Consider the following 144,179-nt stretch of genomic DNA (forward strand, 5'->3'; position numbering starts at 1 on the left):
GGGAGTGTGAGAGGGAGGGAGTGTGAGAGAGGGAGAGAGTGTGTGAAAGAGGGAGAGAGTGCTTGTGAGAGAGGGAGAGTATGTGAGAGAGGGAGAGAGTGTGAGAGAGGGAGAGAGTGTGTGAGAGGGGGGTAGAGTGTGAAAGTGAGAGAGAGAGGGAGAGAGTGTGAGAGAGGGTGAGAGAGAGGGAGGGAGAGTGTGAGAGGGAGTGAGTTTGTGTGAGAGGGAGGGAGTGTGTGAGAGAGGGAAAGAGTGTGTGAAAGAGAGGGAGAGAGTGCTTGTGAGAGAGGGAGAGAGTGTGAGAGAGGGAGCGAGTGTGAGAGAGGGAGAGTGTATATGAGAGAGGGAGAGGGAGAGAGTGTGTGAGAGAGGGAGAGAGTGTGTGAGAGAGGGAGAGTGTATTTGAGAGAGGGAGATGTGTTGTTCCTCGTGTCTTAATAAAGCTTGTAGTCTCAAATGTGGAGAAGATGCTTTATTGTGAATTGTCTTGGATGCTGGTGTGCTTGCTTGTTCTGGAGCAGATGTGAGTTTGTGCGATTCATTGTCATCCCATGACATGTTTGTAGTCTTGTCATCGTTTTGCAGTGTGCTGTGGCATTGTCCTTCATGTGCCGAGTAGTACCATTGTGTACAAGTCGTTGTTTCATTGCTGTTGTTTCTGTCGTTCCTGTCTTTGTTGTTTTCGTTGCCGTACTTGTTGCTGTTTTTGTCGTTTCTGTCTTTGGTGTTGTCGCTATCTTTGTTCTTGACTTTGTTGTTTTCGTTGCCGTTCTTGTTGTTTCTGTCTCTGTCGTTGTCGCTATCTTTGTGCCTGACTTTGTTGTTTGTCTTGTCGCGCTTCATGTTGCTTTTGTTCTTGCTGTTGTTGTTGTCGTTTCTGCTGTGCTTCTTGCTATTGTTGTTGGTCTTGTCACGCTTCATGTTGCTTTTGTTCTTGCTGTTGTTGTTCTCGTTTCTGCTGTGCTTCTTTTGACTTTTGTTTTTCTTGTTATACTCTATGAGTGTCCCGTGTGGATAATTTGAGTCATTGAGCATTTCGTCTCGAGAGTGGTGCGAATGATCTGATGTTGCATCGGTGCAGGTGACATCAATCATTTGTGGAGGATTTGATTCCTCATCTTTGCTTTCTTGGTGCTCCTCTTCTGGAGTCAAATTCTTCTCGATTTCATTTGACGCGGTGTATCTGGATTCTTGGTGCTCCGCTTCTGGAGTTAAAATCTTCATGATTTCTGTTGATGTTGTCTCACTGGACTCCAGGTGCTCCTCTTCTGGAGTCAAAATCTGCATGGTTTCTTTTGGCGTGGTCTCTCTGGACTCCAGATGCTCCTCTTCTGGAGTCAAAATCTGCATGGTTTCTTTTTGCTTGGTCTCTCTGGACTCCAGATGCTCCTCTTCTGGAGTCAAAATCTGCATGGTTTCTGTTGGCGTGGTCTCTCTGGACTCCAGGTGCTCCTCTTCTGGAGTCAAAATCTGCATGTTTTCTTTCGGCGTTGTCTCTCTGGACTGTTGGGTGGCCCGACTCTGTGCTTCTGTACAGACAAGCTGAGAACTGTCAGTCTCGCTGTGATCCTGTACGTCGAGTGTGATCACCTTGTCACTGTTTTCGCTCTGTGCTTCTGTACAGACAAGCTGAGAACTGTCAGTCTCGCTGTGATCCTGTACGTCGAGTGTGATCACCTTGTCACTGTTTTCGCATGCAGTGGGTAGAGGTACATTGTCTTCTTCTTGTTCCTGTGAGCTTGTTAGACTTTCATAGTCTGCTTGTGGTTGCTCAGATACGGCGGGTTGACCTTCATGGTCTTGTTCATGCATGGTGTCAGTGGTGAGATGTACGTTGTCTTCTTCTTGTTCATGTGAGCTTGGTAAACTTTCATAGTCTGCTTGCGGTTGCTCAGATACAGCGGGTTTACCTTCATGGTCTTGTTCATGCATGGTGTTCGCCAGGGAGTGTTTGCTTGCATCCCTGTTGATGTCTTTCATCACTCGCACTGTGGAGCCTGTCATCGCTCGCTCTGTGGAGTCTTTCTGTGCTCTCTGTGTGGCGTCGTCTTCGTCTTGGGTATTGCTGTCATCCAATGTATCGACGAGCTGCCATGGCATCATGGTGTTGGATTCATCTACCACGAGTAGATTCGTGTTGAGCTTTGCAACGGTGTCGCTGATGCTGTGATCAGCATATCCAAATAACTCAGCCATCTCTGAGTAGTATTCTTTGAAACCCAAATCATCTTGGTTTGATTCTTCTACCACGAGTTGATTCGTGTTGAACTTTGCGACCGTGTCGCTGATGCTGTGATAAGCATATCCGACTGACTCAGCCATGTCTGAGTAGTATTCTTTGAAAACCAAATCATCTTGGTTGGATTCATCTACCACGAGTTGGTTCGTGTTGTACTTTGCGACCGTGTCGCTGATGCTGTGATAAGCATATCCGACTGACTCAGCCATGTCTGAGTGGTAATCTTCGAAAAACAAATCATCTTCTGTTGTTTCGGAATTCTTTTTGTTCTCTTCACTTTGGGTGGTGCAGACTGCTTTTTCCAGGGTGTTGTGCGAGTTATTTTTAACTGCTGGTTTAAGTTCAGGCTTTTTTCTGTGTTCTGAGGCAAGCAAATTTGGTTTTACCACTTTAAGTGTCTTGTTTTCAATTTTCGGGCATTTCCCTTTTAAGTAGGCGTGGTCGGGATGCTCAGACGTCATGACGTCACGCGTAGGAATGAATTGCGCATGCGCAAATAGGCCTTCCTCCTTCACTGCGGTTTTGTGTCCATTGCGCATGCGCGGCTTGCGCATGCGCATAACGATCCGCGACCAAAACTTTTTGAGACTGCGCATGCGCGGCTTGCGCATGCGCATAACGATCCGCGGCCAAAACTTTTTGAGACTGCGCATGCGCGGCTTGCGCATGCGCATAACGATCGGCACCGCGACCTTTTTTAAACTGCGCATGCGCGGCTTCCGGTTCCGGCGCATGCGCAGACGCAATTTGTAGTTCTTTGCTTGCCCGAGACTGCAAAATGTGCTCCGACGCCATTTTATCGCGGATTTCAGCGTTTTTTCTTTCTAAAAGTTGTAAGTTACCTTTTCTTTCCGATCTGGACTGGATTTCAGCGTTTTGGCTTTGTGAAAAATTCATGTTATTTCTTCTTTTTGATCTGTACTTTTCATTCGCGATTTCTTGTTCTTTTCGTGATTTTTTAAGTTTTGCATCACTCAGCCTCTCTGCAGTTTGGCCTCTGAGCATGCCTTGCTGTTCAAATTCCTTACAGTACTCTTCGAATTTGTTTAGTATCGTTTGTAAGCTGTTTCTGTCTTCACCTTTTGAGTATTTAAATCCATTATAAACTTTCCTAGCTTCATGTCCTTCGATGAGAATTGCTATTTTAATTTTGTCTGAGGCTGCTGCTGCATCATTTGCTATGATACCGAAATCGAACCATTGTTTAAACCTTTTCCAGACACTTCTTACATTTCCAGTCGTGTCCAGCTGAAGTGGGAATCCAAGGCACATCCTCCCATCAGCGATGTCTTCCCAAGTCGAATGTCCAGTAGGAGATTTCCATGCCATTTTGTTCTTTCTGTGTCTGCCACTGAGTTGTCCTGTAGTAAGCGTCTGAAGCCACTCCTGGGTACCATGTGTTGTTCCTCGTGTCTTAATAAAGCTCGTAGTCTCAAATGTGGAGAAGATGCTTTATTGTGAATTTGTTCTCTCTTCAGAGCTTAACCTACGGCTACCTCAAATGCTACTAGCTGGTGTGTCTGTGTCCTGCTACGAGTTCTGCCTTCTGTGAAGTGTGTCCTCACTTCCTGTCCCGGTGTACTTGTATGGCTCTCCCGTGCTCCCTCTAGTGTTTGCTCAGTTGTATTGCATCTAGTTAACTTGTGATCACCACAGGAGAGAAGGAGGGAGTTTGTGAGAGAGGGAGCGAGAGAGTGTGTGAGAGAGGGAGAGGGAGTGTGTGAGAGTGTGTTGGATTGGATTGGATTGGATTTGTTTATTGTCACGTGTACCGAGGTACAGTGAAAGTATTTTTCTGCGAGCAGCTCAACAGATCATTCAGTACATGGAAGAAAAGGGAATTAAACAAAATTCAAGAAAATACATGAGAATACATAATAGGGCAACACAAGATATACAATGTAACTACATAAGCATTGGCATCGGTTGAAGCATACAGGGTGTAGTGTTAATGAGGTCAGTCAATATGAGGGTCATTTAGGAGTCTGGTGACAGTGGGGAAGAAGCTGTTTTTGGGTCGGTTGGTGCGTGTTCTCAGACTTCTGTATCTCCTGCCCGATGGAAGAAGTTGGAAAAGTGAGTAAGCCGGGTGGGAGGGATCCTTGATTATGCTGCCCGCTTTCCCCAGGCAGCGGGAGGTGTAGATGGAGTCCATGGATGGGAGGCAGGTTCGTGTGATGGACTGGGCGGTATTCACAACTCTCTGAAGTTCCTTGCGGTCCTGGGCCGAGCAGTTGCCATACCAGGCTGTGATGCAGCCCGATTGGATGCTTTCTATTGTGCATCTGTAAAAGTTGGTAAGGGTTAATGTGGACATGCCGAATTTCCTTAGTTTCCTGAGGAAGTATAGGCGCTGTTGTGCTTTCTTGGTGATAGCGTCGACGTGAGTGGATCAGGGCAGATTTTTGGTGATGTGCACACCTAGGAATTTGAAACTGCTAACCATCTCCACCTCGGCTCCGTTGATGCTGACAGGGGTGTGTACAGTACTTTGCTTCCTGAAGTCGATGACCAGCTCTTTAGTTTTGCTGGCATTGAGGGAGAGATTGTATGAGAGAGGCGGAGAGAGTGTATGAGAGAGGGAGAGAGGGAGGGAGAGAGTGTGTGAGAGAGGGGGGAAGAATGAGGAAGTGTGTGGTAATGTAATTCACACTATTGTATTGTGTCCTTGTGGGCTCTGTCTGTGAGCCATTGTGCGGCTCTGCCCACAGGGGGAGATGAGGAGCTTCTACAGGGCTCAACGCTCGGCTCCGCCCATGGCTCTGCCCATGGCCCCTCCCACTACCGGAAGTATAAAGTGCTGCAGCCGTGTGAGCCTGCCCTTAGTTCTTCTGGTCGCAGGCAGGCTCAGTTGTAAGTCTATTAAAACCACAGTTTTATTGATGGTCACATCAATTTAATAGACTTAGAAAACTTGAAGAAAACTACTGTGGAATCAGCCCTCAAACCAGATCGAGTAGAACTCGACCCGCAGGCTGCAGAGACGAAGGAAATCCGACACTGGCTTCGGTGTTTCAAGGCCTACCTGGCTGCATCAACCACCTCCGAGACTACAGAGCAGCAGAAACTCAGCCTACTGCACGCATGGGTGAGCCATCGCATCTTGACGCAACTCAACTGTACCGAATCGTATACAGAGGCCCTCGCTATGCTTGACCGATTATACGTGCGGCTGGTGAATGAGATCTACGCGCGGCACATTTTCGCTACGCGCCGCCAGCGCCCCGCAGAGTCGCTAGAGGGCTTCCTGCGCGATTTAAAAGCCCTTGCTCAGGACTGCAACTTTCAGGCTGTAACTGCCTCCCAGCATATGGAACTCGCTGTCCGTGATGTGTACGTTGCGGGGGTCCGGTCTAACTATGTGCGCCAGCGACTACTCGAAAAAGGGTCCCAGAACTTGGAGGACACGGTAGCACTAGCAACCACAATGGAGGTCGCATTCCAAAGTCTCAACTCATTCCCCGCAGACCAAGCGACCCCATCGTGGACCCCCGACCAGCGACTGCCCCAGGCCTGCCCCGCGCGGCCACCCACTCACTATGCAGCACCAGCGTGCCATTTTTGTGGCCAGCCCCAACACCCACGGCAGCACTGCCCGGCCCGCAACATGACCAGCAGCAGCTGCGGTCGAAAAGGACATTATGCCAAAGTATGCCCGGCGATATCCAAACCCTCTAACTCCTCCGCAGTCCAGAACAATCACTCCCCCAACTCGCAGCCCGCAGACCCCGCAATGTTGCAGTGTGTCTGCCGCCTCCGCCTGACATGTGCGACTCATGGGGGCCGCCATCTTGGCAATCCTCCCCCATGCGGCCGGCCATGTGCGAATCATGGGGGCCGCCATCTTGGACGCCATCTTCCTCGCCACCCGCCACGTGTGATCCAGGGGGCGGCCATCTTGGACGCCATCTTCTTCATCGCCCGCCACGTGCGATCAATGGGGGCCGCCATCTTGGCCATCACCCGATGGTCACCTCGACGACTACGACCTCCCCGGACAGTCATCACGGGGCCACTCCAGCACTGCTGATCGAGCCACAGACTACCCGCAACTCAACGCAGTCACGTTGGACCAGTCACGTCCGAAGCACCTCAGGAGCTCGATGATGTCCGTTCAAATCAATGGAAAGAAGATACCATGCCTCTTCGATTCCGGGAGCACCGAGAGCTTCGTACATCCTGACCTGGTAAGACGCTGTTCGCTCCCTATCTTCCCTGCACGGCAAACTATCTCCCTCGCCTCGGGTTCGCACTCGGTCCAGATACAAGGGCGCACCGTTGCGACCCTAACGACTCAGGGCGCCAGCTACTCTAATTTCCAGCTGTACGTACTCCCCGACCTCTGCACCCCACTCTTACTCGGGCTCGACTTTCAGTGTAACCTCAGGAGGCTCACACTCAGCTTCGGCGGACCCCTTCCCCCTCTCACTATATGCAGCTTAGCAACTCTAAAAATCGACCCACCTCCACTCTTCGCTATCCTAATGGCTAACTGTAAACCAGTAGCCACTTGCAGCAGGCGGAACAGCCTGCAGGACAGAGTATTCATCCGAGCCGAAGTCCAGCGGCTCCGACGTGAGGGAGTCATAGAGGCCAGTAACAGCCCCTGGAGAGCTCAGGTGGTGGTCGTCAAGACCGGGGAAATGTTCCGGATCGTGGCTGATTACAGCCAAACCATTAACCGGTTTACGCACCTCGATGCGTACCCCCTCCCCAGAATTGCAGACATGGTCAACCAGATCGCCCACTACTGCATCTTCTCCACGGTGGATCTGAAGTCTGCATACCACCAGCTCCCAATCCGCCCGGAGGACCGCCACTACACGGCGTTCGAGGCAGACGGCCGCCTTCTCCATTTCCTCCGGGTCCCCTTTGGCATCACGAATGGAGTCTCGGTGTTCCAACGAGCAATGGACCGAATGGCGGACCAGAACGGGCTGCGGGCCACGTTTCCGTACTTAGACAATGTCACCATCTGCGGCCATGATCAGCAGGACCATGACGCCAACCTCCACCGATTTCTCCAAACCGCCCAGAAACTCAATCTCACCTACAATAAGGAGAAATGCGTTTTCCGCACAACCAGACTAGCCATCCTCGGCTATGTCGTGGTAAACGGAGTCCTGGGCTCCAACCCGGACCATATGCTCCCCCTCTTAGAACTCCCTCTCCCTCATTGTCCCAGGGCCCTCAAGAGGTGCCTGGGATTCTTCTCTTACTATGCCCCATGGCTCCCCCAGTATGCGGACAAAGCCCGCCCACTATTAAAGACCACACTCTTTCCACTGTCAGCTGAGGCTCGCCAGGCCTTCAACTGCATCAAGGAGGACATCGCCAAAGCTGCCATGAAAGATCGGTTGCCTTCATGTTTGACAACTCGCAAAGGGGCAAAATAAAAAATGATAAAATCTTGCGGTGGAGGATCGAACTCTCCACCTATAATTACAAAATCATATATCGACCGGGGAAGCTCAACGAGCCCCCAGATGCCCTGTCCCGCGGCACGTGCGCCAGCGCGCAAGACGACCGCCTGAAAGCCATCCACAATGACCTCTGCCACCCGGGGGTCACCCGGCTCGCCCACTACGTCAAAGCCCAAAATCTGCCTTTGTCCACCGAGGAGGTAAAAGCCGTCACCAGGGACTGCCCGATCTGCGCGGAGTGCAAACCGCACTTCTTTTTTTTTAATAAATAATTTTTATTGAAATTTTTACAAAATACAAAATATAAACATCTTAATTTTGTTAACGTACAACCGCGGTAACCCCCATGAACAGTACCCCCCCAGCTTCAAGAGCAACTTCAAACAAAAGGAAAGAACAAAAAGAAAGAAAAAGAAAGAGAGAAACAAAAGAGAAAAAAAAGAGAGAGAGATAGCACCCTCCACAAACCCATGTGCACAGTTCTCCCTCCCCCCAATCCTTACCCCCCCCCCCCCCCCCCCCCCGCCGGCTGCTGCTGCTGTCGGCCTATTTCCCTACCGTTCCGCCAGGAAGTCCAGGAAAGGCTGCCACCGCCTGAAAAACCCTTGTACTGATCCCCTCAGGGCAAATTACACCTTCTCCAATTTAATGAACCCCGCCATATCCGAGATCCAGGCCTCCACACTTGGGGGCCTCGCATCCTTCCATTGGAGCAAGATCCTCCGCCGGGCTACTAGGGACGCAAAGGCCAGAACCCCGGCCTCTATTGCCTCCTGCACTCCCGGCTCCACCGCAACCCCAAAAATTGCGAGTCCCCAGCCTGGCTCGACCTTAGATCCCACCACCCTCGACACCGTCTTTGCTACCCCCTCCCAAAACTCCCCCAAACGCTGGGCACGCCCAAAACATATGGGCGTGGTTCGCTGGGCTCCCCGAGCACCTAGCACATCTGTCCTCGCCCCCGATAAACCTACTCATCCTCGACCCAGTCATGTGGGCCCTATGCAGCACCTTGAACTGTATGAGGCTAAGCCTCGCACAGGAAGAGGAGGAATTCACTCTCTCCAGGGCATCCGCCCACGTCCCCTCCTCAATCTCCTCCCCCAGCTCCTCTTCCCATTTACCCTTCAGTTCCTCCACCGAGGCCTCGTCTATCTCCTGCATTACCCGGTATATGTCCGAGATCCTCCCTCCTCCGACCCACACCCCCGAGAGGCAAACCGCACTTTTATAGACCAGTCAAGGCCCACCTGGTAAAGGCCCTTTGAACGCCTGAGCATCGATTATAAAGGGCCCCTCCCCTCGACCATTCGAAATGTGTACTTCCTTAACGCCATAGACAAATTCTCCCGCTTCCCCTTCGCTATCCCGTGCCCCGATATGACCTCCCACACAGTCATCAGAGCCCTGCACAGTATCTTCACCCTGTTCGGTTTCCCCAGCTAAGTACACAGCGACCGGGGTTCGTCCATCATGAGCGACGAGTTGTGTCAGTACCTGCTCGACAAGGGCATCGCCTCGAGCATGACTACCAGCTACAACCCCAGGGGGAACGGGCAGGTGGAGAGGGAGAACGTGATGGTCTGGGAGACCGTCCTACTGACCCTACGGTCCAGGAATCTCCCGACCTCCCACTGGCAGGAGGTCCTCCCCGACGTGCTCCATGCTATTAGGTCCCTCCTATGTACGGCCACTAATCAGACTCCTCATGATCGATTATTTGTTTTCCCTAGGGGCACTACCACGGGGGCCTCGCTTCCATCCTGGTTGAGGACACCGGGCCCGGTTCTCCTCCGGAAGCACGTCCGGACACACAAAACGGACCCGCTAGTAGAGAGGGTCCTACTACTACATTCAAGCCCCCACTACGCCTTTATTGAATACCCTGACGGCCGTCAGGACACCGTTTCCCTCCAGGACCTGGCACCTGCAGGATCCACCACTACCACCACCACTGCCGAGGTACACCTCACACTACACCCCACCCAACCCCCCACGCCCTGTGCCCCGCGCCTATAGGTTTCCTGCGCCCCGCTTTCGCCCGTCGCACCGGTCAGGAACGGAGCTCGGACTGAAACACCCCCGGAGTCCACCTTCATATCCACACCGACCGTCATCACCCAGTCACCCGAAGAGGCTTCAACCCCGGTGCTCCACCGATCCCAAAGGACAACTCGGCCACCAGACCGGCTCAACCTGTAGACCTGCCACCCCCACCGGACTTGATTTTTTTACAGGGGGTGAATGTGGTGAATGTAATTCACACTGTATTGTGTCCACTGTATTGTATTGTGTCCTTGTGGGCTCTGTGAGCCGTTGCGCGGCTCTGCCCACAGGGGGAGATGAGGAGCTTGTACAGCGCTCCACCCTCGGCTCCGCCCATGGCACCGCCCTTGGCTCCGCACATGCCCCCACCCACTACCGGAAGTATAATGTGCTGCAGCCGTGTGACCTGCCCTCAGTTCTTCTGGTCGCAGGCAGGCGCAGTTGTAAGTCTATCAAAACCACAGTTTACTTCCAATCGTGTCTCGAGTGAATTGATGGTCGCATCAAAGTGTGAGTGTGTGGGAGAGGGAGAGAGTGTGTGTGGAAGAGGGAGAGAGTGTGTGAGAGAGGGAGAGAGTATGTGAGAGGGAGAGAGAGGGAGAGAGTGTGTGGGAGAGGGAGAGAGTGTGTGTGGAAGAGGGAGAGATTGTGTGAGAGAGGGAGAGAGTATGTGAGAATGAGAGAGAGGGAGAGAGTGTGTGAGAGAGGGAGAGTGAGAGAGTGTTTGAGAGGGAGAGTGTTTGTGTGAGAGGGAGAGAGTGTGTGAGAGGGAGGGAGTGTGTGAGTGAGAGAGACGGAGAGAGTGTGTGTGAAAGAGAGGGAGAGAGAGTGTGTGAGAGAGGGAGTGGGACAGAGTGTGTGAGAGAGGGAGAGAGAGAGTGTGTGAGAGAGTGTGTGAGAGAGGGAGAGAGAGAGTGTGTGAGAGAGAGAGAGGGAGAGAGTGTGTGAGAGATGAAGAGAGAGAGTGTGTGAGAGAGTGTGTGAGAGAGGGAGAGAGAGAGTGTGTGAGAGAGAGAGAGGGAGAGAGTGTGTGAGAGAGGGAGAGAGTGTGTGAGAGAGGGAGAGAGTGTGTGAGAGAGGGAGAGTGAGAGAGTGTGTGTGAGAGACGGAGAGGGAGTGAGTGAGAGAGGGGGAGAGAGGGATGGAGAGAGTGTGTGAGAGAGGGAGAGAGTGTGTGAGAGAGGGAGAGTGTATGTGAGAGAGGGAGAGAGAGAGAGTGTGTGTGAGAGAGGGAGAGGGAGTGAGTGAGAGAGGGGGAGAGAGTATGAGAGAGGGAGAGGGGGATGGAGAGAATGTGTGAGAGAGGGAGAGTGTATGTGAGAGAGGGAGAGGGAGAGAGTGAGAGAGGGGGAGAGAGTATGAGAGAGGGAGAGAGGGAGGGAGAGAGTGTGTGAGAGAGAGAGAGGGAGAGAGTGTGTGAGAGAGGGAGAGAGTGTGTGAGAGAGGGAGAGAGTGTGTGAGAGAGGGAGAGTGTATGTGAGAGAGGGAGAGAGAGTGTGTGTGAGAGAGGGAGAGGGAGTGAGTGAGAGAGGGGGAGAGAGTATGAGAGAGGGAGAGTGGGATGGAGAGAATGTGTGAGAGAGGGAGAGTGTATGTGAGAGAGGGAGAGGGAGAGAGTGAGAGAGGGGGAGAGAGTATGAGAGAGGGAGAGAGGGATGGAGAGAGTGTGTGAGAGAGGGAGAGAGTGTGTGAGAGAGGGAGAGTGTATGTGAGAGAGGGAGAGTGAGAGAGCGAGTGTGAGAGAGGGAGAGTGTAAGAGAGGGGGAGGGTGTGTGTGAGAGAGGGAGGAAGAGTGAGGAAGTGTGAGTGTGTGGCAGAGGGTGAGAGTGTGTGAGAGAGGGAGGGAGAGAGTGTGTGAGAGAGTGAGGGAGAGAGTGTGTGAGAGAGTGAGGGAGAGAGTGTGTGAGAGAGTGAGGAAGTGTGTGTGTGGCAGAGGGAGAGTGTGTGTGGGAGGGGGAGAGAGTGTGTGAGAGAGGGAGGGAGAGAGTGTGTGAGAGAATGAGGGAGAGAGTGTGTGAGAGAGGGAGGGAGAGAGTGTGTGAGAGAGTGAGGAAGTGTGAGTGTGTGGCAGAGGGAGAGTGTGTGTGGGAGGGGGAGGGAGAGAGTGTGTGAGAGAATGAGGGAGAGAGTGTGTGAGAGAGGGAGGGAGAGAGTGTGTGAGAGAGTGAGGGAGAGAGTGTGTGAGAGAGGGAGGGAGAGAGTGTGTGAGAGAGTGAGGAAGTGTGAGTATGTGGGAGAGGAAGATAGAGGTTCTGGCGTGTGATGCAAAGCTGGGCCAGTCAGTATGACCATTGTTAATTGATATTGGGCATTGCTGTCGAGATCGCTGGAAGTCAGCAGAAGTGCTGTCACCAGCTGAGTCAGTTCCTTTAGACGTTTCCCGTGCAATTGTACCCGAGAACGAGTACTGCGGCTGCACTCTGAGGCTTGGCTCTCACTTCCTGTTTTGCCTTCCCTGTGCAGACATTGTTAATGTGGAAACAGGGATGGGTGAGGGGCATTCCTTCACTTCCACTGTGTCTCTTTCTCTCTCTTTCTCTCTGTCTCTCTCTCTCATGACGGGAATGTACTGCCCCACAACCTGTTCACCACCTTGTGACCCCTCACCATTCTTCAGCCTGCAGACGTTTTGTGATTGGAGGCTTGTGAGCTATTTAAAGGGCCAGTCACTCCCTCCAATTACCTGATTATCTGCGTAAATATCACCCACTTTCTGTCTGTTGAACAAAACATTGAACTGGAGCCCCCGTCCGCCCTCTCGGGAGGGTGTAAAACATCCCACGATCACCATGTGGAAGAAGAGCGGGGCTGGGGAGGGGCAGGAGAAGAGGATGTGGATCATTATCACATTGCTGTTGTGGGATCTTGCTGTGCACAAATTGGCTGCAGCTTTTCCAACATTAGAGCAGTGACCCAACTTTATGAAGGAGGTTGTGTGGTGATAACCACTGTAGATATGCATACTTGCTGTAGGGGGATGTATGGCTGTACCTGTAATACAGGTTCCTCCGGTAAGCCCCTGCCGGCTAGCTCCGCCCACAGGGAGCTTGTGTATAAATATGCGTGTGAGTCACTCTTACCCTAGTCTACAGTTGCAGATGGAGGAACAGCATCGCACAGCAATAAAGCCTCGATTGTACATGTCTCTTGTCTTTGAGTGCAATTGTTAGCGCCACAATTTATTGCTGTGTGATTTTCCGTACACCATGGACATCAGAATCAAGCCTGACCGTCTGCAGCTGGATCCGCAGTCGCCTCACGCCAGGAAAGACTTTGTTCACTGGCTGGCAGTCTTTGAGGCCTACATCTCTTCAGCGGACCCTCCCCCGACGGAGGCTCAGAAAAAGCAACTCCTGTACTCCAGACTTAGCTCCAGTGTCTTTCCGCAAATTCGAGATGCGACCGACTACACCGCAGCTATGGAACTGCTCAAGGAGAACTATGCACAGTCGGCGAACACCCTGTTTGCGAGGCATCAACTCTCTACTCGCGTCCAGCAGCCGGGTGAGTCGATTGAGGACTTCTGGAGGGCCCTTATACCTCTGGTACGAGACTGCGACTGCCAGGCCCTCACAGCCATGGAACACTCTGACTTACTCATGCGCGATGCCTTTGTTACAGGCATTGCAACGACTGCTGGAAGGGGCCGCCCTCGACCTCGCGGTCACAAACACTCTGGCGCTTTCCATTATGGCTATGTGAGCGATCTTACTCCGCTAGCCACTCGGCCCACCCGTCCTACCCAACGTGGACCCCGCAAATGGCCCCCCAGGCCCACCCATCCTAACCCTCATGGACCCAGCAACCGGCCCCCCAGCAGCTGCCCCCGCGCACGCCTGCGCTGCTCGCTGAACCGCGCTCCCTGGGGGTCCCCGCTGTTACTTCTGCCATCAGCAGAAGCACCCCAGCCAACGCTGCCCGGCCCGCACCGCGACCTGCAAAGCTTGTCCAAGAAAGGCCACTTTGCAGCGGTGTGTCTGTCCCGGACGGTTGCAGCTATCGCGCCCCCGTTCCCCCCCTCGCCTCAGCTGATTGCACAATGGGCCCTGCCGTCCGCTTCCCTCGACCCCACGTGCGCTCCATGGGCGCCGCCATCTTCATCCCCACCGCCATGTGCGTTCCATGGGCGCCGCCATCTTGTCCCAACCCCACAACGTGCGCTCCATGGGCGCTGCCATTTTGTACGCCGCCATCTTCTCCCGCACATGTACTCCAGACGCCGCCATTTTGTCCTCCCGGGACGGGGCCACGGGACACTGGTCGCTACCGCTCCTCGTCGGACTCATCTGACTCGACTGCCGATCGCCCGCTACTCACCTCCGTTACGCTCGACCAGTTGCGTCCTCGCAACCTATCACCCTCTTCCACAACGGTGCTGGTCAATGGCCACATGACCTCCTGGCTCATCGACTCCGGGAGCACTGAGAGGCTCGTCCACCCGGACACGGTAAGGCGCTATTCCCTTGCGGTCCATCCCGCCAACCGGCAGACCTCTCTCACCTCCGGTTCCCACTCTGTCCTGATCCGAGGTTTCTGCCTGGTTAAACTTATTGTACAGGGCGTGGAATTCGACCGTTTCCGTCTGTACATTCTCCCCAACCTCTGCGCGTCACTCTTACTAGGCCTGGATTTCCAGTGCAATCTCTAGAACCTCACCCTCAAATTCGGCGGACCCCTACCTCCCCTCACCGTTTGCGGCCTCGCGACCCTCAAGGTCGAGCCTCCCTCCCTCTTTGCCAATCTGACCGCAGATTGCAAGCCCGTCGCCACCAGGAGCAGACGGTACAACACCCAGGACATGGCCTTCATCAGGTCTGAAGTCCAGTGGCTGCTTCGGGAGGGTATCATCGAGGCCAGCAACAGCCCTTGGAGAGCCCAGGTGGTAGTGGTTAAGACCGGGGAGAAGCACAGGATGGTCGTGGACTACAGCCAGACCATCAACCGGTACACGCAGCTCGACGCGTACCCCCTCCCCCGATATGTTTCCAGTTCTAACGCGCCACAACAAAAAACCACACCGACCTCCTCAGAAGACAAACATGGGACACCACTGACAGAGTACCCTTCGTCTTCCAGTACTTTCCTGGGGCGGAGAAACTACGACATCTTCTTCGCAGCCTTCAACACATCATCAATGAAGATGAACATCTTGCCAAGGGCATCCCCACACCCCCACTACTGGCCTTCAAACAACCGCGCAACCTCAAACAAACCATTGTTTGCAGCAAATTACCCAGCCTTCAGAACAGCAACCACGACACCACACAACCCTGCCAGGGCAATCTCTGCAAGACATGCCAGATCATCGACTTGGATACCACCATTACACGTGGAAACACCACCATTACACGTGGTAACACCACCCACCAGGTACGCGGCACATATTCGTGCGACTCGACCAATGTAGTCTACCTCTTACGCTGCAGGAAAGGATGTCCTGAAGCGTGGTACATTGGCGAGACCATGCAGACACTGCGACAACGAATGAACAGGCATCGTGCGACAATCACCAGGCAGGAATGTTCCCTTCCAGTCGGGGAACACTTCAGCAGTCAAGGGCATTCAGCCTCGGATCTCCGGGTCAGCGTTCTCCAAGGCGGCCTTCAGGACACGCGACAACGCAGAATTGCCGATCAAAACTTATAGCTAAGTTCCGCACGCATGAGTGCGGCCTCAACAGGGATCTTGGATTCATGTCGCTTTACATCCACCCCCCACCATCTGGCCAGGACTTGCAAAATCCCACCAACTGTTCTGGCTTGAGACAATTCACACCTCTTTAACCTGTGATTATCCCTCTCCCTGGATCTGTAATGATTTGATTACCTGCAAATGCTCGCATTCCAAGCATTGTCCAGCATCGCTGACTTTGTCTATATATGATGTGGAGATGCCGGCGTTGGACTGGGGTGAGCACAGTAAGAAGTCTTACAACACCAGGTTAAAGTCCAACAGGTTTGTTTCAAACACGAGCTTTCGGAGCACGGCTCCTTCTTCACCTGAAGAAGGAGCCGTGCTCCGAAAGCTCGTGTTTGAAACAAACCTGTTGGACTTTAACCTGGTGTTGTAAGACTTCTTACTTTGTCTATATAAATGTTTCTGGAACATACCTCTCCATTCACCTGAGGAAGGAGCTGCGTTCCGAAAGCTCGTATTTGAAACAAACCTGTTGGACTTTAACCTGGTGTTGTAAGGCTTCTTACTGTGCTCACCCCAGTCCAACGCCGGCATCTCCACATCACAAGAAAGAGGGAGCAGCTTGAGCAGGAATGTTTTTGTGGTGTGACACAGGTGAAGATGACAGAGGGCAAGGAAGAGCGCTGCTGCCCACTGGTCAACAGAGCAGCTGGTGGAGGTTTTAAATCATGAATTCAAGCAGCAGAGGCCTTGGAGGATTTGGCCACGGTGGTGGAGCCGCTCAGAGCGGCGATTGGGCGAGTTGGGCAGAGGCAGGAGGCTCTGGGCCTGGTGATCGAGAAGGGGGAGGAGTCAGTGGGGTGTACGAGGTTTGGCTGACCTCACTGGAGGCGGAGATGGGGATGGTGCTGAGCAGCCAGAAAAGACTGAGAGAGAAGTTGGTGGACTTGAGAACCGCTCCAGGAGGCACGAAGCAGAATTGGAGGATTGTTGGGATGCGTGAGGACATTGAGGGAGTGGAGGCTGCCAAGTATGTGGCGAGCCTGCTGGAGAAGCTGATGGAGGAGGGGGCCTTCGTCTGGCCCCTCGAGGTGGATCGGGTGCACAGGGCACTGAGGAGGAGGACACAGATGAGGGAAACGCCGAGGGTGATGTTGATGAGGCTGTATCATTTTTTGGATAAATAAAAGATCCGGAGGTGGGTGAGACAGACCAAGAAATGCACCTGGGAGGGGGGTGAGCTGCAGATTTACCAGGACCTGGGTGCGGAGCTGACTGAGCGCAGGGCTGGGTACAACCGGATAAAGGCTGCCCTCTACAAGAAGGGGGTGATATTCGGGGTTTTGTGTCCCCCCCCGCCCCCCGCTTGTGGGTGATGCATCAAAAGCAAGGAATTTTATTCTGATTCACCGGAGGAGGCAATGAACTTTATGAGGGACCATGGACTGGGAGGAGTGTGAGGACTTTGAACTTTGGAGAGGAGCTTTGTGTTCATTGTGGGGCATATGGGGTGGGCAATTTGGGGTGGGTTTCGACAGGGGAGCGGGGATGGTGAGTGTGCCTTTTGTTTCTCTTTGTTTGTTGGTGGAAGGGAGGATTGGGGTGGGGTGTGTATTTATAGCTCTCCCTCTAGTGTTTGCTCAGTTGTATTGTATCTAGTCAATCTACGATCACCACATCCCCCTTTTTCTCTTTACATATTTTCTGTACATCGTTAAAGAAAATTGTACAAAACAGTTACTTATGATATGTGTATCTATACAAGTGATGGTGCTCTTGCATATTTTACAAAGCCAATGTATTTATGTGTCCAATCTTAATAAAAACATTTATGAGTCCATACTTGATGAATTTGTTCAGAGCTTTTTTTTTTTCTTTTTGTTGTTGTTGACGTGGTGATATTGATATTGCAGCTCCGTTGTGAATGTAGTTGGTGTTCCTTGTTATTTTAAGTAAACAATGCGTCATCCCGAGGTGTTTGCATGGTCGAACCACTGATATTGACTGACATGGACTTTTTTCTGTGCTTGTGGTATCGATGTATTATCTCATCTGCCTTGAAAGCTGGTGTGCTTGCTTGTTCTAGAGCAGATGTGAGTTTGTGCGATTCGTTGTCATCCCATGGCATGTTTGTAGTCTTGTCATTGTTTTGCAGTGTGCTGTGGCATTGTCCTTCATGTGCCGAGTAGTACCATTGTGTACAAGTCATTGTTTCATTGCTGTTGTTTCTGTCGTTCCTGTCTTTGTTGTTTTCGTTGCCGTTCTTGTTGCTGTTTTTGTCGTTTCTGTCTTTGGTGTTGTCGCTATCTTTGTTCCTGACTTTGTTGTTTTCGTTGCCGTTCTTGTCGTTTCTGTCTTTGTCGTTGTCGCTATCTTTGTTCCTGACTTTGTTGTTTTCGTTGCCGTTCTTGGTGCTGTTTTTGTCGTCGCTATCTTTGTTATGCTTCTTGTTGGTTTTGTTGTTTGTCTTGTCGCGCTTCATGTTGCTTTTGTTCTTGCTGTTGTTGTTCTTGTTTCTGCTGTGCTTCTTGCTATTGTTGTTGTTCTTGTCGCGCTTCATGTTGCTTTTGTTCTTGCAGTTGTTGTTCTCGTTTCTGCTGTGCTTCTTTTGGCTTTTGTTTTTCTTGTTATACTCTATGAGTGTCCCGTGTGGATAATTTGAGTCATTGAACATTTCGTCTCGAGAATGATGAGAATGATCTGATGTTGCATCGGTGCTGGTGACATCAATCATTTGTGGAGGATTTGATTCCTCATCTTTGCTTTCTTGGTGCTCCTCTTCTGGAGTCAACTTCTTCTCAATTTCATTTGACGCGGTCTCTCTGGATTCTTGGCGCTCCTCGTCTGGAGTCAAAAACTTCATGATTACAATTGACGTGGTGTCTGTGGACTCTTGGCGCTCCTCTTCTGGAGTCCAAATCTGCATGATTTCAGTTGACGTGGTGTCTCTGGACTCTTGGCGCTCCTCTTCTGGAGTCCAAATCTGCATGATTTCACTTGACGTGGTCTCTCTGGACTCTTGGTGCTCCTCTTCTGGAGTTAAAATCTTCATGATTTCTGTTGATGTTGTCTCACTGGACTCTTGGTGCTCCTCTTCTGGAGTCAAAATCTGCATGGTTTCTGTTGGCGTGGTCTCTCTGGACTCCAGGCGCTCCTCTTCTGGAGTCAAAATCTGCATGGTTTCTGTTGGCGTGGTCTCTCTGGACTCCAGGTGCTCCTCTTCTGGAGTCAAAATCTGCATGGTTTCTGTTGGCGTGGTCTCTCTGGACTCCAGGTGCTCCTCTTCTGGAGTCAAAATCTGCATGGTTTCTGTTGGCGTGGTCTCTCTGGACTCCAGGTGCTCCTCTTCTGGAGTCAAAATCTGCATGTTTTCTTTCGGCGTTGTCTCTCTGGACTGTTGGGTGGCCCGACTCTGTGCTTCTGTACAGACAAGCTGAGAACTGTCAGTCTCGCTGTGATCCTGTACGTCGAGTGTGATCACCTTGTCACTGTTTTCGCATGCAGTGGGTAGAGGTACATTGTCTTCTTCTTGTTCATGTGAGCTTGGTAGACTTTCATAGTCTGCTTGTGGTTGCTCAGATACGGCAGGTTGACCTTCATGGTCTTGTTCATGCATGGTGTCAGTGGTTAGATGTACGTTGTCTTCTTCTTGTTCATGTGAGCTTGGTAGACTTTCATAGTCTGCTTGTGGTTGCTCAGATACAGCGGGTTTACCTTCATGGCCTTGTTCATGCATGGTGTTCGCCAGGGAGTGTTTGCTTGCATCCCTTTTGGAGTCTTTCATCACTCGCAATGTGGAGCCTGTCATCGCTCGCTCTGTGGAGTCTTTCTGTGCTCTCTGTGTGGCGTCGTCTTCGTCTTGGGTATTGCTGTCATCCAATGTATCGACGAGCTGCCATGGCATCATGGTGTTGGATTCATCTATCATGAGTAGAGTCGTGTTGAGCTTTGCAACGGTGTCGCTGATGCTGTGATCAGCATGTCCAAATAACTCCTCCATGTCTGAGTAGTATTCTTTGAAACCCAAATCATCTTGGTTGGCTTCTTCTACCACGAGTTGGTTCGTGTTGAACTTTGCGACCGTGTCGCTGATGCTGTGATTAGCATATCCGACTGACTCAGCTATGTCTGAGTAGTATTCCTCGAAAACCAAATCACCTTGGTTGGATTCTTCTACCACGAGTTGATTCGTATTGAACTTTGCGACCGTGTCGCTGATGCTGTGATAAGCATATCCGACTGACTCAGCCATGTCTGAGAGGTAATCTTCGAAAAACAAATCATCTTTTGTTGTTTCGCAATTCTTTTTGTTCTCTTCACTTTGGGTGGTGCAGGCTGCTTTTTTCAGGGTGTTGTGCAAGTTGTTTTTAACTGTTGGTTTAAGTTCAGGCGTTTTTCTGTGTTCTGAGGCAAGAAAATTTGGTTTTACCACTTTAAGTGTCTTGTTTTCAATTTTCGGGCATTTCCCTTTTAAGTAGGCGTGGTCGGGATGCTCAAACGTCATGACGTCACGCGTAGGAATGAATTGCGCATGCGCAAATCAGCCTTCCTCCTTCACTGTGCGGTTTTGTGTCCATTGCGCATGCGCGGCTTGCGCATGCGCATAACGATCCGCGACCAAAACTTTTTTAGATTTAACGAACAGCAACGCGACCTTTTTTAAACTGCGCATGCGCGGCTTCCGGTTCCGGCGCATGCGCAGACACAATTTGTAGTTCTTTGCTTGCCCGAGACTGCAAAATGAGCTCCGACGCCATTTTATCGCGGATTTCAGCGTTGTTTTTTTCTAAAAGTTGTAAGTTACCTTTTCTTTCCGATCTGGACTGGATTTCAGCGTTTTGGCTTTGTGAAAAATTCATGTTATTTCTTCTTTTTGATCTGTACTTTTCATTCGCGATTTCTTGTTCTTTTCGTGATTTTTTAAGTTTTGCATCACTCAGCCTCTCTGCAGTTTGGCCTCTGAGCATGCCTTGCTGTTCAAATTCCTTACAGTACTCTTCGAATTTGTTTAGTATCGTTTGTAAGCTGTTTCTGTCTTCATCTTTTGAGTATTTAAATCCATTATATATTTTCCTACCTTCATGCCCTGCGATGAGAATTGCTATTTTAATTTTGTCTGAGGCTGCTGCTACATCATTAGCTATGATATAAAAATCGAACATTTGTTTAAACCTTTTCCAGACATTTCTTACATTGCCAGTCATGTCCAGCTGAGGTGGGTATCCATGCCACATCCTCGAATTAGCGATGTCTTCCCAAGTCAAATGTCCAGTAGGAGATTTCCATGCCACTTTGTTCTTTCTGTATCTGCAGCTGAGTTGTCCTGTAGTAAGCGTCTGAAGCCACTGCTGGTACCATGTGTTGTTCCTCGTGTCTTAATAAAACTCGTAGTCTCAAATGTGGAGAAGATGCTTTATTGTGAATTCGTTCTCTCTTCAGAGCTTAACATACGGCTACCTCAAGTGCTGCTTGCCTGCCTGCCTGCCTGCCTGCTTGTGTGTCTGTGTCCTGCTACAAGTTCTGCCTTCCGTGAAGTGTGTCCTCACTTCCTGTCCCGGTCTATTTATATAGCTCTCCCGTGCTCCCTCTAGTGTTTGCTCAGTTGTATTGCATCTAGTTAACTTGTGAACACCACAGGGTGGACTTGAGGGGTGAGTGGAACTCAGAGGCTTTGGGCAAGGGCCAACATTCTAGCTGGGTGGTCAAGTTTCCGAGAGTGAAGTGCGGGGTTGCCAGGAGGAAAGCATTGGGGTGGGGGGGGGGGGGGGAAGGGGGGGGGAGGAATATGATGGTCAGTGGGAAGTTGGAGAGGATGCCGGTGGCCCTGGTGAATGTGTATGCCCCGAATTGGGATGACGTGGGATTTATGAGCTGGGTATTGGTTTGGATCCTGGACCTGGACACACATGGGCTGATTATGGAGGGATATTTCATACAGTCCTGGAACTGAATTTGGACAGGTCGAGTCCTAAGTCATTGAGGGGTGAGCGGTGGTGAGAGAGTTGAGGGGCATAGGGAGAGGATGGAGCGAGAGGAGCCAGCAAGGCTGGTAGATGAGATTCTGTGGGTGAATCGGAGATACTTGGTGGCTGATGTAGGAGCAATTTCAAGACTTTTGTATTGAGTCAGCTTCCACGTGGGGTTATTCCCTGTGGCTCAACTCAGTACAGAGAGGAACAAACATGACAACCTGGACAAGATGGATATTTAATCAAGCTTGTTACGTGTACACGGAGAACAGACTGGATATCTGCCAAGACCTGTTCTGCTGAACAAAGACCCGAACACAGAACTTATACAACGTTCAAACATCAATAGCCCACCCCAGTTGGACATGATCCAATCCCCGAAGCTGCTACATTTAAACTTATCCAATAGAATTGCAAGCAGTGTTTAAAGTTCACCCAATAGATTCGCAAGCAGCGCATGATTGATCCTCATCCTGACAGCTGTGTTTACTAGTAATTTGCTGTGATTCATTGTCTGTGAAAAGCAGGACATGAAAGGTGGTAGAATTACAACAAAAGGAATCAGAGATAAAGCAGTTGTATCAGAAAGCATACACAGAAATAGAATCTGAGTGCATACTGGAGTATGATTGAATGGAGCCACGATTGAATGGTGGAGCAGACTCGATGGGCCGAGTGGCCTAATTCTGCTCCTTTGTCTTATGGAGTGTTATTACATTACAAATAATATAGTAATGAGAAAGTGGAGAACTTTACGTATTCAGGCAGATGAGAAATAGGCAGTGGCATTACAGGTGGGCTATAGAAACAAGATTTTGTGGGTAGCACATGAGGTTCCAGTAGGGGACATAGGGGCTGGTTTAGCTCACCAGGCTAAATCGCTGGCTTTTAAAGCAGACCAAGCAGGCCAGCAGCACGGTTCAATCCCCGTACCAGCCTCCCCGGACAGGTGCCGGAACGTAGCGACTAGGGGCTTTTCACAGTAACTTCATTGAAGCCTACTCGTGACAATAAGCGATTTTCATTTCATATAGGAAAACTCAAGTAAAATTATAAAATCTTTTTTATCGGCCTGGAATGAATAAGGATGTAGCTGAATTCTGTCGTACATGTCACAAATGTCAGGTAATAGGAAAACCTCAAGCGGTAATCAAACCATAACCCTTAAAACCCATTCCAGCATTTGAGGACCTTTTACTAGAGCCCTAATTGATTGTGTGGGAATCATTACTTGTTGATTGTAATGGGTGTGTCTACTAGATTTCTGGAGACCGTTCCATGACAAAATATTGGAGCTAAGAGGGTTGTAGAGGTGTTAAATAATTTTTTTTCCAGATACGATTACCCAAGGAAATCCAATCTGATCCAGGGTCTAATTTTATGTTGAGGTTATTCAGAGGAGCTATGGATAGCATCGGAGCAAAGCAATTTAAATCAACTGAATATCGTCCAGCATCGCAGGGAGTGTTCGAAAAATGGCACCAAACCTTAAAGACTATGTTGAAGGCCTATAGTCAGGATTATCCAGAGGATTGGGATAAAATAATTCCATTTGTACTATTTGCAATTAGTGATGCACGGAATGGGGCAGCACAGTGGCACAGTGGTTAGCATTGCTGCCTGCGGCACTGAGGACCCGGGTTCGAATCCCGGCCCTGGGTCATTGTCCGTGACAAGTTTGCACATTCTCCCCCTGTCTGCGTGGGCTTAACCCCCACAACCCAAAGATGTGCAGGTAGGTGGATTGGCCATGTTAAATTGCCCCTTAATTGGAAAAAATAATTGAGTACTCTAAAAAAAATTTTTAAAGTGATGCACTGAATGAATCAACTAAATTCAGTCAGTTTGAATTAATTTTTGGTCATGAGTCAGCATTCTGCGACTACATTGTTGGACTATGTGTCACACTGAAGAGAGAGATTAACTAGGGCTTCTGAGTTGTCTGGAAAGCATTTAAAATTGTCACTGCATGTGATGAAAAAAAGAGGCGGATATGAAATCAAAAATTCATAGCCTTGTTAGTGGGGACAGACTGGTATTATTACCAGTGGTAGGTGAACCATCAAAAGCAAGATTTAGTGGGCCATATCAAATTGAAAGGAAATTGAATGAAATGAATTGTTTGATAAGAACGACAGATAGAAGGAAAACACAGAGGGTGTGATGTATTTTGACAGAGAAGGAAAGAAAGAGGGTGCGTTTTTTGTAGTTATAATTCAGGAGAAGAGATAAATCCAGGTGATAGTGAATTTGACATTCCTTAAAGTAGAAGTAATAAGAAATTTTGATAAATTATTGCATTTTCTTAGAATCATAGAATTCCGACAGCAGAAGGAGGCCATTCAGCCCATCGAGCCTGCACCGGCCCTGCAAAAGAGAACCCCATCAGACCCAATCCCCTGCCCTATCCTCATAACCCCAACTAATCTTTGGACACTAAGGGACAATTTAGCATGGCCAATCCACCTAACCTGTATATCTTTGAACTGTGGGAGGAAATTTGAACACCTGGAGGAAACCCAGACATGGGGAGAAAGTGCAAACTCCACACAGATAGGGTGGCATGGTGGTGCAGTGATTAGCACTGCTGCCTCAGGGCACCGAGGATCCAGGTTTGATCCTGGCCCCGGGTCACTATCCGTGTGCTGTTTGCATGTTCTCCCCGTGTCTGCATGAGTCTCACCCCCACAACCCAAGGATGTGCAGGGTAGGTGGATACGCCATGCTTAATGCCCCTTAATTGGTCAAAAAGAATTGAGTACTCTAAATTAATATATTAAAAAAACTCCACACAGATAGTCACCCGAGGCCGGAATTGAACCCAGGTCCCCGGCGCTCTGAGGTAGCAGTAATAAACCATTGTGCCACTGTGCTGCCCACAGTGCAGGCCAGAACTGTGCACATTGCCCCAAGTGTGCTCTAACCCAGAGATATGAAGACCAGAACTGTTCATAGTGCTCCTGGTGTGGTCAGTCCAAGGAAGATGAAGATCATAATTGTGCACAGTGCTCCAGGTATGGCCTAACTAATTCCTATAGAGACCGGAAGTGTACACAGTTCTCAAGGTGTGGTCCAAGCAAGGTTTATGGGGACCAGAACTATATACAGTGCTCCAAATATGGTCTAACTAGAGTGTAGGAGACCAGAACTATGCATAATGTTCCAAATATGGTCTAGTCAATAGACCGATTCGATGTGCAATGCTCCACATGTGGTCTATGGTCAGCACGGTAGCACAGTGGGTAGCACTGTTGCTTCACAGCTCCAGGGTCCCAAGTTCGATTCCCGGCTTGAGTCACTGTCTGTGTGGAGTCTGCACGTTCTCCCCGTGTCTACATGGGTTTCCTCCGGGTGCTCCGGTTTCCTCTCACAAGTCCCGAAAGACATGCTGTAAGGTAATTTGGGCATTCTGAATTCTCCCTCAGTGTACCTGAACGGGCACCAGAATGTGGCGACGAGGGGCTTTTCACAGTAACTTCATTGCAGTGGTGGCTGTGGACTTAGTCCGGTGCCGCCACAGTTGGGAGATGGCCGATCTGCAGGCAGGAAGGGCTTCATTCGGGGCTGGGGGCATTGTGAGCGGGCAGTCTGGGGCATGTGAGTGGCTGAAAGGGGGCACTATTTTTGCGGTCCAAGTCTGCAGCTGAGTCCACCGCCCTGCGCATGCACGGCCACGGACATGCTAGTGCCCCCTTTCGGCCACTCGCATGCCCCAGACTGCCCGCCCACCATGCCCCCAGCCCCGAATGAAGCCCTTCCTGCCCGCGATCGGCCATCTCCCAACTGTGGCGGCACCGGACAGCCTCCACGCTGAGTTCACACGGGCGAGACCAGGAGAGACCCACGCCACCGGGAACTCGGCCTGTTGGGGATCGGAGAACCCAGCCCTCTCTGCCTTGGTTTTCTTATACTTGGGAGTGCTGAGAATAGTTGTGGTCTGCATATATCTTGGATAATAATAATCTTTATTGTCACAAGTAGGCTTACTTTACCACTGCAATGAAGTTACTGTGAAAAGCCCATTGTCGCCACATTCTGGCGCCCGTTCAGGTACACTGAGGGAGCCCCCCCCCGCCACCAGCCACCCCCCCCCCCTCCCCCGAGCAGGGAAGGGAATCGGTGTTCGTTTTGCGCCAGTGTTTGGGTCTTAGTTTCCTAAATGGAGAATCCAGCCCATGGTGCCCCGAACTATGCGCGGTGCTTCAGATGTGGTCGAACCAAGGTATCTGGAGACCAGAACAGTGCACCAGGTGTGATCTAAGTCAGGTATATGGAGACCAAAACTGTGCACAGTGCTCCAGGTGTGATCTAACCAAAGTATATGGAGACGCGACCTGTGCACAGTGCTCCAGGTATGGTCCATCCAATGGATATGGAGACCAGAACTGTGCACAGTGCTCCAGGTATGGTCCATCTAATGGATATGGAGACCAGAACTGTGCACAGTGCTCCAGGTATGGTCCATCCAATGGATATGGAGACCAGAACTGTGCAGAGTGCTCCAGGTATGGTCCATCCAATGGATATGGAGACCAGAACTGTGCAGAGTGCTCCAAATACATCAAAACAATGGTTAGGAAGACCAGAACAGTGCGCAGTGCTCCAAAGTGTGGTCTGACCGATGTATTTGGAGACCATAACTCTACACTGCTCCAAGTGTGGTCCATTCAAGGGTTATGAAGACCAGGACTGTGCACACCACTTGAACTGTTGTATAAACAATGTATATAAAGACAGGGGGTGGGATTGTCCGTTCCTGAGACTAAGTACTGACACATGATTTCTGGACTTCCACAACAGCAAAAATGATGCTGCACCTGGACCGATTCAGACACTGTTAAGGGGCTAGCACCGGTGTCATCTGGAGCACAATCGATTCCAATGAGATTCGCCAGATTCAAGAATGACACTCAGGAGGCTGACACGCTCCGCATCAGTGAATCTCTGGGCCATGTGTCTTGCTGCCATCATGTTGGCTGGGATGGTGTGTGTGTGGGGTGAAGCGTGGATAGGCAGCTGCAGCTTGCCAGCCTCCTGAGTACCAATCCCGAACCCGGCAAGTCCCGCACCTTTTCTCATTTGAATAGTTTGTTCCACGTGGCGCTGGTGCTGTCCCTTCAACAGTTGCTGAATAGGTCCAGGTATGGCACCATTTTTGCTGTCGTTGAACTCCATGAATCCTGCCCAGCGTCAACACAGTTTCAGGAATGGAGAATCCAGCCGCGGGTTTTTCAGTTTCAATTCTGATCTGGCTGAACTGAAGCTGTGTGTGTTATATTACCGGGTCTCGTAACATGTATTGTTACTAGTTGCTGTTGATGCAGATGGTCTGATGGTGTGATCCTGAAGAAACCACGAGTCTCCAACTTAAAGCAAACTAATTTATTAAAGTAACTTAGAATTTACAGTGCAGAAGGAGGCCATTCGGCCCATCGAGTCTGCACCGGCTCCTGGAAAGAGCACCCTACCCATGGTTAACACCTCCACCCTATCCCCATAACCCAGCAACCCCACCCAACACTAAGGGCAATTTTGGACACTAAGGGCAATTTATCATGGCCAATCCACCTAACCTGCACATCTTTGGACTGTGGGAGGAAACCGGAACACCCGGAGGAAACCCACGCACACATGGGGAGGATGTGCAGACTCCGCACAGACAGTGACCCAAGCCGGAATCGAACCTGGGACCCTGGAGCTGTGAAGCGATTGTGCTATCCACAATGCTACCATGCTGCCCCGATTGATTATATCTCAGTTTGACACTCTACAAAACTGTCTCTAGAAATAATTAACTATGATTGAATTAACTATAAATACTAACAATATTGAGAGCTATCTATCATACACAACTGCTTACTGAACACCCCTGGGTTGAAAGAGACCAAGATCCTCTGGGAGCTGATACTTATAGGTGGATCTAGTGGTGCCCTCTAGTGGTTGTGTTACAGTTCGATGGTGTAATTAACCCTTTAGTTATACATACATGTACATATCATTACAGTGTGTGCAGTGAAACAGTTCTGCTCTCACTGTAGGTTAGTTAAAAGAGATCAACTGTATTTAAAGCAATGCAGACTTGTCTGAGGACAATGGGAGCTGAAACAAGCTGAGATACAGCTTTTGAAGACATCCAGCCAGAGTTTCTGCAGTGGTCGGCCTGGAGTCAGATCAATTCTGTAAAGCAATGTTAGGAGATCTCTTTCTCAAAGAATAATTCTGTAAAGCAAGTATTACTCTGTGCCATTGGTATTTAGGATGGATTGAGAGCTGAGATGGCCTATTTTCTTGTTGTTTAAGTGGGAATTGAGATAGCAAGTAAGGTTATTGTATTCACTGTTTTGAGTAGTATTGTTTAAGGGGTAATTGTAAGATATTACCTGGTGTGTTAAAGAATTTAATACTGTGTAAGTAATAACGTTTTGTTTTAAAATACCATATTCCTATTTATTAGTGCAATTATTCCTGGAGGGAAGTATCCTTTCCTCACACTCTTACGTAATTAAAATCAAATATTGGTGTTTTGGTACAATATTCCAGCCACTGTTGGGATCTGGTCTGGGATCAGAATAGTGAGAGGATCCTGGGTGAGAACCCAACTATTTGCAATTTGTAAAACTGTGAGGAAAGGTTATTGCACCACAGGAGTTATAGCACTAACCAATCAGTATCTTTAATGTTAAAACAAACTTTAATTTAAACACACAACTAACCACATTAACATCAAATAAATAATTTTACAGTTAACAATTCTTGAATCAAAGAAGGAACTGGAGGGGCAGCCCGGTGGCACAGTGGTTAGCATTGCTGCCTTACGGCGCCGAAGTTCCAGGTTCGATCCCGGCTCTGGGTCACTGTCCGTGTGGAGTTTGCACATTCTCCCTGTGTTTGCGTGGGTTTCGCCCCCCACAACCCAAAAGATGTGCAGGGTAGGTGGATTGGCCACGTAATTGGTAAAAAATGAATTGGGTACTCTAAATTTATAAAAAAAGGAAATAAAAAGAAGGAACTTGAACTTACTTCCTAAATCTGCCAATTAAGTAAACCATGGCACAGTATCACAGTGGTTAGCATTGTTGCTTCACAGCGCCAGGGACCCGGGTTCGATCCCCGGCTTGGGTCACTGTTTGTGCGGAGTCTGCACGTTCTCTCCGTGTCTGAGTGGGTTTCCTCCGGGTGCTCCGGTTTCCTCCCACAAGTCCCGAAAGACGTGCTGTCAGGTGAATTGGCCATTCTGAATTCTCCCTCTGTGTACCCGGACAGGCGGCGGAGTGTGGCGACTCAGGGATTTTCACAGTAACTTCATTGCTGTGTTAATGTAAGCCTGCTTGTGACACTAATAAAGATTATTATTATTATAACCAAATTAGTTCAAATGCAACTTATAAATAAAGTTAACAGTCACGTTTTGCTTGCTTTTCTCTGTGCGGAGACTTTGGAGAGAATCTTTCAGGAGCCTTCTTGTCAGACTAAAATCCTATGGTAAACTGAAGCTACATACAGACCTGGCTCCATCCACTAATTGCATGGGCAGCACAGTGGCACAGCGGTTAGCACTGCTGCCTCACAGCACCAAGTACCCAGGATTCCAGCGTTGGGTCACTGACTCTGCGGAGTTTATACATTCTTCCTGTGTCTGTGTGGGTTTCCTCTGGGTGCTCAGGTTTCCTTCCACAGTCTAAAGATGTGCAAGTTAGGTGGATTGGCCAAGCTAAATTGCCCCTTTGTGTCCAAAAAGGTTATGTAGGGTTATTAGATTATGGGGATAGGTTGGGGGCGTGGGCCTAGGTCGGGAGCTCTTTCAAAAGGGTTGGTGCAGACTTGATCAGCTGAATGGCCTCCTTCTGCGCTATAGTGATTCTATGATCATTGTTACCCACATCATAAGGCATTCCTCTGCCACAAGATGTCTCATAACCTGTTTAGCCAGGACCAAGCATAATGGGCGGTATTCTCTCCCCCCCACCCCCCCCCACGCCGGGTGGGAAAATCGCCAGGGCACCACGAGAGTCGCGCCACGCCACCCCGACACCCGCACGCGATTCTCCCACCCCCCCCCCCCTCGAAACCAGCGCCGCTAGAATCACGCCGGGCTGCTCGGAGAACTGGCGCAAATGGCGAGCTGCGATTCTCCGGCCCGGATGGGCCGAGCGGCTGCTCCGATACGACAAGGTCCCGCCGGCGCCGTCCACCCCTGGTCGCTGCCGGCGGTAACTCTGCAGGAACGCTGGGGGTCGGCCTGTGGGGGGGGGGGGGGGGGGGGGCGGAGAGGGGCTCCTTCACTGGGGGGGGGGCCTTCGATGGGGTCTGGCCTGCTATCGGGGCCCACCAATCAGTGAGCCGGCCTCTCCACCCCCCTGGGCCTACCTCCTTCCGTGGGCGGCCCCAGAACCCCGACGCCATGTTGGTGAGGGGCCTGCGCACTTAAGAAGTTCCCCGCGCATGCGCAGGATGACACGGCCCAGCTGCGCATATGCAGGAATGCGCTGCCCAACTGCGCATGCGTGGGTTGACGCGGCGCCAATTTGGATTCAAGTCCAACCTTGGGTGATGTTCTCCCCGTGTCTGCATGGGTTTTCTACCCGTGCTCCGGTTTCCTCACACAGTAAAAACATGTGCAGGTTTCATGATTGACCACGCTAAAATTGCCCCTTCGTGTCCATGGATGTACAGGTTAGGTGGGATTACAGGGATAGGGTAGGAGAATGGACCTGGATAGAGTATTCTTTCAGCAGGTCAGTGCAAACTTATTGGATTCATTATTGCCTGTTGCATATTGTTTTCCCCTCGTTCAGGCCTCCCCCCTCAACAGGAAACCTGTATGTAGAGGGGGAGGGGGAGAGGGTTAGAGCCAGGGGCACACTGCTGCCTACTCACCCTGGCTGCTCTGAGGAGGTTATGCAGTTTTTTCCGGCACTGCTGGCCGGTCCGGATTGTGTTGCCACGGTGATGACTGCCTCTGCCACCTGCGCCCAGGCACAGTGAACGTCGGCGACTGGCAGCCTCCTTCCCGGGCCAGGTACAGGGTCAATCACCTCTCCTCCACGGCGTCCAAGAGGGACTCGAGCTCTGTGTCTGTGAACCTTGGTGCCACTCCCCTTCCTGCCCTCTTGTTGGCTGGGATGGTGTGTGTGGGGGGAGAATTGTTTATATGTGGCTGCAGCTTGTCAACCTCCTGAAAGTCAATCATGGAGCCGGTCAATCCCGCACCGTTTTTCATTACAATTGATTGTGTTCCACGTGAAGCTGGTGCTCGTCCCTCAACAGTTGCTGAACCCGTCCAGGTGTGGCGCCCATTTTTCTGTCATGATAGTTCACAAATTCTCTGCTGCCATCAAGACTTAGGGTTGGATTCTCCGATTTTGAAGCTATGTCTGGAGCATGTGTCTAGTCTTATGATCAAAAGGTCGGTTGCCCCCCATCCCGCACCGATTCTCCGTCCGGTGGGGGGGGGGCTAGCAGCCTCTCCACGGCGGTTTTACCTGCAGATATGGACGGAGAATTGCCGGGTCCGTGGCCGCACGCATGCTCACGTCGGCAACCTGCAGCTGTCGTGCCGTACAACGTGGCGCAGGCTGCGCACGAACCTGGCCTGCCAGATCGTGCCCCCCTGTAACCCCCCTCGCCACCCCTGGATCACCCCACACCAGTCAGTCCCCCGAAGCTCCCCGCCGAAGCCCACTCGGCCAGCGGAACGGCGCCCCCCCCCCCCGACTGCGGAGGCGCTCACGCGAAGTCCCCGAAAACTGTGAGCACATGCGACCCACGCCATTGGGAAGTCGGCCTATTGGGGGCGGAGTATCGGGGTGGGGACCTCAGGTGATGTCCTGAAGCCGTCCCAACCGTGTGTGGCGTACTCGGTGTTGATGCCATTTTTGAGGCGGCGCCGCCCCTGATTTCGGCTTAAATGCAGATTCTCCGGACAATCATTGAATGCGATTTTGGCGTCGGCAATCGTAGAATCCCGCCCTTAGTCTCCAAATCGCAGAATCCAGTCCCAGTCTTTCCTAGTTGTGAGTGCATCATAATAAATCTATCGTTAATTCCTACCCTCCCGTGTGTTCCTGCCATCTCTCCCATTCGGGTTCTACATTAATGGCAATGTCAAAGCCAGGATAAAATCAACTGATTCCCCAGCTAAAGGATGTGCCTGCCCATGGCCCATGGGCCGAGATCTAATCGATCATATGGAATTGGATATCGAAGGCACAAAGGCACCCTCAAATCCTCCTTGAAAAAGGCAATGTCCCCTCAGACACCTGGGAATCCCTGTACCAAGACCACTCATAGTGGAGGAAAAGTGTCCGGGAAGGGGCTGATCACCTCGAGTCTCATCGCCAAGAGCAAACTGAAGGCGGGCGTTGACAACGAAATGTGGCATCCCAGGTACCCCACCCACCCACCCACTCCTCCAACCACCGTCTGCCCCACCCTGGCACAGGCTGTACACAGGAAATAGGAATTGCAGGTCGCCTGTTGGGGTCCTCAGTGACCCCTGAACTCATTTTTATTCTGGAAGCAAGTCACCCTCCACCCCCAGGGACGGCCTAAGGATAAGGAGAGGAAGATGATGCATGTGAGGTGATCAGCAGTTTAAGTTTAATCAATTTGGAACGAGGAAGAAGAAAGCTACTGATAATACAACCAACTTGTGCCAAGAAAGGGAATCACTTCAATTTTCTCTTGGAAAAATCTCAAGTTGCTAAGCAGGTACACAGGGGGTATAAAATTGAATCTCTAGGGTTGGTCGCAGATGGGTTAGTGTGTAGGATGCGATGACATGGTTGTGCGGTAAAAGGGTCTGCTTGCATGTTGCTTATGACCGCAAACAAGTGTGGTACCGAACCACAACATTATATTATGTGTACACTTAACACCTTAAGATCAATGAATGGCAATATCTCGGTGGCAGTAAGAGCCCTTGAAAAAGCCCCTTCTGGGCACCTCCGACCCTGTGCTGCTTCCCGATTGCTTAGGATAATTACCCCTCTGGAGGACTGGGCTGGAGGAACCACAATGCATTCTATCCGTCAGCGCTCCGACTCGTTGACCAGGGGAGACTTCCAATTAGTAGGGAGAATTCTGACGGGGATGGTTTTCCGCCCTCAGTGGGATGACAAGTCAAATAAGGATCAGGTGTCAGGAAGAGCAGCTCGAAAAGCGGTAAAAAAAGGCCCCACTGACAGTTCAATAGTATCGAGGATGTTTACTGGAATGATCCTGGGCCTGGAGGAACTGCTGTCTGAGAAAAGATTAAACAGGTTGGGTCTGGACTCCTTACAATTCAGAAGAATGAGAGTGATATGATTGAAACATGTAAGATTCTTAAGGGGTCAGACAGTGTAAATGTTGGGAGGGTATTTCCACTCATGGGAGAGTATAGGACCAGAAGGCATCGTCGCAGAATAAGGGGATGCTCATTGACGATGGATTTGAGGAAGAATTTCTTCTTTCAAAGAGCAGTGATTATTGAGAATTCTTTACCCCGGGAAGCTGTGGAGGCCGAGTCCTTGAACATTTTTAGGGCTGAGATGGATAGGTTTTCAATCAGTCGGAATGTTAAGGGTTACGGAGAGAAGGCAGGAAAGTGGATCTAGTAGTTTGTTACTCAGTCATGATCTTATTCAATGGTGGAGATGGCACAAAGGGCTGCATCATAGAATCATAGAAAAGTTACAGCACAGAAGGAGGCCATTCAGTCTATCTTGGCCATGCCAGCCCAAGGACACCCTGGTGCCCTTTCTAATCCCACCTTCCTGCACCCAGTCCATAGCCATGTTGCTTAGAGCACTTAGGGTGCAGATCCATGTACCTTTTAAAAGAATTTGGGTCTCTGCTGATGTGTTGGGTACTCTGGATCTGTGGAGACTGCATTTACCTTAACAGTAACATAGACAGGCTACCAACACTTGTAATAGTACAACACTATTTTATTAAGCTAGGAACTGTTGAACATACTTTCACTGTGGGTCAACACTATGTTAGATTAAACTGAAGACCTATGCCTATCCTGACCAGTCTAAACTGTCAGCAAGTGGTGAAGATCTGTGCTACAAGCTGCGACCTCTGTCCGTCTCAGAGGCTGCATCCCGAATGAGCGGGAAAACTAGTGCCCTCTGGCTTTATAGTGAGTGTGCTCTAACTGGTGATTGGCTGCTGTGTTGTGTGTGTTGATTGGTCTTGCAGTGTGTCAGTCAGTGTGTGCCTGCACCATTATATATTGATGTGTATATTATGACAGGGATAACAGCAAAAGGGATTATTATTTAAATGATAAAATATTAAAACATGCTGCTGTGCAGAAGGACCTGGGTGTCCTAGTGCATGAGTCGCAAAAAGTTGGTTCACAGGTGCAACAGGTGATTAAGAAGGCAAATAGAGTTTTGTCCTTCATTGTTAGAAGGATGGAGTTTAAGATTAGGGAGGTTATGCTGCAATTGTGTAAGGCATTAGTGAGGCCACACCTGGAGTATTGTGTTCAATTTTGGTCTCCTTACCTGAGAAAGGACGCACTGGTGCTGGAGGGTGTGCAGAGGAGATTCACTAGTGATGCACGATCAATTGCACAAAGACAAGAGTTGAATACAACTGAGGCTTTATTGCTCTAAGATGTGTGGCCTCCCACAGCAGCTGGCGAAATGGCTGCAGCATGGAGAACACACACATTTATACTCCGCAGCCAGCAGGCAGGGACTACCGACGTACCTGTAGTACAGGTCCAACCATACATTACCGAATATAGGTGCAACAGTGGTTTACCACATTCACCCCCTGTTAAAATTGAGTCGGGCAGGGGTGGTGGAGAACTATATACAACAAATGAGTTACACATTTACAATATTGGAGAGAAAAAAATGTCTTTTGAAGTCCAGTGGACCAGTTAGAGGTTTAACCGGTCCGGGGCCTTGATGTGCCGCTGGGAGCGACGCAGTGGTGGCGGCGATCCCGATGCTGGTCTGATCTTCGGTGACTCCGTAAGCGTGCCAAAATCCTCTTCATCCTCGGGCGTGGGCAGGGCAAGGACGGATGGTCCCGGGCCGGTTGCTGCTGGGAGCGCTGGGGGAGGGGAGGGTGGCGCCGGGCCGGAGGGGTGTGTGTATGTGGAACCTGCTGGTGCCAGGTCCCTGAGGGAGACAGTATCTTGGTGGCCGTCTGGATATGCCACGTAGGCATACTGGGGGTTGGCATGGAGCAATTGCACCCTCTCCACCAACGGGTCCACACTGTGGAGTCGGACGTGCCTATGGAGCAGGACGGGTCCTGGAGCTGCGAGCCAAGTCAGGAGCGACACCCCGGATGTGGACTTCCTGGAGAAAGCAAAAAGACGTTCATGGGGTGTGTTGTTAGTAGTGGTGCACAGTAGCGACCGATCGGAGTGTAGTGCATCAGGGAGGACCTCCTGCCAGCGGGGGGCCCTGAGGTTCCTGGACCGTAGAGGCAGTTGGACGGCCTTCCATAACGTCCCGTTCTCCCCCTCTACCTGTCCGTTTCCCCGGGGGTTATAGCTTGTCGTCCTGCTGGAGGCGATACCCCTGTTGAGCAGGAATTGACGTAGCTCATCACTCATGAATGAGGATCCCCTGTCACTGTGGATATAGGTGGGGAAGCCGACAGAGCGAAGATTGTGTTGAGGGCTTTGATGACGGTGGCAGACGTCATGTCGGGGCATGGGATGGCGAAGGGGAATCTGGAGTACTCATCGACCACACTGAGAAAATATGTGTTACGGTCGATGGACGGGAGGGGCACTTTGAAATCCACGTTGAGGCGCTCAAAGGGGCGGGAGCCCTTCACCAGGCATGCACGGTCCGGCCGGTACAAGTGCGGCTTGCACTCCGCACTGACCAGGCAGTCCCTGGTGATTATCCGTACTTCCTCGACCGAGTAGGGCAGATTGCGGGCCTTTATAAAATGGTACAGCCGTATGACTCCCGGGTGACAAAGGCTGTCGTGCAGGGCCTGAAGTCGGTCTACTTGTGCGCTGGCACATGTATCTCGAGATAGGGCGTCTGGGGGCTTGTTGAGCTTACCAGGTCGATACAAAATCTCGTAATTGTAGGTGGAGAGCTTGATCCTCCACCTCAAGATCTTATAATTCTTGATCTTGCCCCACTGTGTGTGATTGAACATGAAGGCTACCGACCGCTGTTCAGTGAGGAGAGTGAGTCTCCTGCTGGCCAGGTAATGCCTCCAATGCCGCACAGCTTCAACGATAGCTTGGGCCTCTTTTTTGACGGATGAGTACCGAATTTCTGAGGCATGAAGGGTGCGGGAAAAGAATGCCACGGGCCTGCCTGTCTGATTGAGGGTGGTGGCTAGGGCGACGTCTGATGCGTCGTTCTCTACTTGAAAGGGCAGTGTCTCGTCGACTGCGTGCATTGCGGCCTTGGTGATGTCAGCCCTAATACAGTTGAAGACCTGTTGTGCCTCGGCCGTAAAGGAAAAATGGGTGGACTGTATGAGTGGGCGGGCCTTGTCCACATAGTTTGGGACCCACTGGGGGTAGTACGAAAAGAACCCCAGGCAGCGTTTGAGTGCCTTGGGGCAGTGAGGGAGGGGAAGCTCCATGAGGGGGCGCATGCGGTTACGATCGGGCCCCAGAACTCCGTTCTGGACCACATAGCCGAGGATGGCTAAGCGGGTTGTGCTAAACACGCACTTCTCCTTGTTGTAGGTGAGGTTTAGGAGAGTGGCGATGTGGAGAAAATAGGCAAGGTTGGCATCGTGGTCCTGCTGATCATGGCCGCAGATGGTGACATTGTCTAGATACGGAAAGGTGGCCCGCAAACCACACCGGTCGACCATTCGGTCCATCTCCCTTTGGAAGACCGAGACTCCGTTGTTGACGCCAAAGGGAACCCTGAGGAAGTGATAGAGGCGGCCGTCCGCCTCGAAGGCAATGTATGGACGGTCCGATTTACGAATGGGGAGCTGGTGGTAGGCGGATTTGAGGTCTATTGTTGAGACGACCCGGTACTGTGCAATCTGATTGATCGTATCAGATATGCGTGGGAGGGGGTACGCGTCGAGCTGCGTGTACCGATTGATAGTCTGGCTGTAATCCATTACCATTCTATGTTTCTCCCCAGTTTTAACTACTACCACTTGAGCTCTCCAGGGGCTGTTGCTGGCCTCGACGATGCCTTCCCGAAGCAGCCGCTGGACCTCGGACCTGATGAAGATCCTGTCCTGGGTGCTGTACCGTCTGCTCCTGGTGGCGATGGGTTTGCAATCCTGGGTTAGATTTGCGAAGAGGGAAGGTGAATCGACCTTTAGGGTCACGAGGCTGCACACAGTAAGGGGTGGTAGAGGCCCGCCGAATTTTAGGGTTAGGCTCTGGAGGTTACACTGGAAGTCCAGGCCAAGTAGTAGGGCAGCGCAGAGGTTAGGGAGGACGTAGAAGCGGAAACCGCTCAATTCTACGCCCTGGACCGTGAGTGTGACCGTACAGTACTCCCAGATCGCTATGGAATGGGATCGGGAGGCCAGGGAGATTATTTGGTTGGTGGGGTGTCCCGCGAGGGGGCAGCGCCTTACCGTATCCGGGTGGATGAAGCTTTTGGTGCTCCCGGAGTCCAGCAGGCAAGAGGTCACGTTTCTGTTGATTTTCACGCTGGTCGACGCGGTGGCCAGGTTGTGTGGCTGAGACTGGTCGATGGTCACTGAGACTGGTTGATGGTTGTCGCTGGTGTCGGATGATGGGGAGCCCGTGGGGCACAGGTCCTGGAACGCTGGTGGTGCCCATTTGCCATGGGGGAGACAAGATGGCGGCGCCTGAAGATCTTGAGGAGAACAAAATGGCGGCACCCATGAGCCGCACGTGGCGGGGGGGGGGGTTGAACAAGATGGCGGCACCCATGGGCCGCACTTGGCCTGAGGGGGAGAAGGTGGCGGCGCCCACTGGCCACACTTGGTCTGAGGGGGAGAAGATAGCGGCACCCACTGGTCGCGCATGGACTGAGGGGGAGAAGATAGCGGCGCTCACTGGCCACGGGTGGTCCGGGGAGGTGAAGTGGTGGCGCCCATTGTCCATAAATGAGGGGGGTGGGGGCAATAGCAGCGACTGCACAGGCATGGCACAGAGGTCCATCTTTTGAAAATCGTAGAGCAATAAATTGATGCACGATCAATTGCACAAAGACGAGAGTTGGATACAACTGAGGCTTTATTGCTCTAAGATGTGTGGCCTCCCACAGCAGCTGGTGAAATGGCTGCAGCATGGAGGACACACACATTTATACTCCGCAGCCAGCAGGCAGGGACTACCGACGTACCTGTAGTACAGGTCCTTCCATACATCACCTAACATAGGTGCAACAATGGTTTCCCACAACTAGGTTAATCCCAGAGTTGAGGGGGTTGGATTACGAGGAGAGGTGAAGTATACTGGGACTGTACTCGTTGGAATTTAGAAGGATGCGGGGGGATCTTATAGAAACATATAAAATTATGAAGGGAATAGATAGGATAGATGCGGGCAGGTTGTTTCCACTGGCGGGTGAAAGCAGAACTAGGGGACATAGCCTCAAAATAAGGGGAAGTAGATTTAGGACTGAGTTCAGGAGGAACTTCTTCACCCAAAGGGTTGTGAATCTATGGAATTCCCTGCCCAGCGAAACAGTTGAGGCTCCTTCATTAAATGTTTTCAAGATAAAGATAGATAGTTTTTTGAAGAATAAAGGGATTAAGGGTTATGGTGTTCGAGCCGGAAAGTGGAGCTGAGTCCACAAAAGATCAGCCATGATCTAATTGAATGGCGGAGCAGGTTCGAGGGGCCAGATGGCCTACTCCTGCTCCTAGTTCTTATGTTCTTATGGACCTGGACCGTGGATATAGTGCCCCAGATCAGCCACTGGCCTGACCCGGAACGCCCACACAAAAAAAACCTCAGTCCCGAATGAGGTCCCCTGTGCCCTCCGATCGGCCAGCCCCCGACTGCAGTGGCCGTGGACTGAGTCCACATTAGAAACACGCCATTGGGAATTTGGCCCGTCGTGGATGGAGAATGGCGGGGCGGGCCTCAGGCAATGGCTTCAGGTGGTGGATACTCAGCGCGGCATAGTCCCCGAGTAGGCCGCCTTTCGGGGGGCGGAGAATCGCGGAACTGGCGCCGGTCTCGATTTCATGCGGGAAACTGGATTCACCGCCCCGTCGCCAAACGAGATTTTGGGGCAGAGAATCCAGCCCCTGTTGTCTCTCGCATGTGGAACTGGGAGCAATCCTAAGATTACTACATTTGAGGTCCTTCATTTTAGTTTATCTCCTAACTTCCTGGACTCTCCTTGCATGTCCTCATCCCTTAGTTTACCTATTCCATTGGTACCAATGTGTACCAGGACCGCTGGCTGTTCACCTTCCCTCCCCAGAATGCCCCGTAGCCGCTCCGTGACATACAAGACCCTGGCACCAGGGAGGCAACATACCGTCCTTGAATCACGTTTGCGGCCGCAGAAGCGTTTGGCTGTGCCCCGAACTATTGAATCCCTTATCACTACAGCCCTGCCACTTGTTTCCCCCCCACCCATCTGAGCAACAGTGCCATGGATTGGGCTGTTGCTGCTTTCCTCTGAGAGGCCACCCCCCCAACAGTATCCAAAGCAGGATATCTGTTTGAGAGGGGGATGACCACATGGGACTCCTGCACTGCCTTCCCGAGTCTTTTTCTGTTCCTGATGGTCACCCATTCTCTTTCAGCCTTTGCAGTTCTCACTTGCTGTGTGACCACCTCGCTAAACATGCTATCCACAACTTCCTCAGCATCGCGGATGCTCCACAGTGAGTCCACTTGCAGCTCCAGCTCCGAAATCCGGTTCGCTAGAAGCTGCATTTGGACACAACTTCTGCACACATGGTCACCAGGGACGCTTGAAGCGCTCCTCATGTCCTACATTACATAGTTACATAATTACATAGAAGATACAGTGCACAAGGAGGCCATTCGGCCCATCGAGTCTGCACCGATCCACTTAAGCCCTCACTTCCACCCTATCCCCGTAACCCAATGATCCCTCCTAACCTTTTTGGTCACTGAGGGCAATTTATCATGGCCAATCCACCTAACCTGCAAGTCTGTGGACTGTGGGATGAAACCGGAGCACCCGGAGGAAACCCACGCGGTACAGGGAGAATGTACAGACTCCGCACAGACAGTGACCCAGCGGGGAATCGAACCTGGGACCCTGGCGCTGTGAAGCCACAGTGCTATCCACTTGGCAGCTACCGTGCTGCCCTGCAGGAGGAACATATCATGGGCCTACTCCAGTTCCTATTTCTTATGATCTTATATTGATCAGAGCCAGCAGCTTCAAGTGAAAGGCAGAGAGTAAATGGATTCAGCCAATGTTATGGCTGGGTATTAAGGGGCTCTGCTAAAGCTGGAGCAGGCAGAATGCAATCTAATTGGTGGAAATTAGGCAGACGGAAGCTACCTCAGTGCTCGTTCTGATCATTTGTTGTTACCAAATGGTGATGATTTCACATACTGTGCAATGGTGATGACGTTAAACAGGGATTTGGTTCCAGTTACTGCCTCAGCACCACCTCTACAAAAGGGCCATCAAAACAATATTTATCATTTTTAATCTGGCTATTGTGTTAGGAAGACATCACTCAGATGACCAGGAAAGCTGGAAGAGAACTGCAGATTGACGAGGGATGTAAACAGAAGCAAGGATGGATGCCCCATAGGATCCCTGGACAGCACTGATGGCTAAGGAAGGGTTCAATCGGTTGCGCTGTGTCTACCTGGGTCAGATGTAGTCTGTTCAGGGGCCAACAGGAGGGATCGATATGGGAATAAAGAATGGATGAAATGAATATGAGTAGTATCCTGCCCCACCAGAGGTGCAAACACCCAAGACACTGCTACATGAGCATCAAAGGTGCCTACCGCTCCATTCCCCGTCCACACTTCGGCAAATCCGACCACAAGCCGGTACTCCTACTTCTGGTCTACAAACAGCAACTCAAGCATGCTGAGCCAGTCAAGAAAACCGTGAGGCATCAGGGGACATCCCCTGCGACTGCTTGGAGACTGTGGACTGGTCCATATTCAAGGCCGCGGCAGCTAACCTGGACGAGTACGCAACCACCATCACAGACTTCATCAGTAAGTGTGTCGAGGACTGTGCACTAAAGAAGACAATACAGTTATTCCCCAATCGGAAACCCTGGCTCAACCAAAAGGCTCACTCCCTGCTGAAGTCTGACAACCCTGACATATATAAGAAATCCAGGTACGACGTACGGAAAGCCATCAGGGATGCCGAAAGACAATACCGCATCAAACTAGAGTCCCAGGCCAATGACACTAACCCATGATGTCTATGGCAGGGCTTACATGAGATCACAGGCTACAAAGCAAGGCCAGGCAGAATCTCTGGAGCTGGAGCATCCCTCCCTGATGAACTGAACAAGATCCAAGGCCGCTTTGAGCAGTTAGCCAATGTATCAGTGCCACCCGCCACAACAGCCCTCCTGGACACACCCATACCCACTATTCCAGCCTCAGAGGTGAGAGCTGCCTTCTTGAAAGTAAACCTGTGGAAAGCGACGGGCCCCAATGGAGTCCCTGGGCGAGCACTCAGATCCTGCGCAGACCAGCTGGAGAGTGCATTCGCAGATATCTTCAACACCTCACTTCTCCGCTCCGAGGACCCTACCTGCTTCAAGAAGACCACCATAATACCAGCACCAATGAAGAACAATGTAGCCTGCCTCAGCAACTACCGACTGGTGCCCCTGATGTCTGTTATTATGAAATGCTTCCAGCGGCTACTCATGAGACGGATCAACGCCAGCCTCCTAGGCGGTCTCGGTCCATTGTAGTTCACTGACCATGGCAACCGATCCACAGCAGATGCTGTCTCTCTGGCTCTACAATCAACACTCGAACACCTCGACAACAAGGACACCTACATGAAACTGCTGTTCATAGACTACAGCTCCACATTCAACCCCATTATCCCAACAAGACTAATAAGCAAACTCTGCAACCTTGGACTTGACCCCTCCCTGTGCAGCTGGATCCTTGACTTCCTCAGCAACACAGTAAGAGTCTTAAAACACCAAGTTAAAATCCAACAAGTTTGTTTCAAATCCTTCCCCGATGAACTGAACAAGTTCTGTGCCTGCTTTGAACAGTCAGCCGATACATCAGGGCCACCCGCCACAACAGCCTTGGACACACCCATACCCACTATTACAGCCTCGGAGGTAAGAGACAGAGACCGCACCAACAGACACGCAATCTGTCAGTGTAGGCAACAGCACCTGGTCTGCAATAGTCCTCAACATCGGGGCCCCACAAGGATGTGTGCTCAGTCCTCTACTGTACTCCCTGTACACACATGACCGTGTGGCGAGATTCAACTCCAATTCAATCTAGAAGTTTGCACATGATACGACTGTGGTGGGTCGTTCTCAAACGACAAATCAGACTACAGAAGGGAGATAGATCACTTGGTTGCATGGTGTACCGAAAACAACCTCTCTCTAAATGCTGGAAAGACCAAGGAACTGATCATCGACTTCAGGAAGCGCAGCACAACACACACCCCTGTCTACATCAATGGCTCTGAAGGAGAGATAGTTGATAGCTCTACGTTCCTGGAGGTCACCGTCACCAACAATTTGTTCTGGTCCACTCACGTTGATGCAACAGTCAAGAAGGCCCAACAACATCTCTACTTCCTACAGAAGCTAAAGAAATTTGGCATGTCTGCATCGACTCTCACAAACTTCTACAGATGTGCCATAGAGAGCATCCTATCCGGCTGCATCACAGGTTGGTATGGCAACCGCTCGATCCAAGATCACCAGAAACTGCAGAGTGTGGTGAACTCAGCCCAGCGCATCACACAAGCTTGCCATCCTCCCATTGATTCTGTATACACCTCCCACTGCCTCAGGAAGGCAGACAGCATTGTCAGAGACCCCTCACGCCCAGACTTTGCCCTCTTCCAGACCCTTCCATCAGGCAGAAGATACAGACGTCTGAAGACCCGCATATCCAGACATAGGAACAGCTTCTTACCCACAGCTACTAGACTCCTCAACGACTCTCCCTTGGACTGATTTGTTGCCTGTAAGAACACTATTCACGATGCCCTATGCTGCTCCTGTTTGGCCCTTGTTCCGCACCGTAACCAATCACTATTTTGTTGATGCACCATTGTCAATGTATTCTGTCGATTATTCTTTTGTCTACGATGTACGTACTGTGTACGTTCCCTTGGCTGCAGAAAAATACTTTTCACTGTACTTTGGTACATGTGACAATGAATATCAATCAATCAATCGATGGAGTTAAATTCTCAAAAGCTGTCTCTCTCACTGTGTTTATCCACTGCTAACCTACACATATGCTGTTGTGCAGCTATGTAGCTGATAAGTCCGAGCTATTTTCTGCTTTACCAGTCTGCTCATCAGCAAAAATATGATAGTGCATATTTACCGTTAGAGGTGAACATGTAAAGACCGTGAGCCAGTCAATCACGCTTTGGCGCATGGCTCCGTACTGTGTATAAATGTGTGTTTTTGTAACTACAACTTTGAGAGATTCTGCAGCTTCGAATCTCGCTCTGTGCACACTCGTGATAAAGATTTCTTCCTTTCACTGTTAAGGTAGCCTAATAGTTCTAATCTGACAATTTCAGACAATTTGCCGTCAGTAACGCATCAAATTAAATTTTTTGATTGCGACCCATCAGCATGGAAATAGCCTGTCTTTTATATTCAAATCAATCTCGTCAGTGAGTCATTTGTTTCCTGTGGTCAGGAAGTCAGAAACAGTTTTAAATAAAACAGATCTGCATTTAGATTCAATTTCTGTCACTGATCGCAACACATTTCAGAGAACAGCAGCTAAAGTAATGGACAATACCTCCGAGCAACCATGGACGGAGACATCAGATGTAAGACCATTACCTTACCTTTTATTTTTCTTCGATAAATAGCATTATATATTTCTGACTTATTAATATTTCTAAAGCTCCTTATTAACTCAGCTTTTCTTGGAGAAATTGATCAGCGTAACTTACTTAAACAATGTGACTCGAGTTATTAATATGTCAAAAATCGACCCCCACATTTTGTTGATTTAATGTTGCCTTTTAGAAATGAGCAGCTCAGAATATCCTCATAATAATACATTGAACAGGACAGTGTTGATTTATGAGGAAATGATTCCTCTAAGTTACTGCGGTGGGCATCAGCAAGCAAACATTTTGTGCACATTTTATAGAATCACAAAATCCTACTCCACAAAAAGAGGCCACTCTTCCCTTTGTGCTGGCTCATTGAGAAATCTCTCCAATTAGTCCCCACACTCTCCCCCTGCTCTTTCCTCCATATTCCTGCAAATTTTTTCCCCCTTCCAGTATTTATCCAGTTCCCCCTATTGAAAGTTCATATTGAATTGGCTTCCACCGCCCTTTCAGGCAGCACCTTCCAGATCTCAACGTGCTGTGTGAACCAACCATCCCCCCCCCCCCCCCCCCCCCCCCCCCAAACCCGGTTCTTCTACCGATTCTCTTCAATCTCTGTCCCCTCTGGTTACCGAGCCTCCAGCCACTGGAAACACTTTCTCCTGATCTACTCTATCCAAACCCTTCAAGGTATATAACATTATAGTAAAACATTCCAAGGAGCTTTACAGGAGTGTACATTGGGCAAATTCTGACCCCGAGTCACATAAGGAGATGTGAGGGGCAGATGATTGTGGTAGTCGGTATTAGGGGTATTACGGTACCTAGGTTGGAAGTGCCTGATACTGTAAGATCATTGGTGAAGCCTGCCTACTGGTTCCGCCCAGTAAGGCGGAGTATAAGAGTCTGTGTTTCCCTAGCTGATGCATTCTGTACCTGCGCTGCTGGGGGAAACATCTAGTTCAATAAAGCCTTCAATTGTCCTACAATCTCGCTTCGGGAGTTATTGAGATCCATTAAAGAGATTTGTTTTAAGGTGTGTGTTATAGGAAGAGAGAAAGATGGAGAGGGCGACACGGTAGCACAGTGGTTAGCACTGTTGCTTCACAGCTTTAGGGTCCCAGGTTCGATTCCCAGCTTGGGTCACCGTCTGTGCGGGGTCTGCACATTCTCCCTGTGGGTGAGGTTTCCTCTGGGTACTCCGGTTTCCTCCCACAGTTCAAAGATTTGCAGGTTGGGTTGATTGGCCTTGCTAAATTACCGTTAATGTCGAAAAAGGTGAGGTGGGGTTACTGGATTACGGGGATAGGGTGCAGGTATGCTTAGGTAAGATGCTCTTTCCAAGGGCCAGTGTAGGCTCAATGGGCCAAATGGCCTCCTTCTGCACTGTAAATTCTATGATTCTATGATTCTATACAGGTGGAGAGGTTTAATGATGGAATTCCAGAGCTCAGGACTCCCTGGCAGCTGAAGGCACTGCCGGCAATGGTGCGGTGATGGGACTTGGGGGATACTAAAGAGGCTGGAATTGGACAAGAGCAGAGATCTCAGAGGGTTGTAGGGCTGCAGGAGGTTACAGAGATAGGGAGAGTTCTTGGGGCTGGTGGAGGTTACAGAGATAGGGAGTGTTGTAGGGGCTGGAGGAGGTTACATCGATAGAGAGAGTTGTTGGGGCTGGCAGAGGTTAAGAGATAGGGAGTGTTGTAGCGACTGGAGAAGGTTACAGCGATAGGGAGGGTTGTAGGGACTGGAGGAGGTTACATCGATAGAGAGAGTTGTTGGGGCTGGCAGAGGTTAAGAGATAGGGAGTGTTGTAGCGACTGGAGAAGGTTACAGAGATAGGGAGGGTTGTAGCGACTGGAGAAGGTTACAGAGATAGGGAGGGTTGTAGGGACTGGAGAAGGTTCCAGAGATAGGGAGGGTTGTAGGGACTGGAGAAGGTTCCAGAGATAGGGAAAGTTGTTGGAGCTGGAGGAGGTTACAGAGATAGTGTAGGGACTGCAAGGTATTACAGGCAGAGTGAGAGTTGTATGAGGTTGGAGGATATTACAGAGATGGAAGGGCTGTAGGAGCCTGGATGAGGTTACACAGATAGAGTTGTAGGAAGTTACAGAGATAGGGAGGGGACAGCAGGAAGTTACAGAACAAAGAACAAAGAACAATGCAGCACAGGAACAGGCACTTCCACCCTCCAAGCCTGCGCCAACCATGGTACCTGCCAAAACTAAAACCGTCTGCACTAATGGAGTCCATATCCTTCTATTCCCACCCTATTCATATATTTGTCTAGATGCCTCTTAAATGCCGCTATCTTACCTGGTCCCACCACCTCCCCAGGCAGCGCGTTCCATATATTTACCACCCTCTGTGTAAAAAAACTTGCCTCGCACATCTGTTATAAGCTTTTCCCCATCCACTTTAAACCTATGTCTCCTAGTACTTGACTCTTCTACCATAGGTAAGAGCATCTGACTATCCACTCTGTCCATGCCACTCATAATCTTGTAGACCTCTATCAGGTCACCTCTCAACCTCCGTTATTCCAGGGAGAACAGACCGAGTTTATCTAACCTCTCCTCAAAGCTAATGCCCTCCATCCCAGAAAGCACCCTAGTAAACTGCTTCTGTACCCCCTCCAAAGCATCCACACCCTTTTGGTAGTGCGATAACCAGAGTTGTACACAATATTCTAAATGAGGCCTAACTAAGGTTCTGTATAGCTGCAACATTACTTGTCAATTTTTATATTCAGTGCCCCGACCAATGAAGGCCAGCATGATGTATGCCTTCTTGATCATCTTATCCACATGCGTTGCCACTTTCAGTGATTGGTGGACATGCACGTCCAGATCTCTCTGCCTGTCAGTACTCACGAGAGTTTTACCATTTATTTTGTAATTCCTACATGCATTCGACCTTCCAAAGTGCATTATCCTCACACTTGTCTGGATTAAACTCCATCTGCTATTTCTCCGCCCAAGACTCTAACCAATTGAAATCCTGCTGTATCCTCTGACAATCCTCTTCACTATCCGCAACTCCACCAATTTTTGTGTCGTCTGCGAACTTACTAATCAGGCCAGCTACATTTTCTTCCAAATCATTTATACACATCACGAACAACAAAGGCCCCAGAATTGATCCCTGCGGAACGCCGCTAGTCACAATCTTCCATTCAGAAAAACACTCTTCTACTGCTACCCTCTGTCTTCTGTGCCCAAGCCAGTTTTGTATCCAACTTTCCAGCTCTCCTCTGATCCCATGTAACTTCACCTTTTGTACCAGTCTACCATGAGATACCTTGTCAAAGGCTTTTCTAAAGTCCATGTATACAACATCTACTGCCTTTCCCTCATCTATCATCTTTGTCACTTCCTCTAAAAACTCGATCAAATTAGTGAGACACGACCCCCCCTTCACAAAACCATGCTGTCCATCACTAGTAAGTCCATTTGTTTCCAAATGTGAGTAAATCCTATCTCTAAGAATCTTTTCCAATAATTTCCCGACCACTGACGTAAAGCTCACCGGCTTATAATTTCCTGGATTATCCCTGCTGCCCTTCTTAAACAATGCAACATTTTTTTCATTTTTCCTTTCATTTTCATGTAATTTCATTCATTTGCTACTCTCCGGTCCTCTGGAACGTCACCTGTAGCCAACGAGGATACAAAGATTAATGTCAAGGCCCCAACAATTTCCTCCCTTGGCTCCCTCAGTATTTTGGGGCAGATCTCATCAGGCCCTGGGGACTTATCTACTTTAAAGCTTTTTAAGATGCCCAACATCTCCTCTTTATTAATATCAACATGACTCAGAATATCGACACACTCTACCCTATATTCCTCAGCCATCGAGTCCTTCTCTTTGGTGAATACTGAGGCAAAGTATTCATTTTGTATCTCTCCCATTTCCTCTGGTTCCGTACATAGATTCCCTCCAATATCCTTGAATGGACCAACCCTTTCTCCGGCTACCCTCTTGCTCTTCACCAATGTTGAAAACGCCTTAGGATTTTCCTCAATCCTGTTTGCCAATGACATTTCATTTTTTTTATAAATGTTTTTTATTGGGTTTTTGAACAAAGTATATTTGCCGTTATGTACACAGGATATGATATATATTTATAAATTTGAAGAGAAGGGCACACACACACACAAATCACAAAGGGAAAGAAAAAAAAAGAAAAAGAAAAAAGGTAACAACATGAGAGAAATACAAAATCAATTATTTACTCACATAAATAGGCATCTGTTTGTGGGGGGGAGGGGGGGGCGCAGATATACATTTGGGTGCCGGAGAGACAATTACGGAGGGCGATACTCGAACGCGTCTGGTGCTGGTGTTATCCCTTGCTTCTCCCGGACGGATTTCGCTGCCGTTGTCGTCTCGTGCTCACTTCCGCTTCAGCCGGGCTCCCGTCTTCCGCCTCTGTTCTCCTTTCTCTCTGTTCCTGTGGATGCCAAGTTTGTTAACGTTTCCCTGCCTCTCCCCCCCCCCCCCTCCCTGGCCCTCCTCTATTGTTCCCTGTCTCTTCCCTCTCCCCCGCCCTCTCCCACCGCGGTTCGCCTTTCCTTCCTCTTAGATTTAGCAGTCCCCCCCTCCCCCCCCCCCCCCCCCCCCCGGTCTATCTCTCCCCCTCATCCTTTGGTTACTGTCCCCTGGGTATTGGCTACCTGGCTGTTCTTCTGCTTGTTTGTTGGCCACAAACAGGTCCCCAGAACAATTGGGCGTCCATCCTACTCCCCAGGAATAGATCTTGCTGGTCTGAAACCCCGAAGACCGCCACTTTCGGGCATGGCTCCACCCTCAGCAAATGACATTTCATGATCCCTGTTAGCCTTCCTAACTCCTATTTTAAGTTCCTTCCTACTTGCCTTATATTTTTCAAGGGCTTCATCTGTCCTTAGCCTTTTAGATCTTATGAATGATTCCTTTTTCTTTTTGACAAGATTCATAATTTCCCTCATTATCTAGGCTACCCTATACTTGCCATCCTTATTTTGCGTCCTCACAGGTACATGCAGGTCCTGAATTCTAATCAACTAACATTTGAAAGCCTCCCACATGCCGGATGTTGATTGTCCCACAAACAGCCTCGCCCAGTCGACACTCTCCAGATCCTTCCTAATGCTGTTGTAATTAGCCTTCTCCCATTTCCCAGCACCAGGTCTAATATGGCCCCTTCCCGAAATGGGCTATTTACATATTGTTTCAAGAAACCCTCCTGGACACTCCTTACAAATTCTGCTCCATCCATGCCTCTAGCAGTAAGTGTGTCCCAGTCAATATAGATAAATTTAAAATCACCCACCACAACAACCCTGTTGTTTATGCATCTTTCCAAGACCTGTCTGCATATCTGCCCCTCTATCTCCTGCTGGCTGTTAGGGGGTCTGTAGTAAACCCCCAACATTGTGACAGTACCCTTCCTATTCCTGAGCTGTACCCATATTGCCTCGCTGCCTGAACCCTCCGAGGTGTCCTCCCTCAGCACAGCTGTGAGATTCGCCTTAACCAATAATGCAACTCCCCCACCCCTTTTGCAATCCCCTCTATCCTGCCTGAAGTACCTAAATCCTGGAATGTTTAGTTGCCAATCCTGTCCTTTCAACCAAGTTTCTGTAATAGCAACAACATCGTAATTCCACATACTATTCCAAGCTTTAAGTTCATCTGTTTTATCTGAAATTCTCCTCGCATTGAAACTAATGCACTTCAGCCCACCAGCCCCACTGCATTGACCAATCACTCCCTGCCTGCTCTTCCTCTTAATCTTACTGGCCTTAGTCTGTCGCTCTCCCTCAGTTATTTCTCCTGCTGACCTACTGCTCTAGTTCCCATCTTCCTGCCATATTAGGCAGTTCAATCTGTTTCTCTGCCTTCCACTTTTCTCCTTACTAGCTTTTGTTTCTGTCCCCTCTTTACTACCTGCTGACTTCCTGCATCAGTTCCCATCCCCCTGCCACATTCGTTTAAACCCTCCCCAACAGCGCTAGCAAACAACCCCCCTAGGACATTGATTCCAGTCCTGCCCAAGTATAGACCATCCGATTTGTAATGTTCCCACCACTCAGAACCCGTTCCAATGTCCCAAAAATCTGAATCCTTTTCTCCTGCACCATCTCTCAAGCCATGCATTCATCCTGCCTATCCTGTCATTCCTACTCTGACCAGTGCATGGCACTGGTAGCAGTCCTGAGATTACTACCTTTGAGTTCCTATTTTTAAATTTATTTCCTAACTCCCTAAATTCTGCATGTAGGACCTCATCCCATTTGTTACCTATATCGTTGATGCCTATATGCACCACGACAGCTGGCTGTTCACTCTTCCCCTTTAGAATGTCCTGCAGCCGCTCTGAGACATTCCACACCCTTGCACGCAGGAGGGAACATACCTTCCCGGAGTCACATTTACACCTGCAGAAACGCCTGTCTACTCCCCTTACAATCGAATCCCCTATTACTATAGCCCTGCCATTCTTTTTCTTGCCCTTAGGGCACCACGGTAGCACAAGTGGCTAGCACTGTGGCTTCACAGCACCAGGGTCCAAGGTTCGATTCCCCGCTGGGTCACTGTCTGTGCGGAATCTGCACGTTCTCCCCGTGTCTGCATGGGTTTCCTCCGTGTGCTCCGGTTTTCTCCCATGGCCCCAAGACATAGAATTTACAGTGCAGAAGGAGGCCATTCAGCCCATCGAGTCTGCACTGGCTCTTGGAAAGAGCACCCTACCCAAGGTCAACACCTCCACCCAGTAACCCCACCCAACACTAAGGGCAATTTTGGACACTAAGGGCAATTTATCATGGCCAATCCACCTAACCTGCAGGTTAGGTGGATTGGCCATGATAATTTGCCCTTAGTGACCAAAAAGGTTAGGAGGGGTTATTGGGTTACGGGGATAGGATGAAAGTAAGGGTTTAAGTGGGTTGATGCAGACTCGATGGGCCAAATGGCTTCTTTTTGCACTGTATGTTCTATGTACTATGTCTATGCCCTCCTGCGCAGCAGAGCCAGCCATGGTGCCATCAACCTGGCTACTGTTGCCTTCTCCTGGTGAGCCATCTCCCTCAACAGTATGGAAAAATGTATACCTGTTTTGGAGGGAGATGACCGCAGGCCGGCCTACCCATCCTCTGTCTGGTGGTCATCCGTTTCCTATCTCGCGGAGTACTCTTTATCTGCGGTGTGACCAACTCGCTAAACGTGCTATCCACCACTCCCTCAGCATCGCAGAAGCGCCAAAGTGAGTCCATCCAGGGCTCCAGAGTCGTCAAGCGGTCTAACAGGAGCTGCAGCTGGACACACCTCTTGCACATGAAGGAGCCAGGGACAGTGGAAGTGTCCCTGAACTCCCACATCGCACACAAGATAGGGTTGTAGGGGTAGTGGGAGGTTACAGACATAGGGAGAGTTGGATGAGACTGGATGAGGTTACAGCGAGGGTTATATAGGGATGGGAGTAGGTCACAGAGATAGGCGGAGGGAGTTGTAGGGACCAGAGGCGGTTACAGGGATTGAGAGTGTTGCAGGGACTGGAGGACGTTACAGGGATAGGGAGGATTGTCGGTGTGAGAGGAGGTTACAGAGATAGGGAGGGTTATAGGGGCTGGAGGAAGTTCCAGAGCTAGGGAGGGTTTTAGGGGCTGGAAGAGGTTCTTCCAGCCAGCCATTAGCTGGTGTTGAAGGATTTTTCAGGCTGTAACTCAACTTGTTTGGCTGTGTTATAAACATACCTTCCTTGGCCATCAAGGCAACCTCTGTCTCAGAGACAGAGACTGTGGGGAAGGGATAATAGTAAGTAATTCTCACTCGTTGTAAATCTATAGATAGATGCACAGATGTCCTCCTTTACTGAACTGCCACAGAGTGATGAAATTATCCTTCACAGTTAAATTTGGGCTGTTGCAAAGTTACAGGAACAGATGTGTCCTCAAATGTGTCATTGAGCTGACAGTGCTTTCAAAATCTCGCTTGCCAGCTCCCAGTTTGATTGCTGCAATTGAGCTTAAATGAATCCATCTATTTGAGAGAGAGAGAGAGAGAAGCCAGCTGGGCATTGTTGTCAGAATTGGGCTCGACAGCGTCAAGTATGAAACTAAGGTCCTGGCTTGAGGGCAATTACGAAGGAAAAGTCCAATATAAAAACAGGCAGCATCAGTGGGAGAGGAACAAGAATTACTGTTTCAGGTCTGTGACCTGTCAGACCTGCTACACATCAGGCGTTTCATTTGTTAACTTTAGAAATATGTTGTGTTTTTTTTTAAAGTGAGAGCAGAGACAAGGGATCAGGAGAAGGTGACAGGAAGTGATAAAGGAACAAGTGTAAATGGCAAACAACAACCGCTGTTGTTTGTCAAAGGGTGTGACAGTTATGGTCTAAAGCTGTCAAACTCGGCACTGAGTCCAGTAGGCGATGAAGTGTCAAAAAGCACTTTTGTACTGTAGCGATAGAGATGGGGCATTACAGCTCACTTGGGGAGGTGAGGTTTATAAAAAAATATTCTATTGTGTGGTGTGGGCATCCTTGTCTTGAAGGCCAGCGTTTGTTGTCCATCCCTAATTGCCCTTGAACTGAGTGGCTTGCTGGGTCAATCCAGAGGGGCAATTAAGAGTCAACCACATTTCAGTGGGTCTGGAGTCACATGTAGGCCAGACCAGATAACAACAGCTGACTTCCCCCTCTAAAGATTTTTAAATTCATTTACGGGATGTGGGTGTCGCTGGTTAGGCCAGCATTTATTGCCCATCCCTTGCTGTCCTTCAAAAGGTGGTGGTGGGTTGGCTTCTTGAACTGCTGCAGCCCTTGAGGTGTAGGTGCACCCACTGTGCTGTTAGTGAGGAAGTTCCAGGATGTTGCTCCAGTGACAGTGAAGGAACGACGCTAGATTTCAAAGTCAGGGTGGTGACTTGGAGGGGAATCTCCAGGTGGTGGGGTTCCCAGGAATCTGTTGCTTTTGTCCTTCTAGATGGCAGTGGTCATGGGTTTGGAAGGTGCTGTCGAAGGAACCTTGGTGAGTTACTGCTGTGCATCTCGTAGATGGTACACACACTGCCACTGTTTGTCAGTGATGGAGAGTTTGAATGTTTGTGGAAGGGGGAACAATTAAGTGGGCTGCTTTGTCCTGGATGGTGTTGAGCTTCTTGAGTGTTGTTGGGGCTGTACTCATCCAGGCAAGTGGAGAGTATTCCATCACACTCCTGACTTGTGCCTTGTAGATGGTGGACAGGCTTTGGGGGGTCAGGAGATGAGTTACTTGCCGTAGGATTCCTAGCCTTTGACCCGCCCTGGTAGCCACAGTATTAATGTGGTTAGTCCAGTTCAGTTTCTGGTCAATGGTAACCCCCAGGATGTTGATTGTGGGGAACTCAGTGATGGTAATGCCACTGAATGTCAAGGTGCGGTGGTTAGATCCTCTCTTGCAGGAGATGGTCATTGCCTGCCATTTGTGAGGCTTGAATGTAACTGTAAAGTGAACCAGACAGGCTTTTGTAACAATCGATGGTCACTGTTAATGAGATGAGCTTTACGTTCCAGGTTGATTGAGTTTGAATTCCACCAACTGCCAAGGTGCTACCTCCCCAACAATTCCCTTGGGCCTCTCGCCTGCAGGCCCAGTTACCACTACACCATGTTACTTGGCAACATGCACTTGTATACGTTGCAGCCAAGTGTTATGGATAGTGACAGTGGCGGCTTCAACTTTCTTGCCCGACCAGGAGTCGCTCCCGCTCTTACCAACAATGATTGATGTGTTTGGAAGGATTTTGCAGGGTGCCACACTGAGCCTGTTTGGCCGCGGTATGAACGCACCTTCCTTTGTCACCAAGCCCTGGGTGTGGGCCTCGAACCCAGTTCAGTCTCATGGTTCAGAGGCATAAACGCTACCGCACCGTGTCACAAGACCTCCTACACCCCAGCACCGAAACACTACTCGCACATAAATTGCCAGAGGGGTTCCAGTGCAGTGCTGTTCGCGATGCCGTGACGCTGGGCCGTTCCGCACAGAAACACTGATCGAAGGCTGATACTGTACTACAGCGCTATCAATCGGATGAGATGTTAGACTGTGGACCCTGTCTCCGATTGATGGGAGCGATCCTGCCACCCGGCATCCTGAAAACAAGCAAGTCCTCACCACGCACCCCTCCCCCCCTCACCATGTCGTGGGGCCAATATTCAGCCTCAGCTTAACATCACTGGAAAAACAAACAGATGATCATTGTCAGTTTACTGTTTGTGGGATCTTGCTGCGTTAGCTGTATAGTGCCGAGAGCCATCCTGCCATTGTAAAAGGCACTATATAAATGTAAGTTCCTTCCTGGCCCTTTGTTGCTTCAAATATTCTGTCAAAGGTTTTTCAGAGATTTGGGCTATTTTGAAGTTCTGGAAATTCAGTTTCGAACAACTGGCCTGTATCCCATTGTTACTTCCTCCCAGCCACATTTCAAATTTCCTGTATTATCTCTTTTCTAATATAAATTTAGAGTCGCCAATGGGCATCATGGTAGCACAGTGGTTAGCACTATGGCTTCACAACACCAGGGTCCCAGGTTTAATTACTGGCTTGGGTCACTGTCTGTGCAGCGTCTGCACATTCTCCCTGTGTCTGTGTGGGTTTCCTCCAGGTGCTCCGGTTTCCTCCCACAAGTCCCGAAGATGTGCTGTTAGGTGAATTGGACATTCTGAATTCTCCCTCTGTGTACCCGAACAGGCGCCGGAATGTGGCGACTTGGGGCTTTCACAGTAACTTCATTGCAGTGTTAATGTAAGCCTGCTTGCGACAGTAAAGATTATTATTATTATTTTTTCCCAATTAAGAAGTCACTGACTTCTTTTGCTGTTTATAACTTTTACTTCATTTAAATTTTTCCAATTAAGGGCCAATTTAGCGTGACCAATCCACCTAACCTGCACATCTTTGGTTGTGGTGGTGAAACCCACTCAGTCACGGGGTGAATGTGCAAACTCCACAGTCAGTGACCCGGGGTATTGTCCTGTAGTTATAAACAGCAGGGATGTCAAGGTGGCGCAGTAGTTAGCACTGCTGCCTCACGGCACCAAGGACCAGGGTTCAATCCTGGCCCCGGTACACTATCCGTGTGGAGTTTGCACATTCCCCCCATGTTTGCGTGGGTCTCATCCCCATAACCCAAAGATGTGCAGGGTAGGTGAATTGGCGATGCTACATTGTCCCTTAATTGGAAAAATTAAAATTAAGAAAAAGTTATAAACAGCAGAGGAAGTCAGTGACTTTGCACATTAAGTGGTAATTCATGTTAAATAGCGTTCTGTTTACTTGCTGAACTTTATATTGTTTCCACTGAATTTCTTTGAAGCGTGTCGATAGCATCTACCCACTGCCACACGGCACCACATTAGTCATAAGAGTCCTGCTCGGGGTAGAGAGATGGTAAGCCACAAACAGAAACGTTTCAGAGCCAAAAGCAATTGTCTAAGAAAAATTGAGACCGAACAACTTCAGGAGATATTAAATGTTTAATCCCAAAAGCTCAGTCCAAGAAGTTGGTTTTAAGGGAGGGAGTGAGAGAGGCGCAGAGGTTTAGGGAGGGAATTCCAGAGCTTAGTGCATCCAGGCAGCTGAAGCTATGGCCGCCAATGGTGGAGCGAGGAAAAATGGGGAATCCTCAATTGACCGGAATTGGAGGAGCGCAGGGATCTCGGAGAGCTGTACGACGAGGTTACAGAGATGGGAAGGGTTGTAGAGGCTGGAGGAGGTGACAGTGATAGGGAAGGGTGTAGAGGCAGGAGGAGTTGACAAAGATAGGGAGAGTTCCAGAGGTTGAGGGAGATTACAGAGATAGGGAGGTTGTCGGTACCAGAGGAAGTTACAGAAATAGAGAGGGTTGAATGGGTTGTTATGGGCCAGGAATTAGAGAACCCCAAAGTGTATCATGGAGTTCACCTGACCCACAACTTTTACTAGATTGTGGTATGGGGAGCACACAGCCCACTCCACAGGTGTGGTACAGCAGAAATGGAAAAATATTTCTTAAAGCAAAACAATGTTTATTCTATGAACTCAAGTTAACGTTTTTAAAACATACATTGAACATCTTAGCAACCATTAATTCAAATACAACCCCCAAAGAATACAACACTAAGTAAACCTTTAAGCTTTCCTTTTAACATCCATATGACTTAAAAACAAAACCTTTAACAGAAGCACATCAGGTTAAAGTCACTATTGAAAACATTTATAATCCTGAATTCAGCAAATGATCAAGAGATAGTCTTTTGATGGCAGAGAGAACAGCAGTACATCTGATCTGTCTGGCTTCAGCTCCAACACCGAAAACACTCTGCAGCCTGCTCAAAACCGAAAGTAAAATGCTGACAGACAGCAAAGCTTCACCCACTCTCTGACATCACTGCAGTAATAAACACCCATTTCTTAAAGGTACTCTCACTACAGATATTTATATACACACCCATTTATAAACACCCATTTCTTAAAGGTACTCTCACATGACAGGATGGAGGTGGTGACAGAGATAGGGAGGGTTGTAGGGGCTGGAGGTGTTACAGGGATAGGGAGGGTTGTAGGGGCTGCAGGAGGTTACAGAGATATGGAGGGTTGTAGGAGCTGGAGGAGGTTACAGAGCTAGGGAGGGTTGTAGGGGTGGAAGAGGTTACAGAGATAGGGAGGGTTGTCGGGGCTGGAGGAGGTTACAGAGATAGGGAGAGTTGTAGGGGCTGGAGGAGGTTACATATGTAAGGAAGGTTGTAGGTACTAGAGGAAGTTACAGAGATAGGGAGGGTTGTAGGGGCATGAGCAGCATGGTCGCACAAGTGACTAGCACTGTGGCTTCACAGCGCCAGGGTCCCAGGTTTGATTCCCCACTGGGTCACTGTCTGTGTGGAGTCTGCACGTTCTCACCGTGTCTGCGTGGGTTTCCTCCGGGTGGTTAGGTGGATTGGCCATGATAAATTGCCCTTTGATCAAAAAAAAGGTGAGGAGGTGTTATTGGGTTACGGGGATCGGGTGGAAGTGAGGGCTTAAGTGGGCCGGTGTAGACTTGTTGGGCCGAATGGCCTTCTGCACTGTATGTTCTATGTCTATGAGGAATGAAATGAAAATCGCTTATTGTCACAAGTAGGCTTCAAATGAAGTTACTCTGAAAAGCCCCTAGTCACCACATTCCGGCGCCTGTTTGGGGAGGTTGGTATGGGAATTGAACCGTGCTGCTGGCCTGCATTGTTCTGCTTTAAACGCCAGTGATTTAGCCCTGTGCTAAACAGAGATAGGGAGGGTTTTTGGGGCTGGAGGAGGTGAGTAAGATAGGGATGGTTTTCCAGGCTGGAAGAGATAACTGAGATAGAGACGACTGTAGGGACTGGAGGAGGTGTCAATGATAGGGATGGTTCCTATATTCTGCCCTGTAAAGAGCACAGTCTATGCCTTAACCATTGTATATGTGGTACTCACCCATTATCCTCTGCGTTGCGCTCCCTATCATCCTGTGAGAAATGGTCACAACACTTTGTGCATAATCATAGCCATAAAGTGGCGCTGGCATGAGGCCTTTCGGCCCATCAAGCCCAGGCTGGCTCTCTGTGGACAAATCCATTCGGCCTGCTCTATTCCCTTAACCCTGCAGGATTACTTCCCTCAAGTGCCTCATATTGAAATCATTCGCTGTCACCACTTCCACCCCTTTGTGAGCAATGAGTTCCTCATCATTGCCACTCTCTGTGTGAACTAATTCTGTCTCACACCCCTGCATGCCCCCCCCCCCCCCCCCCCCCCCCCCAACCACCCCACTCCCAGCATCTCGTATCCAAAATCTGCAAACTGTTCCCACTGGTCCTTGAAAAATCAGCCAACGTGGACAGCGTTTATTTACCTTCTTGAAATGTGTCCTAATTCTGTCAACCTCCACCAGGTAACCCCCCACCCCCTCAATCCCCGCATAGCCCTACCCTACCCCCAGGCCTCCTTCACTTCAATGGAGAACAACAAGGGCGGCACAGTGGTTAGCACTCCTGCCACACAGCGCCAGGGACCTGGGTTCAATTCCGGCCTTGAGTGATTGCCCTTTGTGGATTTTGCACTTTCCCGTGTCTGTGTGGGTTTCCTCCGGGTGCTCCGGTTCCCTCCCACAGTCCAAAGATGTGCGGGTTAGGTGGGGTTTCTGGGGTAGGTCGGTTCAGACTAGATGGGCCGAGCAGCCTTCTGCTGCACTGTCGGGATTCTATGATTCTAATCCCACCTTCTCCAACCTGAACCTCGTAGTTTAAAAGCTCCACATCCCTGGACACTTTCTGGTAAATACCCCTCCTGGACCTTCACACCCCTCCTCAAGTGAGGTGATAAGAACTGGACACAATCCTTCAGCTGTGGACTAACCAGAGTTTTATAAAGATTCAACATAAATTCCTTTCTGTTGTGCTCAATGCTTCTATTTCTGAAACCCAAGAGCCAAAATGCATTGCTAACCACTCTCTCAATATGTCCTGCCACCTTTGAATATTGATGTCTGTGAACCCCCAGGTTCTGCTTTCCCTGCACACTCTTTAAAGTTGTGCCATTAAGTTTATATTGCCTCGTCCTGTCACTTCTGCCAAAATGCATCACCTCAAACTTGTGTATGTTCTATTCCACCTGCCACTTGTCTGCCATTCTGCTAGTTTATATGGACAGGATTCTCCGACCGGTCATGACAGCGGGATTCTCCTGTCCCGCTGTAATGAATGGGAAACCTGGCTGTGTGCCAAATTCTACGTCCTGACTCGCAGTGGTAGTGGGGTGGATCCGCGATGAAGAATTCCGGCCTCTATGTCACATTGCAGGCAACTCATAGCATTCACTAATGAATGGCCATCCGGAATTGGAACGCTGGGCCCGTTACTCACTCTGGAGATGCTGTCAGACCGGCTGACATTTTTTGACATTTTTTGTCTTAAATTTCCAGCATTTCGCAGTCATTTGCTTTTATCACATCTGGTCCTTGAAAAATCAGCCAACGTGGACAGCGTTTATTTACCTTCTTGAAATGTGTCCTAATTGCTCCAAGTTTGATGTCTTGGTCAATTTTGAAGTTCTACTTTGTTTCCAAGGTACAAGTCATTTCTGTGTCATGAAAGAAAGAAAGGAGTGGTCCTGCCCTAAATCTTATCCACCACCTTTCTGTCCAAAACAACAGGGCCAAAAAGTCGGTTTGTATCCAAGCCAACACTGACCTTCCTATTTTAAGACTTTGATTTTGTAAACCAGCCTTTCATGTGGTACTTTATCAAATACTTTCTGAAATTTAATGGTGACAACATCTACTTCTTAGTCAACCTTTTCTGTTGCTTCCTCAATAAATTCAGTCAGGTTAGAAACCTTAATTAACTCAAACCCTTCCAAATTATTGCTGATTTTCCTCTCAAATTATTGCTTTTAAAGTCTATAGAATCCCTACAATGCAGAAGGAGGCTATTTGTCCCATTGAGTCTGTACCAACCCTCTAAAAGAGCGCCCTACCTAGGACCATTGCCCCCCCCCCGCTATCCCTGCAGCCCCACCCAAGTTGCAGGTCTTTGGACTGTGGGAGGAAACCGGAGCACCCGGAGGAAACCTATGAAGACACGGGGACAAAGTTCAAACTCCACACAGACAGTCATGCGAGGCTAGAATCATACCCAGGTGCCTAGTGCTGTGATACAGCAGTGCTAACCACTGTGCCACAACATTGCCCCATCATGCCATCCTGATGTTAAACTGACTGTACTATAGTTACTTGGAATGCCCTTCCAGCTTTGCTGAATAAGGTTGTCATATTTTCTATTTTCTGAAAATTCATTTATGGGATGTGGGTGGTGCTGGTTCGGCCAGCATTTATTGTCCAATCCCTAATTGCCCTCCAGAAGGTGGTGGTGAGTTGCCTTCTTGAAGCGCTGCAGTCCATCGGGTGCAGGTACAGCCTCTGTGCTGTTAGGGAAAGAGTTCCAGAATGTTGCCCCAGCGACAGTGAGGGAACGGTGATATATTTCCAAGTCAGGGTGATGAGTGACTTGGACGGGAACCTCCAGGTGGTGAGGTTCCCAGGAATCTGCTGCTCTTGTCCTTGTAGATGGTAGTAGTCATGGGTTTGGAAGGTGCTGCCTTAGGAACCTTGGTGAATTACTGAAGTACATTTTGTACGATGGTACACAAGGCTGCCACTGTTCGTTGGTGGTGGAGGGATTGAATGTTTGTGGAAGGGGAGCAATCAAGCGGCTACTTTGTCCTGGATGGTGTTGAGCTTCTTGTGTGTTGTTGGGGCTGCACTCATCCAGGCAAGTGGAGAGTATTCCATTACACTCCGGACTTCCGCATTGCAGATGGTGAACAGTCTTCTGGGGCCATCAGAAGGTGAGTTACTCGCCATAGGTGAGTTACTAGCCTTTAACCTGCCCTGGTAGCCACAGTATTAATATGGTTAGTCCAGTTCAGTTTCTGAACAATGGTAACCCCCAGGATGTTGATGGTAGGGGATTCAGTGATGGTGATGCCATTGAATGACAAGGGACGATGGTTAGATCCTCTAATGGAGGTGATGGTCATTGCCTGGCACTTGTGTGGCGCGAATGTAGCTTGCCACTTGTCAGACCAAGCCTGGATATTGTCCAGGTTTTGCTATATTTGGGACTGGACAGCTTCTAGTCCTTCAGTACCCCTTCCGTATCTAGGGGAGAGTGGAAAATCCATTTTTTAAATCTCCCTTTTCTTTCAGCAACTTGGGATGCAAGCCATCCGGACCAAGTGATTTATCGACTCTAAGTGCAGACAGCCTATCATCATCTCAGTCTTCATCCCATCCATTACCTCTGACACCTCTGCTTCTACTGATAGTTTGTCAGATTGCCCGTCCTCAGCATGCACCAATGCAAGGTATTCATGACATATCATCAAAACAAAATGCTGTAAATGCTGGAAACTTTAAATAAAAGCAGGAAAACACTGGATAAGCTCAACGGGTCTGGCAGCATCTCTCTCTCTGTGTTTAAGGGACTGAGGTAGAAATTCAGATTCAGTCACCTGTGTAAATGGAACCTATATCCCTGATGCGCAGGAGTTGATTCAGGCTACACAATAGCTACTGAAACCATCAAAGGACCCTCTGGCTAAACACTATCCAGTGAATTAATGAAGGAGAGTTCTTTCTCTTGCTCCTTATCGCAAGACAGCAAAATTGCTGTTATCCCCGGGATAACATAAACCGGCAATTGTTGCTGATGTGTTGGGTAAGCTGGGTCTGTGAGGACTGTGTTTACTACAGCAGTGAGAGAGACAGGCTTCCAACACTTGAAGAAATGCAACTCGATTTTATTGAACTCTTAACTATCATACATACTTTAACTGTGGGTTGACACTATGCTGACTTGACTGGAGATCTGAGGCTAACCTGACCAGACTATCTCACTACCACATGGTGGATGTTCTAGTTGCTGCTCACGATCTCTGACTGTCTCAGGCTGGATCCCGAGAGAGCGGGAAAACTGGTGCCCGCTGGCTTTATAGTGGCCGTGTCCTCTCTGGTGATTGGCTGCTGTGTTCTGTGTGTTCACTGGTCATCCTGTGCGTCAATCACTGCCTGTCTGCACACCATCATATACCTGGATGTATATTATGACAGTTGCTTAACCAGAATTCTTGTTTTCAAAAGATTGGCAATATCAGACTCACTGTGTCATCCTTATCGATGGCAAACCCTTGCTCTGGTTCAAGCCTCCCTCTCCTCAATAACACCCAGCTCCCTTCAGCACTACTGAACCAGGTTTCTGTGTGCCGCTCTCCGCACCTCTTGCCAGACCTCAACAGCCGCCTGATCGGATGAAAGAGCAGAGTTCGCCTCGTGGCGTGGTTGACCGGTATTACGGAGCATACGCACACTCTCCCATTCCCGAAGCATGTCAGATAACAGGAAATTTCCTACACCGGGCTAGATCAGGCAAAGGACAAGATTTTACTCTGCCCATACCTCTGCAATAAAGCGATTGTGGGGAGCAATGGTCATGAACAGAATCCTTTGGATCAATGGGATTCAGGCTGTTTTGGAGCAATGGGATTCAGGCTGATTTGGAGCAATGGGATGCAGGCTGATTTGGAGCAATGGGATTCAGGCTGTTTTGGAGCACTGGGATGCAGGCTGATTTGGAGCAATGGGATTCAGGCTGTTTTGGAGCAATGGGATGCAGGCTGATTTGGAGCAATGGGATTCAGGCTGATTTGGAGCAATGGGATGCAGGCTGATTTGGAGCAATGGGATGCAGGCTGATTTGGAGCAATGGGATTCAGGCTGTTTTGGAGCACTGGGATGCAGGCTGATTTGGAGCAATGGGATGCAGGCTGATTTGGAGCAATGGGATTCAGGCTGTTTTGGAGCACTGGGATGCAGGCTGATTTGGAGCAATGGGATGCAGGCTGATTTGGAGCAATGGGATGCAGGCTGTTTTGGAGCAATGGGATGCAGGCTGATTTGGAGCAATGGGATTCAGGATGTTTTGGAGCAATGGGATTCAGGCTGTTTTGGAGCAATTGGATTCAGGATGTTTTGGAGCAATGGGGTTCAGGCTGATTTGGAGCAATGGGATGCAGGCTGATTTGGAGAAATGGGATGCAGGATGTTTTGGAGCAATGGGATGCAGGCTGTTTTGGAGCAATGGGATGCAGGCTGATTTGGAGCAATGGGATTCAGGCTGTTTTGGAGCAATGGGATGCAGGCTGTTTTGGAGCAATGGGATTCAGGCTGATTTGGAGCAATGGGATGCAGGCTGATTTGGAGCAATGGGATTCAGGCTGATTTGGAGCAATGGGATTCAGGATGTTTTGGAGCAATGGGATGCAGGCTGATTTGGAGCAATGGGATGCAGGCTGATTTGGAGCAATGGCTGATTTGGAGCAATGGAATGCAGGCTGTTTTGGAGCAATGGGATTCAGGCTGTTTTGGAGCAATGGGATGCAGGCTGTTTTGGAGCAATGGGATGCAGGCTGATTTGGAGCAATGGGATGCAGGCTGATTTGGAGCAATGGGATGCAGGCTGATTTGGAGCAATGGGATGCAGGCTGATTTGGAGCAATGGCTGATTTGGAGCAATGGAATGCAGGCTGTTTTGGAGCAATGGGATGCAGGCTGATTTGGAGCAATGGGATGCAGGCTGTTTTGGAGCAATTGCTGATTTGGAGCAATGGGATGCAGACTGTTTTGGAGCAATGGGATGCAGGCTGATTTGGAGCAATGGGATGCAGGCTGATTTGGAGCAATGGGATTCAGGCTGATTTGGAGCAATGGGATTCAGGCTGTTTTGGAGCAATGGGATGCAGGCTGCTTTGGAGCAATGGGATTCAGGCTGTTTTGGAGCAATGGGATTCAGGCTGTTTTGGAGCAATGAGATGCAGGCTGATTTGGAGCAATGGGATTCAGGATGTTTTGGAGCAATGGGATGCAGGCTGATTTGGAGCAATGGGATTCAGGATGTTTTGGAGCAATGGGATGCAGGCTGATTTGGAGCAATGGGATGCAGGCTGATTTGGAGCAATGGGATTCAGGCTGTTTAGGAGCAATGGGATGCAGGCTGATTTGGAGCAATGGGATGCAGGCTGATTTGGAGCAATGGGATTCAGGCTGATTTGGAGCAATGGGGTTCAGGCTGTTTTGGAGCAATGGCTGATTTGGAGCAATGGCATGCAGGCTGATTTGGAGCAATGGGGTTCAGGCTGTTTGGGAGCAATGGGATGCAGGCTGTTTTGGAGCAATGGGATGCAGGCTGATTTGGAGCAATGGAATTCAGGCTGATTTGGAGCAATGGGATGCAGGCTGTTTTGGAGCAATGGGATGCAGGCTGATTTGGAGCAATGGGACTCAGGCTGATTTGGAGCAATGGGATGCAGGCTGATTTGGAGCAATGGAATTCAGGCTGATTTGGAGCAATGGGATGCAGGCTGTTTTGGAGCAATGGGATGCAGGCTGATTTGGAGCAATGGGACTCAGGCTGATTTGGAGCAATGGGATGCAGGCTGATTTGGAGCAATGGAATGCAGGCTGTTTTGGAGCAATGGGATGCAGGCTGATTTGGAGCAATGGGATGCAGGCTAATTTGGAGCAATGGAATGCAGGCTGTTTTGGAGCAATGGGATGCAGGCTGATTTGGAGCTATGGGATGCAGGCTGTTTTGGAGCAATGGGATGTGGCTGATTTGGAGCAATGGGGTTCAGGCTGTTTTGGAGCAATGGGATTCAGGCTGTTGTGGAGCAATGGGATGCAGGATATTTTGGAGCAATGGGATGCAGGCTGTTTTGGAGCAATGGGATGCAGGCTGATTTGGAGCAATGGGATGCAGGCTGATTTGGAGCAATGGCTGTTTTGGAGCAATGGGATGCAGGCTGATTTGGAGCAATGGGATTCAGGTTGTTTTGGAGCAATGGGATTCAGGCTTATTTGAAGCAATGGGATTCAGGCTGATTTGGAGCAATGGGATTCAGGCTGATTTGGAGCAATGGGATTCAGGCTGTTTTGGAGCAATGGGATGCAGGCTGTTTTGGAGCAATGGGATTCAGGCTGATTTGGAGCAATAGGATGCAGGCTGATTTGGAGCAATGGGATTCAGGCTGTTTTGGAGCAATGGGATGCAGGCTGTTTTGGAGCAATGGGATTCAGGCTGATTTGGAGCAATAGGATGCAGGCTGATTTGGAGCAATGGGATTCAGGCTGTTTTGGAGCAATGGGATGCAGGCTGTTTTGGAACAATGGGATTCAGGATGTTTTGGAGCAATGAGATGTAGGCTGATTTGGAGCAATGGGATTCAGGCTGATTTGGAGCAATGGGATGCAAGCTGATTTGAAGCAATGGGATTCAGGCTGTTTTGGAGCAATGGGATGCAGGCTGATTTGGAGCAATGGGATGCAGGCTGATTTGAAGCAATGGGATTCAGGCTGATTTGGAGCAATGGGATGCAGGCTGATTTGGAGCAATGGGATTCAGGCTGATTTGGAGCAATGGGGTTCAGGCTGTTTTGGAGCAATGGGATTCAGGCTGATTTGGAGCAATGGGATTCAGGCTGTTTTGGAGCAATGGGATGCAGGCTGATTTGGAGCAATAGGATTCAGGATGTTTTGGAGCAATGGGATGCAGGCTGATTTGGAGCAATGGGATGCAGGCTGATTTGGAGCAATGGGATTCAGGATGTTTTGGAGCAATGGGATTCAGGCTGATTTGGAGCAATGGGATGCAAGCTGATTTGGAGCAATGGGATGCAGGCTGTTTTGGAGCAATGGGATTCAGGCTGTTTTGGAGCAATGGGATGCAGGCTGATTTGGAGCAATGGGACTCAGGCTGATTTGGAGCAATGGGATTCAGGCTGTTTTGGAGCAATGGGACTCAGGCTGATTTGGAGCAATGGGATTCAGGCTGTTTTGGAGCAATGGGATTCAGGCTGTTTTGGAGCAATGGGATGCAGGCTGATTTGGAGCAATGGGATTCAGGCTGATTTGGAGCAATGGGATGCAGGCTGATTTGGAGCAATGGGGTTCAGGCTGATTTGGAGCAATGGGATTCAGGCTGTTTTGGAGCAATGGGATGCAGGCTGATTTGGAGCAATGGGATTCAGGCTGTTTTGGAGCAATGGGATGCAGGCTAATTTGGAGCAATGGGATGCAGGATGTTTTGGAGCAATGGGATGCAGGCTGCTTTGGAGCAATGGCTGTTTTGGAGCAATGGGATGCAGGCTGATTTGGAGCGATGGGATGCAGGCTGATTTGGAGCAATGGGATTCAGGCTGTTTTGGAGCAATGGGATTCAGGCTGTTTTGGAGCAATGGGATGCAGGCTGATTTGGAGCAATGGGATGCAGGCTGATTTGGAGCAATGGGATTCAGGCTGATTTGGAGCAATGGGATGCAGGCTGTTTTGGAGCAATGGGATGCAGGCTGTTTTGGAGCAATGGGATGCAGGCTGATTTGGAGCAATGGGATGCAGGCTGTTTTGGAGCAATGGGATGCAGGCTGATTTGGAGCAATGGATTCAGGCTGTTTTGGAGCAATGGGATGCAGGCTAATTTGGAGCAATGGGATGCAGGATGTTTTGGAGCAATGGGATGCAGGCTGCTTTGGAGCAATGGCTGTTTTGGAGCAATGGATTGCAGGATGTTTTGGAGCAATGGGATGCAGGCTGATTTGGAGCAATGGGATGCAGGATGTTTTGGAGCAATGGCTGATTTGGAGCAATGGGATTCAGGCTGTTTTGGAGCATTGGGATTCAGGCTGTTTTGGAGCAATGGGATGCAGGCTGATTTGGAGCAATGGGATTCAGGCTGTTTTGGAGCAATGGGATGCAGGCTGTTTTGGAGCAATGGGATGCAGGCTGATTTGGAGCAATGGGATTCAGGCTGTTTTGGAGCAATGGGATGCAGGCTGATTTGGAGCAATGGGATTCAGGCTGTTTTGGAGCAATGGGATGCAGGCTAATTTGGAGCAATGGGATGCAGGATGTTTTGGAGCAATGGGATGCAGGCTGCTTTGGAGCAATGGCTGTTTTGGAGCAATGGATTGCAGGCTGATTTGGAGCAATGGGATGCAGGCTGTTTTGGAGCAATGGGATGCAGGCTGATTTGGAGCAATAGGATTCAGGATGTTTTGGAGCAATGGGATGCAGGCTGATTTGGAGCAATGGGATGCAGGATGTTTTGGAGCAATGGGGTGTCAGGCTGATTTGGAGCAATGGGATGCAGGCTGTTTTGGAGCAATGGGATTCAGGCTGTTTTGGAGCAATGGGATGCAGGCTGATTTGGAGCAATGGGATGCAGGCTGATTTGGAGCAATGGGATGCAGGCTGTTTTGGAGCAATGGGATTCAGGCTGTTTTGGAGCAATGGGATGCAGGCTGATTTGGAGCAATGGGATGCAGGCTGATTTGGAGCAATGGGATGCAGGCTGATTTGGAGCAATGGGATTCAGGCTGTTTGGGAGCAATGGGATGCAGGATGTTTTGGAGCAATGGGATTCAGGCTTTTTTGGAGCAATGGGATGCAGGCTGATTTGGAGCAATGGGATTCAGGCTGTTTTGGATCAATGGGATTCAGGATGTTTTGGAGCAATGGGATTCAGGATGTTTTGGAGCAACGGGATGCAGGCTGTTTTGGAGCAATGGGATTCAGGATGTTTTGGAGCAACGGGATGCAGGCTGTTTTGGAGCAATGGGATTCAGGATGTTTTGGAGCAATGGGATTCAGGCTGATTTGGAGCAATGGGATTCAGGATGTTTTGGAGCAATGGGATGCAGGCTGTTTTGGAGCAATGGGATTCAGGCTGTTTTGGAGCAATGGGATGCAGGCTGATTTGGAGCAATGGCTGATTTGGAGCAATGGGATTCAGGCTGTTTTGGAGCAATGGGATGCAGGCTAATTTGGAGCAATGGGATGCAGTCTGATTTGGAGCAATGGCTGATTTGGAGCAATGGAATGCAGGCTGATTTGGAGCAATGGGGTTCAGGCTGTTTTGGAGCAATGAGGGTCAGGCTGTTTTGGAGCAATGGGATCCAGGCTGATTTGGAGCAATGGGATGCAGGCTGATTTGGAGCAATGGCTGATTTGGAGCAATGGAATGCAGGCTGATTTGGAGCAATGGGATGCAGTCTGATTTGGAGCAATGGCTGATTTGGAGCAATGGAATGCAGGCTGATTTGGAGCAATGGGGTTCAGGCTGTTTTGGAGCAATGAGGGTCAGGCTGTTTTGGAGCAATAGGATTCAGGTTGCTTTGGAGCAATGGGATTCAGGATGTTTTGGAGCAATGGGATGCAGGCTGTTTTCTGTATCAACACAAAATAAGGAGCAGACTATGATTTCCACATTGCTAAATGGCTTTGATTTTTCCTTTGCTTTATTCTGTCCTGGGCTGTGAGTGTTGCTTGCAGGGCCAGAATTAGTTGCCCTACCCTAATTGCCCCTCGAACTGAGTGGTTCACTTGGCCACTTGATTAGCACTGCTGTCTTATGGTGCCAGGAACCCAGGTTCGATTCCGGCCTTGGATGACTGTGTGGAGTTTGCACTTTCTCCCCGTGTTTCGTAGGTTTCTTCCAGGTGCTCCAGATTCCTCCCACAGTCCAAAGTTGAGCAGGTTAGGTGGACTGACTGTGCTACAATTGCTCCTCCGTGTGCGGGAGTGGGCCTAGGGTGGGCGAGTGGGCCTAGGTAGCGTGCTCCTTCAGCGGGTTGGTGAGGACCCAATGGGCCGATTGGCCTCCTTCTGCAACTGTAGGGATTCATCTATGATTTCAGAGGACCCAGCAATGGAAACCACGTTGCTATGGAGTCCGGAGCCACATGTAGGCCAGACTCTATTCTCCTAAATGGTATTTGTGAACCAGATGAGCTGTTAACAACAATGGATGATGGTTCCATGGTCACCATTACTGAGACTCACGCTCAATTCCAGATTTCACTGGCTGCCTGTGTGGGATTTGAATCCCCATCTCCAGAGCATTCACCCGGGCCTGTGGATTCTTTGTGTTTAACAGTTTCACAGCCTCGACAGGACCCCCCCCCCACCCACACAACCGGCTTCCGTCAGACAAATTCCCTTCCCTTACTGTGAGTCACGACCCTGCTCACTTCAGACACATCGAACCCCCTCAACTGCTCTGAGCGTGAGTGTGTACAGCACTCTCCAAGCTACATGGTGCCTGAACCATGTGGCTTCACCTACCCTCTCATGGCATCACCCCATTGGCCCGGCAATGTGTCTCCCACCACTATTTTTAATGTTGGAGAGAAATAAATCTACACAGAGCCTCTCTCCACTGTGGGTTGACCCCCAAAAGTGCATCACAGCCAATGAGGCGCTTCTCTTTTTTTGAAATGTGGTGCCACAGAGGGAACGCTGCAGGCCGTTGGTGGGCAGCAGGGTCCCACAAGTGGCACGCTGTAACGAACCAGAGCATCTGCCATGAAGCGATGTCGGAGAGCTGGTGACCGTGGAGCCCATCTGTGATGGTGGGGGAGGAGTGGCTCCTTGCTTTATTGAAAGACCACACCGCTGGCAGTGCAGCACTCCTTCAGGGCAGCAGCAGGAGCAGCAGCCTAGATCTTTGTAGCTAAGCCTTTTGAGCGGGACCTGTTATACAAAGACAGGGATATTGAAAAAACAGGCAAGACTCGATCGTTGTTTGGAATAGAGTTTGTGCGGAGAGACTGGGAGAAGCTGAGATTGTTGTCACTGGAGCAGAGAAGGTGAAAGGGGAGATTGAATCGAGACGTTCAAAATCATGAGGGGGGTTTGGAGAGAGTTTATGAGGTGAAAGTGTTTCCAGTTGGCAGGAGGGTGGGTAACCAGAGAGATCTCAGATTGAAGAGAATCGGTAATAGAGACAGAAGTGGGGGGGAGATGAGATTTTTTATTTTACACAGCGAGTTGTTGTGATCTGGAAGGTGCTGACTGAAAGGGCGGTGGAAGCAGATTCAATGGGAACTTTCAAATGGGGGAACTGGATAAATACTTGAAGGGGAATAATTTGCCGGAGTATGAGGGAAAGAGCAGGGGGAAGAGTGGCGACTAATTGGAGAGATCTTTCAAAGAGCCAGCACATAGCACAGCGGGCTGAATGGACTTATTCTGAGCTGTAAGATTCAGTGGTTTAATACAAATAGTGTTCTGATGGATTCAGGTTTAATTTGAGCAGGCAGCTTCATTGACAATGGCGAAGGGAATGTGATCCTTTGCGTGTTGTTAGGGTCAGAGAGCTTTAAATTTGCCAGATCTCACTGACATGGCAACATCTGGTCAGTCCTGAAACCACAGAAATACAGAAGTGGGCTTTACTCAATAGTCTGCAGCCCTCAACATCAAGGTTTCACATCACTTTATCTCCAAAGACAATCTCAAGAACACACTGACACTCCCTCATACACGTTCACACACACACAAACTCAATCACAAACACACACTCACTGTGGTGAATGTAATATATGTTAATATATGTTAATTCACACTGTTGTTGTAAGCGCAGTAGCGCTATCTTACCACTAGGGGGAGTAGCACTGGGAGCACTTAGGAACTTGTACTGGGCTCCACCCTTGGTTCCGCCCATGACTCCTCCCCTTAGTGCAGCTGTATAAGTACCCGTGTCCAGAGTCAGCCTCGGTCACTACGTGTTCATCGACAGGTAACAGGCTGGCTCTGAAGTAAGTCGATTAAAGCCTAGATTCACATTGGAAACACGTGTCTGGTGAATTGATGGTTCCATCAATTTAATCGACTTAAGAACAGTAAAGATCGATTATGGAATCGGCCCTCAAGCCTGGACGCCTGGAACTCGACCTGCAGGATGCAGAGGCTAAAGAAACCTTCTCCCACTGGATCAGGTGCTTCAAGACCTACCTGGCCGAAGCAAGCACAGCCGAAACGACAGAGGATCAGAAGCTAAGTCTACTGCACGCGAGGATGAGCCATAGAATCTCAACGCAACTAAACTCGGCCAGTTCATATACTGCGGCGCTAGCAGTTCTCGAAAAAATGTATGTAAGGCCCGTTAATTAAGTTTACGCTCGCCATGTGTTCACGACTCGCCGTCAGCGGCCTACAGAATAACTCGCCGAATTCCTAAGGGAACTCAATAATTTGTCCAATGACTGTAATTACCAAGCGGTTACTGCGGCTGAACACAGAGAACTTGCTGTACGCGATGTTTTTGTAGCGGGCCTCAGGTCTAACTATGTGTGCCAACGACTGTTGGAAAAGGGGGCCCAGGACTTAGAAACGACTGTGGAAGCTGCGACCACGATGGAGGTCTCCTTCCGCAGCCTTAACTCGTTCCCCTTGGACCCCGCGACCCAATCATGGGCCCCCGACCAGCGACTCCCACAGGCCTGTGCTACGCGGCCGCCCAGTCACAATGCTACCCCAGCCAGCCACTACGCTGCTCCAGCCAGCCACTATGCTGCTCCAGCCTGCCATTTCTGCAGCCAGAACCAGCACCCGCGGCAGCACTGCCCGACCCGCAACGCGACCTGCAGCAGCTGCGGGCGAAAAGGCCATTACGCAAGAGTGTGCCTCGCTAAAAAGGCCCCAGCTTCCAACTCCCCAGCGACTCGCAGTAACCGCTCTCCGCACTCTCAGACCCGCGGGGCCCTAAACGCTGCGGTCTATGCTCCGACTCCGCCCCCTCCAGCCACGTGCGATTCATGGGGGCCGCCATCTTGGAAAACCTCCACCACGCAGCCGGCCACGTGCGACTCATGGGGGCCGCCATCTTGGACACCATCTTCCTTGCCGCCCGCCACGTGCGACTCATGGGGTCCGCAATCTTGTACGCCATCTTCCTCACCGCCCGCCACGTACGATCCACGGGCCCGATCGGCATCTCCGCGCTCGGACAACTCAGCGGAGGAATTCGAACTAAACTATGAACTCAGAGGGCAGTCATCACGGGGCCACTCCAGCACAGCTGATCGAGCCACCGACTACCCGCAACTCAGCACAGTCACACTGGACCAATCACGACCAAAGAATCTACGAAACTCGATGGCAGAGGTCCATATCAACGGGTACAAAAGGCCATGCCTCTTTGACTCCGGGAGCACTGAGAGCTTCATACATCCAGACCTGGTAAGACGCTGTTCGCTCACCGTTCTCCCTGTGCAGCAAACTATCTCGCTCGCTTCAGGCTCCCATTCGGTCCAGATCCAGGGGCGCACCGCCGCGACACTCACAATCCGAGGCGCCAGCTACTCGAAATTTAAACTCTACGTTTTGCCCGAACTCTGTGCGCCACTCTTATTAGGCCTAGACTTCCAATGTAACCTCAAGAGCCTCACCCTCAGCTTCGGAGGGCCCCTGCCCCCACTCACTATCTGCAGCCTCGCTACGCTGCGAATCCCCCCCCCTCCTCTCTTTGCCAATCTCACTAAGGACTGTAAACCCGTAGCCACTCGTAGCAGGTGGTATAGCCTGCAGGATAGGGTATTTGTCAAAGCAGAGGTCCGAAGGCTACTCAGTGAGGGGGTTATAGAGGCCAGCAATAGTCCCTGGAGAGCTCAGGTGGTGGTCATTAAGACCGGGGAAAAATTCCATATGGTTGTCGACTACAGTCAGACTATAAATAGATTTACGCTCCTCGACGCATATCCCCTCCCCAGGATTGCAGACATGGTAAACCAGATCGGCCAGTACCGGCTCTTTTCCACGGTGGATCTGAAGTCTGCATACCACCAGCTCCCAATTCGCCCGGAGGACCGCCACTACACGGCATTCGAGGCCGATGGCCGCCTCTTCCATTTCCTCCGGGTCCCTTTCGGCGTCACTAATAGGGTCTCGGTGTTCCAACGAGCAATGGACCGAATGGTGGACCAGTACGGGCTGCGGGCCACGTTTCCGTACTTGGACAATGTCACCATCTGCGGCTATGACCAGCAGGACCACGACGCCAACCTCCACCGTTTTCTCCAGACGGCACAGAATCTGAACCTCACGTACAACAAGGAGAAATGCGTTTTCCGCACAACCAGACGAGCCATCCTCGGCTATGTCGTGGAAAATGGAGTCCTGGGCCCCGACCCGGACCGTATGCGCTCCCTCTTAGAACTCCCTCCCTCTCATTGTCCCAAGGCCCTCAAACGGTGCTTGGGATTCTTTTCCTACTACGCCCAGTGGGTCCCTCAATATGCGGACAAAGCCCGCCCACTCTTTAGGACCACACGATTCCCCCTGTCAGCCGAGGCACGCCAGGCCTTCAACTGCATCAAGGAGGACATCGCCAAAGCGACCATGCGGGCGGTGGATGAATCCACCCCATTTCAGGTTGAGAGCGATGCCTCAGAGATAGCTCTTGCAGCCACGTTAAATCAGGCAGGGAGACCCGTTGCATTTTTCTCCCATACCCTCTCCGCTTCAGAACTCCGACACTCTTCAGTCGAGAAAGAAGCACAAGCCATTGTGGAGGCTATCCGCTACTGGAGGCACTACCTCGCAGGTAGGAGGTTCACCCTCATCACCAACCAAAGATCGGTTACCTTCATGTTCGACAACTCACAAAGGGGCAAAATAAAAAACAATAAAATTCTGAGGTGGAGGATCAAACTCTCCACCTACAATTAAGATATCAAATATCGACATGGGAAGCTCAACGAGCCTCCGGATGCCCTATGCCACGGGACATGCGCCAGCACGCAGATCGACTGATTAAAAGTCATCCACAATGACCTCTGCCACTCGGGGGTCACCCGGCTCGCCCACTACATCAGGGCCCGAAACCTGCCTTTCTCCAACAAGGAGGTAAAAGCGGTCACCAGGGACTCCCCGACCTGTGCGGAGTGCAAACCGCACTTAGACCAGACAGGGCCCACCTGGTCAAGGCTTCTAGGCCCTTTGAACGCCTCGCGATTGATTTCAAAGGGCCACTCCCCTCAACTAACTAGAACGTTTACTTCTTAAAAGTCGTCGACGAGTTCTCCCGCTTTCCATTCGCTATCCCGTGCCCCGACATGACCCCCCACACAGTCATTAGGGCCCTGCATAGCATCTTCATCCTGTTTGGTTTCCCCAGCTACGTACACAGCAACCGGGGTTCGTCCTTCATGAGCGACGAACTGCGTCAGTACCTGCTCGGCAAGGGCATTGCCTCGAGCAGGACTACCAGCTACAACCCCAGTGGGAACGGGCAGGTGGAGAGGGAGAACGCGACGGTCTGGAAGACCGTCCTACTGACCCTCCGGTCTAGAAAGCTCCAAGTCTCCCAGTGGCAGGAAGTCCTCCCAGACGCGCTCCACGCTATTAGGTCCCTTTTGTGTACGGCGACCAACCAGACCCCTCACGAGAGGCTATTCATTTTTTCCAGGGGCACTACCACGGGGGTCTCACTTCCGGCATGGCTGAGGACGCCGGGCCCCGTGCTCCTGAGAAAACATGTCAGGGCGCACAAAACCAACCCCCTTGTTGAGAAGGTGCGCCTGCTCCACTCCAACCCCTAGTACGCATTCGTCGAGTTCCCTGACGGCCGTCAGGACACAGTATCCCTCCGGGATCTGGCACCCGCCGGATCCAGCGCCCCCTCTACCCCCACAGAAGGATCTCTCACCCTACACCCCATGCTGCCGCCCCCTTGCGCGCCCGAGCCCGCGAACTCGCTCCACCAGTTCCGCGCCCCCGCACCGGCCAGCCCCCAGCGCCCCCAGTCCCCGGTCGAACCAGGAGAGTATGAAGCTCGGATACAACCCTCCCTGGAGTCCCCCATCGTACCCCAGCACACAACACCCATCCAGCCACCGCAAGAGGCTGCAACCCCGGTGCTCCGCAGATCTCAGCGGACAATCCGACTGCCGGACAGACTGACGTTATGGACTAGACCACCACCCCCGCCGGACTTGATTTTTTTGAAGGGGGTGAATGTGGTGAATGTAATATATTTTAATTCACACTGTTGTTGTATGCGCAGTAGCGCAGTCCTACCACAAGGGGGAGTAGCGCTGGGAGCACTTAGGAACTTGTACTGGGCTCCACCCTTGGTTCCGCCCATGACTCCTCCCCTTAGTGCAGCCGTATAAATACCCGTGTCCAGAGTCAGCCTGGGTCACTACGAGTTCATCGACAGGTAACAGGCTGGCTCTGAAGTAAGTCGATTAAAGCCTAGATTCACATCGGAAACACGTGTCTGGTGAATTGATGGTTCCATCAGTCACAAATATACATTGACAAATACACACTCACTCGTAACTCACACACTCATTCACAAACACACACACATTTGCACTCACTCACTCATACATATGCTTACACACAAACACACTCATACACACAGACGCACACTCACATGCACTCATACACACACATTCACACTCCCTCACACATCCGCTCACACACACATTTGTACACACACTCACACGGTCACACGCACGCACTCACAAACGCACTCAAACACACAAACATTCACACTCACACATTCATACATACACTCATATACACACTCACTCACAAACACACATTCACAGACAAATCACTCACATTCACACTCACACTCATACACGCATTCACACTCACTCACGAATACAAATCACACGTATACACACTCACTCACAAACACATCCGCACTCACAAATACATACAATCACTCTCACACACATTCACACACATATACTCACACACATTCATACAAACCCTCACAGACACACATTCACGCACAATCACATACACACACTCACAAACACACACAGCAATTAATTTGTACATAGCAAGCTCCCACAAACAGCAATGTGCTAATGGGCAGATAACTTGTTATTTTGTGAGGGGTAAACATTGACCCCTTGTGACAGTGCAGCACTCCCTTAGTGTTGTGACAAGGGTTAAGCACTCGGTGGCTGGAGTTGGGGGTCTTGGACTCGCACACACAACCCCTCTGATGCACAGCCAAGTGTGAACAACCCCAATGAGCCACAACTGGCAGTCTGAGAGTCAGTGTGGATTCAGCAGACGTTTCCTCATAACAAAGAGTGAGTTCCCAATCTCATTCAGCCGAGCATTAACGTGGCCACTGTCCCAAGGAGCAACATCACTCTCTCTCTCCCCCTTCTCTTTCCCCCACAGTCCTGCAAATCTTTCCCCTTCAAGTGTTTATCCAAATCCCCCTTTTGAAAGCCCTTATTGAATCTCTTTCATGATTTTGAACGCCTCGATTCAATCTCTCCCTTAACCTTCTCTGCTCTAAGGAGATCAACCCCAGCTTCTCCCAGAGTCTCTCTGCATTAACTGAAATCCCTCATCCCAAGGAATGTTCTGGCAAATCTCCTCCACACCTTCCCCAAGGCCTTGACAAGGCCAGATAGTGAGCAACTGTTTGCAGATCAAAGCCGTCGCTATGTACGACTCATTGTTTTGGGGATGACGCCTTCAACATCTGGCCTCACTCGCACCACCCCCAACCGGGCCCCCAATATCCCATGGCTCCCCCCGGAGGAAGGGGTTTGAAGGGCGGCTTTCTCTTCCTGCACTGTTGGTTCCAGTGGGTTCTCTGTAGAGGCAGAGCACCACTCGCCAGCCCCTCACAAAATGAAGAAAGGAACATTGGAGATGTTGCCCAATATGAGAACGCAGGCCTCAGAGTGAACAGACAGTGACGTGTGATGGCAGATGCTGCTCATGATGCAAGTGGGGTTTGTGTCAGATCTGTTTATCTTCCATCATCAAATTTCTGACCAAACGCAACTACAAATATGAATTTCAGCGATACAATTCCATCCCTCACTTCCACTTTTTCATAGAAGTCGGGGTGAAGTTACTTAATTTACTGCTTCTCTGCATTGTTTTCCAAATTCCTCATAGTGATTGATGCTGGTGTCAGCTCCCAGTACGGCTGCAGCACAGAGTTAGATACAGAATAAAGCTCTCTCTACACTGTCCCCATCAAACACTCCCAGGACAGGTACAGCACGGGGTTAGATACAGAGTAAAGCTCCCTCTTCACTGTCCCCCATCAAACACTCCCAGGACAGGTACAGCACGGGGTTAGATACAGAGTAAAGCTTCCACTACACTGTCCCCATCTAACACTCCCAGGGTAGCTACAGCACGGGGTTAGACACAGAGTAAAGCTCCCTCTACACTGTCCCCATTAAACACTCCCAGGACAGGTACAGCACGAGGTTAGATACAGAGTAAAACCCCCTCTACACTGTCCCCATCAAACACTCCCAGGACAGGTACAGCACGGGGTTAGACACAGAGTAAAGCTCTCTCTACACTGTCACCATCAAACACTCCCAGGACAGGTACAGGTATGGGGTTAGATACAGAGTAAAGCTCCCTCTACACTGTCCCCATCAAACACTCCCAGGACAGGTACAGCACGGGGTTAGACACAGAGTAAAGCTCCCTCTACACTGTCCCCATCAAACACTCCCAGGACAGGTACAGCACGAGGTTAGATACAGAGTAAAACCCCCTCTACACTGTCCCCATCAAACACTCCCAGGACAGGTACAGCACGGGGTTAGATACAGAGTAAAGCTCTCTCTACACTGTCCCCATCTAACACTCCCAGGGTAGCTACAGCACGGGGTTAGATACAGAATAAAGCTTCCATAAGACCATAAGACACAGAAGCACAATTAGGCCACTTGGCCCATCCAGTCTCCTCCGCCATTCAATCATGGCTGATATTTTCTTCTCCCCATTCTCCTGCCTTCTCTCCATAACCTCTGATCCCCTGCTTCCTCCACACTGTCCCCATCAAACATTCCCAGGACAGGCACAGCATGGGGTTAGATACAGAGCAAAGCTCTGTCTACACTGTCCCCATCAAACACTCCCAGGGTAGCTACAGCACAGGTTAGATACAGAGTAAAGCTTCCTCTCCACTGTCCCCATCAAACACTCGCAGGACAGGTACAGCACGGGGTTAGATACAGAGTAAAGCTTCCTCTCCACTGTCTCCATCAAACACTCCTAGGACAGGTACTGCATGGGTTTAGATACAGAGTAAAGCTCCCTCTACACTTTCCCCATCAAACACTCCCAGGACAGGTACTGAACAGGGCTAGATACAGAGTAAAGCTCCCTCTGCAGTGTCCCCATCAAACACTCCCAGGACAGGTAGAGCAGGGGAAAACTACAGAGTAAAGCTCCCTCGACACTGTCCCCATCAAACACTCCCAGGTCAGGTACAACATGAGTTTAGATATGAGTTTAGGCACCCGTGGTGCCTATCCTTAAGCCGGATGGCTCGGTCCACCTTTGTGGCGATTTCAAATAAACGATTAATCGCTACTCACAACTGGACAAATACCCAATTCCCCGGATTGAGGATTTGGATGCAAAGCTGTCTGGAGGACTCCTATTCTCAAAGCTGGATATGACCCACGCTTATCTACAGCTGAAGCTGGACGAAGAGTCCCAAACATTCTCGGCCTTTTTCAGTATGCACGATTACCCTTCGGGGTATCGGCAGCTTGTGCGATATTCCAGAGGACAATGGAGAATATATTGCAAGGGCTACCACAAGTCCCCATTTACCTGGACAATGTCCTCATTACAGGAAAACCAAAGGCAGAACACCTGCAAAACCTGGAGGAAATCCTTAGGAGGTTTTCAGCAGCAGGTGTGCACCTAAAGAGCGGGAAATGTGTTTTCCTAGCACCTCAAGTAACCTATCAGGGGGACAAGGTTGACAAGTCAGCGCGACACCCTATGGAGGATCGGGTGAGGGTGATTAAAGATGCCCCGGCCCCCACCACAATCCAGGAGTTAAGGTATTTTTTAGGACTGGTGACATAATATGGAAAGTTAATACAGAACAGAGCTTCCATCTTGGACCTCCCACACCAATTAATAAAAAAGGGGCAAGCCTGGGAGTGGTCCGCCCACCGAGACAGGGCTTTCAAGAAGATCAAAGAACAGCTTTTCTCAGAACGTCCTGGCACACTGTGACCCCAGGAAAGAGTTGGTGCTCACGTGCGACGCGTCTCCATCTGGCGTTGGTGCAGTTTTGGGAAACAGGACAAAACGGACAGGAACGACCTATAGCATTTGCTTCCAGGACGCTGGCAGCAGCAGAATGAAAGTACACCCAAATCGAAAAGGAATTACTGGCTGTGATCTTCACGGTGAAGAAATCTCTCCAGTACTTGTACGGGCGGGAATTCACTATAATTACAGATCACAGGCCATTGCTGGGTTTGTTGAAAGAAGACTGAGCAATACCACCAGTAGCTTCAGCCTGGATCCAACGCTGGGCCCTCTTACTGGCAGCGTACCAGTACCAACTGGAGCATTGGCCAGGAACCCGGGTGGCAAACGCTGTGCACTCAGCAGGCTCCCATTACCAGACGCCCCGCTATTAGTACCCAAAATAGAGGAAACGATAATGACGTTACATTTCCTGGACACCCATTGGCCGCACAAAACATCCGTTTATGGACCCAAAGGGACTAGTTTCATCAAAAATAAAACCCATGGTGCTGACGGGGAAGATGGAAAGACCGGTCCAAGCGGAATCCCATCCTTACTGGAGCAGAAGAGAGCAGATCACCGTGGAAGACGGGATCCTGCTATGGGGGGGGCTCAAGTAATCGTTCCAAGTCAAGGCCGTCGAGCCAGACTGGCTGAACTGCATCATGGGCACCCTGGAGTCTCAAAAATGAAGATGCTGGCCAGAAGCTATGTCTGGTGGCCGGGTCTGGACACCGACATAGCGGCATTGGTAGGTCGGTGCCAAGAATGCCAACAAGGGCAGAATGCCAACACCGGCAGCCCCACTGCACCCATGGGAACGGCCAGGTAGACCATGGTCGCTACTTCATGTTGATTTTGCAGGCCCGTTTATGGGTTCAATGTTTTTTACAATAGTAGAAGCCCATTCCAAATGGCTGGATGTCTGCAAAATGAAATCTACGAATTCAACAACTACTATTGAAAAACTCTGCACCTCGTTCGCAACTCGCGGTATCCTGGGGGTGTTAGTTTTGGATACTGGATTGGTTTTCACCAGCCAGGACTTCACACAATTTATTAAGTTGAATGGCATTCAGCAGATAAGGACGGCACCATATCACCCGGCATCCAATGGTTTGGCGGAGAGAGCCGTCCAGGCCTTAAAAGTTGGGTTGAAGAAAGGGTCAGCAGCAACATTGGACATCAAACTGTCGCGCTGGCTATTTGACTACAGAACAACCCCACACACCACAATGGGAATAGCACCGGCGGTGTTACTCATGGGCAGACAACTCCGAACCCGGCTGAGTCTAATATTCCCGAATTTAGGTGGCAGAATAGAGCGACACCAACAGGCCCAATGCAGGGGCCACGCCAACACTCGCCAAGAAAGGCAGTTCAACACGGGTGAAAATGTATGGGTCAGAAATTATGCGAATGGCCCCACATGGGCAGCAGGAACAGTCAAAGCCAAAATGGGACCTGTGTCGTATGAGATACGTGTGGGAAAACATGTAATAAAGAAATACCTGGACCAGGTGAGGGCCTCAGATTCGTTTCCTCCTCTGAAGCTGACTCAGACCAGCATACCAAGCACCGTGGAGAGTCCTCCCCGACAAACTATTCACGCTCCTCCAACATCATTGGTGAGGACATCGGACTCGGATATGGACACCATGGATGATGCCGCAGCTGTACCCCTGCCGCCGGAGGAAAGGGGCGAAGCGCCCCTCAGACGCTCACATCGGAAAACACAGGCACCTAGCCATTATACCCCCCCCCCCCCCCCCCCCCCACGTCGGAGGCCGAAGCGGAGCCTGACGCAAAAATGAAGCAGGAGATCCGTGAGTCACGAGGATCATGTGGGCTCCTCGGACTTTGGGGGGGAGGGATGTAATGACTTAGGCCAGGCCTCTGAGATTGGCCAATTAGAATACGAGTTCCCTTATTTGAGTTCCCTGATTAGTGGCCCAATCAGGGAACCCCTTTCTGTGTATATAACAGGGAGTGTCAGATCCTCTGCACTCCCGGTGTAGACAGCAGACTGAATGGTCATAGTTGTTCAGCTGTTGGGTTTGTAAAAGAAATTCTGGTGACAGGAGTTCTGCCTCTGTGGACTTATTACAGAGTCTCTTTGGAAATCCTTGATTGAACCTGCCGTCCCCACACTTTCGGGCGATGCGTTCCTGATCCTAACCACTCTCTGGGTGGTTAAGTTTCCCCTCGTGTCCCCGTTGCATTTTTCACCAATCAGCTTACATCTGTGTCCCCTCTGCTTCCCGATCCTTCCCCCAATGGGAACAGTTTCTCTCTCTGTTCCCTCTATCCAGACCATCCCCCGCCTCGTGATTGTGAACACCTCGATCAAATCTCCCTCTCCACCTTCTCCTGAGGAAAACAGTCCCAGATTCTCCAATCGATCCCAGTCACAGAAGCCCCTCATCCCCAGAATAAGAACAAGAAATCCTCAAAAGGTTTTTCCAGCATTTTCTGTTTTTAGTTTCAGGATTCCAGCATCCGACGTTCCTAGCTTTTGTTTCTCATCCCTGAAAACATTCTCCTTAATCGTTCTCTGCAATCCCCCATCCCCCTCCTTCCTAAATTGTGGCCTCTTGAACTAGACTCCAGATGGGGAGCATCGACAAACCAACACTGACTCAGGTGAAACAGACCAGACTCCAGATGGGGAGCAACCCAACGCCAAAGCTGATTCAAGTAAGCCGGATATGACTCCAGACAGAGAGCGCCGCGAACTCAGTTACGGCACGCTCAAGGTGACAGCAGATGCCACAACGCACACTGACATGAGTAACTGTGTGAAGGACCCGTATTCCCACAGAGTGTGGTCCTTGAGCGCAGCGAACACAACAGAACCATCCAACACAACATCACAACCTATGAAAACCATATCAGACACGACGCGTACCAAAGACAACATTGTTGACAGCAAGCACGACAAAGTCTACACCAATGGAACTACGACTGGTACGACATGGTACAACTCTGCCCATGAGGGACACAGTTACTGCTCAGCTCAGTACAATGACATACCATGGCAGGACGATGCATCTTCCCAATTCACATTTGCTGCACTACCAACAGGCTACCTGGCTTTCAGGACAGATGCCATCCAACATCGCTACCACAAGCATCCAAAAAAGATTCCAAATCAGACAACAAAGTGATTTGACCTGATGCACAGGGACACTGATGGCGTTCACAAGGACATGCCACCATCAAAATCACCAACTCACCAACCCAATAAGAAAGACATTCGACCATGATAATTGATGGGTTTTGGACTCATACAGATGAGTTGGACTTATTGTTCAATGATCACGGTTATCATATCTTGTACAGATATTGCTTATCTACCTGTTTTTTGTTCAATTTTCTTTAACAGTGTACAGAAAATATGTAACACGAAAAAGGGGGGATGTGGTGATATGCATCACTGTAGATACACAATGGGTTAATGTAAGTACACGTAGACTAGATAGACACTAGAGGGAGCACCAGAGACATGACACACAGACACTCAACCAATAGGTCAGTAAGATAGGACACGACCATTGGGCATTCACGATACGCACAGAGGTGACACTACCACAGGGCGGCATTACACCAACCCATATAAAAAGGACACAGCACACATGATCTTCCTCTTTCCAGTGGAGACACTCAGTGAGTACAGACACAGGGTTGATTCAACATCACACCCACCATGTGGATTGTAGCAGACTGGTTTGTCAGTCTGAGTAGCTACAGAAGGATTAACAGTAGAGGCGAATCCGAGTAGGAAAATTGTTAATAGTTTCATAAACGTGCTGAAGTTATCTCCACGTCTGAACCTTCCTTTGTCAGAGTGAACATCAAGGAAGCAGCTTATGCTACGCCAAGATCATAACAAGACAGACACAATACTCCAGTCGAAACGAAATAGTGTTTGGTAAAGATTGACTATAACCTCCTGACTTTACGTGCCCTGCACTACCCCCGCCTCTCCCCCGCTTTAAGCTGTTCCTTGGGATGTGGGTCTCTGCTCAGGCCTTTTGTTATCTTTCCTGATTTCTCCTTCTATGACTTGGTGTCGAATAATGTCGATACATTTCCTGGATGCTGTGCTCCCTGAACTAAGCTGTAGAAAGAGGGTGTCGTAAACTCACTGAGCTACCAGGGGTGCTGTTTGCCCAGTTTAAAGGCCAGTACCGATGGGGAAAATGTGATGGTTGGAATTCAGGAATATTTCTGCTAAATCCAGTTGGAAAGAGACAAGCTTGTCCCCCCAGATACTGAACTGCTCAGACCCAGGACTGGTTTCCAGTGAGTGTCCACGAAAGGCTGCAGGGTCTGGGTTGGGGGAGAGAAAAACAGACTGGATACATTTGGAAATCAGACATCCTAAAGTTGTAAATGATTTCAGCAAAAGGTGATGTTGATTCATTCCTTGTGCTCTGGTTTCCCCGCCCCCTACCAATGGCACGGGTTCTCATGGTGGGCACATTTATGCAAGTGCGTGTGTGTGTGTGAGGGAGTGTGTGTGGGTGTGTGTCTGTGGGTGTGGATGAGGGTGTGTGTGTGAGTGTATGTAAATGTGTTTGTGTAAGTAAGTGTGTGTGAAGGTGTGCATGAACGTGTATGAGGGTGCACGTGTCTGTGAGCAAGTGTTTGAATATGTGTGCATATGTGTACATGTGTGTGTGTAAGTGTCTCTGATTGCATGTGTTTGTTTGTGTGTGTGTGTGTCATTATATTTGTGTGTGAGTGTGTTTGGTTGTGTGCGTGAGTCTGTGAGTGTGTGTGTGCGTGTGTGAGGCAGTGTGTGAATGAGTGTGTGCGTAAGTGTGTTTGTGTGAGTAAGTGTGTGTGCATAAGAATGAGCATGTGTGTGAATTTGAGTGCGTGCTGTGTGTTTGTGAGAGTGTGTATGTGTAAGAGTGTGTGTATGTGTGCATGTGTGAACATAAGACCATGAGATATAGAGGCAGAATTAGGCCACTTGGCCCATCAAGTCTGGTGTGACATTCAATCATGGCTGATATTTTCTTCATCCCCATTCTTCTGCCTTTTCCCCATAACCCCTGAACCCCTTATTAATCAAACACCTATCTATGCCTTAAAGACACTCAGTGATTTGGCCTCCACAACCTTCTGTGGCAGAGTTCCACAGATTCACCACCCTCTGGCTGAAGAAATTCCTCCTCGTCTCTGTTATAAAGTCTCTTTACACTGAGATGGTGTCCTCTGGTTCTAGTTTTTCCTACAAGTGGAAACTCCTCTCCACGTCCACTCTATCCAGGACTCGCAGTATCCTGTAAGTTTCAATAAGATCCCCCCTCATCCTTCTGAACTCCAACGAGTGCAGACCCAGAGTCCTCAACCCTTCCTCATACGGTAAGTTCTTCATTCCAGGGATCATTCTTGTGAACCTCCTCTGGATTCTTTCCAAGGCCAGCACATCCTTCCTTAGATACGGGGCCCAAAACTGCTCACAGTACTCCAAATGGGGTCAGACCAGAGCCTTATACAGCCTCAGGAGCACATCCCTGGTCTTGTATTCTAGCCCTCTTGACATGAATGCTAGCATTGCATTTGCCTTATTAACTGCTGACTGAAACTGCACATTAACCTTAAGAGAATTGTGAACAAGGACACCCAAGTCCCTTTGTGCTTCTGATTTGCTAAGCATTTCCCCATTTAGAAATGCTAAAATTCCTCCTTCCAAAGTGCATAACCTCACACTTTTCCACATTGTATTCTATCTGCCACTTCATTGCCCACTCTCCTAGGCTGTCCAAATTCTTCTGCAGCCCCCCTGCTTCCTCAATACTACCTGTCCCTCTACATACCTTTATATCATCTGCAAACTTAGCAACAGTGCCTTCAGTTCCTTCTTCCAGATCATTAATGTACATTTTGAAAAGTTGTGGTTCCAGCACAGACCCCTGAGGCACACCACTAGTCACCAGCTGCCTTCCTGAAAAAGACCCCTTTATCCCCACTCTCCTTCTGCCAATCAGCCAATCCTCTATCCATGCCAGGGTCTTACCCTGAACACCATGGGCTCTTAACTTATAGAATTCATAGAATTTACAGTGCAGAAGGAGGCCATTCGGCCCATCGAGTCTGCACCGGGTCTTGGAAAGAGCACCCTACCCAAGGTCAACACCTCCACCTTATCCCCATAACCCAGTAACCCCACCCAACACTAAGGGCAATTTTGGACACTAAGGGCAATTTAGCATGGCCAATCCACCTAACCTGCACATCTTTGGATTGTGGGAGGAAACCGGAGCACCCGGAGGAAACCCACGCACACACGGGGAGGATGTGCAGACTCCGCACAGACAGTGACCCAAGCCGGAATCGAACCTGGGACCCTGGAGCTGTGAAGCCATTGTGCTATCCACAAGGCTACCGTGCTGCCCTTCAACTTATTTAACACTCTCCTTTGCGGCACCTTGTAAAGGCCTTCTGGAAATCTAAATCTAAATAAATCATGTCCAGTGGTTCTCCTTTGTCTACATTCCTACTTACCTCCTCAAAGAACAGATTTGTCAGACATGACTTCCACTTGACAAAGCCATGTGTTTTTGTATGTGAGTTTGAATATGTGTTTGTACGTGTGACTGCGTGCGTAGCTATGTGTGTGTAAGAGTGTGTGAGGGAGTGTGTGTGTGACTGAGTGTCTGCGTATATATGTGTGTGCATGTGTGTTTGGGTGTGTGTGAGTGTATGTGTGTCTGTGAGTGAACGGGAAAGGTGTGTGAGTGTGTGTAAATATGTGTGTATGTGTTTGTGTGAATGCCAGTGTGTGTGAGTATGTGTGAAGGTGTGTGTGAATGTGTGTGAGGGTGCTTGTGTGTGAGCACGTGTATGTGTCTCTGAGTGCATGCGTCTGTGTGTGTGTGTGTGTGTGAGTCTGAGCGTTTGTGTGAGTGTGCGTGTTTGGATGTGTGTGTGTGTGTGAGTGGAGTGTGTGTGTGAGGGAGCGTGTGTGAGAGTGTCTTAGTGTATGTGTAAGTGTGTGTGTGAGTGTGAGGATAAGTGTATGTAAATATGTGTGTATGAATGTGTGTGAGGGTGTTTGTATGTGTGAGCATGTATGAGCATGTGTGAGCAGGTGTGTGAATCTGCGTGTGTCTCTGAATACATGTGTGTACATGTGTGAGATTGTGTGTATGAATATGTACGGATGCGTGACTTTTTGTGTATGTGAGAGTGTGTGTGAGGGAGTGTGAGTGTGCATGTAGGTGTGTGTGTGTGTGTGAGTGGATGATTGTCTGTAAATGTGTCTGTGCGTCTCTGAGTACATGTGTGTGAATGTTTGTGTGAGTGTGTGAGTCTGTGTTAGTGAGTGTGTGTAGGATGAGTGTGTGTTAATATGTGTGTGTCTGTGTGAGTGAGTATGAGTAAGTGAGTATGTGATTGTGTATGTGTAAGTGTGTGTGTCTGTGTGAGCTTGTGTGTAGTGTGTGTGATTGTGTGTGTGTATGAATGTGAGTGTGTGGACATGTGTGTCCGTGTGTGTAAATGTGTGTGTAAATGCATGTATAGGTTATGTGAATCTGTGTGTAAATGTGTATGTGTGTGTGTGTGAAAGTGTGTGTGTGGTGAGTGTGTGTATGTCTTTTGTGTGAGTGAGTGTCATTGTGTGTAAGTGAGTGTGTATGTATAAATGTGTGTGTTGTGCAAGTGTGTGTGTGTGAGTTTGTGTGAAAGTGTGTGTGAGCATGTAAAGGTGTGTGAATGCGTGAAGGTGTGTGTGAATTCATGTGTGTGTGAGTGTTTGTGTGTAATGTGTGTGTGCGCGAGAGTGTGTGTCTGAGTGTGTATGTTTGTGTGCGAGTTTGAGTGTGTGGCCGATTGTGTGTGTCTGTACAATTTTGCACATTCTCCCCGTGTCTACATGGGTTTTACCCCCACAATCCAAACATGTGCAGGTTAGGTGAATCGGTCACGCCAAATTGCCCCTTAATTGGAAAAAAATAATTGGGTACTCTAAATTTTTTTATTTTAAAGTATGTGTGTGTGTTTGTATGTGCATGAGTGTGTGTGAGTTTGTGTGAAGTTGTGTGTGTGAAGATGTGTGTGTGTATGTGTGTGAGTGTGTGAGGGAGTATGTGTGTGTGGTATGTGTATATGTTTGAGTGTGTGCATATGTGTGTGGGTGTGTGATGGAGTATGTGTGTGTGTATGTACGAGTATGTGTGGGTTTGTGAGGGAGTATGTGTGTGTGTGTCTGTGTATGTGTGTATGTGTGAGTGTGTGTGTATATGTGAGGGAGTATGTGTGTGTGTGCATATGTGTGTGTGTGTGAAGGAGTATGTGTGTGTATGTGTGAGTGTGTGTGTATATGTGAGGGAGTATGTGTGTGTGTATGTATGAGTGTGTGTGGGTTTGTGAGGGAGTATGTGTGTGTGTCTGTGTATGTGTGTGTGTGTGTGAGTGTGTGTGTATATGTGAGGGAGTATGTGTGTGTGTGCATATGTGTGTGTGTGTGTGAAGGAGTATGTGTATGTATGTGTGAGTGTGTGTGCATATGTGAGGGAGTATGTGTGTGTGTGCATATGTGTGTGTGTGTGGTGGAGTATGTGTGTGTATGTGTGAGTGTGTGTGGATTTGTGAGGGAGTATGTGTGTGTGTCTGTGTATGTGTGTGTATGTGTGAGTGTGTGTGTATATGTGAGGGAGTATGTGTGTGTGTGGATATGTGTGTGTGTGTGTGTGAAGGAGTATGTGTGTGTGTGTGAAGGAGTATGTGCGTGTGTGTGAAGGAGTATGTGTGAGTGTGTGTGTATATGTGAGGGAGTATGTGTGTGTGTCTGTGTATGTGTATGTATGTGTGAGTGTGTGTGTATATGTGAGGGAGTATGTGTGTGTGTGCATATGTGTGTGTGTGTGTGTGAAGGAGTATGTGTATGTATGTGTGAGCGTGTGTATATGTGAGGGAGTATGTGTGTGTGTGTATGTGTGTGTATGTGTGAGTGTGTGTGTATATGTGAGGGAGTATGTGTGTGTGTCTGTGTATGTGTGTGTATGTGTGAGTGTGTGTGTATATGTGAGGGAGTATGTGTGTGTGAAGGAGTATGTGTATGTATGTGTGAGTGTGTGTGTATATGTGAGGGAGTATGTGTGTGTGTGCATATGTGGGAACGGGACACAATTATTCCCATAATTACAGTATTTTCCTCCCACACAGTCATACACCCTGCTGACAACAGCCTAGTAACACGGAAACTGTGGCCCATTGAGATCTTGAGTCGATTCCGGCCAATTTGAAGCTTCTGACTCCTTGCTTGGCCGCCCCCTCACCAGAAGACCATGGTTTCTCTCGACAGAGTCTATTGAATCCTTTAATCATCTTAAGCATCTCAGTTAGATCATAGAATTTACAGTGCAGATGGAGGCCATTCAGCCTCTGCACCGGCTCCTGGAAAGAGCACCCTACCCAAGGTTAACACATCCACCCTATCCCCATAACCCAGTAACCCCACCCAACACTAAGGGCAATTTTGGTCACTAAGGGCAATTTATCATGTCCAATCCACCTAACTTGCATATCTTTGGACTGTGGGAGGAAACCAGAGCACCCGGAGGAAACCCACGCACACACGGGGAGGATGTGCAGACTCCGCACAGGCAGTGACCCAAGCCAGAATCGAACTTGGGACCATGGAGCTGTAAAGTGATTGTGCTATCCACAATGCTACCGTGCTGCCCACTAATCACCCTCTTAATCTTCTGGGATCAAGGGAATACAGGCGTGGCCTGTGTTGCCTTCCCTCACAACTGAACAGTTTTGGTCTGCCACATTGTTCCGCAGAAAATCTACCCAGTCTGAGTGAGGTCCAGGAAGGGACTTCCCCAGAGAAAGTCACACATCTCTTCAAATAGCAGGCAAGGCAGTCAGGGAATGGAGGAAGTGCATGAAGCTAAATCAAAGGTCCAATGTGTGAAGTAATATTTATTTTCTGTTTTTTTTTCAAGACACCTTACGACTATTATGAGGGAGATTTTGATATTGCTTTGTCTAAAGCCAAGCCTTGCAGGCCCATTGTAGTCGAGAAGTTTGCCCGCATCTTTGTGCCTGTGCTGTACTCCTTCGTCCTCCTCTTGGGCATTCTGGGCAATGCACTGGTGATTCTCATCCTTGGCCGCTACAAGAGAGCTCGGAGAACCATCACAGATACTTTCATCCTGCACTTAGCCATCGCCGATCTCCTCCTAGTCTTCACCCTCCCCTTCTGGGCAGTGGAGGCGGTGAGCGGTTGGATCTTTGGCCATGTCATGTGCAAGCTGATTGGTGCCATCTTTGCCCTCAACCTGTACAGCAGTATCCTCTTCCTGGTATGCATCAGCTTCGACCGTTACCTGGCCATCGTCCATGCCATCCATATGTACAAGAGACGCAAACCTGTCTACATCCATGCCACCTGCCTCCTCGTCTGGGTCTTTTGTCTCCTCCTGGCGCTTGTTGACCTCATCTATCGTGAAGAGTACAACTCCACCTACCTCAACTCGACAGTTTGCACCTACATATTTCACCCAGAAAGCGCCAATACCTGGAAACTGACCCTCCGTATTTCCCATCACATCGTTGGCTTCTTTGGTCCCATGGTGGCCATGTTGTATTGCTACTGCATGATCTTCAAGACACTGTGTCACGCCCAGATGTTCGAGAGGCAGAAGACCCTGAAGGTGGTAATCGCCATCGTGGTGGTCTTTGTGGTCTGCTGGCTGCCTTACAACGCCGTGCTCTTTGTCGACACCCTCGAGTCGCTGGGCGCCATCCCGACCTGCTGCTCCATGCTGAACATCCTGGACATCAGCCGCACCATCACCCAGGCCCTCGGGCTTGTCCACTCCTGCTTGAACCCCCTCCTTTATGCCTTCATCGGGGTTCGGTTCCGCCACGAGATGTCGAGAGTGTTGTTGGACGTCGGTTGCTTGAAGAAGAATCTGGCCACAAACCGCCGGCCCGGGAAAAGTAAATGGGCGTCTTCCGTCATCTCGGAGTCGGAAACATCCACCTCCCACTCAACGATATGGTAGAGAGTCTGCAAGCTCCATGGACCCCTGGCCAACAATTGTTTTTCCAATCAAAGGCTTTGGTGAGGGGTGTGGTTGCGAAGAAATACGGACCTTGTGCTCATCTCCACATAAAAGCTCCCCACCGTGTGATTTTCAATGACTTTCAGTAAGCATTAGCCATCTAGCAAACCATGTACTTCAGGGATATTAATTGAATGACTGGTTAAATCTGCTTTTCTCCTTCTCTTCCCATGAAATGTAGGTGCCAGCATCTCTTGCCCCGTCCCTAATTTCCCAAACTGGCCGACTTTCTAGGTTGTCTCTGAGGGGCAGTTAAGAGGCAGTAACTCTACACGTAGGCCGGACAGGCTAGGCTAGGATACCTGAATTTTTGGGTCCGGCTTTGCATCTTGAATCCCGCCCTACTGCCATTTTAACCGGGGTGGAGACTGACACCAGTGCCAGGGGTTTTACCCCCACAGCCAATAATTCCTGGAGCGGGATTGGCTTGGTGGTTTTCTGCCTCAGACGCAAGAGGGCGATTCACTGAGCCCCTCCACATCCCAATGAGGGGAGGTTTTATTTTTACAATCCATAGTCACCATTACAGAGACTAGAGGCTGGATTCTCCCAACATTAGACTATGTCCCCACGCCGGTGTACAAATGATGGAGTTTTGCTCCAGAAATTCCTGTAAATAAGTTCAACAAATTCATAGCCTTGCAGGGGGCTAACAGGGACCCGGAGTGAATCTCGCAGCTTTTGCTGTAGATTCCCGCACTTCGGGGTCAGAGGTCGCGCATGCGCACGGCGGCGACCTCCAGCGGCTGCGCCATACTCCATGGCGGACTCAGACCGCAGAGCCACACCGAAGAAAGAGACCCCCCTGATCGGCAGCGTGCTCGAGCCTCAAACCCCACACATTTAATCGCCGGCAGCCTCTAAGGCCCCCCCCACCCGCAGTCACCCCGCGAGCGTCCCGACCGGGAATAGGTGGATTGTTCCACGCCATCGGGAACTCGGCCGATCAGGAGCGGAGGATTGCTGAGCGGGCCCAAGGCAATGCCCCCCCCCCCCCGCCCCAGCCGCGCGGCATACTCCCCGGTGACGCCGATTTTCGGTGCCCGGAGAATTGCCGAACCGGCGCTGGGCCTGATTACGGCGTCAAATTGGATTCTCCCTCTCCTCCCGCATCCAGCCCTCCCTCTCCCCCCCGCATCCAGCCCTCCCTCCCTCCCACATCCAGCCCTCCCTCCCTCCCACATCCAGACCTCCCTCTCCCCCCGCATCCAGCCCTCCCTCTCCCCCCCGCATCCAGCCCTCCCTCCCTCCCACATCCAGCCCTCCCTCCCTCCCACATCCAGACCTCCCTCTCCCCCCGCATCCAGCCCTCCCTCTCCTCCCGCATCCAGCCCTCCCTCTCCCCCCCGCATCCAGCCCTCCCTCCCTCCCACATCCAGCCCTCCCTCCCTCCACATCCAGACCTCCCTCTCCCCCCGCATCCAGCCCTCCCTCTCCCCCCCGCATCCAGCCCTCCCTCCCTCCCACATCCAGCCCTCCCTCCCTCCCACATCCAGCCCTCCCTCCCTCCCACATCCAGCCCTCCCTCCCTCCCACATCCAGCCCTCCCTCTCCCCCCGCATCCAGCCCTCCCTCTCCCCCCCGCATCCAGCCCTCCTCCCTCCCACATCCAGCCCCCCTCCCTCCCACATCCAGCCCTCCCTCTCCCCCCCGCATCCAGCCCTCCCTCTCCCCCCGCATCCAGCCCTCCCTCTCCCCCCGCATCCAGCCCTCCCTCTCCCCCCGCATCCAGCCCTCCCTCTCCCCCCGCATCCAGCCCTCCCTCTCCCCCCGCATCCAGCCCTCCCTCTTCCTCCCCCATCCAGCCCTCTCCCCCCCGCATCCAGCCCTCCCTCTTCCTCCCCCATCCAGCCCTCCCTCTCCCCCCCATCCAGCCCTCCCTCTCCCCACCGCATCCAGCCCTCCCTCCCTCCACATCCAGACCTCCCTCTCCCCCCGCATCCAGCCCTCCCTCTCCCCCCATCCAGCCCTCCCTCTCCCCCCGCATCCAGCCCTCCCTCTCCCCCCCGCATCCAGCCCTCTCCTCTCCCCCCATCCAGCCCTCCCTCTCCCCCCGCATCCAGCCCTCCCTCTCCCCCCGCAAGCCAGCCCCTCCCTCTCCCCCCCGCATCACAGCCCGCCCTCTCCCCGCATCCAGCCCTCCCTCTCCCCCTCTCCAGCCCTTCACCACCCCCATCCCTCTCCCCCACATCCAGCCCTCCCTCTCCCCCCCTCACCCCTCCCCCCATCCCCCCCCCCATCCCGCCCTCCCTCTCCCCCCCCCCATCCAGCCCTCCTCCACTCCACCCTCTACCCCCATCCAGCCCTCCCCCCTCCCCCTCCATCCAGCCCTCCTCTCCCCACCATCCAGCCCTCCCTCTCCCCCCCTCCAGCCCTCCCCCCCCCCCCCCCAGCCCTCCTCTCCCCCCATCCAGCCCTCCTCTCCCCCCCATCCAGGCCCTCCCTCTACCCCCCATCCAGCCCTCCCTCTACCCCCCCATCCAGCCCTCTCTCCCCCCATCCAGCCCTCCCTCTACCCCCCATCCAGCCCTCCCTCTCCCCACATCCAGCCCTCCCTCTACCCCCCATCCAGCCCTCCCTCTACCCCCCATCCAGCCCTCTCTCCCCCCCATCCAGCCCTCCCTCTCCCCACATCCAGCCCTCCCTCTACCCCCCATCCAGCCCTCTCCCCCCCCATCCAGCCCTCCCTCTCCCCCCATCCAGCCCTCCCTCTACCCCCCATCCAGCCCTCTCTCTCCCCCCCCATCCAGCCCTCCCTCTCCCCCCCATCCAGCCCTCCCTCTCCCCACATCCAGCCCTCCCTCTCTCCACATCCAGCCCTCCCTCTCCCTCCCCATCCAGCCCTCCCTCTCCCCACATCCAGCCCTCCCTCTCCCCCCCCATCCAGCCCTCCCCTCTCCCCACATCCAGCCCTCCCTCTTCCCCCCATCCAGCCCTCCCTCCCCCCCCATCCAGCCCTCCCTCTCCCCGCATCCAGCCCTCCCTCTCCCCCCATCCAGCCCTCACTCTACCCCCCATCCAGCTCTCCCTCTCCCCCCATCCAGCCCTCCCTCCCCCCCCATCCAGCCCTCCCTCTCTCCCCCATCTAGCCCTCCCTCCCTCCCACATCCAGCCCTCTCTCCCCCCCATCCAGCCCTCTCTCCCCCCCATCCCGCCCTCTCCCCCCATCCAGCCCTCCCTCTCCCTCCCCATCCAGCCCTCCCTATCCCCCCATCCAGCCCTCCCTCTCCCCCCCATCCAGCCCTCCCTCTCCCCCCATCCAGCCCTCCCTCTCTCCCCCATCCAGCCCTCCCTCTACCCCCCATCCAGCCCTCCCTCTACCCCCCATCCAGCCCTCTCTCCCCCCCCCATCCAGCCCTCCCTCTCCCCACATCCAGCCCTCCCTCTCCCCCCATCCAGCCCTCCCTCTCCCCACATCCAGCCCTCCCTCTCCCTCCCCATCCAGCCTTCCCTCTACCCCCCATCCAGCCCTCCCTCTCCACCCCATCCAGCCCTCCCTCTCCCCCCCATCCAGCCCTCCCTCTACCCCCCATCCAGCCCTCCCTCTACCCCCCCATCCAGCCCTCTCTCCCCACCCCCCCATCCAGCCCTCCCTCTCCCCACATCCAGCCCTCCCTCTCCCCCCATCCAGCCCTCCCTCTCCCCACATCCAGCCCTCCCTCTCCCTCCCCATCCAGCCCTCCCTCTACCCCCATTCAGCCCTCCCTCTCCCCCGCATCCAGCCCTCCCTCTTCCCCCATCCAGCCCTCCCGCTACCCCCCATCCAGCCCTCCCTCTCCCCCCCATCCAGCCCTCCCTCTCCTCACATCCAGCCCTCCCTCTCCCCCCATCCAGCCCTCCCTCTCCCTCCCCATCCAGCCCTCCCTCTCCCCCTATCTGCACTAGTCGACCAAAGAGACGGAGAGATTGGGATAATTTTTATTTTACACAGCACGTTGTGATCTGGAAGGTTCTGCCTTGAAGGCTGGTGGAAGGAGGTGGGAAAGTTTGGAAGGATATGGGGGAAAGAGTGGGGGAGGGTGGGGGAGGGAGTGGGACAAGTTGGATTGCACTGTCAGAGGGCGGGTGTGGTCATAATGGGCTGAATGACATCCTCTGGTGCTGCATATTAGATTTATTAGGGTACGGCACTTAAACACTTCAAACCATAATGAGAGCTTTATTAACAGAACATTTCTAACCTTTTTGTGGAAAACATTTTTAGCCTATAACTTCTGTGTTGAAATTGCCTTTCCTGTGCATCTCACAGATCCTCGAACTTAGCAATGTGAATAAAACTAATTTAACCTTCACCCGTCACATCCTTCACAGAATGTAATCAATGGCACTGTATCGATATGACATGTTTATTTTCATTGCAATATACTTTCGATGTATGTGTAATAAAACAATTATTGATGTCAATCTGACTCCTTTGTCGTAATACAAATACTGACAGCTTTAAAGAGAGTGCTGCAGGGCAGCACGGTGGCGCAGTGTGTTAGCCCTGCTGCCTCACGGCGCCGATATCCCAGGTTCGATCCCGGCTCTGGGTCACAGTCTGTGTGGAGTTTGCACATTCTCCCCGTGTTTGCGTGGGTTTCGCCCCCACAACCCAAAAGATCTGCAGGCTAGGTGGATTGGCCACGCTAAATTGGCCCTTATGTGGCAAAAAAAATGAATTGGGTACTCTAACTTTATTTTTTAAAAAGAGTGCTGCCTACTGATTGTTACAGTGACGTAAAACACAATAAGGTGAACACTGAGCTTTACTCTGTATATAACCCTGTGCTGTACCTGTCCTGGGAGTGTTTTATGGGATAGTGCAGAGGGAGCTTTACTCTGTATCTTGCCCCATGACTAATATGTCCTGGGAGTATTTGATAGGGACAGTGAAGAGGGAGCTTTACTCTGTATCTCACCCTGTGCTATACCTGTCCTGGGAGTGTTTTATGGGATAGTGCAGAGGGAGCTTTACTCTGTATCTTGCCCCATGACTAATATGTCCTGGGAGTGTTTGATGGGGACAGTGTTGAGGGAGCTTTACTCTGTATCTAACCCTGTGCTGTACCTGCCCTGGAAGGGTTTGCTGGGGTGTAGAGAGAGCTGCACTCTATTTATTGCTGTTCTGTAACTGTTCCGGGAGTGTTTGATGGGAACAGTGTAGCGGGAGCTTTACTCTGTATCTAACCCCGTGCTGCACGTGTCCTGGAAGTGTTTGTTGGGGACAGTGTAGTAGGAGCTTTACTCTATTTAACACCATTATGTAACTTTCTTGGCAATGTTTGATTGGAAAGTGTAGCGGGAGATTTACTCTAATTCTAAATTGTTCTCGACCTGTCCTGGGAGTGTTTGATGAGTCCAGTGTAGAGGGAGCTTTACTCTGTGTCTAAACCTGTGCTCTACCTGTCTACCTCTACCTGAACTCAAGTTAATCTTTTTAAAACATACAGTGACATCTTAGCAACCATTAATTCAAATACAACCCCCAAAGAACACAACACTAAGTAATCCTTTAAGCTTTCCTTTTAACATCCATAAGATTTAAAACACCATTTACCAGAAGCACATCAGGTTAAAGTCACTATTGTTATTAGTTTTAAATCACCAGGATCGATTTACAGTCTTTAGATTACAGAGAGAGATTCATACACCTTCTGGCTGTGACTGCAGCTATCCAGCTCTGAAAACAAAACTAAAACACACCCTGCAGCAAACAGCCTAAAACAAAAGTAAAAAGCTGACAGACAGCCCAGCTCCACCCACCCTCTGACATCACTGATAAACATCCATTTCTTAAAGGTAGATTTCTTAAACACCCATGTCTTAAAGGTACTCTCACATGACAATGGGGACAGCATAGACGGAGCTTTACTCTGTAGACTGAGCTTTACTCTGTATATAACCCCATTCTGTACCTGTCCTGGGAGTGTTTAATTGGGACTGTGTAGAGTGAGCTTTACTCTGCATCGAACCCAAGTTTTGATCTCACTGGCCATGTATCAGGAATGTTGTGAATGTTGGATGAGTTCCATTTTCTTAAAAACATTGTAAAACTGATAAACATTTAATATGCTGTTCTGAATCGATGAAGGGTGCAAACCAATTGCTGTTACATAATGGTGGTCTCCTTTCTTTGAAGGATTATTTTGATTTTCCGACTGGCTTTGCGTTCCCTCAGCCTTGCAAACCCATAATGATAGGACAATTCAACAGCCTCTTTATCCCAATCATCTACTCCGTTGTCTTTCTGTTGGGAATGTTTGGTAATGGGATGCTGATCTTCGTCATCGTTCGTCACAAACAAGGCAAGACCCTCACGGACACTTTCATCCTGCACTTGGCCATCGCAGACTTGCTCCTGGTCTTCACTCTCCCCTTTTGGATGGCCGAGGCAGTCAGCGGTTGGGTCTTCGGGAATGCCATGTGCAAAATAACCGGTGGGGTCTTCGCTCTCAACCTGTACAGCAGCATCCTCTTCCTGGTGTGCATCAGCTTTGACCGTTACCTGGCTATAGTCCACGCCATCCACATGTACAGAAGACGCAAGCCTCTCCACATCCACGGCATCTGCCTCCTCATCTGGCTCTTCTGTCTCCTCCTGGCTCTAGTTGATCTCATCTTCCGTGACGTTTACGAGCCCAGCTATTTGGAAATGAAAGCCTGCACTTACTCATTTGGGGTGGAGAGTGCGAAGGCCTGGAAGATATTTTTGCGCCTGGTCCATCACTTCATGGGCTTCTTCCTCCCAGTGGCAGCCATGTTGTATTGCTACTGCATGATCTTCAGGACCCTTTGGCACAGCAATGTGTTTGAGAGGCAAAAGTCCCTGAAGGTGGTCGTCACCATCGTGGTGGTCTTCGTAGCCTGCTGGCTGCCCTACAACGCCGTGCTCTTTGTCGACACCCTCGAATCGCTGGACGCCATCCGGGCCAACTGCGCCATGCTGAATACCCTGGACATCAGCCGCACCGTCACTCAGAGCCTCGGGCTCGTCCACTCCTGCTTGAACCCTCTCCTTTATGCCTTCATCGGGGTCCGGTTCCGTGGAGAGATGCTGAGGGTCTTAGCAGACATTGGCTCCCTGAAAGTATCCAAAATTATCAGTCGCCAGGGCAGCAGAGAGGGAGGAACTTCTTCAGATTTCTGAGAAAACTCTGCCAACCGGAGCATGGCACACTTCAAGGGAAGGTGGACTTTGCCTCATGCCAGGCTGTGCCAGGGTGAGCTCTGCCTCATTCATCAATTCATCATCAAATCCCTGCACAAAACACCAATCTTCAGGTTCGAAAAACCTTGAGTTATCCAAAACTAATTGTCACTGCATCCAACTCTTCAATCATCCTCTGTTACTCACAGAATCCAGTTACCAGTCACCACACAGAACCCACATCCCATTTTGCAAACCTCCCTATCGCTGTCATCTCCTCCAACCCCTACAACCCTCATCCTTGTACCCTCCTCCAGCCTCTGCAATCCTCCCTATCTCTGTAACCCCTTCCAGACCCTATAATCCTCCCTATCTGTGTAGCCCCCTCCAGCCCCTGCAATCCTCCCTATCTCTTTTTAACTATTCCAGCCCCTATAACCCTCCCTATCTCTGTAGCCTCCTCCAGCCTCTGCAATCCTCCCTATCTCTGTAACCCCGTCCATACCCTATAATCCTCCCTATCTCTGTAGCCTCCTCCAGCCCCTGCAATCCTCCCTATCTCTGTAACCTCTTCCAGCCCCTATAACCCTCCCTATCTCTGTAGCCTCCTCCAGCCCGTACAAACCTCCCTTATCTCTGTAACATCCTCTACCCCCAACAAACCTCCATATCTCTGTAACCTCCTCCAGCCCCTACACACCTCCATATCTCTATACAGTCCTCCAGGCCCTACAACCCACCCTGTCCCTCTAACCCTCAAGCCCCTACAACCCTCCCTATCTGTAATATCCTCCAGCCTCTACACTCCTTCCTCTCAGTAACTTCCTGCAAATGCTACACCTGCCCTATCTCTGTAACCTCCTCCAGCCTCGACAACCCTCCCTATCTCTGTTACCTCCTCCATCCCCTACGACCTTCCCTATCTCTGTAACCTCCTCCAGCCCCCAAAACACTCCATATCGCTGTAACCTCTTCCAGCGCCTACAACCCTCCCTATCTCTGTAACCTCCTCCAGCCTCTACAATCCTCCTTATCTCTGTAACCTCCTCCATCCCCTATGACCTTCCCTATCTCTGTAACCTCCTCCAGCCCCTGCTATGCTCTCTATCTCTGTAACCTCCTCCAGCCGCTGACGTTCTCGATCTCTGTAACCTCCTTCAGCCCCTAGAACCCTTCTTATATCTGTAACCTCCTCCAACCCCCTACAACGCTCCCTCTCTCTGTAACCTCCTCCAACGCCTACAACCCTCCCTATCTCTGTAACCTCCTCCAGCCCCTACACAATCATCTGTCCCTCATACCTCCAGATGTGGCTTTGCGGGGTTAGATTTAGTTTGATAAGTGGTCTTGTAAAACACCTTGGCGTGCTTTGCAATATTAAAGCTGCCGTAATAAATCAAGGTTTGGTCCTGGTACATTTGTATATCATGATTTTGTCACTCCTGCTGGTGTCAATGACAGTCAATCTCTAGTTATGAGGAGCATGGACTGAAAGCAGCTATTTCCCTCAGTTGAAGGGTCAGACAACACAGAGGACACACGTTCAAGGGAGGGGCAGGTGCTTTAGGGTGGATTTGAGCAAAACCTTTCTTTAACCCAAAGTGGGCGTGGGGGGGGGGGGGGGGGGTGGTCTGGAATGCACTGCCTGGGAGGGTGGTAGAGGCGGGTTACCTCACATCCTGTATAAAGAACCTGGATGAGCACTTGTCACGTAAACATTCAAGGCTATGGACCAAATGCTGGCAAATGGGATTAGGTAGGCAGGTCAGCTGTTCTTTTCAAGCATCGGTGCAGCCTCGATTAGTGAAGGGCCACTTCTGCACTGTGTTCAATTCTGTGATATGCCAATTTGGGAAAGACTCATTCTTGCCTGTTTGATTGAACTGAAGCTGCAATGGAGTTGCTGCTTCAACTCTTGGTTTATGACAGGTTTCCCCTCTCAATTGGGAGGGGGCAGGGTGGAGAGAGATTCTCGCACAAAAGAATATCAAGAATAGGAGCAAGAGGCCTTTTGACCCTTCAAATCTGCTCCCTCATTCAATAGGATCATGGCTGGACTTCTGCCTCAACTTCCCCCCTCTGTCCCCTTCACTTCTTTAAAAAAAATAAATTTAGAGGAGCCAATTTTTTTTTTCCCAGTTAAGGGGCAATTTAGCGTAGCCAATCCACCTAACCTGCACATCTTTGGGTTGTGGGGGTGAGACCCGCACAGACATGGGGAGAATGTGCAAACTCCACACGGATAGTGACCCAGGGCCAGGATTCGAACCTGGGCCCTCAGCACCGTGAGACGGCAGTGTTAACCACTGCGCCACGTGCCGCCCAGTCCCCTTCACCTCTCATAGTATCCAAACAACTATTGATCTCAGTCTTGGGTATACTGTGATTGAGCAATTGTGGCTCTCTGGGATAGATAATTCCAGAATTACCTCCGGCTCTAAATGGCCAACCACTTACACTGACATTGTGACCCCTGACACTGTGACCCCCAGTTCAGGACACTCCAACCACGAAGGTCGGGGAAACAATCTCACACCATTGGCCCCCTTGTGAATGCGAGTCAGTGTTGATGCAATTCCACAAGATCATCTCTCATCCTTCTGGACCCCAGGGAATATAGGCCCATTCTCTTTGATCTCTCTGCATGGGCAATTCTCTTGAAGGTGGAAGATTGGATAAAACTGCAACAGAATTTCAGTCGTTCCAACATTTAGTTTTTAAGATTTTTATACAAATCAGTGTGAATTACAGCAGGAAAATGGAACTTCATCATTTTACTCAACTCTCTGTTAGGATTAGATACAGAGTGTGGTGAACGTATTGCTACTACAATTCACCACTGTACTGTGTTGTATTATGTTGATGCCCTTGTGAGATCCACCTGTGGCTCAGCCCCCTCGGGGGTGGTATATAAATCTGCAGCCTGTAGGCGGCACTCAGTACAGAGCAGTCACAGATCTAGCTTATTAAAGCCACTGTTCACTTCTACTAATTATCTCGTGTGAATTGATGGTCGCATCACAAAGTAAAGCTCACTCTCCACTGCCCCTATCAAACACTCCCAGGACAGGTACAGCACGGGGTTAGATACAGAGTAAAGCTCCCTCTACACTGTCCCCATCAAACACTCCCAGGACAGGTACAGCACGGGGTTAGATACAGAGTAAAGCTCCCTCAACACTGTCCCCATCAAACACTCCCAGGACAGGTACAGCACGGGGTTAGATACAGAGTAAAACTCCCTCTACACTGTCCCCCATCAAACACTCCCAGGACAGGTATAGCATGGGGTTAGATACAGAGTAAAGCTCCCTCTGCACTGTCCCCATCAAACACTCCCAGGACAGGTACAGCACGGGGTTAGATACAGAGTAAAGCTCCCTCTACACTGTCCCCCATCAAACACTCCCAGGACAGGTACAGCACGGGGTTAGATACAGAGTAAAGCTCCCTCTACACTGTCCCCTATCAAACACTCCCAGGACAGGTACAGCACGGGGTTAGATACAAAGTAAAGCTCCCTCTACACTGTCCCCATCAAACACTCCCAGGACAGGTATAGCACGGGGTTAGATACAGAGTAAAGCTCCCTCTATACTGTCCCCATCAAACACTCCCAGGACAGGTATAGCACGGGGTTAGATACAGGGTAAAGCTCCCTCTGCACTGCCCCCATAAAACACTCCCCGGACAGGTACAGCACAGGATTAGATAGAGTAAAGCTCCCTCTGCACTGTCCCCATCAAACACTCCCAGGACAGGTACAGTACGGGGTTAGATACTGAGTAAAGCTCCCTCTGCACTGCCCCTATTAAACACTCCCAGGACAGGTACAGTACGGGGTTAGATACAGAGTAAAGCTGCCTCTGCACTGCCCCTGTTAAACACTCCCCGGGCAGGTACAGCACAGGATTAGATAAAATAAAGCTCCCTCTACACTGTCCCCATCAAATATTCCCAGGACAGGTACAGCACGGGGTTAGGAATGGAACAAAATTTAATCATCTCCAACTCTTAATGAATTAACGCTTGACAGAATCAAACATCAAGGTGTCAATAAACGACCAATCACCATCTAAACCAGGGGTGGGCAAACTTTTCCGTGCAAGGGCCACATTCAGAAATTCACAATTTTAAAGGGCCGCATAGTATATTAAGTAAAATAATTACTTCACCCGGTTATGATTCTGGGCGCCTCATATAGAACATAGAACAGTACAGCACAGAACAGGCCCTTCGGCCCTCGACGTTGTGCCGAGCAATGATCACCCTACTCAAGTCAACGTATCCACCCTATACCAGTAAGTAACCCAACAGCCCCCCCCATTAACCTTAAAAAAAATTAATTAAAAATTTAAAAAAAAAAATAATTTTTTTTTTAATTTTTCTTTTTTTTTAATGACTTGGTGGGCTGCATAAGGACCTTTGGCGGGCCGCATGCGGCCCGTGGGCCGTAGTTTGCCCACCCCTGATCTAAACATTGAGAATGCTGACCCACCTGGACCCTCCTGCCCCACCCCCTTCACACAGTTCCAGGACATGTGATGGGAGAAGATAACGACTTGAAACCCCCCTTGTGGTTCGAGTGTGTAATCACAATCTGACGTGTTTACATGGAGAGAGACAGAGAATTCTATTATGGATAGAGTGTATTGGAAACAGCTGTTTATCATTACGACCATTGTTGAAATCACTTTCACTGGGACAGGATTAAAGCCAGCATTTAATTCAAAATCCAGCAGATACAGAGGCACATATAGATAGAGAGGACTTCTCTTTAATCAGACTGAAATATTCTGCCAAATGCAGTTCTTCCACGTTGGTGCCACTCGCAACATTCTATTGGCAGCGAATGAGGTTGCCATTGAGTTCGACTAGCCACAGAGTTCCCAGATCAGCGGTCACGTGCCGGAACCTTCTGCCAATGAAGTTCAAATGGACCCATCTTATCCCTTGTGGTCTTGCTGCACTGATTCCAACTCTGCGGAATAAAGGTAGCACAAGTATTTTACAATCACAAATAATCCATTGGTTCCTTTGCCGACCGCCCATGCCATGGCTCACAGCCAGTCCGGATCACAAGCTGCAAAGGTAAGAGGCTGCATTTCACTCGTGGTGACTCTTCACAACTTGACAATTTGACAGGAATTACTGTTATACTGTCGGGAAATGTGGAGGCCAGTCTTTACACAGCAAGACTCCACAAGATCAGGTGGAGTAGCCATGCTAGATTGCCTCTAAATTTCCAAAGATGTGCAGGTTAGGTAAATTGGCCATGTTAAAATAATAATAATAATAATCTTTATTAGTGTCACAAGTAGGCTCACATTAACACTGAATTTCAGTTACTGTGAAAAGCCCCAAGTCGCCACATTCCGGCGCTTGTTCGGGTAGGCCGAGGGAGAATTCAGAATGTCCAATTCACCTAACAAGCACGTCTTTCGAGACTTGTGGGAGGAAACCGGAGCACCCGGAGGAAACCCACACAGACACGGGGGGAATGTGCAGACTCCGCACAGACAGTGACCCAAGCCGGGAATTGAACCCGGGTCCCTGGAGCTGTGAAGCAACAGTGCTAACCACTGTGCCACCGTGCCTCCCCAGGTTATGTGGGGTTACAAGGATAGGATGGGGGGGGGGGGGGGGGGGGGGCGGGCCAAGTCAGGGTGCTCTTTCAGAGGGCAGTGCAGACTTGAGGGGCCGAATGGCCTCATTGTGCACTTTCGGGATCCTACGAACTAAGACACAAGTTAGGCTTGTGTTGAAGCACTGGGTACAGTCTGGTCACAGCGCTTTCAAAAGGAGAAATGTGACTGCACTCCCGAGAGTACAGAGTTGATCTATGAGGGTAGTTATGAGGTATATTTGGATAGGCTGGCCTTGTGGTGAGGTGGGCTAGGGTCCCTGAGCCAGAAGCTCCTGGTTTGAGTCCCTTTCCAGGATTTGATGGCCAAGGAAGGAGCGTTCTTAATGTGACCAAAACAGGTTGAGTTTCAAATCCTTCCAAACACCCCAATGGCTGGCAGTAAGAGCCATAGAGCCTCCTGGTATGGAGTGACCCCCCCCCCCCCCCCCTCCTCACAAGCACTCAGCCTCTGGCGACAGGCTAGTGACCTGTTCCGGGAGTAAGTAGCTGTGGAGGCAGACTGTCTTAATGCACCACTAGTTACAGGAATAGAATTGGAAACTGGATAGGGTGGTGGTCATTTTCTTTTGCAGGCTGAAGGGAGATATTTCTTCAAAGTAAAGTGTAAAATTATTGGGGATCTCGTCAGAGTGGAAAGGAAGTCCCAATTCCCCCCATGGGGTCATAAATGTTGGGTAAGAGGTTGGGAGGTCCGCCAGGGCAATTCTTTCAGAAAGAGGGTGGCGGGGATCTGGAGGGCGATGGAGACGGGAGCCCTCAACATATCTTAAAAAGACACTTGGAAATGTGTTTGAAAAGCAAAGCTACAGATCAAGAACTTGAAAATAGGGTTCAATTGGAGAAACAGCCTGCTAGCCCATCTGGACACAATGGATTGAATGGCCTTCTTCCATTCTCTAAAGCTTCTGTCATTTCTATAATTCTATGAACTGGGAAATAAATATCTTATGACATGTTTATTTTTGAAATAGTGCAACTGGTTTCAGCTATGATCTGAGTGCCGTACCTGCGAAAGACCCTCCAGTGGAGGTCAATTGCATAGACAGTCCCGTCTGTTCCAACCTCAACCATCCGGAATCGACCATTGACCCTCAGCCAATGTGAGCCAAGGCAGAACACCGGCTTGACGTGCAATCGGCAGTAGATATAGCCGCTCGGGTTGACACCCCAGCAAGTATGGGATCCGCACGAGTAGTACTTCATCTTACCCCGGATATGCTTGTAAACTGGAGTGAAAAAGTGTGCTGCTCTGACCGTGTCTCGTTTGTTGGAGCAAAAGACATTGTTCCCTGCGTTAACTCCAGCTATAATCTGATTCCCACCACCATCGATCTGCTTCAGCAGGCCTGTCAAGAGGAAGCACATTTGGATGAGAAGATTACATTCTATTAATACCATGGCGCCACATCAGTGGGTTGATGAGGGTAGATCTCACAGCAAGCAGTCCATTCTTACAATAAAGAGTCGATCTAAACAGTGCAATCTAGCAAACAGTCCACAGAGTCTATTTAAATAGCACGCAATATCAAACTGTCTACAGGCCCTATTTAATCATCACACTACATCAGTCTGCAGGATCTATTTAAAAAGATTCTCTCTGAACTACAGCAAACAGAGCTCACGACAGAAATTACAGCAAAGCTTCCTGATAAAAGAAAGGGATTTTTTTCTAGCAAAACGCAGTGAGTGAAGGATAGTTGCACGATATAGATTATGGCTTGGACTAGTGATGTTGTGATTTGCAGCTCATGTTTTTATGATTTGGACAATGACCAAACTTGGAAAGTCCTTGGGTGGCTGTGTTGTGCTTTGGCTCAGGAAAGGGAGAAAAAGCTTGCACTAATATAGCACCTTACACATCACAAAGCATTTAATTAGTTAATTCATTACTTGAGAGACAATTAAGCCCCATTGAAATGTAGTCAACGCTGTAGGGTAGGAAAGGCAGTAGCCAACTTGCACACAGCAAGGTTTGACAAACAAAAATTAGATAAATGGCAAGGAGTGGGAAACTTTGAAGAAAACTTTAAAATCACAGCTCAATCACTCAAAGAACACGTGCCTGAAATCAAGATCCTTTAGGATATGTCCTTCAATTATTGGGCGGGATTGTCAGCCGTGTGTTGTGGAATTCTCTGCTCCCGCTGCTTGTCAATTTCATTTCCCATTGAAACCCTGGACGGGGGTGCTGCTGACGGGTAAAGAGAATTGCAATGGCCGGAGAATTCAGACACGTTTCCAGTGAAGAGAGGGAACAAACATTCCGAGAATTAGATGCACCTCCGGTGTGGTGGTGGCGGGGGGTGGGGTGGGGTGGGGTGGGTCGGGGTCAGAAATTGGAGGCGAGACCAAAGAGACTTGTGATATACTGACTGCAAAACTCCACTTGCAGAATCAGAAGAGGTCTGACAGAAAACCCTAGATCGAGAGCAATCTAGAAGTTTAGAATGTGGATTGAGTACGGACACCACAGAAATGATGAGAGTCAGGAGGGATACATTGGAGGAAAGTAGAGTGCAGATTGAAGTGGATGCTGCCACACTGGAACAAGTGGAGAAGTTGGCCGACAGGAGTTTGTTGATGCGTTGCTGATGACAGAAGGTTGGGAGTAGATAGAAGTAATATTGGAAAGAGGATGTGTATGTTAACAAGGAAACTAACTTGTAGAAAGGAAAATCTCAGCAATGCAACGTTCTGCATCCATTGTCCTCTGGAACTCAAAAAACTGGATAATAAGCAAAGATCTGTGAACAAAAATAGGTTTTGAAATGCGGGTGCTAAGACGCAAGCTAAAAGTTCCATACACAGCCCAGAAGGCCCTTTTTTTCCCCCCAGTGTAGCTTCACACATTGTTTTCTTCTTTTGGGTAATAGTGCGGAAAAATGGTGGAAGTATTGGCGAAGACTCCTTCCGTGGCCAACCGAGTCCTGACGTTGGACAAAAACCTGGAGTGTCAGGTTCAGAGGTAGGGGGTGCTGGAGGTAGCGGGTGCTACCTACCGTGCCACAGGATCTCTGATAAAGCCAATGAAGAGGTGCTTGAGATTGGAAGAACAAAGAGGAACTTGAGAAAGGTGACATTTAGGAAAGGGAATGCCAGTATATCGAGCACAGCTGGAGTGACACAGAGATCTCTCCTTGAGACCAAAGTGGCGGGCAGTGGAAGGATCTCCTTGACAGGAGTGGCTCCGAGCAGGCTAGACAGAGACGAGCTTACCTGCCATTATAGCCCAGGATCCATCAACCAATTTGTAAACTTTCTGGTCCCTGCCGACGCCCCAGACTCCAGCCGCACCCACGGTGACATGGCCAAGGTTTCCTGGCACTCTGGCCCAAACTTCACCCCTTCTGGTGAAGACGTTACCACGCAAATCCACTGCAAACACCTGGCCATTGCTGGTGTCGATTTGTTTCATGCGCCCTGCGACCTGCCTACAGATAAGAGCTGGAGAGAGAGAAAGAAAGGTCATTTGTCAAAGCCCATCTTCCACCAATGCAGGGAAGGATGGCATATGAATAATAGATGACACATTACCTTGAGGGGGGCGTTGAACAAACTATAATGTCTTCTTTAGGACTTAGGAGCAGGAGTAGGCCATTTGGCTTCTCGAGTCTGCTCCATCACTCTGAGATCATGGCTGATCTGGTCATGGCCTCAATTGCTCTTTCCTTTTGACCCATACCCGTCCCTCCCATAACCATTGACTCCCTTATCTGTCAAAACCTTTCCAATTCTGCCTTGAATAAATGTAATGACCCTGCAGCCTCCAGGCTTTCTGGGTAAGAGAATTCCACAGACTAATGACCATTTAAGGGATCAATTTCTCCTCATCTCTGTTTTAAATGGGATTCCTCTTATTCTTAAACCGTGTCCCCCTGGTTCTCATCTCTCCCACAAGTGGAAAGACCCTCCTGGTACCTACCCCATTAAAGCCCCTCAGGATCTTATATGCTTTATTAAGATGACCCATCATTCTTCTGCACTCCAATAGGCCCAACCTATTCATAAACTAAGCCACTCATCCCAAGAATGGGCTTTTTTCTTTCCAATTTGGGGAGGCCCAGGGGCGGGGTGGGGAAATTATTTGATTGAAGTCTCCCACATAAGAAGCATGAGTGATGGGGAAGTTTGGGAAAATATTTCCACAGTTTGTGGAGTCCAAGGGGCCTTGTTGAAAATTTAGAGTCAGGCTTTTTCGGGGGGAAATTAAGAAGCAAATAGTATCGATGTATTTTAGAGGAAGTTGAACAGGCAGATGAGGGAGATGGGAATGCCGAGTTACGTGGGAGATTTAGGTGAGAAAAGATGGGAAGAGGCTCGATTAGAGCACAGACACCGCCATGGACTGGATGGGCCGAATGGCCTGTTTCTGGGCCGTCTCTCCTGTGTAATCTGATGTAAACACACAAAAGAGGGACAAGTCTGGAACTCTCCTCTCCAATCAGGTAACAAACAGTCAACTCTCTTCCAATTGGCTGGAGGGAAGGCAGCAATCAACATGACAGGTAACCAATGAATGGAGGGTGTGGGCGGGGCAGTCGGAGACTGGGCTATCATGGTGATTAAAACTCCAGGAATGCCTTCAACCAGAGTCTCACATAAGGTGACACCAGGTTAGAGAAAATGATTAAGGTGGTTTGATTCTCAACTCCCATCTGTCCCAGGGCAGTTTGCAGGCATAATAGACAAAACCAGAATAAAACATCCCTTTAAACACCGAAGGATTGGGGGAAGGTGGGGTCTAAAGGCTCCGGAACTAAAACCTCAATCCATTTGCCCCTAACAATCACCCCAGATAATTGGTTCATGGCTGGAAGATATTCCAGAGGCGAATACAACAGTGAGAAGAATTTACTTTTGGGAGAGAGTGAGCGAGTGAGTGAGAGAGAGAGAGAGTGGATGAGAGAGACACAGTAAGAGTGAGTGAATGAGAGTGAGTGTGTGAGAGGGATGGATAAAGAGTGAATGAGAGGGACAGAAAGAGAGCGTGAGAGAGAGTGAGTGAGAGCGAGACACAGTGAGAATGAGTGAATAAGAGAGTGAATGAGAGAGTAAGCGAAAGTGAGTGAATGAGAGAGATTATGGCCGCAATTCAACAAAAAAATATTCTATGCCAGTTTTCGAGTGGGTTTAGTGGGGTGTTTCTCGTCACCTGCAGCACTGAGAAAGACCACACTATTTTTGGCATTTTGCCGGTGTTTTGGGCCTTGGCCTGGAAAAGCAGTCGAAGCTGAACTTTAGTAATTTCCTGCACCGCAAAGCTCAGCTCAGTCTCGGGCGCCGGGAGAATCAGGCCAATGCATATTTAAATGAGCCAATGACTCACTTAAATATGCTTATCTGGATGTCGCCCAGTGACAGCAAGATCTGGATTGCAATGTCTCGTCTTGAGCATCGCAAATCTCGTAAGATTCAACGGCCTCGTCAGCCACCTAGTCAAGTGCGAAGGGGCTGCTAAATCGCGTTCGATGTGTGAAACAAAATAGACTGACTGACAAAGAGTGAGAGAGTGAGTGAATAAGAGAGGCGAGGGAGGGAGAGAATAAATGCGAAAGAGGAGATAATGAGAGATACAGTAGTGAGAAAGAGTGAGAGAGACGGCCATGGAGAATGAATGTGATAGAGATGGGGAGAGAATGTGATATGGTGGGTGAGAGGGAGTGAGTGAATGAGATCGAGAGTAGGAGTTTGAAAGTGGGAGAGCGGGTGAAAAAGGGAGTGAGCAAGAGAATGACAGAGCAGGAGAGTGCGTGAGAGTGAGAGAGAGTGAATGAGAAAGAGACAGTGAGTGAGAATAACAGTGAGTGAGAATGTGCGATATAGTGAGTGAGAGAGTGTGTGAGACACTGAGTGGAAGAGAGCGAGAGAATGAGTGTGTGTGAGATACAGTGAGTGATTGATTTGATTTATTGTCACGTGTACTGAGGTATAGTGAAGAGTATTGTTCTGCATACAGTTCAGGCAGATCACTCCATACAGGAATACATATAATGTATTATAAATACGCAATGTAAATACATAAACATAAGATACTGGGTGCAGCATACAGAATATAGTGCTAGAACTGTAGCGAGGTAGCAGACAAAGATCAGTTCAGTCCATCAGAGGGCTATTCAGGAGTCTGGTAACAGCGAGGAAGAAGCTGTCTTTGAATCGATTGGTGAGTGTTCTCAAACTTTTGTATCTTCTGCCCGATGGAAGAGGTTGGTAGAGAGAAAAACAGGGGAGTGGAAGAGAGTGAGAGAGAGAGAGAGAGAGAGAACGACAGTGAGTGAGAGTGTGTGAGACATGGAGTGAGTGGAGAGAGAGAGAGAGAGTGAAACACAGAGTTGAAGATAGAGGGAGAGAGAGTGAGAGTGATTGTGTGAGAGGAAGAGAGCGTGAAACACAGAGTGGGAGAGAGAGTGAGGGACACAGAGTGAGTGGGGGAGAGAGTGAGTGAGTGTGAGACAGAGTGAGTGGGAGTGAGAGAGCGTGTGTGTGGAGAGAGAGAGAGCGAGAACGACCGTGAGTGAGAGTGTATGAATCACAGTGAGTGGGAGGGAGAGAGTGACAGTAAGAGTGTGTGCGACACAGAGTGGGAGAGTGAGAGCGAGTGAGTGAGAGTGTGCGAGGTGCAGAGTGAGTAGGAGAGTGTGTGAGACAGAGAGTGAGAGCGAGTGAGTGTGTGTGAGACCACAGTGAGTGGGAGAGGGAGAGAGTGAGTGAGACACAGAGTGGGCGAGAGAGTGAGAGCGGGTGAGTGTGTGAGTGGGAGATGGAGGGAGTGTGTGAGACAATGAGTGGCGGAGTGAGTGAGATACAGTGAGTGAGGGTGAGAGAGAGGAGTGGGTGAGAGTGTGTGAAATAGTGAGTGGGGGTGAGAGAATCAGAGAGAGTTTGTGAGAACACAGAGTGTGAGTGAGAGTGAGAAAGAGTGAGAGACACAGAGTGAGGGGGAGAGAGTCAAAGAGATTATGTGAGACACAGAGTGAGTGGGGGTTACAGATTCAGAGGGAGTGAATGAGACAGAGTGAATGAGGGTGGAGAGAGAGTGTGTGAGAGAGAGTGTGTGAGACGGAGTGAGTGAGAGAGAGAGTGTGTGAGAGAGAGGGTGTGAGGGAGAGAGTGTGTGAGATGGAGTGAGTGAGAGTGTGAGAGAGAGAGAGTGTGAGAGTGAGGGTAGAGAGAGAGTGTGTGAGAGAGAGTGTGTGAGGGTGTGTGAGAGAGAGAGTGTGTGAGACGGAGTGTGTGAGGGTGCGTGAGAGAGAGAGTGTGTGAGAGAGAGTGTGTGAGGTTGTGTGAGAGAGAGTGTGTGAGACGGAGTGAGTGAGAGAGAGAGAGAGAGTGTGTGAGTGAGGGTGGAGAGAGAGTGTGTGAGATGGAGCGTGTGAGGGTGTGAGAGAGAGAGAGAGTGTGTGAGGGTGTGTGAGAGAGAGAGAGTGTGTGTGAGACGGAGTGAGTGAGAGAGAGAGAGAGTGAGTGTGTGAGTGAGGGTGGAGTGAGAGTGTGTGAGATGGAGTGTGTGAGGGTGTGAGAGAGACTGTGTGAGGGTATGAGAGTCAGAGAGAGTGAGCGAGAGAGTGTGTGAGGGTGTGAGGGAGAGAGAGTGTGTGAGACGGAGAGAATGAGGGTGTGAGAGTCAGAGAAGTGAATGAGACAGAGTAAGTGGAGGAGGGAGAGAGAGAGAGTGAGACAGAGTGAGTGGAGGAGGGAGAAAGAGAGTGACTGAGACAGAGTGAGTGGAGGAGAGAGAGAGAGTGAGAGCACCAGTAAGTTAAGGACTGAGAGAAAATGAAAAACGATGTGAGCGAGCAGGATTGACAGATAGCAAACCAGAGGCACTAAATTAATGACCCTGAGTGACAGAACCTGTGATGAAAGCTTTGCAGACACATGTTCCAATGGGTACAGTGAAAAGAAGCAGCAGTTCAGGGGGATGTCTGACCCTGAACACTCGGTTTACAGTTTCACATTGCAGTCCCTAAACATTAACACAACTCTGCGTTTAAGGTGTCAAACTCACCCCAAGAGGCTCCAGCACAGAGCAGCAACAGGAAGATGCACACTCTCATTGTCTTGTGGTGTGTCACACACACTGACAATCCTGCAGATGTACAGTGTCCCAACATAATGCTGCAGGTATATTTATTGGGAAGTGCTGACAAAACCCCAATGCTGTTGTGACTTACGAAATTCCCAACAGCTCAGGCAGGGGCAGTTACAATGTCCCAATAAGTTGGTCAGTTTACAAAACTCCCCACAGAATTGTGATTACCAAATCCACAGCAGCCCAGAAAGACTTGCATTGATGGGGTTGTCATGGGAAAGACAACAGAGGGAAAGGGTAGATATTTAATATTCCCTGTCACCACCTATCAGGACTCGGAGAAGGGAAAGAGGAGCCCAGGAGAAAAGAGTAGTTCAGACCAGTATTCTACTTTTCCCATTTCACTGCTTTTTCCTTCTGGGAGGGGACCTGGGAGTTGGGGGAAGATGATAAGCCGAGTGGTGATGACACTATTTGTAATTCAGATCCCCCGTCTAATACTTTGGAGACATGGGTTGAAATTGGAATTTAAATGAAATGGATAAACCTAGAATAAAATGCCAGTCTCCCTCAATATTACCGGGTTCGATTCCTGGCATCTGTCACTGTGTGAGCTGAGTCTGCACATACTCCCCATGTCTGCGTGGATTTCCTCCAGGCGACCCGGATTCCTCCCACACGTCCCAAAAGAGGCGCTTGTTAGATGAATTGGACATTCTGAATTCTCCCTCTGTGCACCCGAACACGTACTGGAGTGTGGCAGCTAGGGGATTTTCACAATTATTTCATTGCAGTGTTAATGTAAGCCTACTTGTGACACTAATGACGATCATTATTATTGTTATTGCCCCTCAGACAGTGCAGCACTGCCTCACTACTGACCCTCCAACAGTGCAGCACTCCCTCAGTACTGACCCTCTGACAGTGCAGCACTCCCTAAGTACTGACCCTCTGACAGTGCAGCATTCGCTCAGTATTGGCCCTCTGACAGTGTTGCACTCCCTCAGTACTGACCCTCTGACAGGGCAGCACTCCCTCAGTACTGACCCTCTGACAGTGCAGCACTGCCTCACTACTGACCCTCCAACAGTGCAGCACTCCCTAAGTACTGACCCTCTGACAGTGCAGCATTCGCTCAGTATTGGCCCTCTGACAGTGCAGCAACCCCTCAGTACTGACCCTCAGTCAGTGCAGCACTCCCTCAATACTGACCCTCTGACAGAGCAGCGCTCCACCAGTATTGACCCTCCAGCAGTCCAGCACTTCCTCAGTAACGACCCACAGACAGTGCAGTACTCGCTCAGTATTGGCCCTCTGAAAGTGTAGCACTCCCTCAGTACCGACCCTCTGACAGTGCAGCACTCCCTCAGTACTGACCCTATGAAAGTGAATAATTCCCTCAGTACTGACCCTCTAACAGTGCAGCACTCCCTCAGAACTGACCCTCTGACACTGCAGCACTCCCTCAGTACTGACCCTTTGACAGTGCAGCATTTCTTCAATACTGACCCTCTGACAATGTAGCACTCCCACAGTGCTGAACTTCTGATAATGCAGCACTCCCTCATTACTGACCGTCTGACAGTGCAGCACTCCCTCAGTACTGACCCTCTGACAGTGCAGCACTCCCTCAGTACTGACCCTCTGAGAGTGCAGCACTCCCTCAGTACTGACCCTCTGACACTGCAGCACTCCCTCAGTACTGACCCTCTGACAGTGCAGCACTCCCTCAGTACTGACCCTCTGACAGTGCAGCGCTCCCTCAGTACTGACCCTCTGACAGTGCAGCACTCCCTCAGTACAGGCCCTCTGACATTGAAGTGCGACCTCAGTACAGATAATTCGACAGTGCAGCACTCCCTCAATACTGTCCCTCCGATAGAATTGACAATCCCAGAGTGCTGCGCTCCCTCAGTAGTGGCTGTCTGTCAGTGCAGAACTCTCTCAGCACTTTCCCACTGAGAGTGCAGCACCCCCTCTTAAATCTGATCCTCTGACAGTGCAGCACTCCCTCAGTACTGAACCTCTGACAGTGCAGCACTCCCTCAGTACTGACCCTCTGACAGTGCAGCACTCCAGCAGTACTGACTCTCTGACAGTGCAGCACTCCCTCAGTACTGACCTTCTGACAGTGCAGCACTCCCTCAGTACTGACCATCCGACCATGCAGCATTCCCTCAGTACTGACCTTCGGACAGTGCAGCACTCCCTCAGCAATGACCCTCTAACAGTGCAGCACTCCCTCAGTACTGACCCTTTGACAGTGCAGCACTCCCTCAGTACTGACCGTCTGACAGTGCAGCGCTCCCTCAGTACTGACTCTCTGACAATGCAGCGCTCCCTCAATACTGACCCTCTGACAGTGCAGCACTCCCTCAGTACTGACCCTCTGACAGTGCAGCACACACTGAATCTTGACCCTCTGACAGTGCAGCACTCCCTCAGTACTGACCCTCTGACAGTGCAGCACTCCCTCAGTACTGACCCTCTGACAGTGCAGCACTCCCTCAGTACTGACCCTCTGACAGTGCAGCTCTACCTCAGTACTGAACCTCTGACAGTGCAGCACTCCCTCAGTACTGACCCTCTGACAGTGAAGCACGCCCTCAGTACTGACCCTCTGACAGTGCAGCGCTCCCTCAGTACAGGCCCTCTGACATTGAAGTGCGACCTCAGTACAGACAATTCGACAGTGCAGCACTCCCTCAATACTGTCCCTCCGATAGAATTGACAATCCCAGAGTGCTGCGCTCCCTCAGTAGTGGCTGTCTGTCAGTGCAGAACTCTCTCAGCACTTTCCCACTGAGAGTGCAGCACCCCCTCTTAAATCTGATCCTCTGACAGTGCAGCACTCCCTCAGTACTGACCCTCTGACAGTGCAGCACTCCCTCAGTACTGACCCTCTGACAGTGCAGCACTCCAGCAGTACTGACTCTCTGACAGTGCAGCACTCCCTCAATACTGACCTTCTGACAGTGCAGCACTCCCTCAGTACTGACCATCCGACCATGTAGCAATCCCTCAGTACTGACCTTCGGACAGTGCAGCACTCCCTCAGCAATGACCCTCTAACAGTGCAGCACTCCCTCAGTACTGACGCTTTGACAGTGCAGCACTCCCTCAGTACTGACCGTCTGACAGTGCAGCGCTCCCTCAGTACTGACTCTCTGACAATGCAGCGCTCCCTCAATACTGACCCTCTGACAGTGCAGCACTCCCTCAGTACTGACCCTCTGACAGTGCAGCACACCCTCAATCTTGACCCTCTGACAGTGCAGCACTCCCTCAGTACTGACCCTCTGACAGTGCAGCATTCCCTCAGTACTGACCCTCTGACAGTGCAGCACTCCCTCAGTACTGACCCTCTGACAGTGCAGCACTCCCTCAGTACTGACCCTCTGACAGTGCAGCATTCCCTCAGTACTGACCCTCTGACAGTGCAGCACTCCCTCAGTACTGACCCTCTGACAGTGCAGCTCTACCTCAGTACTGAACCTCTGACAGTGCAGCACTCCCTCAGTACTGACACTCTGACAGTGCAGCACACCCTCAGTACTGACCCTCTGACAGTGCAGCTCTCCCTCAGTACTGACCCTCTGACAGTGCAGCATTCCCTCAGTACTGACCCTCTGACAGAGCAGCACTCCCTCAGTACTGACCCTCTGACAGTGCAGCTCTCCCTCAGTACTGACCCTCTGACAGTGCAGCATTCCCTCAGTACTGACCCTCTGACAGTGCAGCACTCCCTCAGTACTGACCCTCTGACAGTGCAGCACTCCTCAGTACTGACCCTCTGACAGTGCAGCTCTACCTCAGTACTGAACCTCTGACAGTGCAGCACTCCCTCAGTACTGACACTCTGACAGTGCAGCACACCCTCAGTACTGACCCTCTGACAGTGCAGCTCTCCCTCAGTACTGACCCTCTGACAGTGCAGCACTCCCTCAGTACTGACCCTCTGACAGTGCAGCACTCCCTCAGTACTGACCCTCTGAGAGTGCAGCACACCCTCAGTACTGACCCTCTGACAGTGCAGCTCTCCCTCAGTACTGACCCTCTGACAGTGCAGCATTCCCTCAGTACTGACCCTCTGACAGAGCAGCACTCCCTCAGTACTGACCCTCTGACAGTGCAGCAATCACTCAGTACTGACCCTCTGACAGTGCAGCACTCCCTCGGTACTGACCCTCTGACAGTGCAGCACTCCCTCAGTACTGACCCTCTGACAGTGCAGCACTCCCTCCTTACTGACCGTCTGACAGTGCAGCACTCCCTCAGTACTGACCCTCTGACAGAGCAGCACTCCCTCAGTACTGACCCTCTGACAGTGCAGCGCTCCCTCAGTATAGGCCCTCTGACATTGAAGTGCGACCTCAGTACAGACCATTCGACAGTGCAGCACTCCCTCAATACTGTCCCTCCGATAGAATTGACAATCCCAGAGTGCTGCGCTCCCTCAGTAGTGGCTGTCTGTCAGTGCAGAACTCTCTCAGCACTTTCCCACTGAGAGTGCAGCACCCCCTCTTAAATCTGATCCTCTGACAGTGCAGCACTCCCTCAGTACTGACCCATTGACAGTGCAACACTCCCTCAGTACTGACCCTCTGACCGTGCAGCACTCCCTTAGTACTGACCCTCTGACAGTGCAGCACTCCCTCAGTACTGACCCTCTGACAGTGCAGAACTCCCTCAGTACTGACTCTCTGACAATGTAGCGCTCCCTCAATACTGACCGTCTGACAGTGCAGCACTCCCTCAGTACTGACCCTCTGACAGTGCAGCACACCCTCAATCTTGACCCTCTGACAGTTCAGCACTCCCTTAGTACTGACCCTCTGACAGTGCAGCATTCCCTCAGTACTGACCCTCTGACAGTGCAGCACTCCCTCAGTACTGACCCTCTGACAGTGCAGCTCTACCTCAGTACTGACCCTCTGACAGTGCAGCACTCCCTCAGTACTGACACTCTGACAGTGCAGCACACCCTCAGTACTGACCCTCTGACAGTGCAGCTCTCCCTCAGTACTGACCCTCTGACAGTGCAGCACTCCCTCAGTACTGACCCTCTGACAGTGCAGCACTCCCTCAGTACTGACCCTCTGAGAGTGCAGCACACCCTCAGTACTGACCCTCTGACAGTGCAGCTCTCCCTCAGTACTGACCCTCTGACAGTGCAGCATTTCCTCTGTACTGACCCTCTGACAGAGCAGCACACCCTCAGTACTGACCCTCTGACAGTGCAGCAATCACTCAGTACTGACCCTCTGACAGTGCAGCACTCCCTCGGTACTGACCCTCTGACAGTGCAGCACTCCCTCAGTACTGACCCTCTGACAGTGCAGCACTCCCTCCTTACTGACCGTCTGACAGTGCAGCACTCCCTCAGTACTGACCCTCTGACAGAGCAGCACTCCCTCAGTACTGACCCTCTGACAGTGCAGCGCTCCCTCAGTATAGGCCCTCTGACATTGAAGTGCGACCTCAGTACAGACCATTCGACAGTGCAGCACTCCCTCAATACTGTCCCTCCGATAGAATTGACAATCCCAGAGTGCTGCGCTCCCTCAGTAGTGGCTGTCTGTCAGTGCAGAACTCTCTCAGCACTTTCCCACTGAGAGTGCAGCACCCCCTCTTAAATCTGATCCTCTGACAGTGCAGCACTCCTTCAGTACTGACCCATTGACAGTGCAACACTCCCTCAGTACTGACCCTCTGACCGTGCAGCACTCCCTTAGTACTGACCCTCTGACAGTGCAGCACTCCCTCAGTACTGACCCTCTGACAGTGCAGAACTCCCTCAGTACTGACTCTCTGACAATGTAGCGCTCCCTCAATACTGACCGTCTGACAGTGCAGCACTCCCTCAGTACTGACCCTCTGACAGTGCAGCACACCCTCAATCTTGACCCTCTGACAGTTCAGCACTCCCTTAGTACTGACCCTCTGACAGTGCAGCATTCCCTCAGTACTGACCCTCTGACAGTGCAGCACTCCCTCAGTACTGACCCTCTGACAGTGCAGCTCTACCTCAGTACTGAACCTCTGACAGTGCAGCACTCCCTCAGTACTGACACTCTGACAGTGCAGCACACCCTCAGTACTGACCCTCTGACAGTGCAGCTCTCCCTCAGTACTGACCCTCTGACAGTGCAGCATTCCCTCAGTACTGACCCTCTGACAGAGCAGCACTCCCTCAGTACTGACCCTCTGACAGTGCAGCACTCCCTCAGTACTGACCCTCTGAGAGTGCAGCACACCCTCAGTACTGACCCTCTGACAGTGCAGCTCTCGCTCAGTACTGACCCTCTGACAGTGCAGCATTCCCTCAGTACTGACCCTCTGACAGTGCAGCACTCCCTCAGTACTGACCCTCTGACAGTGCAGCACTCCCTCAGTACTGACCCTCTGACAGTGCAGCTCTACCTCAGTACTGAACCTCTGACAGTGCAGCACTCCCTCAGTACTGACACTCGGACAGTGCAGCACACCCTCAGTACTGACCCTCTGACAGTGCAGCTCTCCCTCAGTACTGACCCTCTGACAGTGCAGCATTCCCTCAGTACTGACCCTCTGACAGAGCAGCACTCCCTCAGTACTGACCCTCTGACAGTGCAGCACTCCCTCAGTACTGACCCTCTGAGAGTGCAGCACACCCTCAGTACTGACCCTCTGACAGTGCAGCATTCCCTCAGTACTGACCCTCTGACAGTGCAACTCTACCTCAGTACTGAACCTCTGACAGTGCAGCACTCCCTCAGTACTGACACTCTGACAGTGCAGCACACCCTCAGTACTGACCCTCTGACAGTGCAGCTCTCCCTCAGTACTGACCCTCTGACAGTGCAGCATTCCCTCAGTACTGACCCTCTGACAGAGCAGCACTCCCTCAGTACTGACCATCTGACAGTGCAGCACTCCCTCAGTACTGACCCTCTGACAGTGCAGCTCTCCCTCAGTATTGACCCTCTGACAGTGCAGCATTCCCTCAGTACTGACCCTCTGACAGTGCAGCACTCCCTCAGTACTAACCCTCTTACAGTGCAGCACTCCCTCAGTACTGACCCTCTGAGAGTGCAGCACACCCTCAGTACTGACCCTCTGACAGTGCAGCTCTCCCTCAGTACTGACCCACTGACAATGCAGCACTCCCTCAGTACTGACCCTCTGACAGTGCGGCACTCCCTCAGCACTGACCCTCTGACAGTGCAGCGCTCCCTCAGTACTGTCCCTCTGACAGTGCAGCACTCCCTCAGTATTGACCCTCTGACAGTGCAGCACTCCCTCAGTACTGACCCTCTGACAGTGCAGCACTCCCTCAGTACTGGCCCTCTGACAGTGCAGCACTCCCTCAGTACTGACCCTCTGACAGTGCAGCACTCCCTCAGTACTGACCCTCTGACAGTGCAGCACTCCCTCAGTACTGACCCTCTGACAGTGCAGTACTCCCTCAGTACTGACCCTCTGACTGTGCAGCACTCCCTCAGTACTGACCCTCTGACAGTGCAGCTCTCCCTCAGTACTGACCCTCTGACAGTGCAGCACTCCCTCAGTACTGACACTCTGACAGTGCAGCACTCCCTCAGTACTGACCCTCTGACAGTGCAGCACTCCCTCAGTACTGACCCTCTGACAGTGCAACTCTACCTCAGTACTGAACCTCTGACAGTGCAGCACTCCCTCAGTACTGACCCTCTGACAGTGCAGCACACCCTCAGTACTGACCCTCTGACAGTGCAGCTCTCCCTCAGTACTGACCCTCTGACAGTGCAGCATTCCCTCAGTACTGACCCTCTGACAGAGCAGCACTCCCTCAGTACTGACCCTCTGACACTGCAGCACTCCCTCAGTACTGACCCTCTGACAGTGCAGCTCTCCCTCAGTACTGACCCTCTGACAGTGCAGCATTCCCTCAGTACTGACCCTCTGACAGTGCAGCACTCCCTCAGTACTGACCCTCTGACAGTGCAGCACTCCCTCAGTACTGACCCTCTGAGAGTGCAGCACTCCCTCAGTACTGACCCTCTGACAGTGCAGCTCTCCCTCAGTACTGACCCTCTGACAGTGCAGCACTCCCTCAGTACTGACCCTCTGACAGTACAGCACTCCCTCAGTACTGACCCTCTGACAGTGCAGCACTCCCTCAGTACTGAACCTCTGACAGTGCAGCACTCCCTCAGTACTGACCCTCTGACAGTGCAGCACTCCCTCAGTACTGACCCTCTGACAGTGCAGCATTCCCTCAGTACTGACCCTCCGACAGTGCAGCGCTCCCTCAGTACTGACCCTCTGACAGTGCAGCACTCCCTCAGTACTGACCCTCTGACAGTGCAGCACTCCCTCAGGACTGACCCTCTGACAGTGCAGCATTCCCTCAGTACTGACCCTCTGACAGTGCAGCACTCCCTGTGTACTGATCCTCTGACAGTGCAGCACTCCCTCAGTATTGACCCTCTGACAGTGCAGCACTCCCTCAGTACTGACCCTCTGACAGTGCAGCACTCCCTCAGTACTGACTCTCTGACAGTGCAGCACTCCCTCAGTACTGACCCTCTGACACTGCAGCACTCCCTCAGTACTGACCCTCTGACAGTGCAGCTCTCCCTCAGTACTGACCCTCTGACAGTGCAGCATTCCCTCAGTACTGACCCTCTGACAGTGCAGCACTCCCTCAGTACTGACCCTCTGACAGTGCAGCACTCCCTCAGTACTGACCCTCTGAGAGTGCAGCACTCCCTCAGTACTGACCCTCTGACAGTGCAGCTCTCCCTCAGTACTGACCCTCTGACAGTGCAGCACTCCCTCAGTACTGACCCTCTGACAGTACAGCACTCCCTCAGTACTGACCCTCTGACAGTGCAGCACTCCCTCAGTACTGAACCTCTGACAGTGCAGCACTCCCTCAGTACTGACCCTCTGACAGTGCAGCACTCCCTCAGTACTGACCCTCTGACAGTGCAGCATTCCCTCAGTACTGACCCTCCGACAGTGCAGCGCTCCCTCAGTACTGACCCTCTGACAGTGCAGCACTCCCTCAGTACTGACCCTCTGACAGTGCAGCACTCCCTCAGGACTGACCCTCTGACAGTGCAGCATTCCCTCAGTACTGACCCTCTGACAGTGCAGCACTCCCTGTGTACTGATCCTCTGACAGTGCAGCACTCCCTCAGTACTGACCCTCTGACAGTGCAGCACTCCCTCAGTACTGACCCTCTGACAGTGCAGCACTCCCTCAGTACTGACTCTCTGACAGTGCAGCACTCCCTCAGTACTGACCCTCTGACAGTGCAGCACTCCCTCAGGACTGACCCTCTGACAGTGCAGCACTCCCTCAGTACTGACCCTCTGACAGTGCAGCACTCCCTCAGTACTGACCCTCTGACAGTGCAGCACTCCCTCAGTATTGATTCTGGGAGTGCTGCTCTGGATTTTGAAGCTGATTCTCCGTATTGGGAATGAAGTCTGGGACCAGGTGCCTCAGCGCTGAGAGAGATTTGAACATCTTTTACCACAGCTGTTGCAATGTGCCCCACACCTTGTTGATTTTCTTATGCCCAACGATTTTATGACTTGTGAAACTCCCAGCAGTGTTGTGACAGTTACAATGGACCAACAAGGTGGAAACTTACAAAATTCCTCACATATTCAGCCTTACGCAAGTCACACAGTTTTACTGTTTACTTCTGGGTGCTTGTATTTGGTGGATATAATGGTAAATATGGGAATTGTTGGGGGTCTATAACACTGTTTTTCAAATTTATTTTCTGGGACACACTTTTGCCAACTGCTGGCCGTCCGGACCCACGCCGGCTGGCTGCTGGGACCCACGCCGGCTGGCCGTCCGGACCCACGCCGGCTGGCTGCCGGGACCCACGCCGGCTGGCTGCCCGGACCCACGCCTGCTGGCTGCCCCGACCCACGCCTGCTGGCTGCCCGGACCCACGCCGGCTGGCTGCCCGGACCCACGCCGGCTGGCTACCCGGACCCACGCCGGCTGGCTGCCGGGACCCACGCCGGCTGGCTGCCCGGACCCACTCCTGCTGGCTGCCCCGACCCACGCCGGCTGGCCGCCCGGACCCACGCCGGCTGGCCGCCCGGACCCACGCCGGCTGGCTGCCCGGACCCACGTCGGCTGGCTGCCCGGACCCACGCCGGCTGGGTGCCCGGACCCACGCCGTCTGACTGTCCGGACCCACACCGGCTGACCATCCGGACCCACGCCGGCTGGCTGCCCAGACCCACGCCGGCTGGCTGCCGGGACCCACGCCAGCTGCCCAGACCCACGCCGGCTGGCTGCCGGGACCCACGCCAGCTGCCCGGACCCACGCCGGCTGGCTGCCGGGACCCACGCCGGCTGGCTGCCCGGACCCACGCCGGCTGGCTGTCCGGACCCACGCCGGCTGGCTGCCCGGACCCACGCCGGCTGGCTGCCGGGACCCACGCCGGCTGTCTGCCCGGACCCACGCCGGCTGTCTGCCCGGACCCACGCCGGCTGGCTGCCCGGACCCACGCCGGCTGGCTGGCCGGACCCACGCCGGCTGGCTGCCCGGACCCGCGCCGGCTGGCTGCCCGGACCCACACCGGCTGGCTGCCCGGACCCACGCCGGCTGGCTTCCCGGACCCACGCCGGCTGGCTGCCCGGACCCACGCCGGCTGGCTGCCTGGACCCACGCCGGCTGGCTTCCCGGACCCACGCCGGCTGGCTGCCCGGACCCACGCCGGCTGGCTGCCTGGACCCACGCCGGCTGGCTGCCCGGACCCACGCCGGCTGGCTGCCCGGACCCACGCCGGCTGGCTGCCGGGACCCACGCCGGCCGGCTGCCCGGACCCACTCCGGCTGGCCGCCCGGACCCACGCCTGCTGGCTGCCCCGACCCACGCCGGCTGGCTGCCCGGACCCACGTCGGCTGGCTGCCCGGACCCACGCCGGCTGGGTGCCCGGACCCACGCCGTCTGACCGTCCGGACCCACACCGGCTGACCATCCGGACCCACGCCGGCTGGCTGCCCCGACCCACGCCGGCTGTCTGCCCAGACCCACGCCGGCTGGCTGCCGGGACCCACGCCAGCTGCCCGGACCCACGCCGGCTGGCTGCCGGGACCCACGCCGGCTGGCTGCCCGGACCCACGCCGGCTGGCTGTCCGGACCCACGCCGGCTGGCTGCCCGGACCCACGCCGGCTGGCTGCCGGGACCCACGCCGGCTGTCTGCCCGGACCCACGCCGGCTGTCTGCCCGGACCCACGCCGGCTGGCTGCCCGGACCCACGCCGGCTGGCTGGCCGGACCCACGCCGGCTGGCTGCCCGGACCCACGCCGGCTGGCTGCCCGGACCCACGCCGGCTGGCTGCCCGGACCCACGCCGGCTGGCTGGCCGGACCCACGCCGGCTGGCTGCCCGGACCCGCGCCGGCTGGCTGCCCGGACCCACGCCGGCTGGCTGCCTGGACCCACGCCGGCTGGCTGCCGCGACCCACGCCGGCTGCCCGGACCCACGCCGGCTGTCTGCCCGGGCCCATGCCGGCTGGCCGTCCGGACCCACGCTGGCTGGCTGCCCGGACCCACGCTGGCTGGCCGTCCGGACCCACGCTGGCTGGCTGCCCCGGCCCACGCCGGCTGGCTCCCCGGACCCACGCCGGCTGGCTGTCCGGACCCACGCCGGCTGGCTGCCCGGACCCACGCCGGCTGGCTGCCGGGACCCACGCCGGCTGTCTGCCCGGACCCACGCCGGCTGTCTGCCCGGACCCACGCCGGCTGGCTGCCCGGACCCACGCCGGCTGGCTGGCCGGACCCACGCCGGCTGGCTGCCCGGACCCGCGCCGGCTGGCTGCCCGGACCCACGCCGGCTGGCTGCCTGGACCCACGCCGGCTGGCTGCCGCGACCCACGCCGGCTGCCCGGACCCACGCCGGTTGTCTGCCCGGGCCCATGCCGGCTGGCCGTCCGGACCCACGCTGGCTGGCTGCCCGGACCCACGCTGGCTGGCCGTCCGGACCCACGCTGGCTGGCTGCCCCGGCCCACGCCGGCTGGCTCCCCGGACCCACGCCGGCTGGCTGCCCGGACCCACGCTGGCTGGCCGTCCGGACCCACGCTGGCTGACATTTGCGTCCACATGGACCACTCTTTGCGATACTCGCCAACTGACCTTTACAACCCACGGCTGCTGACCTTTGTGACCTATGCCACGTTTGCTTACCTTCAGTGCGACAGGGACGCCTGCATGGTCTTTACAATCTGACTTGAATCAGATTCACAGGAGGAGAGGGCAGTGCCCATGTCAGGTGTAGACTTCAGCCAGTTCCTTTGTGCCATCTTCATCTTTGTGAAAACAGAAGATCCAACCTCACACATGTCATTTATCCTGAAGGAAAATACAACAAAATGCTTATTTTACTCAGCACTGGATACTCCTGGGAGATGTTACTCCAGATTGCTGACAGCCTCATGGGCTTTTCATATGCTTTTTTTGAAAGATAAATTATTCAGGGTATATCCAGAGAATACAAAGAATACAAAAACAGGAACAACCCAAAACACAAAGCAATATCGAGCACTGCGTAACGTATTAACAATGCATACAATGCGAGAGCAATTTAACACAACAGGAACCCCTGATATATACAAGTACATTTACTAAACCCCAAAGAATATTTTTAAAAACAAATGCCGTATCCCTCACCCCTTAACAACGAATAGTTACTGTACCCCGTTCGCCCTCCCCTACTCCTTCCCCACCCCCCAACTCACTGACGTTCTAATAGTTTTTGAAAAAGTGAAAGAACAGCCTCCACCTCACAAAGATCCCCTCATCCATACCTCTAATGGCAAACTTAATTCTCTCCAAATGAAGAAACTCAGCAAGGTCCCGCACCCATAACCCGGTAGTTGGTGGATCTGAGTGAAGTGCTTGGTCCTTTGTACTTTACGAAGGAACTCAATAAACCAGAATCTTTTATTGAGTCTAGTGTGGTAAGATAGCAATCTGATACAGTAGCACGGTATCATGGAGTCTGCTAACTACTCCTCTGGAACTTACACCGAGCACTGGCCATTCACATGTACGTCTTATTACCTCTCAATCATCTTATTACCCTCTCCATCTTCTTTTGAAGGTGGCCGGATGCATCTCTCCTTATATCGGAGTCACAGGTCGCTTGACCGTAGTCCAGAGACCGCATGGTGTATCTGTACCGCCTCCTGCTGGTTGGAGGTCGCACACCTTCCAACTGTGATATAGGCCATAGGCATATCATCACGCTGAGGACTGTCAGTTAAGCAAAATTCTTTGAGCTGATAGGGAGGTGAAAGCCACAACATCGGTCTCCTTTCCCACCAAGTCGCCTGGATCTTCAGATACTCCAAAAATAGCTACCCCCTGGAGAAGGCGTGGCCGCCATTCCCACCACCTGACAATGCATCCGTGACTCCCCCTCCCCAGAACCCCACCAATTTTGGACAAGACCGGAACATGTGGACATGGTTCGCAGGGGACCCGTGTTATGGACCAGGGCTCAGAATAAAGTGTACTATGACTTTGACCTGGCCAATAACCTTTATGTTAAACTAGGCCAGGATGAGCACAAAGGTCTTCACTGCAGGTGTGATTCATCTGACTTTCTAGGTGCTTTAATCAAAACAAGGTTTATTCTCAGAATGTAGTTAACATATAGAGCATAGAACATACAGCGCAGAAGGAGGCCATTCGACCCATCGAGTCTGCACCGACCCACTTAAGCCCTCACCTCCACACTATCACCATAACCCAATAACTCCTCCTAACCTTTTTGGACACTAAGGGCAATTTATCATGGCCGATCCACCTTACCTGCATGCTTTTGGACTGTGGGAGGAAACCGGAGCACCCGGAGGAATCCCACGCACACACGGGGAGAATGTGCAGATTTCGCACAGACAGTGTCCCAGCAGGGAATTGAACCTGGGATCCTAGCACTGTGAAGCCACAGTGCTAGCCACTTGTGCTACCGTGCTGCCATATATATATATAAACATATATATACAAACATAGCAAGACTTTTTTTGAAGCAATTACAAACATACAGACAACACAACAGCTACAGTAATATCTGTATATTACACTTAATGAAATCCCCTTAGCTGTTCCAAGTCAACAACAAAATCTAATAAACCAAAACTCCTTTTCAAGGGCGTGGCTCAGCAAACTGTATTCTCACTTGAATGGGACTGGCCCTGTTCCTGAAATTCTTATGCAGTTCCAACCATCAGAATCAAACTCTTTCCGGAACGCAACTATATCTTTAAAGTTACCCAGGCAATTAGCCACAACCGATGTGCTTTTTACTGGAACAACTTTTAAAATGAAAACGGAGAAAAACAGGGAAAACACTTCTTTCTCCTTCTACAGTCCAATCAAACTGAAACTGAGACCCAAACACTAAACCACCTCTCCCCTGACTGCCACAACCTAGCTCCACCCACAAAATGACCTCACTGAAGCCATGCCGCAGGTCACAGTAAGAGACCAAACCTTTCTTAAAGGGACATTCACATGAAAACCGGCGCATCATGCACACTGATCAGCCGCTTCTGGGAAGAATCGTCTCAGTCTTGCCAGCATCATATGCGCCCTATGCACAACTGTAAGCTGAATCAGACTAAGTCTAGCACACAACGAAGGTGCATTAACTCTACGTTTCCTTCAAAATCCAGCCCTGCACCATGCCTCCCGATTCCTCCTCCCATTTTTGCCACACTGTCGCCATCGATACTTCTTCCCTCCTGGCCAACTCAGCATACAAATTACAGATCTTACCCTCCCCAATATCATCCTCTGAAAAGAGCTTGTCCTGTAGACCCAATGGCGGCAACATTAGGAATGAACCCATCTCTTCACTCATAAAGGCCCTTACCTGGAGGTATCTAAACTCATTACTGCTGGCCATTTGATAGGCCTCTATCAGCTCAGTTAGATCCGCAAACATGCCCCCAAAAACAGGTCCTCAAAGTATTTGACCCCCAGACGGTCCCATTGCTTAAAAGTGGCATCCAATCTCATTGGGCCAAATCTATGGTTACCATTAGTCGGGGCCTTCCTGTACATGGCCTCCAGGCCAAAATGTAACCGGCACTGGTTCCACACCCTCAGAGTGGAAACGACCACAGGATTTGATGAGTACCTACTCGGCGAAAATGGAAGAGGAGCCAAGGCTCTTCCACCCTGCACCATACCGATCCTTGATTCAACATCCATCTTCAGATCATAACAGTATTAATAATAATAATCTTTATTATCGTCACAAGTAGGCTCACATTAACACTGAAATGAGGTTACTGTGAAAGGCCCCTAGTCGCCACACTCCAGCACACTCTCACCAACCATCCACTCACCAACATATATCTACCACCTGGATCAGCAATCAACTCCTTCATTGAGAAAGACACCATCTTACTTATTAACACAGTCACCCCTCTCGTCTGTCTACCACTTTACCTGAGTGGTAAACCTGACCAACTCACCCCCTTCTCAGTCTTATCTGGTCCGCCATCTTTAAATGTGTCTCCTGGAGAAACATCAAGTCCGCCCTCAAATTCTTCAGATCGGCGAATATGCGCGACCTTTTAACAGGTCTATTCAGGCTCTGGACATTTACCAATGACTCTGCCCCCCACCCAAAATCAGCCATATTTTCACTTGAGCCAAACACCCCAGGTCATCAAGCCACGCCCTTTGGGGCCCCGCAAGGCATCCACTGCCACAATTTTACTCAAACCATCACCGTTCCCATATCCCCCTCCCATTTCCCAGCCTTCCCACCCTCAGGCTAAACCAAAACAAAGACATATATGAAACCCTGCCATTTTGACCTCCACATCCATTCCGTTTACTGCTTCTCACACCAGTAAGGTGGTCCCATCATGAGGTTTGCGATTTCCCTGAACCTGCCAGAACATCCATATCCGACCCCAAACAAAACAAAAGAAGATCCCAAATGAATAAATAACACCATCCCACCCTCCACATCCCACCCCCCAGCCCCCGGACTACAGACCCACCTCATCAAAACGAAAGAAAAAACAGGAAGGAGAGTGATAAATGGAGGAACATAGCAACGATATAAGAATGCACAGCACTCAAACTAACAACACAATCCCCAACCACTCAGAACATCATTTTAACATTTTAAGGGCTTTACAAATTCACGATCCCCTGGTCCCGAATAAACTTGTACGCCTGCTCCGTGGTTTCTAAAAAGTATTCCGGTTTACGGAAGGTGATCCACAGATGGGCCGGATACAGCATTCCAAATCTCACACCTTCCTTGGGGAAGATCGCCTTGACTTTGTTGAGCCGGCGCGGCGTTTAGCCAGTTCCGTACCCCAATTGGGGTACATTCTGATAACCAGAGACCCAGGAGCTCTGTCCAGTCCTAACACTCGCACCGCTCTGTCCTGCCATGGATTCTCCTGAGCACCTCCCTCCAGCAGATTCTGATGTGTCATCCTGTCCAGTCGGTACGCTTCCAATTTATGTCTCTGGCCATCTCTTCCTTGTAAGTAAATGATTCATCTTCACAGTCGTCTTGCTTTCCAGTAGCTAGAAAATGGAAGAAACTCTCCTCTGTGATTTGACACCAAAATCATTTGCATACAGGACACTTGCCGTTAAGTGTGCTTGAAGGGCGTGTGACCTGCTCACTGCTGTCCCTTATGGCCGGAGGACTTCTCACAGCCTCATTTCCTTCTCAGTTAAAATGGGGCGGTGGCAACCATTCTCAATAAAAATGGCGGTAGTGGCTGTTGACCGCTTCTCCCCTGATCAGGACCATGATCAACAGCCAATACCAGCGATCGATCTCTCCGCGACCCTCCTGCGGGTCGCCACTGACCTACATTGCAGTCCAGTCCAGTAACGTCTTGATTTAAAAATTCTTATCTTTGTGCTCTAATGTCTCTCAGACCCTGTTTCCCTCCCTATCACCTAACCCTCCCTATCCTTGCACCCTGCCTATCACAGTAACCGCCCGCATCTCTGTATCTCTCCCGACCCCTGTAACCTCCCAATGTCTACAACCCTCCCAATCTTGGTCACCCCCCCCCCCCCCCCCCCCCCCACATCCCTGTAACCCTACCAATCCCTGTAAACCTCCCGACATCCATAATCCTCCCAATCCTGGTAAACATCCCTGAAACCCTCCCCATATCTGTAACCCTCCCTATGTCTATAACCCTTCCTATTCCGATAAACCTCCCTATCCCTATAAACCTCCCTATTTCTGTAAACCTCACTATCTCAGTAAACCTCCATCCGGGTTCTCCGGTTTCTTCCCACAGTCCAACGATGTGTAAGTTAGATGGTTTGGTCATGCTAAATTGCCCCAGGTAGAGTTACAGGGATGGGGTAGGGATTTGGGCCTCGGTAGGTGCTCTTTCAGAGGGCCAGTGCACACTCGATGGGCCGAATGGCTTTCTTTTTTTAACAGTCATTATTGTCTCAAGTAGACTTACATTAACACTGCAATGAAGTTACTGTGAAATGCCCCGAGTCGCCACACTCCAGCCCCTGTTAGGGTTCACAGAGGGAGAATTCAGAATGGGGGAAGTGAATGGGGCATTATTTGGTAGAATTTGATACTATTTGATAGTACGCTCTCCCCATGTCTGCTTGGGTTTCCTCCGGGTGCTCCGATTTCCTTCCAGGGTCCAAAGGTGTGCGGGTTAGGTGGAGTGGCCATGATACATTGCCCCTTAGTGTTCAAAGGTTAGATGGGGTAATGGGTATAGGACAGGGGAGTGGGGTATACTTTCCAAGGGTCGGTGCAGACTCAATGGGACGCTTGGCCCCCTTCTACACTGTGGGGATTCTGCAAAAAATTATATCAAATAATGCCCCTTCACTTCCCCCACCCTTCATATCCCCTTCACACCCCCTTTCATGGGTATGGCCTCCCCTCAGGCACCAGCCCTTGGCAGGTTGGCACTGCCAAGAATGCTAGGTTGGAACTGCTTGGTGCCACATTGACATTGCCCAGATCCCGGGTGCCACTGACACTGCCCTACCCTGTCCCCAACCAGCCGAGGGATCCAATGGCTTCCGAGGCCGCTGGCATGCCCATCATGTCTGGTCTGCGTATTTGGAGACCAGCACTAATTGATGCCAATGTGAGGCCTGGCCGGTGACTACCAGGAGCCACGAGCTACAAGACTCTGCGACTTCAAACAGGCTGCGCAAACTGAAATGAGTCTAATGTCTGATCACCTGGATCACGCACAGTGAACCACAGACTTACAGAATACTGAGAGGTGTGGATAGAGTGAACGTGGAGAGGATGTTTCTATTTGCAGGAGGAAAAAGAACCTGAGACGACTGAAGGGACGATCCTTTGAAACTGAGATGAGGAATTTCTTCAGCCAGAGGGTGGTGAATCTGTAGAACTCTTTGCCGCAGACGGATGTGGAGACCAATTCACTGAGTGTCTTGAAGACAGAAATAGATAGGTTCTTGAGTAATGAGGTGAACTGCGGTCATGGGGAGAAGGCAGGAGGATGAGGATGGGAAAAATATCAGCTATTATTGAATGGCGATGGGCCGAATGGCCTAATTCTGCGTTTATGTCTCATGGTCTTGTGCTGATGATATGATACAGATCACTCCAAATGCCGCTCATCAGGTTTACTGCCCGCGGCTTGGCACAAAACCCATTCCCACCCCTCCCACTGTGCACCCGCCATAACACTTCCCCAGCACTCTCTCAGTACTGACCTTCTGACAGTGCAGCACTCCCTCAGTACTGACCCTCTGACAGTGCAGCACTCCCTCAGTACTGACCCTCTAACAGTGCAGCACTCTCTCAGTACTGACCCTCTGACAGTGCAGCACTCCCTCAGTGCTGACCCTCTGACAGTGCAGCACTCTCTCAGTACTGACCCTCTGACAGTGCAGCACTCCCTCAGTACTGACCCTCTAACAGTGCAGCACTCTCTCAGTACTGACCCTCTGACAGTGCAGCACTCCCTCAGTACTGACCCTCTAACAGTGCAGCACTCACTCAGTACTGACCCTCTGACAGTGCAGCATTCCCTCAGTACTGACCCTCTGACAGTGCACCACTCCCTCAGTACTGACCCTCTGACAGTGCAGCACTCCCTCAGTACTGACCCTCTGACAGTGCAGCATTCCCTCAGTACTGACCCTCTGACAGTGCAGCACTCCTTCAACGCTGACCCTCTGACAGTGCAGCACTCCCTTAGTACTGACCCTCTGACAGTGCAGCATTCCCCCAGTACTGACCCTCTGACAGTGCAGCACTCCCTCAGTACTGACCCTCTGACAGTGCAGCACTCCCTCAGTACTGACCCTCTGACAGTGCAGCACTCCCTTAGTACTGACCCTCTGACAGTGCAGCATTCCCCCAGTACTGACCCTCTGACAGTGCAGCATTCCCCCAGTACTGACCCTCTGACAGTGCAGCATTCCCCCAGTACTGACCCTCTGACAGTGCAGCATTCCCTCAGTACTGACGCTCTGACAGTGCAGCGCTCCCTCAGTACTGACCCTCTGACAGTGCAGCGCTCCCTCAGTATTGACCCTCCGACAATGTAGCATTCCCTCAGTACTGAAAATCCGACAGTGCAGCATTTCCTCAGTCCTGACCCTCTGACAGTGCAGCACTCCCTCAGTACTGACCCTCTGACAGTGCAGCTCTCCCTCAGTACTGACCCTCTGACAGTGCAGCACTCCCTCAGTACTGACCCTCTGACAGGGCAGCACTCCCTCAGTACTGGCTCTCTGACAGTGCAGCTCTCCCTCAGTACTGACCCTCTGACAGTGCAGCACACCCTCAGTACAGACCCTCTGACAGTGCGGCACTGCCTCAGTACTGACCCTCTGACAGAGCAGCACTCCCTCAGTACTGATCCTCCGACAGTGCAGCACCCCCTCAGTACTGTCCCTCTGACAGTGCAGCGCTCCCTCAGTACTGACCGTCTGACAGTGCAGCACTCCTTCAACGCTGACCCTCTGACAGTGCAGCACTCCCTTAGTACTGACCCTCTGACAGTGCAGCATTCCCCCAGTACTGACCCTCTGACAGTGCAGCATTCCCCCAGTACTGACCCTCTGACAGTGCAGCATTCCCCCAGTACTGACCCTCTGACAGTGCAGCACTCCCTCAGTACTGACCCTCTGACAGGGCAGCACTCCCTCAGTACTGGCCCTCTGACAGTGCAGCTCTCCCTCAGTACTGACCCTCTGACAGTGCAGCACACCCTCAGTACAGACCCTCTGACAGTGCGGCACTGCCTCAGTACTGACCCTCTGACAGAGCAGCACTCCCTCAGTACTGATCCTCCGACAGTGCAGCACCCCCTCAGTACTGTCCCTCTGACAGTGCAGCGCTCCCTCAGTACTGACCGTCTGACAGTGCAGCATTCCCTCAGTACTGACCCTCTGACAGTGCAGCGCTCCCTCAGTACTGACCCTCTGCCAGTGCAGCGCTCCCTCAGTACTGACCCTCTGACAGTGCAGCGCTCCCTCAGTACTGACCCTCCGACAATGTAGCATTCCCTCAGTACTGACTATCCGACAGTGCAGCATTCCCTCAGTGCTGACCCTCTGACAGTGCAGCACTCCTTCAACGCTGACCCTCTGACAGTGCAGCATTCAGCAGTACTGACCATCTGACAGTACAGCATTTCTTCAGTGCTGACCCTCAGACAGTGCAGCACTCCTTCAGCACTGACCCACTGACAGTGCAGCACTCCGTCAACACTGACCCTCTGACAGTGCAGCATTCCCTTAGCACTGACCATCTGACAGTGCAGCATTCCCTCAGTGCTGACCCTCTGACAGTGCAGCACTCCCTTAGTACTGACCCTCCGACAATGTAGCATTCCCTCAGTACTGACCATCCAACAGTGCAGCATTTCCTCAGTACTGACCCTCTGACAGTGCAGCCCTCCCTTAGTACTGACCCTCTGACAGTGCAGCATTCCCTCAGTACTGACCCTCTGACAGTGCAGCATTCCTCAGTACTGACCCTCTGACAGTGCAGCGCTCCCTCAGTATTGACCCTCCGACAATGTAGCATTCCCTCAGTACTGAAAATCCGACAGTGCAGCATTTCCTCAGTCCTGACCCTCTGACAGTGCAGCACTCCCTCAGTACTGACCCTCTGACAGTGCAGCACTCCCTCAGTACTGACCCTCTGACAGTGCAGCTTTCCCTCAGTACTGACCCTCTGACAGTGCAGCACACCCTCAGTACTGACCCTCTGCCAGTGCAGCGCTCCCTCAGTACTGACCCTCTGACAGTGCAGCGCTCCCTCAGTACTGACCCTCCGACAATGTAGCATTCCCTCAGTACTGACTATCCGACAGTGCAGCATTCCCTCAGTACTGACCCTCAGACAGTGCAGCACTCCTTCAGCACTGACCCACTGACAGTGCAGCACTCCGTCAACACTGACCCTCTGACAGTGCAGCATTCCCTTAGCACTGACCATCTGACAGTGCAGCATTCCCTCAGTGCTGACCCTCTGACAGTGCAGCACTCCCTTAGTACTGACCCTCCGACAATGTAGCATTCCCTCAGTACTGAAAATCCGACAGTGCAGCATTTCCTCAGTCCTGACCCTCTGACAGTGCAGCACTCCCTCAGTACTGACCCTCTGACAGTGCAGCACTCCCTCAGTACTGACCCTCTGACAGTGCAGCTTTCCCTCAGTACTGACCCTCTGACAGTGCAGCACACCCTCAGTGCTGACCCTCTGACAGTGCAGCACTCCCTCAGTACTGACCCTCTGACAGTGCAGCACTCCCTCAGTACTGACCCTCTGACAGTGCAGCTTTCCCTCAGTACTGACCCTCTGACAGTGCAGCACACCCTCAGTGCTGACCCTCTGACAGTGCAGCACTCCCTCAGTACTGACCCTCTGACAGTGCAGCGCTCCCTCAGTACTGACCCTCTGACAGTGCAGCACTCCCTCAGTACTGATCCTCCGACAGTGCAGCACTCCCTCAGTACTGACCGCCTGATAGTGCAGCACTCCCTCAGTACTGACCCTCTGACAGTGCAGCACTCCCTCAGTACTGACCCTCTGACAGTGCAGCGCTCCCTCAGTACTGACCGCCTGATAGTGCAGCACTCCCTCAGTGCTGACCCTCTGACAGTGCAGCACTCCCTCAGTACTGACCCTCTGACAGTGCAGCACTCCCTCAGTACTGACCCTCTGACAGTGCAGCTTTCCCTCAGTACTGACCCTCTGACAGTGCAGCACTCCCTCAGTACTGACCCTCTGACAGGGCAGCACTCCCTCAGTACTGGCTCTCTGACAGTGCAGCTCTCCCTCAGTACTGACCCTCTGACAGTGCAGCACACCCTCAGTACAGACCCTCTGACAGTGCGGCACTGCCTCAGTACTGACCCTCTGACAGAGCAGCACTCCCTCAGTACTGATCCTCCGACAGTGCAGCACCCCCTCAGTACTGTCCCTCTGACAGTGCAGCGCTCCCTCAGTACTGACCGTCTGACAGTGCAGCACTCCTTCAACGCTGACCCTCTGACAGTGCAGCACTCCATTAGTACTGACCCTCTGACAGTGCAGCATTCCCCCAGTACTGACCCTCTGACAGTGCAGCATTCCCCCAGTACTGACCCTCTGACAGTGCAGCATTCCCCCAGTACTGACCCTCTGACAGTGCAGCACTCCCTCAGTACTGACCCTCTGACAGGGCAGCACTCCCTCAGTACTGGCCCTCTGACAGTGCAGCTCTCCCTCAGTACTGACCCTCTGACAGTGCAGCACACCCTCAGTACAGACCCTCTGACAGTGCGGCACTGCCTCAGTACTGACCCTCTGACAGAGCAGCACTCCCTCAGTACTGATCCTCCGACAGTGCAGCACCCCCTCAGTACTGTCCCTCTGACAGTGCAGCGCTCCCTCAGTACTGACCGTCTGACAGTGCAGCATTCCCTCAGTACTGACCCTCTGACAGTGCAGCGCTCCCTCAGTACTGACCCTCTGCCAGTGCAGCGCTCCCTCAGTACTGACCCTCTGACAGTGCAGCGCTCCCTCAGTACTGACCCTCCGACAATGTAGCATTCCCTCAGTACTGACTATCCGACAGTGCAGCATTCCCTCAGTGCTGACCCTCTGACAGTGCAGCACTCCTTCAACGCTGACCCTCTGACAGTGCAGCATTCAGCAGTACTGACCATCTGACAGTACAGCATTTCTTCAGTGCTGACCCTCAGACAGTGCAGCACTCCTTCAGCACTGACCCACTGACAGTGCAGCACTCCGTCAACACTGACCCTCTGACAGTGCAGCATTCCCTTAGCACTGACCATCTGACAGTGCAGCATTCCCTCAGTGCTGACCCTCTGACAGTGCAGCACTCCCTTAGTACTGACCCTCCGACAATGTAGCATTCCCTCAGTACTGACCATCCAACAGTGCAGCATTTCCTCAGTACTGACCCTCTGACAGTGCAGCCCTCCCTTAGTACTGACCCTCTGACAGTGCAGCATTCCCTCAGTACTGACCCTCTGACAGTGCAGCATTCCTCAGTACTGACCCTCTGACAGTGCAGCGCTCCCTCAGTATTGACCCTCCGACAATGTAGCATTCCCTCAGTACTGAAAATCCGACAGTGCAGCATTTCCTCAGTCCTGACCCTCTGACAGTGCAGCACTCCCTCAGTACTGACCCTCTGACAGTGCAGCACTCCCTCAGTACTGACCCTCTGACAGTGCAGCTTTCCCTCAGTACTGACCCTCTGACAGTGCAGCACACCCTCAGTACTGACCCTCTGCCAGTGCAGCGCTCCCTCAGTACTGACCCTCTGACAGTGCAGCGCTCCCTCAGTACTGACCCTCCGACAATGTAGCATTCCCTCAGTACTGACTATCCGACAGTGCAGCATTCCCTCAGTACTGACCCTCAGACAGTGCAGCACTCCTTCAGCACTGACCCACTGACAGTGCAGCACTCCGTCAACACTGACCCTCTGACAGTGCAGCATTCCCTTAGCACTGACCATCTGACAGTGCAGCATTCCCTCAGTGCTGACCCTCTGACAGTGCAGCACTCCCTTAGTACTGACCCTCCGACAATGTAGCATTCCCTCAGTACTGAAAATCCGACAGTGCAGCATTTCCTCAGTCCTGACCCTCTGACAGTGCAGCACTCCCTCAGTACTGACCCTCTGACAGTGCAGCACTCCCTCAGTACTGACCCTCTGACAGTGCAGCTTTCCCTCAGTACTGACCCTCTGACAGTGCAGCACACCCTCAGTGCTGACCCTCTGACAGTGCAGCACTCCCTCAGTACTGACCCTCTGACAGTGCAGCACTGCCTCAGTACTGACCCTCTGACAGTGCAGCTTTCCCTCAGTACTGACCCTCTGACAGTGCAGCACACCCTCAGTGCTGACCCTCTGACAGTGCAGCACTCCCTCAGTACTGACCCTCTGACAGTGCAGCGCTCCCTCAGTACTGACCCTCTGACAGTGCAGCACTCCCTCAGTACTGATCCTCCGACAGTGCAGCACTCCCTCAGTACTGACCGCCTGATAGTGCAGCACTCCCTCAGTACTGACCCTCTGACAGTGCAGCATTCCCTCAGTACTGACCCTCTGACAGTGCAGCGCTCCCTCAGTACTGACCGCCTGATAGTGCAGCACTCCCTCAGTGCTGACCCTCTGACAGTGCAGCACTCCCTCAGTACTGACCCTCTGACAGTGCAGCACTCCCTCAGTACTGACCCTCTGACAGTGCAGCTTTCCCTCAGTACTGACCCTCTGACAGTGCAGCACTCCCTCAGTACTGACCCTCTGACAGTGCAGCGCTCCCTCAGTACTGACCCTCTGACAGTGCAGCACTCCCTCAGTACTGATCCTCCGACAGTGCAGCACTCCCTCAGTACTGACCGCCTGATAGTGCAGCACTCCCTCAGTACTGACCCTCTGACAGTGCAGCGCTCCCTCAGTACTGACCCTGCGACAGTGCAGCACTCCCTCAGTATTGACCCTCTGACAGTGCAGCACTCCCTCAGTACTGACCCTCTGACAGTGCAGCACTCCCTCAGTACTGACCCTCTGACAGTGCAGCGCTCCCTCAGTACTGACCGCCTGATAGTGCAGCACTCCCTCAGTACTGACCCTCTGACAGTGCAGCACTCCCTCAGTACTGACCCTCTGACAGTGCAGCACTCCCTCAGTACTGACCCTCTGACAGTGCAGCACTCCCTCAGTATTGATTCTGGGAGTGCTGCTCTGGATTTTGGAGCTGAGTCTCCGTATTGGGAATGAAGTCTGGGACCAGGTGCCTCAGCGCTGAGAGATTTGAACATCTTTTACCACAGCTGTTGCAATGTGCCCCACACCTTGTTGATTTTCTAATACCCAACGATTTTATGACTTGCGAAACTCCCAGCAGTGTTGTGACAGTTACAATGGACCAACAAGGTGGAAACTTACAAAATTCCTCACATATTCAGCCTTACGCAAGTCACACAGTTTTACTGTTTACTTCTGGGTGCTTGTATTTGGTGGATATAATGGTAAATATGGGGATTGTTGGGGGTCTATAACACTGTTTTTCAAATTTATTTTCTGGGACACACTTTTGCCAACCGGCTGGCCGTCCGGACCCACGCCGGCTGGCTGCTGGGACCCACGCCGGCTGGCTGCCCGGACCCACGCCGGCTGGGTGCCCGGACCCACGCCGGCTGTCTCCCCGGACCCACGCCGGCTGTCTCCCCGGACCCACGCCGGCTGGCTCCCCGGACCCACGCCGGCTGGCCGCCCGGACCCACGCCGGCTGTCTGCCCGGACCCTCGCCGGCTGGCTGCCCGGACCCACACCGGCTGGCTGCTGGGACCCACGCCGGCTGGGTGCCCGGACCCACTCCGGCTGGCTGCTGGGACCCACGCCGGCTGGCTGCCCGGACCCACGCCAGCTGGGTGCCCGGACCCACGCCGGCTGGCTGCCCCGGCCCACGCCGGCTGGCTGCCCCGGCCCACACCGGCTGGCTGCCGGGACCCACGCCGGCTGGCTGCCCCGGCCCACACCGGCTGGCTGCCGGGACCCACACCGGCTGGCTGCCCGGACCCACGCCGGCTGGCTGCCCGGACCCACGCCGGCTGGCTGCCGGGACCCACGCCGGCTGGCTTCCCGGACCCACGCCAGCTGGCTGCCCGGACCCACGCCGGTTGACCTTCCGAATCCACGCCGGCTGGCTGCCTGGACCCACGCCGGCTGGCTGCCCGGACCCACGCCGGCTGGCTGCCGGGACCCACGCCGGCTGGCTGCCCGGACCCACGCCGGCTGGCTGCCGGGACCCACGCCGGCTGGCCGTCCGGACCCACGCCAGCTGGCTGCCCGGACCCACGCCAGCTGGCTGCCCGGACCCACGCCGGCTGACCTTCCGGACCCACGCCGGCTGACCCTCCGGACCCACGCCGGCTTACCTACTGGACCCACGCCGGCTGACCGTCCCGACCCACGCCGGCTGACCGTCCCGACCCACGCCGGCTGACCGTCCGGACCCACGCCGGCTGACCGTCCGGACCCACGCCGGCTGACCGTCCGGACCCACGCCGGCTGACCGTCCGGACCCACGCCGGCTGACCCTCCGGACCCACGCCGGCTTACCTACTGGACCCACGCCGGCTGACCTTCCGGACCCACGCCGGCTGACCCTCCGGACCCACGCCGGTTGACCTTCCGGACCCACGCCGGCTGACCGTCCGGACCCACGCCGGCTGACCGTCCGGACCCACGCCGGCTGACCGTCCGGACCCACGCCGGCTGACCGTCCGGACCCACGCCGGCTGACCGTCCGGACCCACGCCGGCTGAACTTCCGGACCCACGCCGGCTGAACTTCCGGACCCACGCCGGCTGGCCGTCCGGACCCACGCCGGCTGAACTTCCGGACCCACGCCGGCTGAACTTCCGGACCCACGCCGGCTGGCCGTCCGGACCCACGCCGGCTGTCCGTCCGGACCCACGCCGGCTGACCTTCCGGACCCACGCCGGCTGACCTTCCGGACCCACGCCGGCTGACTGTCCGGACCCACGCCGGCTGACTGTCCGGACCCACGCCGGCTGACTGTCCGGACCCACGCCGGCTGACCTTCCGGACCCACGCCGGCTGACTGTCCGGACCCACGCCGGCTGACTGTCCGGACCCACACCGGTTGGCCGCCCCGACCCACGCCGGCTGTCCGTCCGGACCCACGCCGGCTGACCGTCCGGACCCATGCCGGCTGACCTTCCGGACCCACGCCGGCTGACCTTCTGGACCCACGCCGGCTGAACTTCTGGACCCACGCCGGCTGGCAGCCCGGACCCACGCCGGCTGTCCCTCCGGACCCACACCGGTTGGCTGCCCCGACCCACGCCGGCTGACCGTCCGGACCCACGCCGGCTGACCTTCCGGACCCACGCTGGCTGACCTTCCGGACCCACTCCGGCTGACCTTCTGGACCCACGCCGGCTGAACTTCTGGACCCACGCCGGCTGACTGTCCGGACCAACGCCGGCTGGCTGCCCGGACCCACGCCGGTTGACCCTCCGGACCCACGCCGGCTGACCCTCCAGACCCACGCCGGCTGACCCTCCAGACCCACGCCGGCTGACCGTCCGGACCCACGCCGGCTGACCTTCCGGACCCACGCCGGCTGACTGTCCGGACCCACGCCGGCTGACTGTCCGGACCCACGCCGGCTGGCCTTCCGGACCCACGCCGGCTGACTGTCCGGACCCACGCCGGTTGACCGTCCGGACCCACACCGGCTGGCAGCCCGGACCCACGCCGGCTGACCCTCCGGACCCACACCGGTTGGCTGCCCCGACCCACGCAGGCTGACCGTCCGGACCCACGCCGGCTGACCTTCCGTACCCACGCCGGCTGACCTTTCGGACCCACGCCGGCTGACCTTCTGGACCCACGCCGGCTGTCCCTCCGGACCCACGCCAGCTGGTTGCCCGGACCCACGCCGGCTGACCCTCCAGACCCACGCCGGCTTACCTACTGGACCCACGCCGGCTGACTGTCCGGACCCACGCCGGCTGACTGTCCGGACCCACGCCGGCGGACCGTCCGGACCCACGCCGGCTGACCGTCCGGACCCACACCGGCGACATTCCGGACCCACGCCGGCTGACCTTCCGGACCCACGCCGGCTGACCTTCTCGTCCCACGCCGGCTGACCTTCCGGTCCCACGCCGGCTGACTGTCCGGACCCACGCCGGCTGACCCTCCGGACCCACACCGGCTGGCTGCCCCGACCCACGCTGGCTGACCCTCCGGACCCACACCGGCTGGCTGCCCCGACCCACGCCGGCTGGCTGCCCTGACCCACGCCGGCTGGCTGCCCGGACCCACGCCGGCTGGCTGCCCGGACCCACGCCGGCTGGCTGCCCGGACCCACGCCGGCTGACTGTCCAGACCCACGCCGGCTGGCTGCCCGGACCCACGCCGGCTGACCTTCCGGACCCACGCCGGCTGACTGTCCGGACCCACGCCGGCTGACCGTCCGGACCCACGCCGGCTGACCTTCCGGACCCACGCCGGCTGACTGTCCGGACCCACGCCGGCTGACTGTCCGGACCCACGCCGGCTGACCTTCCGGACCCACGCCTGCTGACTGTCCAGACCCACGCCGGCTGACCGTCCGGACCCACACCGGCTGGCAGCTCGGACCCACGCCGGCTGACCCTCCGGACCCACACCGGTTGGCTGCCCCGACCCACGCCGGCTGACCGTCCGGACCCACGCCGGCTGACATTCCGGACCCACGCCGGCTGACCTTCCGGACCCACGCCGGCTGACCTTCTGGACCCACGCCGGCTGAACCTCTGGACCCACGCCGGCTGACTGTCCGGACCCACGCCGGCTGGCTGCCCGGACCCACGCCGGTTGACCTTCCGAATCCACGCCGGCTGACCCTCCAGACCCACGCCGGCTTACCTACTGGACCCACGCCGGCTGACTGTCCGGACCCACGCCGGCTGACTGTCCGGACCCACGCCGGTGGACCGTCCGGACCCACGCCGGCTGACCGTCCGGACCCACGCCGGCTGACCGTCCGGACCCACGCCGGCGACCTTCCGGACCCACGCCGGCTGACCTTCCGGACCCACGCCGGCTGACCTTCCGGACCCACGCCGGCTGAACTTCCGGACCCACGCCGGCTGACTGTCCGGACCCACGCCGGCTGACCCTCCGGACCCACGCCGGCTGACCCTCCGGACCCACACCGGCTGACTGTCCGGACCCACGCCGGCTGACCGTCCGGACCCACGCCGGCTGACCGTCCGGACCCACGCCGGCTGACCGTCCGGACCCACGCTGGCTGGCTGCCCGGACCCACGCCGGCTGACCGTCCGGACCCACGCTGGCTGGCTGCCCGGACCCACGCCGGCTGACTGTCCGGACCCGCGCCGGCTGACCGTCCGGACCCACGCCGGCTGGCTGCCCGGACCCACGCCGGCTGGCTGCCCGGACCCACGCCGGCTGACTGTCCGGAACCGCGCCGGCTGACCTACCGGTCCCACGCCGGCTGACCGTCCGGACCCACGCCGGCTGGCTGCCCCGACCCACGCCGGCTGCTGCCCGGACCCACGCCGGCTGGCTGCCCGGACCCACGCCGGCTGGCTGCCCGGACCCACACCGGCTGGCTGCCCGGACCCACGCCGGCTGGCTGCCGGGACCCACGCCGGCTGGCTGCTCGGACCCACGCCGGCTGGCTTTCCGGACCCACGCCGGCTGGCTGCCCGGACCCACAACGGCTGACCTTCTGGACCCACGCCGGCTGACCTTCCAGACCCACACCGGCTGACCTACCGGTCCCACGCCGGCTGACTGTCCGGACCCACGCCGGCTGACCCTCCGGACCCACACCGGCTGGCTGCCCCGACCCACGCTGGCTGACCCTCCGGACCCACGCCGGCTGGCTGCCCCGACCCACGCCGGCTGGCTGCCCGGACACACGCCGGCTGACCTTCCGGACCCACGCCGGCTGGCTGCCCGGACCCACGCTGGCTGACCTTCCAGACCCACGCCGGCTGACCGTGCGGACCCACGCCGGCTGACTGTCCGGACCCACGCCGACTGACCAGCCGGACCCACGCCGGCTTACCTACTGGACCCACGCCGGCTGACTGTCCGGGCCCACGCTGGCTGACCTTCCGGACCCACGCCGGCTGACTGTCCGGGCCCACGCCGGCTGACCGTCCGGACCCACGCCGGCTTACCTACTGGACCCACGCCGGCTGACTGTCCGGGCCCACGCCGGCTGACCGTGCGGACCCACGCCGGCTGACTGTCCGGACCCACGCCGACTGACCAGCCGGACCCACGCCGGCTTACCTACTGGACCCACGCCGGCTGACTGTCCGGGCCCACGCTGGCTGACCTTCCGGACCCACGCCGGCTGACTGTCCGGACCCACGCCGGCTGGCTGCCCGGACCCACGCCGGCTGGCTGCCCGGACCCACGCCGGCTGACTGTCCAGACCCACGCCGGCTGGCTGCCCGGACCCACGCCGGCTGACCTTCCGGACCCACGCCGGCTGACTGTCCGGACCCACGCCGGCTGACCGTCCGGACCCACGCCGGCTGACCTTCCGGACCCACGCCGGCTGACTGTCCGGACCCACGCCGGCTGACTGTCCGGACCCACGCCGGCTGACCTTCCGGACCCACGCCTGCTGACTGTCCAGACCCACGCCGGCTGACCGTCCGGACCCACACCGGCTGGCAGCCCGGACCCACGCCGGCTGACCCTCCGGACCCACACCGGTTGGCTGCCCCGACCCACGCCGGCTGACCGTCCGGACCCACGCCGGCTGACATTCCGGACCCACGCCGGCTGACCTTCCGGACCCACGCCGGCTGACCTTCTGGACCCACGCCGGCTGAACCTCTGGACCCACGCCGGCTGACTGTCCGGACCCACGCCGGCTGGCTGCCCGGACCCACGCCGGTTGACCTTCCGAATCCACGCCGGCTGACCCTCCAGACCCACGCCGGCTTACCTACCGGACCCACGCCGGCTGACTGTCCGGACCCACGCCGGCTGACTGTCCGGACCCACGCCGGTGGACCGTCCGGACCCACGCCGGCTGACCGTCCGGACCCACGCCGGCTGACCGTCCGGACCCACGCCGGCGACCTTCCGGACCCACGCCGGCTGACCTTCCGGACCCACGCCGGCTGACCTTCCGGACCCACGCCGGCTGAACTTCCGGACCCACGCCGGCTGACTGTCCGGACCCACGCCGGCTGACCCTCCGGACCCACGCCGGCTGACCCTCCGGACCCACACCGGCTGACTGTCCGGACCCACGCCGGCTGACCCTCCGGACCCACGCCGGCTGGCTGCCCGGACCCACGCTGGCTGACCCTCCGGACCCACACCGGCCGGCTGCCCGGACCCACGCTGGCTGACCGTGCGGACCCACGCCGGCTGACCGTCCGGACCCACGCCGGCTGACCGTCCGGACCCACGCCGGCTGACTGTCCGGAACCGCGCCGGCTGACCGTCCGGACCCACGCCGGCTGGCTGCCCGGACCCACGCCGGCTGACTGTCCGGAACCCGCGCCGGCTGACCTACCGGTCCCACGCCGGCTGACCCTCCGGACCCACACCGGCTGGCTGCCCCGACCCACGCCGGCTGGCTGCCGGGACCCACGCCGGCTGGCTGCCCGGACCCACACCGGCTGGCTGCCCCGACCCACGCCGGCTGGCTGCCGGGACCCACGCCGGCTGGCTGCTCGGACCCACGCCGGCTGGCTGCCCCGACCCACGCCGGCTGGCTGCCGGGACCCACGCCGGCTGGCTGCCCGGACCCACGCCGGCTGGCTGTCCGGACCCACGCCGGCTGGCTGCCCGGACCCACAACGGCTGACCTTCTGGACCCACGCCGGCTGACCTTCCAGACCCACACCGGCTGACCTACCGGTCCCACGCTGGCTGACTGTCCGGACCCACGCCGGCTGACCCTCCGGACCCACACCGGCTGGCTGCCCCGACCCACGCTGGCTGACCCTCCGGACCCACGCCGGCTGGCTGCTCCGACCCACGCCGGCTGGCTGCCCGGACACACGCCGGCTGGCTGCCCGGACCCACAACGGCTGACCTTCCGGACCCACGCCGGCTGGCTGCCCGGACCCACGCTGGCTGACCTTCCAGACCCACGCCGGCTGACCGTGCGGACCCACGCCGGCTGACTGTCCGGACCCACGCCGACTGACCATCCGGACCCACGCCGGCTTACCTACTGGACCCACGCCGGCTGACTGTCCGGGCCCACGCTGGCTGACCTTCCGGACCCACGCCGGCTGACTGTCCGGGCCCACGCCGGCTGACCGTCCGGACCCACGCCGGCTTACCTACTGGACCCACGCCGGCTGACTGTCCGGGCCCACGCCGGCTGACCGTCCGGACCCACGCCGGCTTACCTACTGGACCCACGCCGGCTGACTGTCCGGGCCCACGCTGGCTGACCTTACGGACCCACTCCGGCTGGCTGCCCGGACCCACGCCGGCTGGCTGCCCGGACCCACGCCGGCTTACCTACTGGACCCACGCCGGCTGACCTTTACAACCCAAGGCTGCTGACCTTTGTGACCTATGCAAAGTTTGCTTACCTTCAGTGCGACAGGGAAGCATGCTTGGTCTTTACGATCGGACTTGAATCAGATTCACAGGAGGAGAGGGCAGTGCCCATGTCAGGTGCAGACTTCAGCCAGTTCCTTTGTACCATCTTCATCTTTGTGAAAACAGAAGATCCAACCTCACACATGTCATTTATCCTGAAGGAAAATACAACAAAATGCTTATTTTACTCAGCACTGGATACTCCTGGGAGATTTTAGTCCAGATTGCTGACAGCCTCATGGGCTTTTCATATGCTTTTTTTGAAAGATAAATTATTCAGGGTATATCCAGAGAATACAAAGAATACAAAAACAGGAACAACCCAAAACACAAAGCAATATCGAGCACTGCGTAACGTATTAATGGGTAGCATGGTAGCATGGTGGTTAGCATAAATGCTTCACAGCTCCAGGGTCCCAGGTTCGATTCCCGGCTGGGTCACTGTCTGTGCGGAGTCTGCACGTCCTCCCCGTGTGTGCGTGGGTTTCCTCCGGGTGCTCCGGTTTCCTCCCACAGTCCAAAGATGTGCGGGTTAGGTGGATTGGCCATGCTAAATTCCCCGTAGTGTCCTAAAAAAGTAAGGTTAAGGGGGGGTTGTTGGGTTACGGGTATAGGGTGGATACGTGGGTTTGAGTAGGGTGATCATTGCTCGGCACAACATTGAGGGCAGAAGGGCCTTTTCTGTGCTGTACTGTTCTATGTTCTATGTATTAACAATGCATACAATGCGAGAGCAATTTAACACAACAGGAACCCCTGATATATACAAGTACATTTACTAAACCCCAAAGAATATTTTTAAAAACAAAATGCCGTATCCCCCACCCCTTAACAACGAATAGTTACTGTACCCCGTTCGCCCTCCCCTACTCCTTCCCCACCCCCCAACTCACTGACGTTCTAATAGTTTTTGAAAAAGTGAAAGAACAGCCTCCACCTCACAAAGATCCCCTCATCCATACCTCTAATGGCAAACTTAATTCTCTCCAAATGAAGAAACTCAGCAAGGTCCCGCACCCATAACCCGGTAGTTGGTGGATCTGAGTGAAGTGCTTGGTCCTTTGTACTTTACGAAGGAACTCAATAAACCAGAATCTTTTATTGAGTCTAGTGTGGTAAGATAGCAACCTGATACAGTAGCACAGTATCATGGAGCCTGCTAACTACTCCTCTGGAACTTACACCGAGCACTGGCCATTCACATGTACGTCTTATTACCTCTCAATCATCTTATTACCCTCTCCATCTTCTTTTGAAGGTGGCCGGATGCATCTCCCCTTATATCGGAGTCACAGGTCGCTTGACCGTAGTCCAGAGACCGCATGGTGTATCTGTACCGCCTCCTGCTGGTTGGAGGTCGCACACCTTCCAACTGTGATATAGGCCATAGGCATATCATCACGCTGAGGACTGTCAGTTAAGCAAAATTCTTTGAGCTGATAGGGAGGTGAAAGCCACAACATCGGTCTCCTTTCCCACCAAGTCGCCTGGATCTTCAGATACTCCAAAAATAGCTACCCCCTGGAGAAGGCGTGGCTGCCATTCCCACCACCTGACAATGCATCCGTGACTCCCCCTCCCCAGAACCCCACCAATTTTGGACAAGACCGGAACATGTGGACATGGTTCGCAGGGGACCCGTGTTATGGACCAGGGCTCAGAATAAAGTGTACTATGACTTTGACCTGGCCAATAACCTTTATGTTAAACTTGGCCAGGATGAGCACAATAGTCTTCACTGCAGGTGTGATTTATCTGACTTTCTAGGTGCTTTAATCAAAACAAGGTTTATTCTCAGAATGTAGTTAACATATAGAGCATAGAACATACAGCGCAGAAGGAGGCCATTCGACCCATCGAGTCTGCACCGATCCACTTAAGCCCTCACCTCCACCCTATCCCCGTAACCCAATAACCCCTCCTAACCTTTTTGGACACTAAGGGCCATTTATCATGGCCAATCCACCTAACCTGCATGCTTTTG

General features: G+C 52.1%; 3 protein-coding genes across 3 annotated transcripts; 2 read left to right on the forward strand and 1 right to left on the reverse strand.

Moving 5' to 3' along the window:
• The first annotated feature begins 43,162 nt into the window (after positions 1-43,162).
• Positions 43,163-89,661, forward strand: LOC119974480 (C-X-C chemokine receptor type 3-2-like). The gene is made up of 2 exons (XM_038813395.1): positions 43,163-43,228; positions 87,628-89,661. Exons 1-2 carry the CDS (start codon positions 43,187-43,189, stop codon positions 88,690-88,692), a joined length of 1,107 nt encoding a protein of 368 aa, XP_038669323.1. The 5' UTR covers positions 43,163-43,186; the 3' UTR covers positions 88,693-89,661.
• A 5,266-nt stretch (positions 89,662-94,927) lies between these two features.
• On the forward strand, positions 94,928-95,881 carry LOC119974269 (C-X-C chemokine receptor type 3-2-like). The gene has a single exon (XM_038813040.1). It carries the CDS (start codon positions 94,928-94,930, stop codon positions 95,879-95,881), a length of 954 nt encoding a protein of 317 aa, XP_038668968.1.
• A 4,705-nt stretch (positions 95,882-100,586) lies between these two features.
• LOC119974481 (fish-egg lectin-like) lies at positions 100,587-109,707 on the reverse strand. The gene is made up of 4 exons (XM_038813396.1): positions 109,534-109,707; positions 104,745-104,972; positions 102,535-102,874; positions 100,587-100,862 (listed from the first exon to the last, which is right to left on the reverse strand). The coding sequence occupies exons 1-4, from the start codon at positions 109,637-109,639 to the stop codon at positions 100,721-100,723; spliced, it is 816 nt and encodes a 271-aa protein (XP_038669324.1). The 5' UTR covers positions 109,640-109,707; the 3' UTR covers positions 100,587-100,720.
• Between the last annotated feature and the right edge of the window lie 34,472 nt (positions 109,708-144,179).

This window comes from Scyliorhinus canicula, chromosome 12 (assembly GCF_902713615.1).
Source record: "Scyliorhinus canicula chromosome 12, sScyCan1.1, whole genome shotgun sequence".
In the NCBI taxonomy this organism is placed as follows: Eukaryota; Metazoa; Chordata; class Chondrichthyes; order Carcharhiniformes; family Scyliorhinidae; genus Scyliorhinus; species Scyliorhinus canicula.

Coding starts and splice junctions, on each gene's coding strand:
- LOC119974480 (XM_038813395.1), top strand. CDS start 43,187: ATGGACAATACCTCCGAGCAACCATGGACGGAGACATCAGAT. Junction 43,229..87,627: donor CATGGACGGAGACATCAGAT/GTAAGACCATTA, acceptor TTTTTTTTCAAG/ACACCTTACGACTATTATGA.
- LOC119974269 (XM_038813040.1), top strand. CDS start 94,928: ATGATAGGACAATTCAACAGCCTCTTTATCCCAATCATCTACTCCGTT.
- LOC119974481 (XM_038813396.1), bottom strand. CDS start 109,639: ATGTTGGGACACTGTACATCTGCAGGATTGTCAGTGTGTGTGACACAC. Junction 104,973..109,533: donor CTGTGCTGGAGCCTCTTGGG/GTGAGTTTGACA, acceptor CTCTCTCTCCAG/CTCTTATCTGTAGGCAGGTC. Junction 102,875..104,744: donor ATCCTGGGCTATAATGGCAG/GTAAGCTCGTCT, acceptor TCCTCTTGACAG/GCCTGCTGAAGCAGATCGAT.